General features: G+C 45.7%; 5 protein-coding genes and 1 long non-coding RNA gene across 14 annotated transcripts in view; 3 read left to right on the forward strand and 3 right to left on the reverse strand.

Annotated features, from left to right (window-relative positions):
- Positions 1 to 431: 431 nt before the first annotated feature.
- Positions 432 to 4,851, forward strand: LOC105855634 (spermatogenesis-associated protein 31D3-like). Its single transcript, XM_012736695.3, has 4 exons — positions 432 to 2,809; positions 3,330 to 3,375; positions 3,958 to 4,021; positions 4,296 to 4,851. Exons 1-4 carry the CDS (start codon positions 2,567 to 2,569, stop codon positions 4,633 to 4,635), a joined length of 693 nt encoding a protein of 230 aa, XP_012592149.2. The 5' UTR covers positions 432 to 2,566; the 3' UTR covers positions 4,636 to 4,851.
- A 10,295-nt stretch (positions 4,852 to 15,146) lies between these two features.
- LOC105855637 (fructose-1,6-bisphosphatase 1-like) lies at positions 15,147 to 32,986 on the forward strand. 2 transcript variants are annotated; one of them, XM_076008532.1, is made up of 6 exons: positions 15,150 to 15,296; positions 17,729 to 17,821; positions 22,950 to 23,090; positions 24,549 to 24,686; positions 25,936 to 26,055; positions 32,543 to 32,986. In XM_076008532.1, the coding sequence occupies exons 1-6, from the start codon at positions 15,210 to 15,212 to the stop codon at positions 32,732 to 32,734; spliced, it is 771 nt and encodes a 256-aa protein (XP_075864647.1). In that variant the 5' UTR covers positions 15,150 to 15,209; the 3' UTR covers positions 32,735 to 32,986. The 2 variants fall into 2 exon arrangements, with proteins under 2 accessions (XP_075864648.1, XP_075864647.1); XM_076008533.1 differs by lacking the exon at positions 25,936 to 26,055 and having other exon boundaries at positions 15,147 to 15,296.
- Positions 21,896 to 24,208, reverse strand: LOC142874263 (uncharacterized). The gene is made up of 3 exons (XR_012922068.1): positions 24,051 to 24,208; positions 22,864 to 22,892; positions 21,896 to 21,980 (listed from the first exon to the last, which is right to left on the reverse strand). It is a non-coding gene; the product is annotated as an uncharacterized LOC142874263 (long non-coding RNA).
- A 5,429-nt stretch (positions 32,987 to 38,415) lies between the features above and the next one.
- On the forward strand, positions 38,416 to 64,220 carry LOC105855618 (fructose-1,6-bisphosphatase isozyme 2). Of its 3 annotated transcripts, XM_076008535.1 has the most exons (8): positions 40,276 to 40,586; positions 42,105 to 42,301; positions 42,522 to 42,684; positions 44,917 to 45,009; positions 55,490 to 55,630; positions 59,677 to 59,814; positions 61,967 to 62,086; positions 63,544 to 64,220. In XM_076008535.1, the coding sequence occupies exons 2-8, from the start codon at positions 42,237 to 42,239 to the stop codon at positions 63,733 to 63,735; spliced, it is 912 nt and encodes a 303-aa protein (XP_075864650.1). In that variant the 5' UTR covers positions 40,276 to 40,586; positions 42,105 to 42,236; the 3' UTR covers positions 63,736 to 64,220. The 3 variants fall into 3 exon arrangements, with proteins under 3 accessions (XP_075864649.1, XP_075864650.1, XP_075864651.1); XM_076008534.1 differs by lacking the exons at positions 40,276 to 40,586; positions 42,105 to 42,301 and adding an exon at positions 38,416 to 38,619; XM_076008536.1 differs by lacking the exon at positions 42,105 to 42,301 and having other exon boundaries at positions 40,277 to 40,586.
- Positions 64,221 to 92,781: 28,561 nt separating this feature from the next.
- CTSV (cathepsin V) overlaps positions 92,782 to 141,994 on the reverse strand; it is a 551,781-nt gene continuing 502,568 nt past the window's right edge. Inside the window, exons 1-8 of one of the 6 annotated variants that reach the window (XM_012736700.3) lie at positions 97,947 to 98,066; positions 96,857 to 96,995; positions 96,433 to 96,555; positions 96,186 to 96,332; positions 95,774 to 95,998; positions 95,158 to 95,320; positions 93,684 to 93,801; positions 92,782 to 93,171 (exon numbers count right to left, since the gene is read on the reverse strand). In XM_012736700.3, the coding sequence (XP_012592154.3) occupies positions 93,072 to 93,171; positions 93,684 to 93,801; positions 95,158 to 95,320; positions 95,774 to 95,998; positions 96,186 to 96,332; positions 96,433 to 96,555; positions 96,857 to 96,982 (1,002 nt within the window). In that variant the 5' untranslated portion in view covers positions 96,983 to 96,995; positions 97,947 to 98,066 and the 3' untranslated portion in view covers positions 92,782 to 93,071. Of the gene's footprint in view, positions 93,172 to 93,683; positions 93,802 to 95,157; positions 95,321 to 95,773; positions 95,999 to 96,185; positions 96,333 to 96,432; positions 96,556 to 96,856; positions 96,998 to 97,109; positions 97,871 to 97,946; positions 98,067 to 98,092; positions 98,164 to 141,994 lie in introns of those variants that run through there. The other 5 variants (XM_076008548.1, XM_076008553.1, XM_076008552.1 and 2 more) reach the window with 5 other exon arrangements.
- LOC105855617 (death-associated protein kinase 1-like) lies at positions 118,633 to 139,928 on the reverse strand. The gene is given in 7 exon segments (XM_076008418.1): positions 118,633 to 120,088; positions 122,781 to 122,969; positions 130,576 to 130,696; positions 132,023 to 132,161; positions 133,254 to 133,451; positions 139,157 to 139,437; positions 139,918 to 139,928. Coding segments are annotated over 7 exon segments (2,172 nt in total). The 3' UTR covers positions 118,633 to 118,855.

Here is a 141,994-nt window from a genome sequence, read left to right on the forward strand (position 1 = left end):
GGCCCAGGGCTCAACTCCACAGCTGCCTAAGGAATTTGCTGTCAGGGCTCAGAGACTGTAGCTGGGCTTTGGGTGGCAACGTGAGGGTGAGGTTAGACTTTGCCATTGCAACCAAAGTCACATGCTGATGAGAGGCTAAAGGTCCCAATCCTCCGCATCTTCCAGACGTGGGCCCAGGAAAGGGACAGGCTTGTCTGCCCCAGCTGTATGCCCTGGCCAGAGAGAGTGGACCAGAGGGCGCCCCTGAAAGGTGGTTTTAAGTAGCAGTTAGCCCCCTTCCACCTCCACTGGGCAGAAAGGAATCCAGGAAACGCCCCAGGTCAGAGCTGCTAATGTCTTCCAGGAACCATTTGGCCAATTCTTGATCAGAAAGCAGTGAAGACTTGTGTGGGCATGGGGTGGGGGTGGGTGGGTGAAAAGGTCCTCAGGGTTCCTGGGTTATCCCTGGCACCATCACTCTCAGGTGCTAGGGCTAGGTGAAGGTGCCTGGGCTGTGCCTCCAGCCCTTGGAATCCCTTTAGGGTGCAGGGAAGGGGCTGAAGTGAGCTGTGGGTGGATGATACCACCTTTCCTACCGAAATCACAGAATGTCACTGTTAGGTCCAGAGAAGAGAGGGAGACACATAAGGCCCTATGTGTAGCAAAATGCTATTTATTTGGAGCATCTGGGTGCAGATGGGTGGAGGCCGCAGAAAGTGTCCACCAAGAGGGAGGGGAGAGCCTTGGGTTTTATAGACCGTTTTCCCAGGGCGAGTGAGCAACTGGGCCAGAGCAGCCACTGTAATAAATTATTTTTCAAACAACCAATTTCTGGGATCTCTATATGAGTCTCATCCTGCCAGTGACAACTAAAAAAGCATTCAAGATGGTTTGGTTCAACCACACTCTTTGGGGCTGGAAACAAAGACATTAAAAGATTTAGATGTAATCTCATAGTTGAATTATTAACAGTTCAGACTAAGTGTCAGGACATCTGACCATAACTGAGAGCCCTTTATACTGCTCTAAGTATTCATATTATACTGTGTTGTGTATGTGTGTGCACATGTGTGAATGCGTGTGTCATGAGTGTACATGTGTATACGTGTGTATTGCATGTGCATGCATGTACAGAAGTGTATGGGCACATGTGTGTGCCATGTGCACAGCTGTGTAACTGAGTTGATGTGTATATGTGCAATAGCTATGTGTGTGCACATGTATATGTCTGTATTGTGCATGTGTGTGTGCATATGTGTATGTGTGTGTATGTATGTGCATATATGTGTGGTATGGTGGAGATGTGGTAAGCAAGTCTCTGGACATAATAAGGGCTTGTTTTTCTGGCAGAGAACCGTGATTCTCGCTGACTCAGCTGTGAGTGTCCATTTCCCACAGTCGACATGACTAAACAGAGCTTCAGGAGGACTTCCTTCCGCCCTGCCCCTCCCCCTCGTGCCACCACTGGTTTCTGAGGCCCCAGCCCCAGCGTCAGCCCCACAGAGTCCTGCAGAGCTGTCAGGTTGTGTCACAGCCAACCTGGATGACAATGGCTCTGTCTTCCAAGAAGGGAAGGCCAGTCATTTGAGAGTGTGGCCAGGGCTGCTTCCTCCAAGTCACGGGATTCTCTGACCCGAATTCACATGGAAGGAGAAAGCAGACACTGACGACTGAGGGTCCAGCCCCTGCCCCGGAGCTGGGAGTCCGCAGCCGCTGCCCTCCCCCACCTGCCCTCCACGGCCACTGGCAGTGCCCTTGGCTTTCAGGCAATTTGAGGCAATGGAAGTTTTACTCCCTTTGGCTGCTTTATCAAGACATTTTAACATAGCTGAAGTCATAGAAGGGTTCAGTTTTTACTCTTGGATTAATTTGTCAGAGGGTGTGTGTGTGTGTGTGTACACGCAGCATGCCCCAAAAGTCTTTGTACAGTTTAAGCCTCACAAATTTCAGAAAATAAAGGCCATAAATTTACTCCATAGATCACTTGAAGTTTTAATTATATACATTTATTTTATTACTTCTTATAGTTTTGTGCATGTTGAATAGTGAATTATCGATTTTAATTATTGGAGTCAGCCCCTCTGATTGGAAACAGTAAAGGCTGACTAAAACAAAAAATTTGCTATTCAACATTCATAAAACTAAGTATAAAAGAACTTTAGCTTTTACATCTGGGTTAGTGTAAGACAAAACATTCTGTAGATAACATGGATTTGAGCATATGTGTGATCCTTAGAGTATTAAAAAAATGTTTGGGTACAAATATAAATTCTAGAGAGTATTTCAGACTTTGTGTGTCCAAGTGACGGGTCTGAACAGCAAGAGAGGACTCAGGTAATATCTCGATGGTGGATGAAACCAACAGAAAATTTCACTGGGGCACATGTATGATCTGAAGAAAGGGTGGAGTTGGAAAACAGGATGGCAGGGGAGGGCAGAGGGACCCAGAGGACCCAGGAGGGGCAGCAGGATCTGCTGGGCTGGTGGGGGGAGGGGCTGTGCCATATCCTCCTCCTCTTGTCCCCTCCCCACCCTCAGAAGCCCTCTGTGACTGCCCGTGCTCTGTGATGCAGGCCTGGGACCGCATATGTGGCAGCCCGGCACCCTCAGCTCTCAGTTGCTGCAGCAGCCCTGCTCTTCAGCCATGGAGAACATTCTGTATTTACTGAACAGCGACACGGACCTATGGCAGAGCTTACGCTCGGCTGCTTTGAATTTAGACCCCCAGTTCACTTTTCTCAGTGGTTTGGGGCTACTATTCCTCTACCTAACGTACCTGGTGGTAGACTCCTTTTTATCAACCACCTGGGACATTCATGACAACCCAGAGGTAAGGAACACCCAGGAGAGATTCTTTGTTGTGGGTTCCCATCCCTAGTCCCGCATTGCTAAAGGAGTTTGGTCGCCTTACGGACTGATAGGACGTCACTCTTCTAGGGGCAGAGGTCAGGCAGGGCCAGGGGTTCAGGAGGACCAAGGTTTCCACCTGAGGCTCACAGGCTACCTGTCTGGGTGTGGTGGAGGGTTCCAGGACAAAACCCCAGCACAGTGACTTTGTGGTCCTGGGTTGGCGTCTTTAGAGCGTGTGGGTTCTCTGAAGGAGAACAGCTCTCCTGACACGTGAGCTGGAGTCACAGTCCCTTGTCACATGTCACTCGACCATGCCTCCCTTCGTGTTGGGCTGATCAGGAGAGCAATGCCGAGAGCCTCTGAGCTCTGTCCCCAGGATACAGGGTCCCGCGAGGGCAGGTGTGACCGTCGTTGTGGGCGGACAGTGGGTGGCTGGGCTCCCTGGAGAAGAGGAGGAGAGAAGCCAGTCCCAGCCTCTCACTCTTTCCCTTTGTTCTCAGCCTCGGGACAGAGGGGAGATAAAAAGGCAAGGCGGGATGCGGAGAGGTAAGGTTCCCGTCTGCCCTGAGCTCTCAGGCGGGCTTTCCTGCTCCTTCTGTGATGTCCAGGCCCCTGGTCCCTGAGGGCGCCAGTTGCTGGACAGTCTCTCTGGGACAGCAGAGCCCTCAGAGTAGGCTCACGGGAGGCGGCGTGGCCCGGGACACTTCTCAGGTGCCTGCTCTGCCCTGGGTGGCACGAAGGAGGGACGGAGCTGGGGACGGTGCTGCCACAGGTGGCCGTGGAGGTGTGGAGGAGGGACTGCCGGGGTGGAGTCGGAACTCCTGTCTCCTGGCCGGGTGTGGCACTTTCACTTCCTGGGCGCAGCTTCCTCTCTGAGGCGACCACTGAGGTCTGTGCTTCGCGTGGTGGTTTTGAGCATCGTGTGGGATAGCGTGTGCGACAGTGCTTTGTGAATGAGGCCACATGCACACGTGAGCCTTGTTAATATTCCTGTTGGCCGTGTGACCTTGTCTGCTGACTTTCGGGCTACCAGAGTTTGCTATCCCAAGGGTCTGCCATAAAGGGACTCCTGTACGGTCCTTATGCGTCTGCCTTCCTCGCATGTCACCTCCTCTCCTGCTTTCCCAGGTAGGAGGAGAATTAGCCAGAGGGAAGCAGAGGAGGAAAGGAGGATGCTTACCATCCTCACCAGGTGACTAATCTTTCCCCTTCTAACCCGGTCCCTGTAGAAAGCATGTTCTAGGCGTCTCAGGGATTCAGTGTCCCCTGCCACAGTCATGGGAGGGGTGGCTGTGGGAATGGGCATGTGAACAAAGGCTGGGGCAGAGGCCGCAGAGTGTATTGTGAAGTCGTGGGTGGGGCAAGGTGAGGGGCAGCAGCTTCAGGTGGCCCCACCCCGGCTAGGCTAGCAGCCCCCTCTCCTTGTGCTGTCCTGGCTGCAGCTTTGTCCCTCCTGTCTTCTGCAGCTCCTTTGGTGAGGATGACGACATAATGAGTTTTCGTCGAGCTCTATGTCCGGACCCCTTCTGCGGCATGTGTATTAGGGCAACTAGTGACATCATGAACGTGCTGTTCCAGGGGACCCTGGAAGATCCTGCTCCATCCAGGTCACGTTCGGAGTCTGAAGTTTCCCCGACAGCATCGTCCTACAGTTTGTCCTCTAGCCCCTCGGCAAGCCCTCCCCGTCCGGGAGAACTGACACCTGCTTCTGTGCTCGAGCCTTCTCCACCTGCCGCCTCCATTCTCTTACCTGCCCTGGTGACCCCCTTACCTGCGTCCCTTTCTCCCACCCTCACCACTGGGTGACTCTGCCCCAGAGCCTCACCAGTCCCCACCCCAGCGCTTGCCTTTCCCTCTGCCACCACCTCAGAGCCCCCCGGGACCCCTCCAACTCCACGACTCCCTTCTGTGAACTGCTACAAAGAGCCCTGGCAGTCTCCTTCGAGCCAGTTGCTCTCACTGGGCAGAAGCTGTGTGTGTCCATGGCTTCCTGATTCAGTAAATTGTTAAGTATCCTTTGCTTAGTTTGGCCTCCACTGTTGAAATCAAAGAGTTTTGTCAACATCTCCTCTTTGGGCCTCAGTTTTTCCTGGAGAATCACAATGTTCCACATGTATCACGGAATGAAATTTTGACTGAGAATCTGCTATTTTTATAGAATCGATAATCTCTTAGAACTTCATTTCAAATATACTTTATGTATTCATGACATAAAGGAATTCTTATCTCTATGAAAACACTTCATGAATAAATGCCCATGCTTATCCCCCTGAGTTTACAATCTATCTGCCTATCTAATGATATTTTTTGGTGTGGAAATTGAGAGTAATGGGGAAAGTGTAAAGTCAGAAAGATTCTGGAAATAGGGACACTTCCTAATATTCTTTGCTGAGCAAAGGAAATAACTAATAAAAGTTTGATGTTCTAGGTGCATAGGGTTGAGATTGGGAGCAAAATCTTTTGGATTAGAATTATATGATATATAAATTCCTATATAGAACAATTAGTCCTATTTACAAATCAATGAATAGAATTTGCTCAAATATAGATTATATACATATCTATACACACACACACACTTTTTAATGATTGAATTTGTTCTATTAAAGAGAATGCTTATTTTAGAAAAGGAGAAAATAAAAATTCATTAAGATTATTTAGCACCTATTATATATGAGTCATGCTCAAAATATAGCAGTGAACAAGACAGATGTATTTTTTTCCTCTCATGGAGATTAAATCTCAGTGGTGTAAAAAGAAAACAAAAGTAGCCATAGTCCAACCTCTCTGAAAGAATGTGGTCAATATTTCAGTCCATTTCCTTCCAGCATATGTTGGAGTGTGATGTGTGCATATGTAACACAGTTGGAATCATCCTCTGCCTGCAGTTTTGAATTCTCATTATTTCCTTTAGCTTTTTATGTTGAGTCTAACTGTAAGCCATTTAACATTCCTCAAAACATTATTTTTAATGGCCATTAATAATAAGTCACATTTATTAACTTTAAAATTTTTTTCATTACAACCCTATGAGGAGTAGTTTTGTCCATAAATATTTGTCTAGATCTTGACTATTTAATTAAGATACAGTCTTAGAAATGAAATGAATAGTTTAAGACAGGAACATATGAGTCTTCGAAATAAATATCAAAATTTTTTTCGAGAAAGAGTGTATTAGCTTCCTGCCAAAGATGGGTTAGAAAATCCTTATCTCATTTCACCTTTGCAATCATTAAGTATTTTTTTATTTCAGCATATTATGGGGGTACAAATGTTAAGGTTGCATGTGTTGCCTTCCCGCCCTTTCTCTCTCCTCCGATGTCAGAGCTTCAAGCGTGTCCATCCCCCAGACAGTGCGCATTGCACTCATTATGTATGTATATGCCCATCCCCTCCTCCCCCCTCCCATCTGCCTGATGCCCCATAAATGTTATTCCTATATGTCCACTTAGGTGTTGATCAGTTAATACCAATTTGCTGGTGAGTACATGTGGTGCTTATTTTTCCATTCTTGGGATACTTCACTTAGTAGAATGGGTCCCAGCTCTATCCAGTAAAATACAAGAGGTCCTAGATCACCGTTGTTTCTTATAGCTGAATAGTACTCCATGGTATACATATACCACATTTTATTAATCCACTCATGTATTGATGGGCACTTGGGTTGTTTCTACACCTTTGCAATTGTGAATTGTGTTGCTACAAACATTTGAGTGCAGGTGTCTTTTTTTGTAGAATGTCTTTTGTTCTTTTGGGTAGATGCCCAGTAATGGGATTGCTAGATCGAATGGTGGATCTACTTATATCACTTTAAGGTATCTCCATATTGCTTTCTACAGAGGTTGAACTAGTTTGCAGTCCCACCATCAATGTAGGAGTGTTCCTATCTCTCTGCATCCAAGCCAACATTTATTGTTTTGGGACTTTTTTATAAGGGCCATTCTCACTGGAGATAAGCGATATTTCATTGTGGTTTTGATTAGCATTTCCCTGGTGATTAGAGCTATTAAGCATTTTTTCCTATGTTTCTTGGCCATTATTCTTTCTTCTTTTGGAATGTTTCTGTTCATGTCCTTTGCCCACTTTTTGATAGAGTTGTTTGATTTTTCCGTGCTGATTTTCCTGAGTTCTAAATAGATTCTAGTTATCAGCCCTTTATCGAATGTGTAGCTTGCGAAAATTTTCTCCCGTTCTGTAGGTTGTCTGTTTGCTCTTGTAACAGTTTCTTTGGCTGTGCAAAAGCTTTTGAATTTGATCAGGTCCCATTTGTTTATTTTTTTGATGCTGTGATTGCCTTTGGGGTCTTCTTCATATATTCTTTGCCTAGGCCAATGTCTAGAAGAGTATTTCCAATGTTTTCCTCTAGAATTCTAATAGTTTCACACCTTAGGTTTAAGTCTGTTACCCAGCGTGAGTCGATTTTTGTGAGAGGTGAAAGGTGTGGATCCTGTTTCAGTCTTCTACATGTGGCTATCCAGTTTTCCCAGCACCATTTATTGAATAAGGATTCTTTTCCCCAGTGTATGTTTTTGTCTGCTTTGTCGAAGATTAGTTGGCTATATGACGATGGTTTTATATCTGGGTTCTCTGTTCTGTTCCACTGGTCAATGTCCCTGTTCTTGTGCGGTCCCAAGCTGTTTTAATTAATTTAGCCTTATAGTATAGTTTGAAGTCTGATAAATTGATACCTCCCATTTTGTTTTTATTGCCTAGTGTTGCTTTTGCTACACAGGATCATCTGTGGTTCCATACAAAGGGTAAAATTGTTTTTTCTATATCTGTGAAAAATAATGATGGTATTTTAATAGGGATTGCATTGACTCTGTAGATCACTTTGGGTAGTATAGACATTTTAACAATGTTGGTTCTGCTGACCCACAAACATAGTATGGTCTTCTACCTGTTTACATCCTCTGATATTTCCTTCCTCTGCAATCATTAAGTATTGATGCATATTTCTTGCTATCGTTGTTTCATACTTCTGTTTTTTCAAAGGATGCCATTCTGTGGTACATCTTGTAATCGGTTATTTCAGATATATAGGAAATCAGTGGACATTTTCTGTGCAGTGCCCATTCTGCAGCAGTGGTCTTGGTTTTGGAGCAACAAACTCACAAAACACAATAGGCTTCACCCAACTGCAAGTTAATTTAGCATTAGGAATAGATATATAAGGAAAAAAAACAACAACAAAAATTCACAATGCTCAGTTGAATAAGTTAAGAAAAAACAAAAACAAAAAAAGGAATAGATACAGTTGGAGAATAAAATCAGGCATAACAGCATAGAATAGGTTTTTGTGACTTTCAGGCACGGATGTGAATTTCCCAGTTACTTCCCACTGTGAGTATGCATGGTTGCGGGGGTGAAGCTGGGTGGATAGACCATCTCAATGTGGGGAATCCGTCAGCTCCGGGGGCTCTTCAAGTTTTACGTAGCTTCTCAAGTAGCCTCTTGTGGGATACAGAGAAGCTCCTCTTCTCCAGTGCAGCTGCATCTTATCACTATAGATTTCTCATTTCTTGATAAATGAGTTAAATAATTTCAATGATCAGGTACAAGTTCTTGGTCTACTACAAAGCTTTGGCTTGAAATTCTTATCTACCATGGAACCATTGTATATATACTCCTAACAATGCTTTGAGTTAGCTGTGGGCATCGGTGAAGCTAGAGGAAAGAAATCAGCTATTAACCCTTTCCTTTAGTCCTGTATCTAAAATTTTTATTAGGAATTCTTTGGAATTCTAAGACTTTATTATCTTGTGTATGTGTTTGTGTGTGTGTTGTAGGTAAATGGTTATGTCATATACTAATTATGAAGGAGGTTGTATATGTTAAGACTGTAGTCTTTGGAACCAGTTTGCCTAGGTGCAAACCCCAACTTCTCCCCTTATATAAGTTACCTGAATTTTCCCTGCCTTACCTGTAAATGAAAATAATAATAGCATGTACATCATTAGGACTAAATTAATTGATTCATGTAAGGCAATTAATTCCTGGCACCTAATAATGGTACTAAATAGTATTTTATATTCTTGCTACATCAAACTATGTTACAAATTTTGTCTCGACTCTCAAAAATAGTTTAGAAGACTCCAAAGGAAGAGGGAAGTCAACTATATTTACCAATATTTTGTTTAGTATATTTTTCTTTCTTCCGAATATGCCATGATTCCTACTTTTATCACTTGATATCTGTTTAGAGGACCTTCTTTAGCCATTTTTTTTAAAGGATAGATCTGCTGGCAGCAAGCTGTCTTAGTTTTCCTTCATCTGAGAATGTATTGATTTTCCTTTCATTCTTGAAAGATATTTTCACTGAAGATGAGATTCTGGTTTCAGAACTTTTATTTCAATATTTGCATCATGTTGTGCCACTCCTGTGTGGTCTCCATGGTTTCTGATGAGGAATCAACTGCCTTTGAATTGTTTTTCCTCTAAAGGAGTGACCTGTTTGGCACCAGGGACCGGTTACATGGAAGACACTTTTTCCATGGAGCAGGGTGGGGGGCAGTGGTTTGGGGATGAATTAAGTGCATTATATTTATTGTGCACTTTATTTGTATTACTATTACGTTTTTATATATAATGAAATAATTATACAACTCACCAAAATGCAGACTCTGATGCTGCCACTGATCTGAGAGGAGGTGGTGCTTGGGTGGGATGCAAGCGATGGGGAATGGCTGTAAATACAGATGAGGCTTCACTTGCTAACCTGTTACCTCCTGCTGGGTGGCCCAGCTCCTAGGTGGCCCGGTTCCTAATGTGCCATGGACCTGTACCAGTCTGTAGCCTGGGGGTTGGGGACCACAGCTCTTAAGGTAAGGTGTCATTTCTTTAGTTGCTTTGAATATTTTTTTCTTTGTCTTTAGCTTTGAGAAGTTTGACTGTAATTTGTCTTGATGTGGATTTCTTTTGATTTGCCCTGTTTGGATTTCACTCACCCTGTTGATTTTGTAAATTTGTCTTTTACCAAATTTGGGACTTTTTAGCTAACGTTTCCCCAAGTATTTTTTAAGCTTAATCATCATCCTCCTGTCCTCTGGGATTTTTATCACAGAAATGTTAAATCTGGTTTTATAGTCCCACAAATCCCCAAAGCTCTGTTTCATTTTTTTAAAAATCTATTTTCTCTGTTCTTTCAATTAGGTAATTTCTACTGTGCTATTTTCAAGTTAACTGACTCTTTCCTCTGTCACCTACATTCTAATGTTGAACCCATACATTGAGCTTTTCATTTTGGTTATTGTAGTTTTCAGTTCTAATAGTTCTACTTCTTTTTTTATATCTTCTATACCTTTGTTGAGATTTCTGTTTCTTTGCTGAGACTCATTTTTTTAAAAAACTTGCTTCAAGTTCATTTGTAATTACTTGTTGAAGCATTTTTATTTTGGCTTTTTCAAATTTTTGTCAAATAATCCTAACCTTTCTGTCATCTCCTTGTTGACATATATTGGGTATTTTTTAATTTTCATTTAATTTGACTTCTTTCTGTTTCTTGGCATGTTGTTTGGCTGCAGTAAAGCTGTTGCTGTCTAAAAGTTTTCTGTCTCACAAGGTGACTTTTTCCTGGTCCTTTAGCTAGGGAGAGTAGATTTTGTTGAGACTTCTTCTCCTTCTCTTTCTTCTTCTTCTCCCTGCATTCTTTTGCATTTCTTGGTTTTCAGATTTTCATCTCCAAATTTGGGATATATGAGGCAGTAGGAAAACCAAGGGAACTCACCACCACCACATCTTTCTTTGGGTTCTGAGATGTCTAGTTAGTCTGCCTTCTTTTCTCCATCTTTCTGAGTCCTCTTGTTTTTGTTTAATATAAAAAAAGACCAGCGTTTTTTTAGTTGCACTTAGAGGGAAGAATAGGGAAAAGTACAGTATATTCCCAGAAGTGAAGCCCACTGGCTCTACTGTGATAATTTTTTTATACCTTCTTGGAAGCTAATAGCTAACTTTGACCTAGTATTTGACAACATGGTATATGTGAAGATGGTCCCTTTTATTGTCTACTTAGGAGCTGATTGAGCCCATTCCTAGTTGAAAGGTAGGTAGACATGCTTAGTTCCCAGCATAAATTCTAGTGTCTATGTCTGTATCCTGCAACTCCCCTCCTTCTCCTAGTAGGCATTTGCAAAGTTGGTTCTTTTGGCTAAACTATGACAGTGTCACTTCTTAGCCCCAAGTCTGAATCTTTGGCAATCTGAGTTGATGGGGGTATATATTAGTCTCCTGAAACAAACTTTTAAAAGGCTCTTTTAGGCTCTTCTTCCTATCATATAAAATTATGGATCATTTCACCTAGGATGTAACATATGACTCCTAATCCTCTTATGTTCTTAGTCTCCTTTGTCCTCTTATTTTTGGGGAATTGTGGGATATAAAAAGATGTTGGGAAGTCAGAGGAGGAGGGGTATTAATTATTCCACTCACTTGAGGAATAACTTATTTTTTTCTGATTGGATATAAGCATACTTCTCCAAACCACACTTGACCTTAGCCAAAGGCCAAGAAGCAGTGTTTCTCCAAGCTGAAGGGACAGAGAGTGGGTGAGAAAGACAATGCTTCCACCTTCAGTGAGCCCATTCTCATCTTCACAGTGCTACATGGTTCAGCCCATTTCAGCACCACTGGTTTAATACTTCAAGGAAATTCCTTCCAGACTTAGACAATAGTTAGGCAGTTTTTAGCATTGCTGTTTTTAACCTCTTTTTCTGGGTTCTTAATGGCATTTTAGGAGAAGGGAGCAACAGCCACCCAGATGCCACTTAAAACTAGAATCTCCCATAAGCTAAGCTAGTCTTCAGGAAAATTTAAAAGAAAGTCTAATTGGAAGCAAGTTCTTAAAAATTGAATATAACAAATAAATTGCTAAAATAATTTTTCATGTAAAAATCAATGACATACAAAAATAATTTTCTTGTTTGAGTTTTTAAACTTTTTAAAATCTGTGAATCAAGCTCCTCCTTGGTGTTTGAATAGGTTGAATAGGTGCCGTCTGCCGAGCTGTAACTGAGCCAGTTCTTGCATTTGGGCCTAAATTTAATACTTAATTTTGGTAGATGAATAATGTCTATCTTTCTAAGCAATGTACCATTTGTAGATTTTTAATACTTTCTTAAGACTTATATTTACTTATTAGTAGTAACTTACATAGATGGAGTTCATGAAAATACAGATGCCCCTTAACGTACAACGAGGTTATGTCCCATCAATAAACCCATTTTAAATCAATTTATCATGGTTTGTTTTAACATTTTTTGGCTTTACAATAGCATGCAGTAGAAACTGTACTCCAAGTACCCATGTGACTATTTTGTTTTATACTTCCAGTATAATAATCAATAAATTACATGAGATAGTCAACACTTTATTATACAATACGCTTTGTGTTAGATGCTTTTGCCCAACTATAGGATAATGTAAGTATTCTGAGCATGTTTGAGCTAGGCTAGGCTAAGCAATGGTGTTTGGGAAGTTAGTTGTATGAAATGCATTTTCAACTTATGATGGGTTTATTGAGGTGTAACCCCATTTTAAGTTGAGAAGCATCTGTACTTATTCATGTATAACCTACCTTAGAGGTATCAGTTAGCTATTGCCAGTTTTTTTTTTTTTTTTTTTTTTTTTTTAATTTGTAAGCTTAGAACAGTAGCAAGAAGTTTAGAACAGCTTAATTGCTGACTTGGACAAGGCACAGCAAGGCTCTCTCATGTGTCTACGGTCAGCTGTGAGTTGGCTGGGTGACTTTGCTGATCTGGGCTATAAGCTCATTTGTCTGGAGCTCATTTTTCTTCCCTCCTTTGCTGTTTCCACACGCAAGCTCAGGCTATGAGAACCTGCCTCTTCCCTGGTACTAACAAACTAGGCAGGATTTTGGACAAGACATTTGGATTCTGGGAATTCTACAATTACTGACTTGCACATGGCTTAAAAATAAAGCAAAAACTCCAGGCTCCCTGCTCCTTCTGTCCCCTAGAACTCCTGCCAGGGGGACTGGGAAGTCACCAAGAGAGCCCTGCCTGGAAGTCACATGGAGAGTCTTACCTCCCCCTGCCTCTGCAGTTTGGAGAACCTTCAGGGGGCTCGAATGGAGTCTCCTCCTCTATAGAATGAGGGTGGAGCCAGCTGATGTTTCTTTCCCTTTAGGACTTTTTAGTTACAGAACCATAACGTCCCTGGCGGAGCTCATGGCTCAGGCTCATTCCGACTCTGGCTTCCTGACTTGCTGCGTCTCTCAACTGATTCATTTAACCCGTGAGTTTGGGGACAAATATTGGCTCTTTGTGTGTTGGGAAAATATGATTGAGGAATTAATGAAATGTGGCTCATAAGATCATTATGTTATTGTATAACCCTATATTGCTGTATTAAAGACAGAAATAGGAGTTTGTAGGGTTTTGCCCTGAAGGAATGTGTGGACTCAACGGTTTACTTATTACAGGCTGCTATCATGGGAGAGCTCTCAAATCTCCGATGGGGATGTTTTCCAGGAAGGCTTCCTGGTATCTCAAAATCTGTGAGCTTCCCTGTGTCTCGAAAGACAAGACAAGGCAAATATTGCCCACAGGATGGGAGCCGGAGACAATGAGTGCACTTTGCCCAGAGATGCGCCCCAATGGTTATAAACGACCTGTTTCATAGAGATGGGCTTCCTGCTCTCTCTTGTCTGTCTACCTTTAAGTCCATTGTAACTAATCAAAGAAATATTGAGTCACTATACCTCTTTTGTTTTACCTTTGTTAATTGACAACTACTTCTTAAAACTTAGAAGTTGGCCCTTGAAAGACTTTGTACCTGTTTGTTCACCTAGATAGATTAGAAGCCCCCTGAGAGGACTTTTGACCCTAACCCACTACCTGCATCCCCTAGCAACTGCATTCCCTGATATGCAAATATGTTACCCTGACAACGGATAATTGATGTCTGTGATTATAAAAACCTGTATGAATCTAACCATATTGCTGGCTTTGATGGAGATAGGCCAGTCCCCTAGGAACTTCCCACTGTGTTATATCTGATCTTTATATATATAAAACTATAGGCTGGGCGCGGTGGCTCACGCCTGTAATCCTAGCTCTCTGGGAGGCCAAGGCGGGCAGATCGTTTGAGTTCAGGAGTTTGAAACCAACCTGAGCAAGAGCGAGACCCTGTCTCTACTATAAATAGAAAGAAATTAATTGGCCAACTAATATATATAGAAAAAATTAGCCGGGCATGGTGGCGCATGCCTGTAGTCCCAGCTACTCGGGAGGCTGAGGCAGGAGGATCACTTGAGTCCAGGAGTTTGAGGTTGCTGTGAGCTAGGCTGATGCCACGGCACTCACTCTAGCCTGGGCAACAAAGTGAGACTCTGTCTCAAAAAAAAAAAAAAAAGAAAGAAAGAAACTATAAACTATAACTTAGTCTCTGTGTATTCTTTTATTTCTCTCTGTTTCCTATCAATTTCCTTATCCTCTGTGGCGACCCCTATCTTAGGGACTTGGCTCCGTGGGGAGAAGCAGCTGATCTCCTCACGGGCCTGCCTCAACTACTCTCCCCCACATTTATGGGCAAAAATAAAAACAACCCCAAACTTTTTTTACGTATAAAGCACCAATATATATACAGTGATGAACAGATACATACCTGTAGTATTAAAATTAAAATTCATGGGGGAGTACAGTTAGGAAAAAATGTTATAAAGGCTCTTTAGGGGGATCATAATGAAAAAAAGGTTGAGAAACACTGATGTGACACTAAGGTGTGCAGGGTGCCGTGAAAGGCCCTAGGCCAAAAGTCGGATGACAGTGTGTCCTCCTCTCTAGGAGCTATCAGGACGACCACCCTTCCTGTCTCCCAAACCAAGTGTCTTGTTTCCTTCCTTGTAAATCCCACTAGACACTCACCCCCAGTGGGTTATAGGTGCATCTGCACATTCCGGTGGTCATGGCTTATTTTTTTTTTTTTTTTTTTTTTTTTGAGACAGAGTCTCGCTTTGTTGCCTAGGCTAGAATGAGTGCCGTGGCATCAGCCTAGCTCACAGCAACCTCAAACTCCTGGGCTCAAGCAATCCTCCTGCCTCTGCCTCCTAAGTAGCTGGGACTAGAGGCATGTGCCACCATTCCCGGCTAATTTTTTCTATATATATTATTTGGCCAATTAATTTCTTTCTATTTATAGTAGAGACGGGGTCTCGATCTTGCTCAGGCTGGTTTCGAACTCCTGACCTCGAGCAATCCGCCCGCCTCGGCCTCCCAGAGAGCTAGGATTGCAGGCGTGAGCCACCGCGCCCGGCCTCATGGCTTATTTTTTGTGGCTTTTCTTCCCTCTACGGCATTGCTGGCTCCACCAACGTGACAGGTGATCATGTTTAGAAGCTGGATGTCCTCTCCAATGACCTGGTCATGAACATGTTAAAGTCGTCCTTCGCCACCTGTGTCCTTGTGTCGGAAGAAGATAAACATGCCGTAATAGTAGAACCCGAGAAAAGGGTGGGTCTGTACTTCCACTGCTGAGGGTTTTTCTTCCCAGCTTCATAAATGACCCCACTTGCTTGGCCAAGCTGGGTTTCTGGGAATCCCCCTGGATCCCTCCTGTCATCTTTTCACAGATTCTGCCTCACTCCCAAATCCCCCTCGCCACTGTGCACACGGCCACCAGAGCTCCTGCATTGCCATCTCTCCGCTGGACTCCCGCGACTCATCTCCATTTCTAACCTTTCATTGTCCTGTTCAAGGCCCCTCGGAGTCTGGCTTCTGTCGGCTACCTCTTTTGCTACATCTCTGTCCACCAGATGCCCAGTCCGTATGCCTGACCCTGCTGCCAACCACAGCTACTTCAAGTGTCCATCGCCAATTCTCCCATTGCAATCTCTTGGATCCCTGCTGGTTCGATGGCTTCTTGAGGGCAGAGAATGAGTTATTGTCTTCTCTGTCTCCCAGCATCTAGCACAATACCTGGCAGATGGTAGGGGTCAACAACAAATGATGGTAGAGAAAGATTGTTGAATGAAAGAATATATCCAGGTCAGGTGCGGTGGCTCACGCCTGTAATCCTAGCACTCTGGGAAGCTGAGGCAGGCAGATTGCTCAAGGTCAGGAGTTCGAAACCAGCCTGTGCAAGAGCAAGACCCCATCTCTACTAAAAATAGAAAGAAATTAATTGGACAACTAAAAATATATAGAAAAAATTAGCCAGGCATGGTGGCGCATGCCTGTAATTCCAGCTACTCGGGAGGTTGAGGCAGGAGGATCACTTGAGCCCAGGAGTTTGAGGTTGCTGTGAGCTAGGCTAATATCATGCACTCTAGCCGGAGCAACAGAGTGAGACTCTGTCTCGAAAGGAAGGAAGGAAGAAAGGAAGGAAGGAAGGAAGGAAGGAAGGAAGGAAGGGAAGGGAAGGGAAGGGAAGGGAAGGGAAGGGAAGGGAAGGGAAGGGAAGGGAAGGGAAGGGAAGGGAAGGGAAGGGAAGGGAAGGGAAGGGAAGGGAAGGGAAGGGAAGGGAAGGGAAGGGAAGGGAAGGGAAGGGAAGGGAAGGGAAGGGAAGGGAAGGGAAGGGAAGGGAAGGGAAGGGAAGGGAAGGGAAGGGAAGGGAAGGGAAGGGAAGGGAAGGAAATATCCAGTTTTATAAAACAATTGTACTTTTAAAAAAACCTTTGAGATTGTAAGTGCAGTTATCTGTGCTTGCTATCTTTTCCTGTTTCAGATGAACTGGGGACATGAAGGAGAAGAATTGGAAAAATTAATCATAAGGTAAACTAAAGAGGCTGCCGGTCTTGACCTTCTTAAGAGGACGGGAGCCACGGCTGATTAACTTGCTTTACGTCATTCCTAAAATAGTCCTACATACCAGATTCAAATTCACATATTTCTCTACCGGGCCTGTCAAGGTCGTTGGCAGTTTCAGGCATACGACTTGCGTTCGTTGTTCAGTAGTCTCTGTCAGGCACCCCAAACTTCCCTGACTACAGTATGCCTTCTGCTAGGCACGTTCACATTTTCCAGTTCATACTTCCTCCTGTATCAGTGAGGGCGATTTTTTGAGAGCAAGGGGCCAGGAAATCATCTTAATCTGGCGCAGAACATGTAAAAACCCCCTGTTAAAGCGGCTAATTTGGAGATGGAAAATTCCCAGTGGTGTGCTGGTGAACTGGGTCTCAAAACAAACCCACGGAAAATCTCCGACATGGTACTCACCACCGTCAGTGGCTCACACTCTGTGGCTGACTGTGAGCTGCCGGCCTGTCATGAGCAACAGCAGAGCTGGAAGAGGTGTGCACAGTTAGCTCCCGACAGCCAGCATGCCACCGAAACCCCGCTCAAACAGTGAGTTTTTGGTAGTCCCACTGCGACAGAGGGTGACTTCCTTTGAGAATTACACTAGGGATATTGTTGAAAACTCTGCACCCCAACCTCAGCTGACATCTATAAGACATACGTAAGAAATTTCCTGTAGATCTTAATTCTAGGAATGTCTTCACTGCACTTAAGGAATCATTATTATTTTTTCCTTATATAAAGGAAAATGAGTGACTGATCTTGTTTCTCCTCTTCCTTTGGATGCCAGGAAACTCAATCCAAAATTATAATTTGACTTATCAACAATGTAGGAAATTATGATTTATTTATCTATATTCCATCAGCTTTATCTATGTCTCCTGTTCTAAATGGTGTTTTCTCTGTTTAATGACCTTTTGGTATGTATATAAATATATATATTCATTCATTCTATATGCCACTTCATATCTTCCGTTACAGAGTATAAATAAACAAGACCCACATTTCTTGAACTTTCCTCTAGAGTCCCATTTTTACTTCCTTGGTGTATACTCTGTATCTTGTTACAATGTATACAAACTGCCCTTAGTGTGTACTCTCCATCTTGTCACAATACTTTAAAGTTGTATTTCTTTTTCTTTGTTCAGGGTAAATATGTGGTCTGTTTTGATCCCCTTGATGGATCTTCCAACATTGATTGCCTTGTGTCCATTGGAACCATTTTTGGCATCTACAAAAAGGTAAAATACGACATATCAAGCACCTGGTTTTAGATCAAAAGAAAAGTTAAAATTGAACATTCCGTCCTATGTCACTATGGTGGAACAGCCAGAATGTATATCATGAAACTCTGTGAAGCTTGAATGGATTTGTATCTCAAGTCCTGAGTTTTGAGTTTTTATTTTAATTTTATCTTTTTATGAGAGTCTGGGTATTGCTCTGTGGCCCAGGGTGCAGTGCAGTGGCACGACCTTAGCTCATATGACCTCGAGTTCCTGAGCTCAAAATACCCTCCTGCCTCATCCTTCCAAGTAGCTAGGACTACAGGTGTGCTATTTTTTAAATTTTTTGTAGAGACAGTGTCTTCCTTTGTTGCCCAGGCTGTTCTTGATCTCCTAACCTCAAGTGATCCTCTCGCTTCAGCCTCCCAAAGCCCTGGGTTTATAAGCACGAGCCACTGTGTCTGGCCTTCAAGTTCTGAGTTTTCAGCCTTAATTGCAGAATGAAGATCCATTAGGTCATTAAAAGAGAATATAATAGTAAATGTGGGTGGGAAGAGAAGGATATTTCACTTTTCAAGCTATGTCTTTCTTTTATGATGAAAAATTAGATTTTAAAAAAGGAGATAGTACAGGGTAGGTACAGTGATGACACTACATGACCTGAGAGTCGTGAGAGTGTGACAACTATAGAGATTATTTATGTCAATATTGTCCTTTAAATCCTCTGAATAAAGGATCTGCAAACTACTAACCCCAGGCCAAATCCAGCTTGTTGCCTAATTAGTATGGCCTGTGAGCAAAGAATAACAATTTTGCATTTTTAAATAGTTAAAAAAAAATCTAAATGATAACATTTAATATTCCATGAAACTTATATAAAATTTAATTTTCACTGTTCACAACTGAAGTTTTGGTCACATTTATTTGTTTACATATTGCCTTTAGTTGATTTTATGCTACATTGTCAAGGTTGAGTAGTTACTATGGAGACTGTATGACCCAAAAAACTTAAAATATTTACTATCTGTCCATTTGTAGAAAAAGTGTGCTGGGCCCTGCTCTGGCTCTGGTGCGGGCCGTGAACCCAGCCTCTGCCCTAGGCCTTCTAACTGCACGACCTGGGCTATCTCCAGAGCTTCTCTCTCCTTGTTTTCTTTAAGTGTGAGAGTGTGTCTGAGACAGACAGACAGACAAACAGACACAGAGCAGGCTCAATTACATAGACAGGTGAGAAACTGAATGAATATCTGTGGATGCATCATAAAACATTATAAGATCTAAAATATGTCCTCTTAGAGTCAGCTTCTATTTATTTTAGAAAGGAAGCTGTACAGAGTTGTGGCCGAGCCTCTTTCTTCATCTTAATAAATGAAGCACTTAGTTCCACTGAACTCTATTCTAGTTTACAAAGGCATTAACTTAAGAAGTGAAACCCAAATTTGCACTTGGTCTCTAAAAGTGACTTATGGTCTAGTATCGTGCATAATTGCCATTCAAACTTTCAAAAAGTAGAGCCACTGTGGCACAGTTGTCTTTGGTCACTGGAATGTACTTTGCTTTTGTCTTGGGTGAGAAGCAGATCCACCTCAAAATCAACGTGGGTCATAGAAGGTTCTAATTCTCATGCCAGAAAGACAGAGGCAGACCCAATAGTGCACCTATTTACTGAGTCATGCCAAGAAACATACCATTGCTCTTAAAGACAGGGAGGGAGATAATTTTTCTTGCAAAGTCTCAAATCTGTGGTAGAGCAAGAAAGGTTTGTAGCAAAATTCTTCCCTGTGGAGGAAGAGCTCTGCCTAATGCCTTAACCAAAATAAAGTAGCGCTGACGTTTGCCAATCGCATTCTCTACCTTAGCCCCCCCCTCAGAAAACTCCTTTAAGGAAAAAAGAAACAAACCCTAGAAAATTGAGAGACACTGGCTCTGAAAAACAAACAAACAAACAAACAAACAAGCAAAAAGCGGAGCTTGCAACAGCGTCTTGAATTGGGAACGCCAGACACGGTTGTCAGCAATTAGTCTCCACACCCTTCTCAATAAACCTGCAGTGACTCTCTTAAAATAGGGAAAGACACGATGAGTGTGACACAGCCCTCTAAGTCACTTCAGTTCTCACAAGTCTCATTGATTGTTTGAAGCCATTTGAGGGCGTATGGGGCATAAACTTCCACGTGCTGATGCTTCCAAGGAGACCTTTCCCGCCGTCTGCAGAGAAGGTTCTGAGCTGGAGTTGGGCTCCTGGTGCACGTGCTCCCTGGGATAGCGACTGTGACCGCAACAGTGATGGGGCCACGGCCACATGACGCCTGGAAACAGGCTTGAAAGGGACCTGGCAGGGCGTCCCCAGGGCCCACCCGGCTTCTGGCTGGAGACATCCAGGAGGGGCAGGTTCTCCTGAGATGCTGGGCAACCATCACGGTTTGTCCAAATAAGGAGTCAAAATCTGCTCATTATCGCTCATTTGGCCTTTAGAGCATCAGAAAATAAGATTCTTCTACATGTTCCGAAACAGCGTTCCTGGCCCCACCTTCCTTCTTTAAGGTAAATACATCTTTCATGGGAGGTGATTTTTAGACCTCTCCTAGCCTGGTCACCCTCTACGGGACATGCTCTAATTTCCAATGTCCTGTAAAGATATTCAGTTCCCACAACTAAAAACAGAGTTTCAAAGGAACGGTTTGGCTGCCTGTGTGAGGGAAGGCCATTGGTGGCAGGAGTGTCCCCGCACGGCCCCCATGCCTACTTTCTCTTCCAAGACCTCAAGTCTCCAAGAACCCACGGTGCCTTCCTGTGTTCCGCACAGGGCGGTGTGAAACAAAACAGAAACCTATAGCGGGTGGGACAGAGAGGTAAGGTCCAGAGACTTTCTAATTTTACCGAGTGCTTTATGCCATTGCTCCCATTGGGCATCTGCAAAAGAATGGAATTCGTTCCCCCAGAGGAAAGGCATCCTTGCTTAGGGTTTGGAGGAGGGAACTCGTGCATTAGAAGGGGGGGCCAGGCTAGAAAAGAATCCTCTAGGCTGGGCGTGGTGGCTCACGCCTGTAATCCTAGCACTCTGGGATGCCGAGGCGGGCAGATTGCTCAAGGTCAGGAGTTCGAAACCAGCCTGAGCAAGACCCCATCTCTACTAAAAAAAAAAAAAAAATAGAAAGAAATTAATTGACCAACTAAAAATATATATACAAAACAATTAGCTGGGCATGCCTGTAGTCCCAGCTACTTGGGAGGCTGAGGCAGTAGGATTGCTTGAGCCCAGGAGTTTGAGGTTGCTGTGAGCGAGGCTGACGCCACACCACTCACTCTAGCCTGGGCAACAAGTGAGACTCTGTCTCAAAAAAAAAAAAAAAGAATCCTCCAAATCAAGGACTCATTGGAATTATTTTCTCTTTCCCCTGAGTATGTGGGTTGTAGACAAGCGTTACTGCCTATTCCATGCAAGAAAGTGTGAGTGTAAGAGCATTTGGCTACGCATTTCAGGGAAAGGCTGTTTCCTTTTGCACCTTCTGCACAGGCAGGCACAGATGGCTGTGAGTCTCTGGGGGACTTTTCTTGGTGGAGAGCTGGTTATTTGGAGCCTGAGGTCTGGTGAGAGGACAGTTAGAGGCCCGAGTCCTCACACTGTATTCCTGGCTTCTAGGGAAGCTGGTGATCGCTAAAATGACACTCGGACAGGTGGTGCCTATTGACAAAGGCCATTTGTTTCCTTTTTTTTCAAGATTGTGCATTGGCAAAATTTGGGATTAGGGAAAACTCAAAACTTTGGTCCAGTGTATAGTTGCACTGCACTATCTGATGAATATGAACCAAACTGAATCCAATGACTGAACCCAACCCAACCAGGTAACCAGTCAACCTCCCAGATGAAAACCATGAAGAGAAGGGGTGAGGAGTGGGGAAGGAGAGAAGTGGGTTTTGTGATTTTTCTACTTGAGTAGCTCTTAACCTTTAGTGCAGGAGTCAGCAGCGGTGCATGGTGACGTAGTGAGTCTGGGCTGCAGCCCCAGAACATGCATTTCTGGTAAGTATCCCAGGTGACTCTAGTGCAGCCTGTGGCCACCCCTTTGAAAGTCACAGGAAGTAATTACCTGGAATATTTTTGCTGGCATGACTTGCTGCTCCGGCTTCATGATATGTGAATAGATGTCCCTGCTACTCGCGGCTGCTGGAGTCTCTGATGGGGAAGGAATAAGTGAAATCAGGGGAAATTGCCCATTTTCATTTTTGTTCAATTCAAGCAAGAGCATTCAAGCTGAAAGGTTGTTTGGGGCTGTTTTGGGAACCAAGGAGTCAATCAAGCATTAATAAAGGAGAGAGTTGTCGGTAAGAGATCATCGATTAGGAGCCATCTCCTGAAGGTGCTCCCTTCCCTGGGATTAGACAAACTGGATCACACAACCCGGGCGGATATGTTATTAATGGAAACCAAACCAAAACAAAACAGAACGATTAGCGTGTACGTCACATCCTAAGTATAAGTACTACTGTGTTAATTGTTGGTGTGTGTGCACGTGTGCATGTGGATTCGTACTGGTTTGTGATGTAAAATGTGTTTCTTATTATGGGTCATGGTCAAAAAATTGGAGGGCATCTGCCCTCCCCTGTAATGACTCTGGGGAGATGCTGTGAGTTGCTGTATTTCTGAGAATTTCCTTGCTGTGTGAGTGATTCCCACCACGCCGCTCAGCGGGGCTTGCGTTGCAATTGGCAAGAGCGCATGAAATTGATTTCCTCACCAGACTCTCTGCCCTGCAGCCCAGCGCTAATTTGTTTAAATAAAGATGCGGCCTGCAGGTGGAGGACAGTGATGCCCATAACAAGGTTAAACCGGTGGGAGCTGGCAAGAAGGCATGCTCCTTTTTGGAAGCGATAGTGCAGAGATGAGGGAATATCAAATTAGACAAATTGGAGGAGGACGCTGATTGGAAAGAAGGACCCAGATGCAGGACATCCGGGGTCTGGTGGGAAGGAAGGCTGCCGTGGTAATATAATCAGGATGTTGCCGCTGTGCGGAGGAAGGCCCCTCTGGAAGATGCCCTATTTCATTAGGAGCGTACCTTGATGACGCCTCCTGGCAATGGTTGAACTGGAGAAAAGAAGAACACAACAAAACAAAAATGTCTTGTTTTCTTTTTTGCTCTAGAAGTCAACTGATGAGCCTTCTGAGAAGGACGCTCTGCAGTCAGGCAGGAACCTGGTGGCGGCCGGCTATGCCCTCTATGGCAGTGCCACCATGCTGGTGCTTGCCATGGAGTGTGGGGTCAACTGCTTCATGCTGGACCCGGTGAGAGACCTCGCAGGGCGGGTGCTCGGCTGGTGGCCGTGGGTGACCGTGTTGTGCGTGTGGGGGTCGGGGCTGGCAGGGGCAGGTAGAGGTGGGAACTGATGCCCACGGAGGGACAGAGATGAGGGTGAGGGGCGGGGTGGGGAGGGGAGGTGGAGAGACGTTGCACACATCATGAGGAGGTTGCGGAGGTGAGAAGTGAGATCCGTCCAGAGCAGAAGAGGGAGTCTTTGCTCCAAGTCGAATTCCTCAGTGCAGCCATTACTCAGTGAGTGCAGGGCTGGCGATTCGTGTGAACCAGCGAGCGGGCTGGGCCGGGCGGGCTGGGGTGGTGCGGGTCGCTGGGTGAGCTGAGAGTGCAGCGGTTACTGTTGGGAAGAGGGGCCCAGCTTGCCAAGGTGTCCAGAGGTTCAGGAAACGCTGGATTTTAAAACATGCAGTGTTTCTAGATGTGTAAAACACTGTGTCAGCCGAGCAAACACGGTTAGGGCCAGATGGGGGCTGCAGACGGTCTGTTTGTCACCCACTCTATCCACCTCTGGCCTTTCCACCCGCCTCATTCACCACGAGGTTGTTTTCCTGAGGTGAAAAGGTGACAGGTGTCCCAGCTGAATCCCGAATGACATCATTTCCTCAAAAATGGCCCAAATGTATTTGGTGTTTACATGCACACAAACCTTCCGTCAACCCCTGCAGTCACGATAAGGCTTTGATGAACTAATGGAAGTAAAAATAAAGAAGAAAATGAAGGTAATTTCTTAGTCTACCTTGTTGAGAAAAGTCACCTTACAGACAAGAGCTCATGTGAAAAATGTTCATCAACAATTTTGTTTGGTGGATAATTTCTTCCACATAACCATTAATTTGTGTTATTTATGTATTCAGTTAGACGACAGTTTCAACAGAGCAGGTAAACTGAGGGAAGTCATCTCATTAAACACTGGGCACAACGAAACCCACCACTGAAACAGACTCCAAAGAATAATCTTCAACACGCTGGCACATTCTTTACGTGCGTGGTCCAGGTTCCCAAGGGGAAATGAATTGGATTTACAAATGTTGAAAGTTTGAGCCCCGTCCTCACGTGGCCCTAGCGAGGCCCCGTAGGCACAGGGCGGTCGCGGCTGGCGGCGAGAGCGGCACGCAGCGGACGCTCTGTGGGGCTGCGCTGGGCGCGTGTGCGCAGGCGCGTCAGCACGGCGACCTTTGTCCCACGCACTCTCCCAGAGCCGGCTTTCACCTCCTCCGGAGCGTGGGCGCTTAACAAATACACAAGGGACCGGTAACGGCACCAGTTAAAGTCCCCACACGCGGTGACTCCAGGGGAAATAGCGGCGGAACCGGAGCAAAGTTCCGTCCGAGCGCAGGACGCAGTTCGGGAATCGCTGATGGCTGCCGATTCGTGCCTCGCCAGGCATTTGCTCGTCGTCGCCTTACCTGCCCTCTGTGTCTCTCAAGGCCATCGGAGAGTTCATTCTGGTGGACAAGGATGTGAAGATCAAAAAGAAGGGCAACATCTACAGCCTTAACGAAGGCTACGCCAAGGACTTTGACCCCGCCATCGCTGAGTACGTCCAGAGGAAGAAGTTCCCCCCGGTGAGTGAGGGGCGGCCGGGCGGGGCGGTTCCAGGCACCGGCACCAGGGGCAGCTCTGGGGGAGGCGGGGTCCCCTGAGGGGAAGGGGACCCTGGGATGGAGGGGCCTGGACCTCGTGTGGGACTCTTGAGTTACGTGGAAATCCATTGACTGAAGATTCACCTTAGAGGTGAAAGAAAGCAGGGATGGAAGTGGGTTGGATTTTGATCTGCACTGAGCCCATGATTAAGTTCTCATGTAGGTTCTGGGCTCTGAAATTCTTGCCCTGAGGTGTCAAATCAGAGCGTGTATCTTGGCCATCGACACTTTCTCTTGGCAGAAGAAAATCAGGATGATAAAGTCAACCAGATGCATGAGTGCCTGGCAGTAAAACAGTTTCCCTCTGGGGGCCCTGGTCCCAGAAGGCACAAAAGGTGGTTCTGCCACCCAGGCCCCTGCCATGGGGTGTCTGTCCCTCCTGCCCTCCTGTCCAACATGGATTTATCAGTCGTCCCGGGAATGAGAGTGTCCACCTTGGTATCTCTCTAAGGAGGTTGCAATTTAGTGACTACGAAGAGAAGAAATGGCTGGTCGTAGAGGTGGCTGTATGTGGCAATATCTGACTTTGTCATACCTTTGCTTAAAAGCCACTGACACCTGTTTTCTGAGGATGAAGCTCAAATGTTGTTTGCATGACATTTGAGGTCCTCAGAGCTGGCCCCAGGCTCTCTCTCCAGCTTAATCCTCTCTCCTTTCACTTTCCGGAGAGTCTCCTCCCGCCCCAGCCCTGCACACACTCTCTCTAGTCCTACAGGCTCCTGGGACAGCGGCCCCGTCACGACAGCGCGTCCCTGTCCTCATTGCCTGTGCGTGTGCTGTGTCCTCGCCTGTAAAATAGACAGCCCCCCCTCCCCCCCCCCCCGCGCAGCTCCTTGGTGCGGCAGAAATCCTTCTCAACCCTTAAGGTGCTACCAAATGGCACAATCTTTGTGATGCTGCCCGAGCCCCATAGCCAGAACCAACCACAGCCTCCCTGGGGCTTCCTCAGGTGATTCGGCCCATTGTGAGATGCAGAAGAGGCTGTCTCCATCGTTCCATTTTCTTCTTCTTGGGAACAGGATTCTCACTCAACACACTTCTTAGCGCAGCCAAGCACATACCTGGAAGGTGCTCATTGAATGACTGTGGGATCAAACGCACACAGGACACAAAGGGAGCTCGCGTTCTTTATTTTCTGCAGCACTGACCAATGCTGGCCTTGACCTTGCAGGACAGCTCGGCCCCCTATGGCGCTCGGTACGTGGGCTCCATGGTGGCCGATGTGCACCGCACTCTGGTCTATGGCGGGATATTTCTGTACCCCGCTAACAAGAAGAGCCCCAAAGGAAAGGTAAGCACCTGTGTCGCGTCCGCCTCGCCAGCAAGGAAGACGTGGCAACCGGAGTTCTTCTGACAGTGCTTTAATGGGGTTCCCTTTAGACTTACATGATGCGGAAGACCCAGCCCGGCAGCGCGCAGGCTGCTATATACCCAAGAAGCACAACCCCTAAGCTGGGATAGGCCGCTCAGCTGTCGAGCCACCAAAACATTAGTCCATAGCAGGACCCTTCGTTTGCATGCTTGCGCCACAGGGCAACCGACAATTGCGCGTGCGCTGAACTTGTTTGCTGCTCTAGGCAAAGCCGGAAACAGGCGCCAACTTGTAATGGCGTTGACACCGCGCCCCACATCTCCCCTTGTTTTATTAATTTAATGAGAGCTGAGCAACCGTTCAGCACCGTCCTTCGACCGTGCGATCAAGGTTGCAGAGCCTCACTTTCACCAGCAACCACCTAACCTCGTGCAATGAGCACAACTCAGAGGTATGCAAAGGCTGGCTGTGGGATAGGAGACATGCCTTATTTGGTGCAATGGGAGAGACCCCTCAGAGTGCAAAGGCCATGTCTACTAAAATACCTGGGGGTAGGAGCGGGTGCAACCCAAAACTAGGCTAACCTTTTAGCATGGTCAACCACACCTGTGCAGACTGTCTCAGTTCAAGCGCAGCAAATGTCTGTGCCAATACCACATGGTCCGTGGCTGCAAGACCGAAACAGAGTCATAGAGCTAGGAGCTTCAACAGGAACAGGAATGTATCTAGGCAAGCGGGTAACAATGGCAGAGGGGTGAGACATGGCATTCCAACACAATGTATAATTGCACGTATTAGAGGAACAGTTCACATGTGTACCAGAGGGTTTTTTCGTGGATACCACCCAGATAAACGGGGGCCAAACCCAGACAGGTATAGGGGCAAAGGTCTCGTTTCGCCCTCCCGCAATCACCCTCACAGAACCTTTAAAAGAGTCGCTAAGATTCCATGCGAAACTAGCATTCCTTGCCATACCCCCAGCCACCAATGGACAGGGGAGCCAAGTCTGTGCAGCTTCCGTTAACCCCACACAAAACACAAAGTCCCCTTCAAGGAGAAGGATCTATTTCCCTCCAGTTTACTACTCTGCGTGTCCAACGGCAGGTACGCAGTGCCCAGGGAAACATTAGTAGAAAAGAAGCGAGGGAAAATTGGTGAGTTATGTGTCGCAGGCATCGGCAGGGGAAGCACTGACAGGATCCCCCAGCGTGGCTCCGCTGCCATCCTCGCGATCATCCATGCTGTCGTCAGGAGGAGTAGCCAGCACGTCTTCATGCTGCTCCAAAGGCTGCTGCTCCAAAGGCTGCTGCACCGTTCTGGTCAGCCGCGTGGGCACCCAGATGGGATTGTCCTGGTCCTGTGGAAAAATACAAATAGCTCCCCTGGATCTCATTAACACTGGATCCGGGCCTTTCCATAGATTAGACAACACATCTTTCCACTTCACTAATTCTTTCTGTGGCGGAGCAGGCGTGACATGCCTGTCTGCTGCCGAACGTCCCTTGACATCTAAATTTAAAAAATTTAAAGTAAAGAGAGCAAAGGAGAGGCGTCCTTTGGGTGATAGCCCTAGCTGTAGGGCATCTCCCCCTTTTTGTTTTTGTAAGTACATTTTGAGCGTGCCGTGAGCACGTTCCACGATGCCTTGCGCTTGAGGGTTGTAGGGAAGACCGGTACGGTGCTCCACACCCAAGCGAGTGCAAAACTGCTGAAAAGATTTTGAGGTATAAGCCGGGCCATTATCTGTCTTAATAACCCGGGGCTTGCCCCAGGCTGCCCAAGCTTCTAGGCAGTGAATGATAACGTAACTTGCCTTTTCTCCAGCCAGAGGCGTGGCATGAAGGACGCCTGAGCACGTGGCAACAGACACGTGAACATACTGAAGCTTCCCAAAGGATGGGACATGAGTTACATCCATTTGCCACAGTTGTAGAGGACGCAAACCCCTAGGATTCACGCCCGCATGAACAACAGTGCGATAAGGAGCACAATTTGGACATTGCAGTACAATCTCACGAGCATCTGCACGCGTGATGTTGAACTTAAGTCGTAAGGTTTCAGCTGGCACATGATAAAGTTTATGAAAGTCTATGGCGGCGGCGTGGCCATCAGACACCCAGAGGGCACGAGTGGCGTGATCTGCCATAGCATTTCCCGCAGCCATAGGTCCAGGTAACAAGGAATGAGCTCTGATATGCTGAATGGAAAATGGGTTTTTCCTGTTTTGAATAGTATTCCTAATTTCTGTAAATACAGAAAAGACAGTACTCTTGGCAAGAATGTGAAAGGAGTTCTCTAACTGTTTAACTGCGTTGACCACATAAAAGGAGTCTGAGATGATGTTGATAGGTTCAGTGATGGTACTGAGAACCAGACCGACTACGGCACACTCTACTAGCTGAGGAGAAGAATAAACTGTTTTGTATACACCTTGTCCTGAATGACATAGCTCCCAATACCCGTCTTAGAGCCATCGGTATACACATCCAAGGCATCAACCAAAGGTTGCAGCGAAGTTACTCTTGGGAAAATAAGCTCGTTCCTCATTGCAAACTGCAACAAGGCATGTCTGGGATAATGGTTGTCAATGCTCCCTGGGAAGGTGCATCTCAATATGGCCCATGCATCAAGAGTGGCACATAAGGTGTTTACCTGATTGGCAGTATATGGACAAATCAGGCTATCAGGGTGACGCCCAAAATGGGACACAGCCAAACTAATACCCTTTAAAGCTATCTCAGCCACACAGGTAGGATAATGGCCAATCACCTTTCCTGGAGAGGCTTGAGGATGCACCCATAAAAGGGGGCCATCCTGCCAAAGCACTGCCGTAGGGAGCGTGGGAGTAGGGAGTACACAGAGGGAGAAAGGATCATGGTGTTGAATGCGCACTAGTTGCGCCTTTTGAGTGGCTTCTTCTACCTTATGAAGAGCCTTTAGGGCCTCAGGAGTCAAAGTTCTAGGAGACGTGATGTGTGAGTCTCCCTCTAGAATCTGAAATAATGGCTTCAGTTCTGCTGTGGTAAGACATAAAAAAGGTCGAAGCCAATTGATATCCCCTAGCAGTTTTTGAAAATCGTTTAAGGTCCTCAAAGCATCTCTTCGGATGGACAGTCTTTGAGGCACAATTTTGTCAGGGAGAATGCTACTACCAAGAAACGCGCCTACTTCTCCCTCTTGCACCTTTTCTGGAGCGACCAGCAAGCCTTTTCCTTTAAGTGAGCCTGAAGGGACGCATAAGCTTGGCGAAGTACGCCATCATCACAATGACACAAGAGAATATCATCCATATAGTGTATAATTCTTACCTTTGAAAACTTCTGCCTAACCGGCTGGATAGCTGAGGCCACATAAAGTTGGCACATAGTGGGACTGTTAGCCATGCCCTGAGGCAAAACCTGCCATTGATATCTTGCATCAGGCTGCTCATGGTTTATGGAAGGAAGCGTGAATGCAAATCTGCTTTTATCTTGTGGGTGCAGGGGAATAGAGAAAAAACAGTCCTTGATGTCCAAGATAATTAGACTCCAATGTTTAGGCAAAGCTGAGAGAAGGGGCAGTCCTCTTTGAACAGGCCCCATAAGCTGCATCTGGGCATTAATTGCTCTAAGGTCATGCAACAGTCTCCATTTACCAGACCTTTTCTTAATCACAAAAATAGGGGTATTCCAAGGAGAATGAGAGGGTTCAAGATGCCCAAGAGTAAGCTGCTCTTGCACTAGATTATGGGCCGCGAGTAACTTTTCAGAGGGTAAGGGCCACTGGGGCACCCACACTGGCTCCTCTGTATTCCAGGGTATGGGTAGAGGATCCCCAGCGGCGAGCGGCCCCTAAGAAAAACCCAGCCCTTCCCAAGGCGGGGCATGCGGAGGTGGGCGGTACCGCTCACAACCGACCGCTTCCTGAAAAACTGGTTCCTCTTTCTTTTCTAGTTCCTCATCTGACTCTGGGCTACTGTCGCAGTCTGACTCAGAGTCAGCAGTGTCAGATAAATGTAGATTGTCAAAATCTGGTAAGGGGTCACAATTAGGCAGATCGGGCTGCGCTTTCCCTCCCTGCATTTTCCTTTTTTGAGCTCTATATTCCTTTTTTCCACCTTTTACCGCGGTCCCTCCCCTACTGCTTCTCTCCGAACTTGCGTCTTGCAAATCATTTAATGCTCTTTGGCTAGCCGCTACGCGCGGGCCTGAACTCTCATCATGCAGACACTCCATAATTAGGTTGTGAACAAGGAGAGTGCCTGGCTTTAAAAGTCCTGCGCCACGAAGGTCTCGCCCTAACTTCTCCCAAGAGGGAATAGTCAAGGAACCCGAGTGGAGGAACCAAGGAGCTACACGGTCCACCTCCTTCAAAAATTTTATGAGGGTCCTTTCCTCACAGTGCACTCCTTGTGATGCTAAGAGGTTCTTAATAGGCCACAAAAAGCGCCGCAGCGGAATATTACCCATTTTTTGGAAGCAGGGGAGTTTTGGCCGTCCCACACGCCAGTTCTGAACTCACCTCTGTCGAGGTCGTCTCCGCTGGTGCTTCAAAGTTGTTTCGGTTCCCGGGTTTCGGCACCACTTGTCGCGCCCGCCTCGCCAGCAAGGAAGACGCGGCAACCGGAGTTCTTCTGACAGTGCTTTAATGGGGTTCCCTTTAGACTTACATGATGCGGAAGACCCAGCCCGGCAGCGGGCAGGCTGCTATATACCCCAGAAGCACAACCCCTAAGCTGGGATAGGCCGCTCAGCTGTCGAGCCACCAAAGCATTAGTCCATAGCAGGACCCTTCGTTTGCATGCTTGCGCCACAGGGCAACCGACAATTGCGCGTGCGCTGAACTTGTTTGCTGCTCTAGGCAAAGCCGGAAACAGGCGCCAACTTGTAATGGCGTTGACACCGCGCCCCACACACCTGCCCTGGGGGTGAGTGAGAAGCAGTAGATTGCATTTTCAGCGTGAGTGACTTGATTTAGGAAGAAAGAAAAGTTGTGGTCGCTGTTAAGCTCCTTAGTAAGATGCTAAGGATGTCTGTCGCATAGTCTTTTCTAGACTAAATGTTAAGCCAGGTGATACCAACTAAACACAGAAAGGGTCTCTCGAGAGTCCTTCCAATGCTGTGGGAAAAGAATTAATGGCCAGGAGGGGACTAAAAGCCCATAAAGCTTCCAGCGGGCTCGTGGTCTGGCTGGGGCAACATGAATTCCATTCATAAAGAGAAACGAAACCCCCAGGCTCATGTCCAAGGCAGCAGATCAAATATGTATTTCACAGGAGTTGTCTTTGGTTGCCTTCAAAAGGCTTAGAATAGAAATAGCCAATGAGCTGACACTTGCCACTTTGACAAGGATACCTTTTAGGGAAGGAAGGAATCTCTGGGAAAACCTAGAACTTTCAGGTGAGCTGTTAGCACTGACCCCACCGGCCCGTGCCCACGGGGCTCCCAGCAAGCCGCTGCGGGCTGGGCTTTCTCCCGGGGCTAAGGGCGCCCGCTGTCCTTCCCACAGGGTGGCAGTGCCTCCTCCTCGAGTATTGCGTCTGCTTCGTACTCCCCAGTGGACAGATTGCCTCTTTTTTTTGTTTTAAATGTGAGAGGAAAACAGGACCAGTAATACCCCTAAGATAGTTAGAAACCCATATATTTTGGTTATATTCAGATCTCTGCTGCATAGGCGTCTGGTCCACTGAAAACATTCGTATTTCCTTAACACACTGCTTCTGCCGCAGCCGTCTCCCACACCCCGGCCCAGGCGATTAGCCGGCGCTACAGCACTTTCCTCTAATGCCTCAAAAAATTGTTCCCGAACACAGTTATTGAGGCTCCTCCTTTTTTTTTCTAGTTTTTCAAATTTGGCCGTGACACCTACATGGAAAGAGAGCCAGGAAACACCTGCAGAAAGCTGTCACTCATAGGCAGACTGCATGAAAATGCACACGATAAAGAGTTAACATTCAAACGTAAATGCCAAGATGTATGACATACTAAATTCCAACCCTCAAGCCTTAGGAGAGCTGTAAAAGGAATGCGCACAGTCGCAAACAATATTACAGTGTTTGGAGAGCCAGTCTGCTCTCCAGATGTCTGCAGCCAGACACTGCCGTGGGTTTCCTAATGCTTCTAGAATAGGCAAAGCTCCATCCCAAACACACAGAGTCACTCATGAAGTCCAGTTTCCACGCTGTAAGGAGAAGAAATTCATCAGTTCTGCCAAAATGTCATTCCGTGCCGAACCCAGGTGGGCTGTCTCGCATTTGCATCAGATAATCCATTGCGGGCTCTGACTTGACGAATGGCTGAATGGAGCCTGATGGGTAACCGTCTTGTCTCAGATGCAACCCGGGCTGGGAGGGAACTTTTGCCACCCTGTAGTAGGAGAGAGAGTGACAGTTACTCCCAGGGGCTCTGCACTGCTTCGCTGTAGAACAATTGCCCTCTCTGTGTAACGCCATCTGGTGTGACGACCTGCTGTCGCTCTTGCCTTCCAGCTGAGACTCCTGTACGAGTGTAACCCCATGGCCTTCGTCATGGAGAAGGCTGGGGGATTGGCCACCACTGGCAAGGAGGCTGTGCTGGACATCGTTCCCACTGACATCCACCAGAGGGCGCCAGTCGTCCTGGGGTCTCCTGACGACGTGGGGGAGTTCCTGGAGATTTACAAGAAGCACTCTGCCAAGTGAGGGGCGGGCCTTGCCCACTCCAGCAGGATCGCCTTCCCTCTGGACCTCTTATCTCGCAGGGCGCTCCCTGCTCCGGCCGGGCATCCTGCGTTCCTAGACGTCAGAAATAAAAAGTGTGGCTACTTTCATCATCCAATGCCGTGTAGCGCCTGGTGCTACCTACGCAGTGTTGTCTCGATGCTGTCAGTGGTGGGCGAGATGTACTCTGAGTGGATGGAGGAGAAATAAAATATTTTTCCTTTTACAGAAAAAGGCCTTCATTGCTTTGTGCCAAACGATGATGATGGTGATAATGACAGCTAAGGTGTGGCCAGGTGTCGTGGCTCACACCTGTAATCCTAGCACTCTGGGAGGCTGAGGTGGGAGGATCACTTGAGGCCAGGAGTTTGAGGTTGCTGTGAGCCAGGCTGACGCCACGGCTCTCTCGCCCGGGCAACAGAGCAAGACTGTGTCTCAAAAACAACCCCCCCCCCGCCCGAGCTAACATATATAATATTAGGTGACTCATTTCATCTTCCCAACAACCGTATGGATTAGACACCATCAATGATCTATTTTGTAGATGGCGAAGTGGAGTAAGGACTGGGAGGTTCAGGACTGTGCTCAAGGTCTCCAGCCAATGGGCGGCAGAGCTGGGTATGAACCTGGGTGACGTGGCCACTGAAGTCTGAGCCAATGCATTGCTTCTGCTACGTGTGGTCCCACCCAGGCCTGGCTGTGCAGAGCTGACCTGCCCTCCCAGCAATGGGACAGCGAATAGCTCAGTGACGGCTCCTCGGCATGACTCGTGGCCTCCCGTACGTGGGTGTGACTGTCTGAGTCACAAATGAAGGTTCACACTGGCACCCACTGGTGGTTTTTCTATGCAAGCACAGCACTATGGTGAACTCACAAAGCCTAATAATTCTTAGGATCTAGTTACCATCAGGAAAAGGATTTATCATAAGAACAGGATTTAAGGAAATACAATTTGTTTCAAGCAAGTATGTTTCTCATGAAGCTCTGTCTATGAACACTTTCTCCCTCGGCTAACCCTGACCAGAGTCCAAGGTGATGGCAACTTTTATAACAAATGGGCCCTTTTTTTTTTTACCTCTCGATTTTAAAATGTATCTATCTGCTTATTTCCACTTGGCAACTGAAAACAGGTGTCTGTGTAAATCCTGCTTCTTCCTCTCCAAACACTCCCATTCATTCCATGTTTTTCCAACAGGAAGCAGTTTGACCTTGAGCATTGGATGCGCTTCTGTCCACGGACCAGGCCCAAAGCCAGTGTCTCCCGCCCTCCAGCTGTGGCAGTCTGTCAGGAAAGTCCCCTGACCCCAACGCACCTTTGGATTTTTAACCTGCTTGTAACTCAAGCCTTTGGGTCTGAAAGCACCGAGGGAGACACGGCTTTGGGTCTGGGAGCCTTTTCCCGTCACTGGGATCACTACAGAGAAACAATCCTGCCCACCCGGTGCCGTCAGGAAACCAGGCAAAATGACAGAAGACGCCTTTGCTCTGCGCTGTCTGTGTGCTCTGTGTGGTGTCTTTGGGTCCGTTGGGTCATTCGACACAGAGGTTTCAACTGACGCTTGTTTGCAACCTGCTGTGACGTGTGAGCCTTTCTCCTTCTCCGAGTGAGACACACACAGACCCACAGAACAGCGGCACGAACAGCGATCCTCCTCCGATGCTCCTTAGACCCTCAGCTGGACTTGACCTTGGGCTTCTTAGCTGCCTTCCTCGGACAGGTGAAGGTGAGGGGATGCATCCCCGAGTGTCTCATACAGACAGACAAGGCAGGAGCTCGGGCTCTACAGTGTCACACTGCTCCTAAGACGGAGACCTTTCCTGCCTCGGATCGAAACACTAAAGCTCCGTTCCCCTTGCAGAGGGGAGCAGCCTCCTCTACCCCAGCCGGTGCGTGGCTGCGGGGGTCTTGCGAGCCCCAGTGTCAGTGTGGGCGGGGTTTGTGAAGAGGCCCCACGCCGCCCCTCCCCACCCGCAGGTCTGCTGTTTGCTCTTAGAGGCTCCGCAGCCAAACCCCTCACCTTCCACGTTAAGAACACACCCGGCCTGAAAACCCAGTTCTAAGCACTCTGAAGCAAGTCCGCAGGGCAGTGTCTGCACAGCGTGCACTTGCTGCGAGGCCGCCTTTGCCAAAAGCTGGGAAAGCATCTCTGCGGTGTGAGTTGAAGCGCCTGTCAGCCTGGCTTTGCCACCATGGATAGGCTGGGCACAGCGTCTGCCCCCGGGCATGGGATGGAAGAGCCCCAGGACCAGGATGGAGGCAGAAGCTGCACTCAAGCACCACGGGGTCCAAAGTCCCCAGAGTGACTGTGTCCTGGTCCTCACCTTCGGAATTGGGAGTAATTTCAAGATGCCTGTAGTGGGTTGAATGGTGTCCCCTGAAAGGACATGTCCACATGCAAATCCCTGGGACCTGTGAATGTGACCTGATTTGGAAAAAGAGTCTTTGCAGTTGCAATTAGATTAAGGAGCATCATCCTAGAATACCTAGATTAGGGTGAGTCCTAAATCCAATGACATGTCCTCACATGTCACTCAGAGCAGAAGGGATATGAGGATGGAGGCAGAGATTGGAGCGATGTGGCCACAAGCCAAGGAAACCAGGGAGTTCACGTGGTGCTCTCCTCAAACAGGCGCTGGTACACAAGGCTGTTGGTCGAATTTGCAGGAATGAACTCGAGGTGGTCCCACCCTTCATTGCCACGCTGCTTCTGGTTTCCCTGGAGAACCGAGGTGCTGCCACTGTGGTACAGCGGGTGGGGGGGAGATGGCGCTGAGGGGAGGGTGGGCCCTTCCGCCCACTGGGAGCCTGGCAAGCTGTCAAGAGGGCAGCTGGCACCAGGTGCCTGGCGCTGGGGTCAGGGCAGCCTGAGGCCAGGTCCCGCCCTGCCACTGCACAGCTGTGCGCGTCTGGTGCAGACCAGGCGACGCTCACCCGCCGGTATCCCTCCCGGACCCACAGGAGACGACCTTTCCCAGCCTGGCGTGCATTCGGGTGGCGGCCGTGGGTTTGGGCCAGTGGGGAAGGGAGGGTGGAAATGGCATCTACAACTCCCAGGCTGACTCCACTGACAGTCCTGCGTCCTCTCTTCCCTCCACGCCAGCTCAGAGGCCGTGCATTTCAGCGACAGGGCCACGGTGTGGCCGGAGCCTGGAGCCTGAGCCACGCCCTCTTGACACCAGCTGGGACAGGAAGGAGAGACAGACCTCCCTGTATAAGCGACTGGGATTTCAGGCTTGTTTGTTACTGCAGCATGACCCAGGTGATGCTGACCAGGCTACACGGAGCTTGGCGACAGTCTTTTAAACCTCTCTGAGTCTCTCTTTCTTCATTTGTGAAATGTTATCATACTACCTGCTGTTGTAGTCGAGGCCGTGGTCACTGTAGGGCTAGAAACCCGCTCATCCTGGTAAATCTGAAAGGGAGTTTGTTGGAAAGCTTCAAGGGATCTCATGAAATCCAGGTCCCCTGTGAGCCCGGCCCAAGGACGCGTGTCGCTGGATACCGCAGCAGCATCCGGCTCATGGATGTCTCTGAGTCTGAGGCCCAGTGCCCAGGAGACGGAATGTGATTGGCTCCGCTTGTGCCAAGTGTCCATCCACGGTCAATCAGCTGCAGCCAGAGACCAGGGTCACATAGGACAAACTCGACCTTGAGGTTTTCTCTTACAGGCAGGGGGCGTTTGCTCTGAGAGGGGAATCGGGCTCAGCAGATGCCCGGGCGACGTCCGGCCTGCTATGAGCAGGAACGCCGAGGCTCCGAGAGAAAGCGTGTGCGCGGATTCCACGACAGGGCGGACGCAAAGCGTCTTAGCGGAGTTTTGCTAACAAGAATGGTCCCTCAGCTGGTGCCGTAGCGTCACATTCCAGATCCCGGTCTGGGGTGGAGGCCCTGCCCTGCATGCTGCTCTAAGACCCTGTAAGTCTTCACAGGGTCTACTCGTCCCTGTTGTTTAGACTCAGGCCCGTGGGGGTGCTGCTCCAAGCTGAGCACGGCTGTGAATAGCTTTGGGGTCATCAGTGTATCAGCAGTGCTGAAATAACCACAGGGCGGATGTTGCTCTCTTCCTCTGGGCTGTTGCCACAGCCACTTTGCAAGTCCCCACCCTGTTGTGTGCCTTGGAAGAACTTTGGCATTTGCTGAAAGGTCAGCAGCTGCGATTTTGGTTCATGCAGGTAACTTGAACTTCTAACATTTCCATGTAGCTGCAAAGGGATTTGGCAGCTGTGCGGTGGCAGAAGTAGGTGGCCTTCCTGTGGAGCCCTATATGGGGCAGAGCCAACTTCTATTAAATGGCACTGCCAGCTGATCCCCAAATCATCCTCCTGCTCTTTCCTGACACCCACAGAGTGCTCGGCCCCGATGCCTCTCCCGAGATCTGTGCCAAGACACCAGTTTGCTTGTGTCACTTCCAGTCCATTGTGCACAGATAGGCCTACAACACACAACCAAAACAACTTTGGGGGCCAGGCGCGGTGGCTCAGGCCTGTAATCCTAGCACTCTGGGAGGCCGAGGCGGGTGGATTGCTTGAGGTCAGGAGTTCAAATCCAGCATGAGCAAGAGCAAGACCCTGTCTCTATTATAAATAGAAAGAAATTAATTGGCCAACTAATATATATAGAAAAAATTAGCCGGGCATGGTGGCGCATGCCTGTAGTCCCAGCTACTCTGGAGGCTGAGGCAGCAGGATTGCTTGAGCCCAGGAGTCTGAGGTTGCTGTGAGCTAGGCTGACGCCACGGCATTCACTCTAGCCTGGGCAACAAAGGGAGACTGTCTCAAAAATAAAACACAACAACTTTGGGAATGGCCAATAAATACATGAAAAAGATGCTCAATATCACTAATCATTAAGGAAATGCAACTCTAAGGCTCAGTGAGATAACATTTATATCCATTAGGATGGCTATTATTAAAAATAAAGAAGTGACAAGGGTTGGTGACAATGTAGAGCCATTGGAACTCTTGTTCATTGCTGGTGGGAATGTTAAATCGTGCAGCCTCTGTGGAAATGGCATCACACCTCCTTAAGAAATTAAACATATAAAAGTGCACAGAGAAATTGGTAAAATTACACCAGTGATCATGCTATGCTAGGAATATAATAGTTGCCTTTTGCATTTCAATATCCACTGTGGATATCCACCTAGTAATACTTGCTCACTGGACATGAAACGCATCCTTTCCAGACTGGTTGGAAAGACCCCTGCCACAGCGGTCCCAGGATGGCCATTACTTGACTGTGTGACCTCTGCCCCAGATAGGATCCCAGCCAGTCTGCCAGCTGCAGCCACGGGACAGCCAGGTTCTGTGAAGAATCCTTCTGACCCTGGAATAAAAGGCTTTCATGGATCATATTTCATCGGCTGCATTTCTCACTCCCCACCTGTTCCTAAATGGCTGCCTGTCAGGTCTTGCGGGAGGGAGCTCCCTGGGACAGAGCAGGTCTGTGTTCCTGGCAGCCTGTCCTGTTTACAATCGCTGCGCTTCTCTGGCAGCCACTGGTCAGTGAGATCAGAGAGATTTCCCTGAGGGCTTGTCCAGTTCTTTCAGCCACGTGGGTTGGGCCCCTTTTCTTTTAGGGCCCTGGCACGGCCAGCGCAGTTTTCTTATCAGCTTCCACACTGCGGAGCCACAGCCCTTGGCGGTAAACAGGGATTTGTACGGAGAAAAGAAGGATTTGAAGCGATTCCAGCCACAATGACGGACAGAAGCCCCTTTGAAACAGACATGCTCACCCTGACCCGCTACGTTATGGAAAAGGGGCGTCAGGCCAAAGGGACCGGGGAGCTCACCCAGCTGCTGAACTCCATGCTGACGGCCATCAAAGCCATCTCCTCGGCCGTGCGCAAGGCCGGCCTGGCCCACCTGTGAGTCCGGGGGAGCGGGTGCGGGCAGGTGCACGGAGCACCCTTGGCTCAGGCGGGGCTGCAAAAACTGTAGGTGCTTGGGCAAGAAATGGGCTCCAACGATGATTGGCCTTATGTGCCCCAGAAGCAAGTTGCATTTTAAGTTTCTATCTTGTGCTTTGATGAAAGGGCCTTTGACTTGTTTCAGGAAAGGAACAGAATACTTCAAGGCACATATTGTAGTAATATATACGTGTAATTTTTCCAGTTACTATATTATAGCGATAACGAGTGCAGTGGCTCGTTGCATTAAAACACGTATTGGATTATCACGATTCGTATTTGCGTAGCGGGGTTCCCACCGTCACAGAGAAGCAGAGGGGAGATTTGAAACACCCTTTATGTCCTTGGCAGATGCGAGCGTTTTATTGCCATGGCCTCTGCAGTAGGTTGGGAGCTGGAAGTCATTCACGAAGCAGAACACTCTCCCGCCCCGGCCCACGGCCCTCACCACGGAGGGGAGTGTTTTGCGGCTGCCTGTAGAGTTTCTCTGTGACTTTCATCTTCGTCTCCGCTGGGCGTGCAGGGAGCCGGGAGGCGCTGGGCCCGGCAGGGGCGTGCACAGGGTTCCTCCACCCGGTTCTCTTGGGTGCTTTCTCCAGGCACAGAACGAGGTCAAGTTCATGCTACCGCCGCTGATGGTCACAGCCAAATACCCAGTTTCAGTCTGTGATAACTCGACACTATTTCTTTGGGCTTCCATTTTCCTTGTGATTCCAGCGGAGGTTGGAGTGGAAGGGACCCATATTTGGGGGGAAAGGGGGACCCAAAATGAAAAGTCAACAAAGTTTAATAATTTAAAACATTTATTCTGGACAATTTAGTGCTTTTAACACAGAACAGTGATAGCATCACATCACAAGGTGTGCTTATCAGACCCCCACAGGCTTCATGCGTATAAGGTGTGGTGACCCAGTCACGGGGCCAAGTTAGGGACGCATGACGCTCGGCTTTCTGTCCCGTGTGGGGACGCCGTGGCTGTGTCACTGCCGCACTTGGCAATGATGGCCACGCTCTGCACGTCAGGCTCCGCCCTGCCAGCCTCGTGTCCTGCCTGCTCCTGCGGGGCGATGGCCCTGCCGAGTGACATCCGAGAGACATTGGGCTCCCTGTGAATGGACGGCCCTGGGGTGCTCAGCACAGCCCCCTGCCGACCTCCGGGATGTCCCCCACACTGACCAGCTCCCCCTGCGTGGGGCTCTGGGGCAGGAGCTGCCGTGGCAGTTCCTCACTCACCTGCCACAAAACTCGGACTGTGTGGCAGTTGAGTGTCCAGACGGAGCGGCCCTGGGAAGTGGATAATCAAGGTGCTCGTCTACCTTGGCGTTTCGCACCGCGGATCACGGGCAGTGATTTAGTCTCCTGGGACTCCAGGGTCCCCCTTGTCAAATGGAGAGGATGCCAATGGCTTCCAACTCCCAGGGTTGTTGCAAGGCTGCCTGAGTCCCTGCGACGGCGACCACGCCAGCGCCCCCCTGTGGCAAACGCGGGGACTGCCGGTTACCGCCAGGGTTCCAGGCCAGGCCAGGAAATTTGCCGGCTGGCTGATGCCACCGACTGACCGCCAGGGGGCAGGCGTGGCCCGCGGACGCGGGGGAGGCGCCACTGTCTGGGCGGCTGAGGCTGGAGCCCCGCGTTCTGCTACTCACAGGCATGGGTCCCCTGCCCCCATGACTGACACCCAGAGTGGCAGCAGGGGAAGCCCGCCGGCTGGAAACTCTTTCTGCGAAGACGCTCAGATCATTTTAAAAGGACCCTGGAATTGCTTCCCGGGGAGCAAAGCGGGGGCCTGCGTCCCGGAGCAGCCAGGCTGCTGCTCAGACTGGGACAGTCACTGCTCCCCACTGTCCTGTGCAGGGGCCTCAAGCCCTCACTGCTTTGTTCCTCCCTGCGGGAGCCACTTCTCAGCGAGGCTGGATGAATGCAGGGTAACCTCAGGGAGGGTCTCCCTTCCCCCTCGCCTCGCTGTGGGGCAGGGAGTGGGGTGCCACCAGGAGCCTCTCCGTGGCCTCTTCATGGCCACACGGTGGGACCCGCCTTTCAGAGCCCTCAGCGAGCTTCAGCGCTGCGTAAAACGCTAAATGCCGCCGCCCCTTGGCCAGGGCACGCTTTACCCCCGCCCCAGCTTGGAGCTGTCGTGGGCAGTCCATGTCACCCCAGTGAGTTCTGTCCTGGGAGGAGGGGCTGCCGGCGCCCGAGGGAGGCTGCGGGGTGGGGCGGCGGTGGAGGAGAGTCTGAAGGACAGGGCGGCGTTTCTCAGCTCTGTCCCCGCAGGCCTCGGCCGGCTCCTCCCTGTCCAGCGGCGGCTGCCTCGGCCTCCCGAGTTGCACAGCAGCGCCGGGGCCCGGCCTTCGCTCTGTGCAGATGACCCCGCGTGGCCGCCGCTGTTTGCTTGCGTTTGTCTTGGGCCCGCAGGAAGGTCGCGAGGCCAGGCTGCGGCCAGCGCTGTTCTCAGCACAGCCGGCTCCTCACATCCCAGCAGTCAGACAGCACAAGCCGGGCGGGTGCGTGGGCGGCGGCTGTCATTCCGGAGGGGACAGGGCGGGAAATGAGTTCGCCCCAGCTTAGGGTGCATGGCAGTCCCGACCCTGGCTGCCTGTGACACCCACCCGAGCGTCCTTCAACAAACTAGGGGCATTAACGTAGGGGGAAGGGGATGACTTCTTGCCGCCCTCTCTCCCAATCCGGAGCACGCACACTGTCACCCGCTGCCCACCCGGGCTCCGTGGGAACAAGGGCAGGACGGTCCTGCCCGCAGCAGGCAGACGGTCCTGCAGGGAGGACGCACGTGAGGACAGGCGCCGCTGTGGAGGGATGGCAGGGAGTGCCCGCGTGGGCACGCGCAGGAGGACCAGGGCGGCTTCCTGGAGAGCAGAAGGCGGAAGGGGGAAAAGCCAACAGTGGGCAGAGGGCGCTGGGCTAAGGAGAAAATAAGTCACGACAGAGTTAGGGGTGCGGCTGCCACTTTAGACAGATGGCCAGGGAAGGCCTCCCTGAGACACAGTTTTGGAGTCCAGGCTTGAGTGGGGTGACAGCCACGTGGCCCCTGAAGGGAGAGTGTCCCTGGTGGGGCAGCAAGGCCAGCAGGTGGCTGTCATAGGCAGGTGTGTGCCTGGAGTTTTCGGAGGCTGAGGGTGGCCCAGTGGGCACGAGAGGGCCAGGAGGCCGTGCCACCACGGGACAGGGCTTCCAGGGTGGGGCCTGAGGCCCACGTGGGGACGGGGCATAGCCTCTGCGTGAGGGGAGGGCGCCTGTGTTGCAGGAGAGCCCCCGTCGCTCTGCTGAGAACATGCTGAGGGGCGAGGGTGGGACGGGAGACCCTGCCCACGCGTGCTCTGAAACCCGGAGCCTCTACAGAGCCGTCACGGAAGTTCCTCCTGCTGTGGCTTGGGGTGGTTTGGAGAAGCAAAGCAATAAGTCAAGTCGGCCCTCAAATTTCCTCTCAGTTCTAGGAAGGCCAGGCCACCACAGGGCGATTTGTACCTGACACCCGCAGGACGCTCTGCGGGGAGAACTGCAAAGACGTGAAATTCCAGTGCTGGAAGGCCGCGGTCCTTTGCTTTCGGGAGTCCTCGATTATGGTGACGCGTCTGACTGCAGGAGCTCCCACCTCCCCTCCCAGCGCATGGCGGGCTGCGCCTCAGTGAGATGGGTTCGGCTCCCCGCTGGGAGGCTGGGGGGCAGGACCACATTCCCCAGGTGCAGAGGAAGCGAGGCTGAGGCCGCCACTGGGACACAGTCAACTGCTTCTGCACCTGTAATGTGGAGACTCCAGTCAGGAAAGAAAGGGGGGAGGCAGGGCTGGTGTGTGGCACCAGCGGTTCTTTCCCTCAGTGACTTCGTCCAGCCTTTTGTCGTCGTAGGTACGGGATCGCAGGAAGCGTGAACGTGACAGGAGATGAAGTGAAGAAACTGGACGTGTTATCCAATGCCCTGGTGATCAACATGCTCCAGTCCTCCTACAGCACCTGCGTCCTGGTCTCAGAGGAGAATAAAGACGCCATTATCACAGCCAAGGACAGGCGGGTGCGTCCCGGGGCCGCAGTGCCCCTGACAAACAGCAGGTGGTGCTACTGAGCGGGGGAGAGCCTTGTCCTGCTTTCCTGTAGCTGCTTGGGATTTCCTCTGTATCCTGCATTTGTTTTGGGGAAACCAAGGGTTGCGCACTTCTTTGGTAGGAACTCTTATGGTTACTAGTTAAAGAACACTCCACAGTAGGGCAGTGGCTCATTCAAGACATAAGTCTGAGAGATTTGGGAGTGCCCAGAGGTGGGGGTGTCCACGGCTGTTCACTCAGTGCGCCAGTGACAGGTGCCCGCACCTTTGGGGCTGGAGCTCCTGGAACCCAGTGAAGAGTAGAGCTCCTGGGAAGAGCTGCACCAGACAGCCTCTTATTCTCCCTGCCTCTTCTCATCTCCGCCCCCACCCCACCCCCACGCCACACTTCCCCGAGGGGGTTCTGGGCTCAGCAGAGATTTCTTCCTGCCTGAGAAGCTGTCAGACTAATATGGGAAAGAAATCATAAAGATCCTGTGCTCTTGCCTTGATGCGATGGTGAGTCGGTTAGCGCAGGGCATGGCCGGGAGGGTCCATGTTCACTACGGGCTCGTGAACAGCCCTTCACGGAGAGTGTTTTGAGAAATATAACATAGCTGCTGGGCGTTGCCTTCTTCCATACACGGGGCACTGGGGACAGGGGCCCATTTCTTTGTGATTAGCTGGAAGGATGGAAAAGATAAGTACAGCCAAATTTATTAAGCCCCTACTGTATGCCAGGTAACATGCACTTTTACATTTGTCCCAAACAATTTAAGCTAAATTACAGCTCTTATTTTCAACTTTCCTTTTCACCTGGTATGACCCTCATTTCTGTCTCCAATCTAACCTGCACAGATCCTCATGCTAGTTCTTGAACACTCCACACCTGCTCATGTCTCTGCCAAAAATTCCCCTCCCTGGTTCTGTGTGTCTTCATTCCTCAGTTCCGGTCAGGCCCCTCATCAAGGGTTACCCCTCCCGCTCCCCAGCCCCTCGCCCTGCTTGGTTTTCCTTGGGTTACTTACCGTAAGCTGCTGCGTGTGGGGCTGCGCTCTGTCCCCACTGGGGTGTCAGTTCCATGGTTGTCCCCCTTGAAACCTGGGTACCTGGGACATTTTCCAGCATATGCTAAATGCTCAACAGACATCTGTTGAATGAATGCATGACTGAGTGTTTGGGCTATGTTGGATTATTTGTACAGAGGCTGGGGAATTTCTTAGTTTATAGATGGTCCCACTTTTTCCCCCTCCCTCTGGCTGAGCAAAAAAAGAAACAGAAATAAAGCTCAGACAAACCTACGCCGCTCCTCATTGGAAAGTCAGGGAAAACTAATTTGGGTGGAGGGAGAAAGGCCTCCCAGTTTACTTGATGTTTTGTTCCCAGTGTCCGATTAACCAGGCGACTGGTGCTGCCACTAGGGCTCTCGCAGGCCCTTGCCCACGGAGGCCTGTCTAACGTGTCTGGGGACTTCCTTCCATGGAACGATGGCTGGAGCTGCCTGTGACAGCAGAGTAGGGGGCTGCGGGGGACGTGGGTCTACTAATACCCCACCCACCCTGTCTTCTGGTCTTCACATTGCACAGGAGGGTTGGGTGCAGGAAAATCAGAGTCTTCTCATTCCCCTGATGCATTTGTGCACACCAGCTGTCTTAGTAGACAGACCCAGAGGCCCTGGGAATGTTGTTCTGAGATTTTCAGAAGTCTTTTGGCAAAAATGCTCCAAGATGAAAAAAGAAAACCTGTCTGGGGACTGGCCTGGACTGATCCCCAAGCCTATAGCTGACCTTACTGTGGACACGAGTGGAGCCGGCCCTGGGTGTCTCTGAGTGGCAGCCCAAGTTCATCTTCTGCTTCCGACCTCTTCCCTGCCAGGTGCCAACTCCGGACCTGGGCTCCCGCCACTCCCAGCAGCTCTGAGCCCTGGTGGGCCCAGGCGGGAGGGAGGGTGGGGCCAGAGCAGGCGAGGGAGGAGAGCCCCTGGGGGGTTCTCCAGCCCCCCGTGCAGCGTGAGCTGACCTGTGTAGGGCGGGGCGGCCCTGCTTGCGGGAGTCCTGTGTGCGGGCGCTGCCCTCCACACGCAGTGGCGCTTTCTGATAAGGATCCGCCATGGCTTAAATCTCTCCCTGGTGCGGCGTTGTCTGCCACGCACGGCCCTGACACAAAGCAGTGGTGCTGAGGGTAAGGCGTTCTGACCAGGTGCCTCTTCCCTCTGTGGTTTAGGGGAAATACGTGGTCTGCTTCGACCCACTGGACGGATCTTCCAACATTGACTGCCTGGCCTCCATCGGAACCATATTCGCCATCTACAGAAAGGTGAGTAGACAGGCTGGCATTCACGCCTCCTTCCTGTGGCGGTTTCTGGAAGGTTCCTGTGCCGAGAGCCTTGAGTTTGGAGTTCTAACCTCTCTGCTCCCACTAACTAGAAACACCACCGTAGGCAAACCATGAACTTCCCTCTGTCTCTCCTCCTTAGTGGAAGAACTGAATTGGGAATTCTCTCTTTTCCACTTCCCAGCATCCCTGGGAGGGTGAAGTGGAGGGATTGGCAGGACCTTGCTTTGAAAGCCTGGATGCCACGCAAACGTCGGACATGGTGTTAGGTTCCAGGTGGCAAGTGGAGACTCTGTTTCTTCTTTGCACATCTCAGCTCCTACTGTACGAGTTTTCTGTTGCTGCTGTAACAACCTTCCAATGTTTGGAGGCTTAAAACAACGCTCCTGTTGACTGTCTCCCACTTCTGTGGCCAGAGGTTGAGCAGGCTTGGCTGGTTCTCTGCTTAGGGTCTCATAGGGTGAAAATCAAGGTGACAGTCATGCCACCTCTTGTCAAGAGGCTCCAGGGGAATCTGCTTCCCGGCTCCTTTAGGTGGTTGGCAGAATCCAGTTGCAATCTGGGGTAGGATCAAGGTCCTCATTCATTTGCTGGCTGTTGGCTGAGGTCCTTCTTAGCCTCTAGGGGCTGCCTGTATTCTATGGTTTGTGAGCCTTCATTTTCAAAGCCAGAAAAGTCTGGTAAATGGTTCAAATCACTCTGACACTCCCACCCGCAACTCTTACCTTTTGTCTCATGTTCCCTGCCTCCAGCCACAGAAAGTTCTCTGCTTTTAAAGGCTCACTTGATTAGACTGGGACCAATCCAATCTGGATAATCCAGGATAACCTCCCTATTTTAAACCCATGACCCTGATTGTTGAATCTGCAAAGTCCTTTGTGCTGTGGAATGCTCCAAACGCACAGATTCTGGGGATTAGGGAATCTTTGGGCCATTTTGTCTACCCTAAAAGCCTAACAGGAGAGAAGATCTTATGGTCTGGTTTGTGACCATCCAGTGTGACTAGACACTTCATGACAGACCACACAGTCCAGATGACATGGCTTGGCTGCGCCTGGGTTTGGGGATCAGACCTTGATCCTATCAGGATAGGCCTTTGCCCTTGGGTCTTTCAGGCAGAAGGAGACGAGGGGTGCTTGGGGGTCTCTTGGGATGTTCCTCGGTAACCTGCCCTCAGGTAAGTGCTGGGCTGGCTCTAGACACTCAGGTCTCTGGCCCCAAAGCACGTGCTTTCCCCACTCAGCTACTTAGGATAACAGGAGCGAGGCCGCGCTCATTTTCTATACTACTGATTTGCACTGGTGACGTCATGTTGTGTAATTAACTTTCCAGGCGTGTCTTTCTTCGTGCTCCTTCTACATTATAAACTCAGTGGAGGGCTGGGCCTGCCCCGTATCACCTGGTTAACGTGTTGTCCGCAGGCATCCATAGTGCCGCGCATGTGTGCCGGCCCGATGGCTGTCCCAAAAGGGGGTGCGATAGAACGTGAATTTTAGGGGCATCCCATCAAAAACTTAACAGAAAACAACCTCAGAAGAACATGTGAGTCAGCGTAAACTCTCTGAGAAGGAACCCAAGGAAGCCGGGAGTGTTATTCATGCCTCTCTTGGAGGCAGAAATGGAAGCCAAGCCAGCCTCGGCTAGAGGAAACCTCGGGACGTTTTGCTTTCCCTGTTGGTGTCTCTTCTTTTGCGGGTGAAGAGAGAAAAGGAGACTCTGGCTGAGGGAGAAGAGAATGACAGGAGACGCTTTCTCTGGTATCTGACAAGTTGAAGGCTAAGATGTCTCAAGTTAAGCAGAAATGAGCGAGGTGAGGGAGGGAGCTTTGCTTCGCCTTTTGAGGTTCAGTTTAGAGGTAAAGGAAAGGAATAGTGTAGCATTTATGCAAATCTGCAAAAAGACACCCAGCTGTATCTTTGAAGTAGCTTTATTTATTTTGTAAATTTTTTCTTTTTAATTATTATGGGTACATCATAGTTGTATATCTTCATAGGGTATGTGTGGTGTTTTGATACAAGCATACAATGAGAATTAATCAAATCAGGGTAATTGGGGTATCCATCACCTAAGGCATTTATCACTTCTTTGTGTTAGAAACAGGGCAATTCCACCCTTTGAGTTATTTTAAATTATACCCTAACCCATTGTTGATCATAGTCATTTTGTTGTGATATCCAACATTGTTCATTCTAACTACATTTTTGCACCCACTAACCATCCTCAATTTATCCCCCTCCAACCTTCCCAGCCTCTCGTATCTGTCATTGTACTTGATCTCCATGACATGAATTATTTTTAATATTTAGCTCCCACATATGAATGAGAACATGTGAGGTTTGTGTTTCCGTGCTTGGCTTATTTCACTTAACATAAGGTTCTACGGTTCCATCCTTATTGTTTCAAATGGCAGGATTTCATTCTTTTTGTGGAATATGATATTCCATTGTGTATATGTACCACCATTTCTTTATCCGTTCATCTGTTGATGAACACTTAGGATGATTCCATACCTTGGCTATTGTGAATTGTGCTGCAATGAACATGGGAGTGCAGATATTTTTCCATATACTGAACTCCCCTTCTTTGGATATGTACCCAGCAGTGGGATTGCTGGGGCATATGCTACTTCTATTTTTAGTTTTTTGAGGAATCTCCATAATGTTCTCCACAGTCATTGCACTAATTTGCATTCCCACTAACAGTGTACAGGGGTTCCCCTTTCTCCACATCTTCACAAGCATTAATTATTGCCCGTCTTTTTGATAAAAGCTATTTTAACTGGGGTGAGATGATATCTCATTGTGGTTTTCATTTGCATTTCTCAGATGAATGATTTTGAGTATTTTTTCATATACCTGTTGGCCATTTATATGTCTTCTTTCGAGAAATGTCTATTCAGATCCTTTGCCCGTTTTTTAGTCAGATAATTTGATTTTTTTCCTCTTGAGTTGTTGGAGCTCCTTTATATATTCCAGTTATTAATCCCTTGTCAGACAGGTAGTTTGAAAATATCTTCTGCCATTCTGTGGGTTGTCTCTTTGCTTTGTTGATTGTTCTCTTTGCTGTGCAGAAGCTTTGTAGCTTGATGTGATCCCGTTTGTCCAATTTTGCTTTGGTTGCTTGTGCTTTATGGGGTATAACTCAAGAAGTCCTTGCCCAGACGAATGTTCTGAAGCACTTCCCCAACATTTTCTTTTAGTGGTTTCATAGTTTCAGGTCTTAGATTTAAGTTTTTAACGCATTTTGATTTGATTTTTGTATATGATGAGAAATAGGGGTCTAGTTTCATTCTTCTGCATGTGGATATCCAGTTTTCCCAGCACCATTAATTGAATAGACTGCCCTTTCCCCACTGAATGTTCTTGGTAACTTTGTTGAAGATAAGATCCCTATAGTGTGTGCATTTATTTCTGGGTTCTATATTCTGTTCCGTTGGTCTATGTGTCCATTTTTATGCTAGTACCAGGCTATTTTGGTTGCGACAGCTCTGTAGTATAATTTGAAGTCAGGTAATATGATTCCTCCAGTTTTTTTCTTTTTCCTCAGGATGGCATTGAGTATTCTGAGTCCTTTGAAGTTCCATATAAATTTTAGAATTATATTTTCTATTTCTTTGAGGAATGTCATGCGTATTTTTTTTATCTCAGCATATTACAGGGGTACAAATGTTTAGGTTACATATATAGCCTTTGCCCCACCCAAGTTAGGGCTTTAAGTGTGTCCATCCCCCAGACTGTGTGCACCACATCCATTAGGTGTGAATATACCCATCCCCTCCTCCCCATTCTCATCTGCCTGACACCTGATGAATGTTATTACTATCTGTGCACATAAGTGTTGATCAGTTAATACCAATTTGATGGTAAGTACATTGTGGTGCTTGTTTTTCCATTTTGGGGATACTTTACTTAGTAGAATGGGCTCCAGCTCTATCCAGGATAGTACAAGAGGTGCTATATCACCGTTGTTTTTTATGGTTGAGTGGAACTCCATGGTATACATATACCACATTTTATTAATCCACTCATGAATTGACGTGCACTTGGGTTGTTTCCACATCTTTGCAATTGTGAATTGTGTTGCTATAACCATTCTAGTGCATGTATCTTTTTTATAGAATGTCTTTTTCTCCTTTGGGTAGATGCCCAGTAAAGGGATTGCTGGATCAAATGGTAGATCCACTTGTATCTCTGTGAGGTGTCTCCATATTGCTTCCCACAGAGGTCGTACTAGTTTGCAGTCCCAGCAGCAGTGTTCTTACCTCTCTGCATCCACACCAACATTTTTCTGTTTCGAGACTTTTTGATAAATGACATTCTCACTGGAGGTAAGTGATATCTCATTGCAGTTTTGATTTGTATTTTCCTGATGATTAGAGATGTTGAGCATTTTTTCATATGTTTCTTGGCCATTAGCCTATTTTCTTTTGAAAAGTTTCTGTTCATGTCCTTTGCCCACTTTTTGATAGGGTTGTTTGATTTTTTCCTTGCTGATTTTCCAAGTTCTGTATAGATTCTACTTATTAGCCCTTTATCTGATGTGTAGCAGGTGAATATTTCTCCCATTCTGTAGGTTGTCTGTTTGCTGTAGTGATAGTTTCTTTGACTGTGCAGAAGGTTTTTAATTTGATGAGGTCCCTTTTATTTATTTTTATTGTTTCTGTGATTGCCTTTGGGGTCTTCTTCATAAATTACTTGGCTAGGCCAATGTCTATAAGAGTTTTTCCAACATTTTCTTCTGGAATTCTTATAGTTTCATACCTTAGGCTTAAGTCTGTTATCAACTGTGAGTTGATTTTGTGAGAGGTGAAAAGTGAGGATCCTGTTTCAAACTTTTACATGTGACTATCCAATTTTCTTAGCACCATTTGTTGAATAAGGATTCTTTTCCCCAGTGTATGTTTTTGCCTGCTTTGTCAAAGACCAGATGGCTATATGAGAATGGTTTTATATCTGGGTTCTCAGTTCTATTCTATTGGTCTATGTCTCTGTTCTTGTGCCAATAATATGCTGTTTTGGTTACTATAGCCTTGTAATATAGCTTGAAGTCTGGCCAATTGATGCCTCATAATTTATTCTTTTTGCTTAAGATTGATTTTGCTCTACGGGTCCTTCTCTAGTTTCATATGAAGCATAGAATTATTTTTTCTAGATCTGCCAAAATGATGCTGATATTTTAATAGGGATGGCATTGAATCTGTAGATCACTTTGGGTAGTATAGACATTTTAACAATGTTGATTCTGCCAAGCCATGTCATTGGTATTTTCATAGGGACTGAATTGCATCTGTAGATTGCTTTGGGTGGTATGGAAATTTAAACAATATTGATTCTTTCTGTACAACAGCATGAAGTATCTTTCCATGTTTTTATGTCCTCTTCAACTTGTTTGGTCAATGTTTTATAGTTTTCATTATAGAGTTCTTACTTCTTTGGTTAAGTTTAGGTATTTATTTTAATCTTCACAGTCTGGGCTTGTTTGGACCTGTCCTTCTTGAGAAGGCTTTCTGGGTATTCAAATGGGATTGAGTATTGTGATCTAAGTCTCTGGTCACTGCAGCTATATTAGAGCAGGGGTGCCCCAAGCTCAGTAATGCTGTGCCTCTTGGAAACTTCTGATGGTACAGCCTTGGTCAGCTTGAGTTAAATACAAGAGAACTCCCTGGATTACCAGGCAAAGTTACTCACTCTCTTCCCTCACTCTCTGTGGTGGGCTGCTGATGTTGGGGGAGGAGTGATATGGACACTGCCTTGTGGCCACCAGCACCAGGTCACACCTGTGAAGCCAGCCCAATCTCACCCAAAGCCATGGGGACTGTTGCCTCCCTCTGATGTCCACTCTTAGCCCATGGCTCTTTAGTGAGCAGGTGGTGGATCCTGCCAGGACTGGGTCCTTCCCTTCAAGGCAGCATGTTGCCTTCTGGGCCAGGTGGGTCCAAAAAGCTGTCTAGGAACTAACGCCTGGACTCAGGGACTTCAGGACTCTGCTTGGTAATTTATTTTACCATGGCTGAGTTCATGCACAAGTTGCAAAACAAAGTTTTCTGAGTGCTTCCCTTTCCTCTTTTTGCTTAGGTGGAAGGAGACTCTCCCTGAGCCGCACTACCGGGAATTGGGGGAGGGGCGACACAGCACTGGCTTGGCCACAGCTGCTGGTGTCTCACTGGGTCATGTGCATCCCAAGTCCACTGGCTGTGAGCCGGCACAGCTGCAGGAATTGCCCAAGGACTACAGTCCTTTTGGCCCAACCGGCTTAGGAATCTAGTCCAGGCTCTTTGGCAGCAAGTGGTGGGGCTAGCTGGAACTCAGGTTTGGGGCAGAGAATTTCCCTCTGTGGGCACCAGCAGAATTCTGCCCTGTGCTGCGTACCCTGTGCCAGGGTGGCCCTGAGTTTCAAGGCCCCACAATGACTTCACGCTCCCTCTCCCGGGCTCATGGACTCTCTCCACTGGGTGAGCTGGCGCAGCCCTGCCGGGGCTTGGGGAGAGGTCGCACAGGAAAAGGAAACCTGTCTTTTCTGCCCACTTCAGTGCTTCTCTTCTTGACATAATGTTCAAACAAGATCCTGTGATTGCTCACCTGATTTTTAGTTTTCCTGAACATACTTGCTTGCATGGACAGTTGTGATTTAGGGGTCCGTGTGGAGGGAGGATCCCTGGTGGTTTCTACTCAGCCGTCCTGCTCCGCCCCCTGAGGTGGCTTTAAATGCTGGCTTTATCGCCAGGGCTAGTCCCCCTGACAGCTGATGGCGAGTCAGGCAGGGCTGTCCTTGCCTCCACGCAGTGTCCCTGAGCTAGTCCTCAGCTCAGCCCAGGAGGCATGTGCAGGTGTGGCTGTCCCTTTTCACTGACACACGATGAAAGCACAGAGAGGGTAAGCCATTTGGCTGAAACCGCCCAGGGAGTAACGGCAGGACAGGGACCCGATGGTGTGCTGCCCACTCCATCCTCACAGCTCTTCAGAACTTTTGAAGACCAACTGGCTTAAAAACAAAGAGGAATATTATTAATACTCTGCATAGTGTAGGGCAGGCATCCTCAAACTATGGTCTATGGGCCACATGCGGGTGTTTTTTTAACTACAAAACAAAATATGTGCAGTGTGCATAGGAATTTGTCCATAGTTTCTTTTTTAACTATACCCCGGCTCTCCAATGGTCTGAGGGACAGTGTACTGGCCCCCTGTTTAAAAAGTTTGAGGACCCCTGGTGTAGGGCATTCACACTTGAATTTACAAGAGCTGGGACATAGAGATTTCGGTCTTAAATTTTAAAGCAAACACATGCTTAATTCAAACAACCGTGGATTACCTCTGATCATATTTCTAAAGAAAAGGGGCAAATTTGAGAGACTAGTGAAGCACTTTCAGGATGGGTATCATGGAAACAAGACATGAAGGGGCAGCTCTGCGATGCTCAGGCGACGTCTACTGGAGAGCAGCTCGCTTCCGAGACCTCGTGTGGCCGTCACAGCATCTCAGGGCGCGTCAGAACCAGGGAGGACGCCCGTCTCCACCCAGGACTTCCGAGGATCGCTGATAAATCTCAAGAGAAATATTTCAGGACAATCAGAGATCTACAAAAGCTATCTTCTCCCCTTTTATCCAAGGAGCAATGCTGAACACCATATAGGATGTCCCATGATGTTTTCAGCCCTCTGTTAGTAAGGTTCCACTTTTTCTTATAGTTGACATTTTTTATTTCCAATAAAGTCACAGACTAGACAAAGTAAAAACTCCCCTACTTCAAAACATCCAGATGTGCTAGATAAAATACATCATCCATTCCTTGAAATGCATAGCTGAGCTCACTGAAATGAATAAGTAAGAAACACCCACAAGGTGTGGAGCAGGGGCCAGAGTCACAGAAAACTGAAAATCAGAGTATTCAGGAGAAGGACGGATGCTGGGGTTGTTCTGATGAGAGGAAGTGTCTTGTTATCTGAATAATCTCAGTTGCAGATTTTGACACCTCCATGGGGTCAGGAGACCCCCTCCCCCATTATTATTGTTAAATAAACCTCTGCAAAAGCCTAATCTTTTATTGACATAAGGATGGGCAGATAGACCAATGGAACACAAGGAGAGTCTAGAAATAAGCCCACACCTGTGGCCACCTGACCTGTGACAAAGGCAGCTAATGGCAACGGTGGGATGCTGAGCTGAGGCTCAGAAGACAGGAGCATCTCCCAGTTCCGGAGGAATTGGCAGAACAGGACTCTGGTTTCCTACAGAAAATGTGACCTCTTAATGTCTGAACGAAGATGATTCAGAAGCTTCATGGGGAAGACTAAGGATTTCATTTAAAAACCTAACACTGCCTTTGCCTTCCACTGTTCTGAGGCTTCCTAAGAGATCACACTTAGGGCAATTCCCAAACTTTAGCACATCGGAACCCCCTGGAGGGCGTGTGGGGAGACAGACTGCTGTAGCCTGGGGAGGGCCAGGAACCTGCACTGCAAGGAAGAGCTCGGGTGATGCTGACACTGCTGGTCCACTTTGGGAATCACGACTGCAGGGCCGGGTGCTCAGAGCCAGGACGTGCCTGGAAATCTGGAAGCAAAGCCGATTATTCAACCTGTGCTCAAATGGAAAATGTTCTCAGTTGCAAAAACAAAAAAGAAACTACTATAAAGAACACAGAATGCATGTGTGTGAAAGTGAGAGAAAATGTTAAATGGAACATGCATTTTTAAAGAAGGGTGAGATTTGCTCTTCAACTAAAGCTCTCAGAATGTCGCCAGCAGAGGGCCGACCGCCCGTGGGCACTGAGGTAGAGCTGGGAGACCGGCCTGGCCTGCAGGGACACAGGTCCCGTCCCTCTCTGGACCTCCCGCCTTGTCCTTCAGGTGAGGGTTATACAGCCTCTCAGGGGCCCGCAAAACATAAGGTGAAAGTGCTTCCAAAGATACAGAGTCCCGTATAGATTCAAATTACCACCTTACTCTTTAGAAGTCACTCTTCTTGAAAGCTGATTAGCATGATTGTCCTACTCTCCGTGTGTGTATAATATGTGGGCTCCTGTTATATTGTTCTATTTCTTATGAACATAATTACTTCTTATCTTCATATGAAATAATTTTAAAAGTGTGTCTTCCACCTCCATTGCTTTCCCAGTCTCTCTGGAGTTTTCTTCTCAGCAGGGAAGTTCTGGGTGGTATTTCTGGGCCTGTCCTTTAGCCACAGCGTCACCGGGGTGTGGAGAGAAGGGAGCGTCCAGTTGCAGAGCCGAGGCCTCGGTGCTGGGAACACAGTAGAGAGAACTGAGTGACCCAGAAGCAGCGGCACCAGCAAGTCCCAACCCCAGCCGCCAAGTTCCACCATCTCTGGGGGCCGTGGGAAGTGAGTTTGCAGCCTCACCGTGTCACCTACATCGGACTCATTCGCCCGCGTCCGTGAGGCTGAGCCTACCTGGTCTTTCGATCTGGAGCTGGGCGACGGTGTGCCCACTCACCTTTGCCTCAAAGTCCCCTCGCGGCCGTCCCTGCGGTGCTGAGCAGGGGAAGCAGAGCCTGTGTCGCCCAGAGTCGCCCTCCCCGCAGGGCTCCAGGCAGCTGAACCCAGCGAGGGTCAGAGAAGAACCGCGGAGCCAGCGGGGACCCGGCTCTGGCTCCCCGGCCAGCTCAGCTCCTCTGTGGGAGGCTGGACGTTTGCTGTCCACGTCCCCAAACTCATGAGGGTTTGTTCCCTTGCCTTCTAGAGTGCTAGGAGGTGGGGGAGGGAAGGAAGCGGCCAGAGACATCAGGAAAAACGGGCTAGGGACCCGAGCGTCCCCGCCTGGGGAAGGTGCCCTGTCCCCTCCTCGGCGTCCCGCCGTGTCTCGCTGGCTTCCACTCGCGCCAGCACTGCTGGTGCTGCCGTGGCCAAGGCAGAGTCTCCTCGGGAAAGTGCTCTGAGCCGTAGGCAGGGTCCCCGGGAGGGCTGGGCAGGGACAAGCCTTCAAGGGCAGCTCGTGGGACAGGAGCGGCTCTGGGCCACGCTGCCCGGGTGAGACCAGCTCTAAGGCTTTGTGACGTGGCCAAGCTGTCAGCCCTCAGGCTCGCGTTCCCCGTCTGGGCCGTGGAGGCGACAGTGCTGTCCTCCCCAGACGGCTGTGGAGTGCGTGGAGTGAGCCAGGGCACCACGTCGGACGGGTGGTCCGAGCCGTCTGCGCGCGGTGTCGGAGCGCGGCTGGTGAGGATGAGGAAGGGCTGTGGTTTGAGCGACCGGGAGCGCTGTTCCCGGTGGGCTGCAGACAAATATGTTGCAAACAGGAAGGGAGACGTCCACGAGTGGCCTTTGCAAGGGCTCGGCGGGACCTGTTTGTTCAGAGGGCGCCTTGTTTCCTCCGACGAGTTCACTGCCACTGGAAGTCCTGAGAGCGGCACTTCCCTCGGTGGGGCCCGGAGACCCGAGGCTCGGCCTCTGGCAAAGGCTCTCTCCAGAGACAGCAATACCGCAGCGCCTTTCCCTCCTCTCTCCCGCAGGCCACAGAGGATGAGCCTTCTGAAAAGGACGCCCTGCAGCCTGGCCGCAGCATCGTGGCCGCGGGCTATGCGCTGTATGGCAGTGCCACCCTGGTGGCTCTTTCCACGGGGCAGGGAGTGGACCTCTTCATGCTTGACCCGGTAGGTACACAATACGGTGGCATCTGTGCTTGGGGACTCCACGGTCCTGTGTTTCAATTCTAGTCTCCTGGGATAATTTCCTGGTCATTCCTAATACTTATTTTGGGGTCCAGAGAGCCTGGTTTGGGGAGCCAACACCATCATCAGAAAACAGGAAGGGCCTCTGTCCACGTGAGGGCACTTTTGGGAGAGGGGACTTACGAGTCTGTTGCATCGACTCAGGCCCTGTCCTTAAGGAGTTTATTTTCCAAAAATGAATTCAACCTCTTTGGTTTATGGGAACACCATAATTTAAGAATGGCAAGGCTGCCAATTTCCAGACAGAAGCATGGATTCTTTTTATTTTTTTATTTTTTTTGAGACAGAGTCTCACTGTGCTGCCCAGGCTAGAGTGCCGTGGCATCAGCTTAGCTCACAGCAACCTCAAACTCCTGGGCTCAAGTGATCCTCCTGCCTCAGCCTCCTGAGTAGCTGGGATTACAGGCACATGCCACAATACCCAGATAATTTTTTTCTATTTTTAGTTGTTTGGCTAATTTGTTTCTATTTATAGTAGAGATGGGGTCTTGCTGTTGCTCAGGCTGGTCTCAAACTCCAGAGCTCAAGCAATCCTCCCGCCTCGGCCTCCCACAGTGCTAGGATCACAGGCATGAGCCACCGCAGCCAGCCAGAAGCAGGATTCTTTAGAGCACCACCATCCTATGGACTGCTCTGTGAATTTTACTTTTAAATGGTAGATACTTTGCTTATCACTTGTGAAATGCTTTGCCAAGCATAGTCGGGTCTTGTGCAAACTCAAATAATGTTGACCAAGAAACATTTCAAAGCCTCCTGCGGTTACCCAGATGAAAGGTCAGTACTTCAATTTAATTCAGATTTACAAATGTTTATTGAGCATCTACTATGTGCTAAAGCACCATTGTAGGCAGTGGAGACATAGCACTGTTCAAACAATCATTTCAGCCCTGTGGAACATACCTGTTAGTGCATTTGTGTGCAGGGAGGAGGGTCACAAGATTTCAAAAGAGAACAGTTCACTGACAGAACACATTTTGCAGTGTGGACACCCAGGAACATTTTAAAATACAATAATTTTACATAGAAACCCCATTAGACCTATTGCTGCCTCAGTTTTCTCATACCCCAATGTCCCCTTAATTTTGAAGAAATTCTATGGTTTAGAAATATTACTCTCAGGCAATAAAGTGCCCTTTCTAAAGTTGTTCTAGAACAATAGCTAACAGTTACATAGGTTTTAGTAAGTGGTAGGAATGTAGGTACCTGTTCTAAGCAATTGATATCTATAGGTGCATTTAAATATCACAGCAGCCCTGCGAGGCAGGCCCCACTATTATTCCTATTTTCAGATGAGAGAAGTGAGGCCCAAGGTCCAGCTAGTGACTTGGGTGTGAGGAGTCACCATCAGGGTCTTTGTGCTTAACCAGACTAAAGGTTGAATACATTGCTCTGAAGTGCAAGCAAAATATCTCCAAGAACCTTCTGAGCAGTTCTAAAGACAGTGGAGAGGTGCCTCGAGTCAGGGACCCAATGCCGGGAGTCACAAGCACCCAGCCTCTTCTTCCTGCCTTCAGTCATGAGGGAGAGCCCAGTCTGGACATAGATGGGCACCAGAGCTTGTCTGCGTGACAGGAAAAAGATATTAACCAAAGCATAACAGTGTCTGATCTCTGTGTATTAGCCGGAAAACCCTGTAGGTCACATCCCCTACTGAGAAGGACACTGGAGCAAAGACTCAGTGTATGATGCTTAGGGCCTGTTTGGATGCTGAGGTCAAGCTGAGGCAGCTCATGGCAGTTGTCACAGATAGAAATGCGATGGAGGGTGGCCAGCAGCTTCCTGAGCCAGGTCTCCCAGGGCACAGTTCACTGGGGAGGGGGGCAGCAGAGCCTGTCTGACCTGTGGGTTTGCAGAGCTGGCCGTTTGATGTTGTCAGAACACACAAGTTATTCAGGCACAGAAGGACCACCCCCTGTTAGCCACACTCCCCACTGTGGGAAACTCCGTGCCCAGGCATTCCTTACAAATGGGAGATGTTGTTTCCAAGTGACAAGGCTCTGGTGCCTCTTATCAAAGTGTGTGGGGCCATGTTCATAATCAGTGGTTGTTGGTGGTCACACAGCCGGGACACAGGAACATATTTTCCACACTGCAGTTAGGCGTCACTACCGTCTCCACCCACAGTAGGAAATGGTGTTCCAGGAGCCTGAGGGTGCCCACAGTGGGCCCGGGGGTGGATTAACCAGGCCTTTGTATCATGCACTGATGCAGAAGGGGCTCCTCCGTTCACAGGGCTGGTGACCACCACTGTTTAGGTGACAGTTGTGTATCTGCCATGCTCTAGGCTGACAAGTAAGAAAGAAAATGACTCTGGCTCAGCTGAGTACTAGGAGTTACTGCACTGATGGAAAGCTGAGGGCCCAGGCTGGACACAGGCAGGTCTGGAGGGCCATAAAGCAGGGAGCACAGGAGTGGCCTCACAGCACGGCCAGTCTGGTCTGGGCACCACCACAATTCTGTGTGCCTCTCGCAGGTTTCCAACTCCAAGGAGGAGCATCTTATGTTCAAGCTAAATCCTATGCCTGATCTTAGCCTAGAAGAGGCCCACGCATGAGTCTTCCTAGACTGGCATCTGATGGAAAGAGCATATTCTTCAAAGGATGTTAGGGTGCTTTTGAGAAGTATAACTCAATGCTGGACTGCTCCAAAGCAACAAATGTCCATATAGAGTCAATAAAGCCCATGGATCATAAAGAGCAAACCTATAATAAAAGGAAGCTGGGTTTACTGGGCAAGCGATGCCCCCAGGCGAACCACGTGGCGCTGTGCGTGGGTGTGGGCCTATTGTAGCACCTGAGTGTCGGCTTCATGGTTCCAAGGAGGATTAGAAGAACACAGGATCTGTTCTAGATTGGATGTTGCCTGGAAGTGGGTGCCGTTAATGATTAAATATATAAATAATTTTTACCTAGGAGGCAGGAAGATTACAGGGAGGGTAGAGACTCGTTGGTGGAGAAGCAGCCATCAGTGATGTGAGGCAGAAGAGAGGGATGGTTAGTAATTTTTGTAGTTGTTGAGTATCCTTGTCACTGTCTTATTTCGTGCATGGTCAGCGTGGCCTTGCCTCTTTATATTCTTGGAGTATCTTTAATGTTCATCGAGAACTTTCTGGTCTAGTTAGCAGCTGTGAGCTTTCATCTGGGGAGTTTTTCGTTTTCTCAAAATCTTTGACATTCATCAAAACGGAGCTGGGTTCCCAGCCCTGACTTTCCTCCTAGTGACTTAGAGAAACACCTTAAGGTGACATCTGCACCTTGCCAGTCACATCCTTAGGGACTGTTACCACCAGAACTAGATAAAGGGTGTCTGAGGCATGCCCTACAGGTGCTGACCACAGTAGCCATAAGGGGACTGCAGGGGACTGGGCACAATTTTATTAATGTCTAAAGATTTTACCAACCTTTTCCTTATGCCCAGTGAACCCAGGTTATAACTGAAGGAATTTTTCCCCCCAGGTAGGAGTGGTTGGGATGCCAGGGACTTTTAATGGTTTCCAAGATTGAATCACTAAACAGAATAGCTGGCCCACAAGTTAATGGTCAAAATGCCCCCTTCATACATCCACGTGCCTTCTTCCTCTCATTGTTGATGGCTCGAATGTTCCTGGAAACATAAGGTGGGGATGAGAACCTGGGAGATAATACAGTCAGGCTGGTTGTAGGTGAGGGGCCTCGCTGACAGGGGAAGGCACAGAGGCAAAGAACAAAGACCGCGGGCCTCCTTCGCTGTGAGTTACTTCTCCTCTCGTTGCGTCGCTGCGTGAGCGTCCCGCGCGGGCGCCATGGCAGCGCTGTCCTGTCTGCCGTCGCGGAAACGCCCCTGGGCAGGCCCCAGCACGGCCACGGCCAGCCCGGCTCCTGCCCGCAGGTCCCGTCTTCTCAGGCCCTGACTGCTGTGCAGCAGCGTGCTGTGGGTCCTCTTTCCTGTTTGGCTTCTCGGCTTCCTGGCGTCTCTCTTCGTCTTTCCAGGCTCTTGGTGAATTTGTCCTGGTGGAAAAAGATGTCAAGATTAAGAAGAAAGGGAAGATTTACAGCCTCAATGAGGGCTATGCCAAGTATTTTGATGCTGCCACCGCTGAATATGTGCAGAAAAAGAAATTCCCTGAGGTGAGTGAAGAAAGTCCAGGCCACTAGCAGGGAGAATGTCACATCTGTGGGGTCCTGTTTGGGCGGTGGCTTCAAGGGCATTGCCAAAAAGCGGTCATTACCAATACTTATGGCTCTGGTCAGCATGAGCATGGTGGACTCTGTCTTTCTTCACAAGCGATCAATGTCTTTTATAGCTAAAGTGTAGCTCAAATAAAACTTTGAGTTTTTCCAGGAGAAATTGTTTATAGAGAAGGCAGGGACCTCATTTCCAAAATTCAGGTGTTCAGGCCAGAAACTCTCATGTCATAATGTTTGCTAAGCTCCAACCTATGGAGTCACTCACTCACTGTACTTGCTTTTACAAGGAATCATTATTCAAGATGACTTATGTTTATGGAAAAATGGAATTAAGTGATCATAAAAAATATAAACTTTATTTTTCAACATAAGCTCCATCAAGTACAAGTCACTTTTGTAAGCAGTTTAGTGCATCTTTATTGAACTAAAGGTCCTGGGACTCTAACCATGTTGGTGTAGTCTTTTTACGTTTATGTTATTAACTGAAGAAAAAATGGGTGCCCTTTAAAGATTTTGTTAAGATTAGGAAACAAAAGAAGTCAGAAGGAACCAAATCAGGACTGTATGGTGCATGCTTAGTGATTTCCCATGAAACTCTTGCAGAATTGTCCTTGTTTGATGGCAGGAATGAGCAGGAATTGCGGTGGTGGGAGAGGAGAGGTGGGGATGGTGATGTCCCTGGCTCTGTGAGAGGCTGGAGGGGACAGAACCAGTAGACAAGAGGGTAGGCTGTAGACAGGAGGAGGACACCACCTCCATTATGACAGGAGGAGAGGCGGGACATTACCCAACCCTTGTGGTGGGCACGCAGCACGGGACGTGGCCCCATCTCCAGGAAGCTGCAGTCTGGTTAGAGTGGCGGGACATGGCAGCAGAAAGAATAATAACTGCGTGTGTGAAAAGCCTGCAGGCAAAGACTGCTGGAGTACTGTGCAGGCATTTACAAGAAACAACTCAAGTTCTATTTTGCTATGTTTGCAAATCAAGCAAGGTTGAGGTCGCTTATGCAACCTAACTGGCTTTGTTGGCTCAGGGATTCTTCAGGCCTGGTCTCCATTTTAATTTACTTTAACAAAATGTTAGTAATGTTACACACACACACACAGAGGTTTCTAACTAAAACCCCTTGAGAGGACTCCAGTTACAACATTTGATCTTATTGGTGTTCACTCAACTCTTGATCCATGAGTCACTCTAGCTTGTGTTCAAGTCTTTAAAATCTGGACAGTTAATTTTGCCAAAAAAAGTACTAATTTTGAAGCTTGACTTAGCTTATCATTACTCATTATTTGTATGATGCCAAGTTAATCCCAAACATTTTTGGAATACAAAACCCTGGATGGCTGCCCTGAGGACTTTGCTATTTGCCTTTGCACTGTCAGAGAATCACTAGATTAAACAAAGAAATCATAGATCGGTCATGAATGGGGGAAAACAAACCTGCCTCTGGGAGTAATTTTATCATGTCATCATGCCTTGCCTGCTACGTCCACTTTAAAGAAGATCATGACTTTTGAATTATTTCTCTCTGAACCAACATTCTTTTCATTACATGTGTGACTAATGAAACCAAAGTTTACAAATAAATTGCTTTATGTCTTTAAGTGATTGCTAAAGTAGTTTAAAATTTGGCCAATGGATAAACACTGCTTGTAGTAAGTGCAAAGTTGTCATTGTTCAAGGAGGTCTGGTTCTCCAAAAGCTAAAAGTACTGTGAACTGTAGTAAGCCAAGCAGGAGCTTCAAGGAGCTGCTGAACAACTGTTGTTCATGTAGACATTTTTTTCTCCCCTCCCCTCCTCTTCTCTCCCCTCCCCTTCCCTTCCTTTTCGTTAGCTGCTCTTGTAAGATTGCTACAAGATATTGTCTCACTTTAAGTAGGCCTACATTTAATGAATTCAATCACTGGTTGAAGTTTGAGGGATTCATAATGAATGAAATGCACAATTAAATAATGCTTTCAATTCCTAAGTTGGTGGAGAATAGAGGGTCAGGGACGCAGAGGCCACACCAGCTGGACTTGTGACCCCAGCGCCGGTGCTGGCTAGTTGCCGAATCCACTGGATCTAGGCCCTTCCCTTTCTGCCTTCCAGGACGGCAGTGCGCCCTATGGGGCCAGGTACGTGGGCTCCATGGTGGCCGACGTGCACCGCACCCTGGTCTATGGAGGGATCTTCTTGTACCCAGCCAACCAGAAGAGCCCTAAGGGCAAGGTAATTCTCCCCTGGCCACCGGCCGGCTGCTGGTCAGTGAGCCGTTGGAGTCCCCTCCCCTCACGCCTGCTGCTGGGCTCCTGTGCGCAGCCTGGCACGTGTGTGCATGTGTGCATGTGCGTATATGTGTGTGTGCGTGTGTGTATATGTGTGTGTGTGCGTGGGTGTATATGTGTGTGTGGGTGCGTGTGTATATGTGTGTGTGCGTGGGTGTATATGTGTGTGTGTGCGTGTGTATGTGTGTGTGTACATGTGTGTGTATGTATGTGTGTGTGCGTGTGTGCATATGTGTGTGTGCGTGTGTGTATGTATGTGTGTGTGCGGGTGTGTGTGTGTGTGGGTGTATATGTGTGTGTGTATATGTGTGTGTGTGGGTGTATATGTGTGTGTGCGTGTGTGCGTATATGTGTGTGCGTGTGCGTATGTGTGTGCGTGTGCGTGTGTGTGTGTGCGTGTGTGTATGTGTGTGTGCGTGTGTATGTGTGTGTGTGTGCGGGTGCGAGTGGGCAGAGGAAGGGAAACGAGCTCTACTTCCTGCGAGAGGGTTTCTCTGCTGTGGTAGGAGATGTGGAGGAGGAAGGCCGACGCTACGGGCGCTGGCGGTTCTCACTGGCCCTCCCTCCTCTGGCGTCACACCCATCCTTCGTTCACTGGGAGCCAGCCGTGTTTGCCTCTCACTTTCCTCAGGATGTATCTGACTTTTAGGTTCAGCACCAAGTGATTTGGGAGCATGGACCCCTTAGAGAAACTAATGAAAACTATCAGCCACTTCCCAGAAAAAAATGCATGCAAACTTAACATCGCACACACTTTCAGAGGGCTCACAGATGCCCTGAAGTCCACATAAGAATCCCCTGAGAGCGCCCAAACTCAGGAATGAGAGCTTCTCCTCAGAACTCATCCAATAATTCTGGAAAAGTAGCTCCTAGAAGATCTAAATGCAACTTTATGACACAAAGTTGAAAATACTTGTGTTATCAAGTGGGAATCTTACGATCGGTCTACTTGGTTACAGTCTGGGTTTATTGCCTGACACCCCAAACCTCGCCTGTCCTCCATCCCCCTGACCCAGGCTTGACTGCTTACCGGCCTTAAGTCTCACAAAGTAAGGCGTCTAACCAGGCCTGCGCGTCAGTTTGCCTCACTGTTGAGCCAGGAAGAAATGGGTACCTAGATCTCCTATCTCCAAGACAAGAGGCAGGTCTCCCATAAGCACAAAGGTCACAAGACAGGTAGTGCCCCACCTGGCTGGAGAGGCCCCCAAAGGCTTCTGGGACGAGTCCCAGCTGATGCATCCAGCCTTCTGTAGGGTCTAGAGCTCGAGCGGCCCACTCTGTGAGGTGCACTCGCTCTAAGGGGACAGAAGCTCAGCAGTTGAAACTCCTGGAGCTTTAGGGCCTTGCTCGGGATGTTTGGCCACTTGCGGAGTTTATCCTCCTGCCTCTGTTCCTCCACAGCTCCGGCTCCTATACGAATGCAATCCTGTCGCCTACATCATTGAGCAGGCGGGGGGCCTGGCGACCACAGGCACCCAGCCCGTACTGGACGTGAAGCCGGAGGCTATTCACCAACGAGTCCCCCTCATTCTGGGGTCCCCAGACGATGTGCAGGAATATCTCGCTTGTGTGCAGAACCAGGCAGGAAGGTAGTGAGTCTGACCCCATGGGCCTGCTTCTCCCTGCCTTGTACTTGTCCTGAGGGCCCGGAATGAACGATAAACAGAGCCGGTGGTGATGAGAATGCAAAGGCGAGCCCACCCGATCCCATGCAGAAGAGCAACCACAAACTGCTAGGGACAGGCTCACAAGCCACAGGCGATTCTGTGGTCAACATAAAGGGCTAAAAATAAAACCCACATGTGAAAAGAACAACTTTGATTTGTCTTCTGTCATGAACAGCAGCAGAAGGCGTTGTCATTCCAAGTCCGTCAACCCAAGTAATCAGCAACTAACTATACGCTTGGGGGCAGAAAGTGCATAGATCAGTTAAGGATTTGTCCTGGTTGGCTTAAAGTTTAACCCAATGTCATGTCCTATAGTGATTAATTTTCTCCCTCAAAAATATATATGTATAAATGGCTGAATTTTTAAATTTGTTTTTAAATATATATACAATTTATTTGGTACAAGTGCAATTCGTTACATGCCTAGATTGTGTAGTGGTGAAGTCACGCCGTTTAGGGTATCCATCACCGGAATAACATATGTTGTACTCATTAAATAATTTCTCCTCATATACCCCCTTCCCACCTCCCCACCCTTCAAGTCCCATCGTCTATCATTCCATACTCTACATCTATGTGGGCACATTATTTAGGTCTCACTTATAAGTGGGAACATGCAGTATTTGTCTTTCTGCGTCTGACTTGTTTCACTTAAGATAATGGCCTCCAGTTCCACCAGTGTTGCTGAAACAGGTGCGATTTCATTATTTTCTATGGCTGAATTCTATTACCTTGTGTATATATGCCATGTTTCCTTTATCCAATCCTCCTCTGAGGGACACTTTGCTATTGTGAGTAGTGCTGCAATAAACATTCGAGTGTAGGTATCTTTTTGATACATTGATTTCTTTTTCTTTGGGTAGAGTGAATTAATTTCTTAGAAGAGTTTTTGTCTCTTGTTTTGAATAAGTTTCAAGTTAGAAATCTCACAGCTATTAAATTCTGAAATTTCTGATGGACCCTTTTTTTAGGAATCTGTAACTTGGATGACCAGTCACTGTTTGAATGGAAAACATGTGGTCACCTGTTGACAGAGCCTGATACTAAATGGAGTTAATATTTAAAAATGAATTATCTACTTTTCTCAACCCCTTAACCTTGCATTTTCAGTTTTGGGGGAAATGTTTAAACTATCCCAGTGCCTAACCAGAGTTTACTGGTTAAATGACTCTTTAGGTGTCCAACCTATGTCAAGATTAGGGAGGGGATGGCTTATGCATCCAAAATCTCAACTTGGTTTAACAAGAATTGCTCTGAATGTCTAACGACCTGAAGACCAAAACGTTCTTAACGAAATATTAACAAATCAAATCCCAAAGCATTTAAAACAAAGATCCATCAGGATAAAGTCTGACTTAATCCAGAAATTCAAGAATAATTCAACATGAGAAACTCTATTACAGTAATGACTTAGATAAAGGGAAAAAGGGGTGTTGTGGGGAGGGGGGAAGGGCTCAGAGCAGCCGTGGGCGGAAGCAAGGCCCGCCTTTCCCGTGTTAGCCGTGGGCAGGGCGGTTTGCACAGCCTGCAGGCATGCTTCGGCTTATGTATAATTCTATACTCAACATTGTTCCTCAGTGCACCATGGCTTGGCAGCTGTAGCAGATGCAGCAAAATGTTAATACATAATCAAAACTTTTTCATCTTCCCAGAAACGAACAAAGATTTTTCTTTTTGTAGGAAAAATTGTGATTCTAAACAATGAGCCCTTAATACTTTCTTGGGCACTTTATCTAAGATTTATATCCCAAAGTCTTGAGCTGAAATTTTCACTTCAAAATATCTTATGAATACCTTGGCTCCGTGAGTTTGCAGCGTGTAGTGTCAAGAGTACCCACCAGGAGGAGCAGGTCTTGTTGGAAGCCAAGCCGATCAGCAGCACCTTCAGTCATGGCCTACATTCCTTTGGTGGACGTGGTAGATCTCAGGGAAGATGCATTGGCCGTTCATATACTTTCTTCTTAAAGCTGAGACTCTGGGTCCCCGCAGGTCAAATGCAAGGACAGGGTACTAAGCAAGAGGTTGGGACTCTCATTCCATTCTCAGAGGCTACCCATCATATCAAACATTCGAGGGCATCAGTGCAACAATGCCTTGGTTACCAGACATTTTACAGGCAGAGTCCAGAAAGATCATTGGTTGGGCTCTCTGCCTAAGTGATCTGAGACCCTCTTCCCTCCCCATTGCCTTTCCAATTTAAATGATTGTGTCTGCCCCAGGAGAAATCTAATTGTTCTTTCCATTCTCAAGGATTCCCAAAGAGTACAGGGTACAGGTCTGGCCCCACTTGGGGAACGTGGGACCATCCATGGAAGAAGGGGTCTCAAGTTGGACTTTGGGCAGATGGGCGTCAGCAACTGGAATGCAGAGCCATTAACACATCGAAAGGATAAAAGCCATTGGACCATGTTAATAGGTACTTTTTTAAAAAGAAGAAGAAAACAAGCTGTTTCAAATTGGTGGGAAAGCATGACTAGTGTTAGGATAATTAGCTAGTCATTTAGGAAAATAAATAAAGCTAGATCCCAAAATATATCCCAGGTGAATTACAGAATTAAACATAAAAAATCCTATAAACCTATTATAGAAATATCAAGGAGAGTATATTTATGACCTTAAATGGGACCAAAAGATATAAAGCAACAGATATAAAGGAAAGACAAATGTGACAACATCAAAATAACATGCCACAAAGTTAAAAGACAATTGACAGCCAAGGGGAAAATATTTGTAACATATGACAAAAAGTGAAACAGCAAGAATTGCACATGTTAAGAGGAAAAAGATAAACTATCCATAGAGAAACTAAAGATATGAAACTGCAATTTGCAGAAGAGAAAGCACAAATCAATAAACACATGAGAAGATGGTTAGCCTCACTGATGATCAGGAAAATGAAAATAAAACAACTTACCACTTTTCACTTACCAGATTGACAAAAACAAAAAAGGATCCAGCAATCCCATTACTGGGCACGTACTCAAAACAAAAAGACATTCTATAAAAAAGACATCTGCACTAGAATGTTTACAGCAGCACAATTCACAATTGCAAAGATGTGGAAACAACACAAATGCCCATCAATACATGAGTGGACTAATAAAATGTGGTATATGCATACCATAGTGTTCTGCTCAGCCACAAAAAGCAATGGTGATATAGCACCTCTTTTGTTATCCTGGATAGAACCGGAGCCCATTCTACTAAGTGAAGTCTCAAAGAATGGAAAAACAAGCACCACAATGTACTCACCATCAAATTGGTATTAACTGATCAACACTTAAGTGCACATACAGTAATAACATTCATTGGGTGTTGGGCAGGTTGGAGGGGGAGGAGGGGCTGGGTATAGACATACCTCGTGGGTGTGGTGTGCACCTTCTGGGGATGGACTCTTTTGAAGCTCCGGTGGGACAAAGGCAATATGTGTAATCTAAACATTTGTGCCCCCATAATATGCTGGAAAAAAAACAAAACAAAGACTGATATTTCAAATGAGCCCAAGGTGTTGGGAGATGCCCCCCCAGGAGAGGACTCTGGGCACAGTCTTCTGGGAGGGCAATTTGGTCAGGTCTGTTAACATTGGCAAGTTTAAATGTGCAGTTCCCTCTGACCCAGGAGGCTGAGATCGTGGTATCTGCATAAAACCCTATAGTACCTTTTAAAAATCACATATTGTTTATAACAGTAAAAAGACGAGAACAATTTCAATATCCATCAGTAGGGTGGGAATTGATAGGTGGAAAACTAGGCAGCAGTTTGAATAAGTTGGGACTTACAAGCCCACTCCAGTCTCTCATGATTAAGGAAATAAATACCTTCCATATTTTTATGCAAAGACATTCTTAACATCAAAATAGACAAACGCAGAAAGAAATATATATATTGGCTGGAACCCTAAAGACCTTTTACTTCCTTCCAACCTGATGATAATTTTTGACATGTTCTTTACTCTCTGGCTTCACTTTCATCTAATGACATCCAACCAACTCCTTTTTTTTCTGCGAGGAAGAGAAAAAGCATGAGAAAGATATGAAGGCAAAGTAGGAGATAGTGGGGGGGTTTATAAGGAGAAGGTGGGTCTGTACATCAGTCAGGTTCTCCAGTAGGAGGCATGCATGCGCCGCACACACTCAGAGTTTCTTTAAGGAACTGGTACACGTGGTTGCAGGGGCCGGCAAGCCTGTGGGGCAGGTGGGTGTGCTGGAAACTCAGGCCGGGTTTCTATGTTACATGCTCCAGGCAGGATTCCTTCTTTTCCAGGAAAACTCAGTATTCCACTGACCGGATGAGGCCTACTCACATTATCAAGAGCAACCTCCTTTACTTAAAGTCAACTAATTGTAAATGGTGATCTCATCCTCACAGTAACTCCACAGCAACCTCTAGACTAGTATTTGGCCAAATAGCCTAGTCAAGTTGACACATAAAATTAACGGTCACAGTGTCTGAGTAAAACAGGAAAGATGGCCAAGCTGTAATGGTAGGTGAGAAAGGCATTTTGCAAATGGATGTGACATGATACCACTTTGTAAAATTAAAAAAAAAAAATTTTTTTTAAAGAAGAAGAACACAACATCCCCCAAACTTAAAAAATGTACGTAGCTGAGAAACAGCAGTAAGGGGCCTCCAAGGGTCGCCAGTCTGAGCTGTACTCCTTTGGTACCTGGGGCACTAATTGCCGCCAGAAACAGCGGACGAGCCTTCTCTGGCCAGGCCATCTGGCCTGGTGGTCTGGGCGTCCGGAGCCCGAGTGCTCGTTACGTGCTGCAGACATTGTCTTCTCTGTGGACCGGGCCTCCACCAGCTGCAGGGCCCCGAGGAGAGGCTGCTCACAGCCAGCCCAGGAGAAACCAGAAGCTGTGAGCAGGAAGCAAACTCTTCAGGGATTCTAGGGCACATGGACACAGGCGCACATGGGCACTGCCGCGGGCATCGCCTGTGCTCAGAACCTAACCATCTGAGGCCAGGAGCAGCATTACCACCAAAGGGCCATCGCCCCAGGGTGGGGCCCACTTCCCTTGCCGTCATCCTGGAATCCTGTGCTCACAGTGCCGGTCACTGACCAGGGATAAATGGGGCGTCTAGTGATAGCAGCTCTTTCTTTCTCTTTACACACTGTGCCAAGAGATGGACGGTTTCCCTTTTGCTTTTAGATTATGCTATCAGTCAAAAGGGAAATGAGTTTAGAAAACACAACCAGCTTCAAAATCTTTATGCAGAACACATTAATGTGGCCTAGCTACCATCACAGAACACTGGCACACGCAAGCAGGGCTGTCATTGCTTAAGCTTGCAAAAACACTTTGGTGACAGTGATTGGAAACATGTGCTGCCATGAGTGGAGGTTTCCTAAGGACTCTGAGTCCTTTCCCTCTTTTCTCCCCCTTCCCTTCAGCCCCTGACAACCACTACTCTGCCTTCTGTCTCTATGAGTTTGCCTTTTCTACGTATCCAATGTAAATGGATTCATACACTATGCGACGTTTTGCGTCTGGCTTCTTTCACTTAGTGTAATGATATCTTTTGTCTTTGTTTTTCACTGAGGAAGTGTTACATTTTATCTACATGTTGTTTAAAAATCACAAAAAAAATATGATTTATATTGTGTTTCCATCCAAAATATTTAAAATTAAGTTATATACATACAAATATACACACAAAAATATATCTGGAGATTTTTTATTAAAAGAAAATAATTCTATCCAGAAAATGTTACAGTCTGGAAGCATTTACTTTTCTAAGAGTTCCAGGTAGTAAAGATTTTAGTCTACTTAGTGAAATAAGTCCTTTGTTCCTCCAACTAAAGTCTCATGCTATTTGATAAGCATTCCCACATGTAAAGTACAGCAAAACAGGAAATGTGTCACAGAATAAAACTTGTAAATGATATACTGCCTTTATAGCATGACTAATCTTAAGATAAAGAAACTTTTAGATTCATAGTAATCAACTGTTTCCATTAAACAATTTTCCATGAAGTTTATTCAAATGGTACCATATTTAAATACTTCATTTCTTTTGATAACTAAGTAACATGTCATGTATGGATATACTACACTTTATTTGCTCATTCATCAACATTTTTGGTTGCTTCCGCCTTTTAACTATTGTGAACAGTGGTGCTATGAATGGTTGTATAACAAGGTTTTGTTTCAATACCTGTCTTCAGTTATTTGGTGTATATGGGAATGGAATTGCTGGGCCATGTGGGAATACTGTGTTTAACTTTTTGAGATATAATACTTTTTAAATATTGTAACAATAATAGAAAAAAATTTCAATCAAGTAGAAACAGTATGGACTATTTTTCCCCTTGGGTCTTTCCATATATAAAGGTAATAATTGAAAGTACTTAATAAAAGAAAACAACAGCTTCCTGCCAAATCCCATTATTCCAGCCTCTCTTTCACCTCTGCTCTCTTACTCTTTACAGAGAGGAGGATCTCTTTACAGTATAAAGCAAAATAAAACAAGAAAAACAATATCTTCCAGAATCATAGCATAGTTTGAAGTCAGCAAAAACATGGGAGCAAGGAATTCCAGATTCTGCCCCTCCATAAAAACAGTGAAAAAATAAACTAAAACTGTAAGAATCAGCTTTTTCAGTGTTCTAGAAATTAGGCAAAGGCTTGCAGCAACCTAGAGAATACCTATTCATGAAAAAGCTCATTTTCAATAATGACAGTGAACTTCATAGTGTTTTATCTTACCCCAGTTCTGTCCCCACTCCCTTATTCAGTAGGAGCTCTGAGGTAGCTATAACAATGACAGTCCAATTTCCTGGCAGATAACTTACAAGGAATTAATCTGTCTGGTGGTTCCCAAAAAGACCAGCTCAAAAGGCTTGTCTTTAGTTAGCCTAGTATGAAAATGAGCTAGTATTGAATTTGCTTCACTAAGAGGATTTCCCTAGTTCTAATATTGTTTTCCCCAGAAAATATTTACAAGTTAATGCCTTAAGTTGCAGCTGCCTGTGGTGATAGATAACAATTGGGCCAACAATAGACTAAGCAAAAGCGGGGGAGGACAGGCTGGAGAATGAGATGTCTGTATGGGCTTTGAAAAGCTTGGATATGTTCCTTGGAATCTAGAAGACCACATGCATGTTCAAGGCAGTTGACATGCTCAGGAAAAAACTGAGAAGAACCTATGCTCTCACCTCCTGCTACCTTGAGGCTCTATGGAAGCAGGAAGCAAAGGCTAAGGCAGAGTTCTAAAATGCTTATCTGAGTTTTGGAGTTGTGTGCGCACACACACAGCCCACCTCAGCAAAGATTGGAAGATTTCTTTGTGCCAAGAGTTTGAGAAAAGTTCTGTCCAACTATTAGCTGACCACTAAGTTAATAGAAAGTAGACTTCAGGGGCTGCATATGACAAAGAATATAGACATTACAAAATTTGAACAAAAGTTCAGAAAAGCCACTAATAATAATTTTTTAAAAAACTACTACAATAACCAGCAACATCAACAAAGTCTGGGAAGGTGGGAAAATCTAATCTCCAGAGTAACCACATTATAATATTCAAATTGTCAAAAAAAGGTCTGAGGCATGCAAAAATATAAGAAAGTATGGTCCATACATAGGAATCAATAGAAACCTTGCCTGGGGAAACTGAGGTATTGGATTTTTAGACAAAGATTTAAAATGAGGTATTCCAATTATGTTGTGAGATGAGGAAATTATGGCTAGAGAATGAAAGGAAAGTATGAGAACAACACTTCACTAAATTGAGAATACCAATAAAGAGAGAAATTTTTAAAAAGAATTATACGTAAATTTTGAAGTTACAAAATACAATAACAGAAATTTAAAAGTCCCTGGGAGATTTGAGTAGGCAGAAGAAAGAACTAGCTAACCTGTGGATAAGTTAATTTACTATTAGCCAGTTTGGAGAATGGAAAGAGAAGAGACTGGAGAAATGGGCAGAGTCCCAGAGACCTGTAGAATACATCAAGCATATCAATATATGCAAACTCAGAGCTCCAGAAGGAGAGAAAAGAGAGAAAAGAGCAGAAAGAATATTTGGAGAAATTGTAGCCCCACCCCAAACTTCCTAAATCTGGGAAAAAATATTAATCTACATATCCAGTAAGCTGGACCACTCTAAGTAGGAGTAGCTCAAAGAGATACACATTAGACAAATCAAAATCAAACTGTCAAAATCTAAAGATAAAGAGATAACTTTAGAGAATCAAGAGAAAAGTGACTCACTAGGTACAAGGCATTCTCAATAAGATCAAGAACTGATTTCTCATCAGGAACCATGGAGGCCAGAAGGCAGTGGGATGACATATTCAAAGTTATGAAAGAAAAAAACCCAATCAACCAATAATTCTATATTCAATAAAACTACTCCTCAAAAATGAAGGAGAAATTCATACATTCCCCAGATAAACAAAAACTGAGAGTTTGTTGCTAAAAGACCTACCCTACATCAAATGCTAGGGGGAGTCCTTCAGACTGAAATGGAAGGCATTGGACAATAATTCAACTGCACATGAAGAACTACAGAACAAAGGGAAGGGCAGGTAAATATTTACATAGGTAAATATAAAAGGCAGTATAAATGTATTTTTTGTTTGCAGCTTTTCTACCTGAATTAAAAGATAACTGTATAAAGCATTAATTTTATTCTAGGTTGGTGGTCACATAGTTTATAAAAATGTAATCTGTGACAATAACAGCATAAAAGAAGAGGCGTGTTGGAAATATACATTAAATAGTAACAAAGTTTTTGTATAATAGTGAAATAAAGTTGGCATTAACTCAACATAGATTGTTTTAAAATAAGATGTTATTTGTAATTGTTGGAGCAGCCAAAAACATAACAAAAAATATGGTAAAAGAAGTAAAAATGGAATTAAAATGATATACTAGAAAATATCTATTTAACACAAATAAAGGCAAAATGGAAGATTTTAAGAACAAAAGAGGTATAAGACATATAGAAAACAAATAGCAAAATTGCAGAAGCCCTTCTTTATCAGTAATTACATTAACTGTAAGTGGTTAAAGCTTTCAATTAAAAAGCAGAAATTGGCAGAATGGATAAAATAATACATGATATAACTATGTGCTATATAAAAGAGACTCATTTTAGATTCAAATACACAAATACATTGAAATAAAACAAAAAACAGAAAAAGATATTCTATGCAAACAGTACTCAAGAGAGAGCTGGACTGGCTATACTAATAGACAAAATTGACTTTAAGAAAATAATTGTTGGGGATGGTCACACTTGAAACTCTGACTCGAGGAGGGAGGGGAAGCATGGGCAATATACGTAACCTTAACATTTGTACCCCCATAATATGCTGAAATAAAAAGAAAAAAGAAAATAATTGTTGGCCAGATGCAGTGGCTCACACCCATAATCCTAGCACTCTGGGAGGCCAAGGCAAGAGGATTGCTCAAGGTCAGGAGTTCAAAACCAGCCTGAGCAAGCGCAATACTCCATCTCTACTAAAAATAGAAGGAAATTAATTGGCCGATTAAAAATATATAGAAAAAATTAGCCGGGCATGGTGGCACATGCCTGTAGTCCTAGCTACTCGGGAGGCTGAGGCAGAAGGATTGCTTAAGCACACGAATTAGAGGTTGCTGTGAGCTAGGCTGATGCCACAGCACTCTACCCGGGCAACAGAGTGAGATTCTGTCTCAAAAAAAAGAAAGAAAGAAAATAATTGTTATTATACTAGCGACAAGGAAGGCCCTTATTTAATGATAAAAGAGAAAACCCATCAAGAACAATTCCAATTACAAAAACGTATACACCAAACAACAGAGCCCCAAAATACATAAATCAAAAACTCACGGAATTGAAGGGGGAAACAAAAAATTCCATTATAATAGTTGAGGACTTCATAACCCCTCTTTCCATAATGGATAGAACAACTGGATAGAAAATTAGAAAGTAAATGGAAGACTTGAATAAACACTATGTATCAACTAGACCTAGCAAACACCTACAGAACGCTCCACTCAACACCACCAAAATACATATTTCAAGTACATTATGTGTACTTTTCAAGTACACATAAACATTCTCCCAGGATGTATCATATATTAGGCCATAAGACAAGCCTCAATACATTAAAAAGGATTGAAATCATACAAAGTCACTTCTCTGACCATAATGGAATGAAATTAGCAATTAATAATAGAAGAAACTATTTGAAAAATTCACACATATGTAGACATTAAACAACACACACCTAAATAGCCAATGGATCTAAAAATGAATCATAAGAGAAATTAGAAAATAATACTTTGGGGAGAATGACAATGATAACACAACCTACCAAAACTTATGGGATACAATAAAAGCAGTGCTCAGAGAGAAACGTGCAGCTATAAATGCCTACATTTAAAAAAAAACCCTCAAATCAATAACTTCACCTTAAAAAACTAGAAAGAGTGAAATAAACCTAAAGGAAGCAGAAGGAAGGAAATAATAAAGATTAGAGCACACATAAATTAGAAACTAGAAAAACAATAAAGAAGAACAAGGAAACCAAAAGTTGGTTTTTTGAAAATATACACAAAATTGGCATACTTTTAGATTGACTAACCAGGGCAAAAAAAAAGAGGGAAGTCTCAAAATACTAACCAGGAATGCAACAGGGACATTACTGCCAACCTTACAGAAATAAACAGGACAAGGTAATGCTATTAACGATTGTGTCTGGCTGGGCGTGGTGGCTCACACCTGTAATCTTAGCACTCTGGGAGGGTGGGGTGGGAGCATCACTTGAGCCCTGGGAGCACAATAACTACCAGAACTAACTCAAGAGAAATAGGAAATCTTAATAGACAAGTAAAGAGATTCAATTCATAATCAAAAAACTTCCAACAAAGAAAAGTCCACGACCAGATGGCTTCCCTGGTGAATTCTACTAAACATTTAGAGAAAAATTAACCCAAATCCTTCTCAAACTGCTCCTAAAAAATAGAAGAGGAGGAAACACTTCCTAACTCATTTTGGGAGGCCAGTGTTCTCCTGATTCCAAGGCCAAAAAAATATATCACAAAAAAAGAGAACTACAGATTTGTATTCCTTAGATGCAAAAGTCTTCAACAACTTACTGGCAAATTGAATTCAGCCACATATAAAAAGGAGTGTACAACATAACCTAGTGGGATTTATCCCAGGAATGTAAGATCAGTTTAATACACATACATCAATCAATGTAGTGCACTATATAATAGGAGGAAAAAATCTGACATAATTATCTTACAGATATAAAAAAATTACAACACACTTTCAGAATAAAAACACCCAACAACTTAGAAAGAGAAGGTAACTCTCTCATCTGTTAAAGGGCATCCATGAGAAACTCACAGCTAACATCATACTTAGTAGTGAAAGACTGAAAGCTTTGTCTCTACAAATGGAAATAAAACAAGGATGTCCACTCCCACCACTTCTATTCAACATTGTACTGGAAATTCTAAGTGGGGTAGTTAAGCAAGAAAAATAAATATAAAGTGTCCATATTGGATGAAAGAAGTAAAACTATCAATATTTGCACATCACATGATCTTATGTACATAGAAAATTCTTTTAAAAATCTTTTTAAAAAAACTATTATAATTAATCAATGAGTTCAGCAAAGTTGCAGTATACAAGATCAATATACAAAAGTCAGTTGCATTTCTATACACCAGTAATGAACAATCTGAAAGTAAAATAAAGAAAAAAAGTATATTTATAATAGCACCAAAATGATTAAAATACTTAGTAATAAATTTAACCAAAGAAATGAAAGACTTGTACAATGGAAGCCACATAATATTGCTGAAACTAAGGATCTAGATAAATGGAAAGACATGCCATATTACAGATTGGAAGATTTGATATTGTTAAGATGGAAATACTCCCCAAATTGATCTGCAGATTCAATGCAATCTCTAGGAAAATCTCAACTACTTTTTTACCCCCCAAAATGTACATGCTGATCATATTATTCATACATAATTACAAGGGACACAGAATAGCCAAAATAATCTTGAAAAAAAAAAAACCACAAAGTTAGGGAACTCATACTTCTGATTTCAAAACTTGTGACAAGGTTACTATAATCCAGACAGGGTGATACTGGCATAGGAATAGGCATATAAACCAATGGAGTATAACTGAGAGTGTGGAAATAAACTCATATATTCACGGTCAATTGATTTCTGACAAGGGTGCCAAGACAATTTGATGGCAGATAAATAGTTGCTTCAACAAATATTGAAGCAGATGTTTGGTATGTAAAAGAAAAAAAAAATAAAAAAAAAAAATAATGCTGGGACAACTAGATATTGACTTAGAAAAGACTAAATTTAGACTCCTACCACATACCATATACAAAAATTAACACAAAACAGATCGCATCAAAGACCAAAACATAAGAGCTAAAACTACAAAATTCCTAGAAGGAAACAAGTATGTAAATCTTTGTGACTTTCTTCAAGAAGATATAGAATTGGTCAAAAGGCACATAAAAATGTGCCTAACCTCATCAGCCATTAGGGAAATGCAAATCAAAAGCACAATGAAATACTACTTCATAACCACTAGCATGGCTATGATTTTTAAAAATGAACAACAACAAGTGTTACATAAGTACTGAGAAATTGAAACCCACACACATTGCGGTGTGGAAAGCGAAATGGTGCGGCAACTGTGGAAGACAGTCCGGTAGATTCTCAAACAGTTAAACATGCATTTACCATACGACCCAACAATTTTTGCTCCTGCGTATCCAATATAAATGAAAACATATGGAGATGAAAAATTTGTAACAGATATTCCTAACAGCATTATTTGTAATAGCCAAAAAAGTGGAAGCAACCCAAATGTCCAGCAGTTGGTTAATGGAAAAACAAAATGTGCCATATCCATACAATGGGGTATTATCCAGCAACAAAAAGGAATGAAGTATCGATACACACGACTACATGGATAAGCCTTGGCAACATTATACCAAGTGAAAAAAGCCAGGCACGAAAGATCATGTGTCCTGTGATCCACTCCTATGGAATGTCCGGAATAGACAAATCCATAGAGACAGAAGGAAGTTTATGGGAGTGACAGGAGAGGGAATTGGGACTAGCTGTGACTAATAGATATGATGTTTCTTTTTGAGCTAATGGGAGTGTTCTGCAATTGTTCTTGAAATGTTCTAAAATTTAATAGCAGTAATGGTTGCATAACACAGTAAATATACTAAAACCCCTGAAATATTCACTTTAAGATGGTGAATTCTGTGTTATGCGAAGTATATCTCAATAAAAATAATTATGTATATCCTATATATTATATATGTATAATGTGTAGACATGATGCAAGTAAAAATCCATTTTTGTGTCATTATGGTAAGTGGGATAAGACAGAGAAGCCCCTCGTGCTGTTGTGAGACCCAGTTGCGTATGTACCTGGCGTGGGGGCTGCTGCAGAGCCAGGGCATCTCCATCCATGCGTGCCTGGTGCTCCTGGAGAGTAAAGCACTGTGAGACAAGGTCCTGGCCACCATGATGATGGTGATGATGATATAAAGAGCTAATGACACTTAGGTGTCTGAGCACTGTTTGAGCATTCTACACATGCTCCTCATGCAATCTTCGCTACAACTCTAGGACAGATGTTCTCAAACTTCAGCCTGCAGCAGAATCACCCAGAGGGCTCCTGAAAACTCCAGGTTCCTAAGCCCCATCCCCCAAGTTTCTGATTCACTAGATCTGGGACGGGGTTCCAGAATTTGCATCTTGAATAAGTTCCCAAGGCGCGCAGATGCCACTGGCTGGAGCCCCCGCTCTGAGAACCACTGTCCTGGGAGATGGCGCTTTCATATGCCGCATGGTACAGCTGAGGGTGGTCGCGGCAGTGGGGGACACAGAAACCAGGGTGCTAAGTGTCAGGTTCCCTTCTAAAGTGAAGAAATAAATGAAGTGCACATCAGGACAGCAGGGCTTAGGAAAACATGCTGGGCTTTGGGGCCTTCGCCTCGTCCCTTCTCCCTTCTCCCACCACTTGCTTGGCAAACTCAGCTCTGGGAGCCAGAGGGCACCGGGAGAAGTGGACCATGAGCACCGAGGCCTTCGAGGTAGAGCCCTGAGGCTCCTAGGCCAGTCTGTCCACTTCCATGTGGACGCAGCTAAGCAGGAGTCACGCTGAAAGCAGGAAAAGACCGCTGAGTCACGCAGAGGCTATGCCGCGGGACCAGACAGGCCCCTGCGTCTTCCTACCTCACTGGCTTCCAGGAGGGCGTTCTGCCTCCGGGGCGTGTCCTTGCTTGATCATTTCCAGGAGACAAAAGCCCTGCACCTTACCGGGGCTAATTAAGTGTCAGATTTTTAAAACCTAGATTCAAGTGCAATACTTCAATGACTCATGGTTTTGAGAAGCTCAGGTATTAAAAAGGTAAGGTGTATTCATTTCCTAATTCTAAAAACAAACACATAAAATATTCTTTAAAATATTTGAGAGCACAGAAAAGGAAATAGAACTGTATAATCAAGTATCTCCCATTCCCTATATGATCCTTTCAAACACCGAAATGGGAAATCTTCTCAGTATAAGCTTTGGATGTTTCATTGAGTTGCTAACCCCACACTGGTGACTTATGTTTGTTTTTTCTTTTGTCCTGTTCCCTCTCCCCAACTTCTCCACCCCAGACTGCCTCCCTGTCTTGGTTCTTTTATCCTCAAGTCAGACCTGCAGCTATGGTCCAAAGCGCAGCCAAACCTTATCCTCAAATTCAGAGGATCCACTGAGGAATAATGCAGCTTCCACTTTGGGGAACTAACCCACCCTCTGAATAAGGAATCTGATCATTCTTTGTGATCATTACTAAGATAGAAAAAGGAAATCATATGTAAAAGTTGTGTGCAGAATATACAATTCTGATCTGGAGGTGACCATGTAACTGTGGGACCAGCCCATACTGGGCATACTCTGTTAATAAAATGTCAAGTTACCTTGTAGGTATAACAGAGCCAAAAACTGCAAGTCATGGAGCCCAGGCATGTGCAATAAAAAAAGCTTCGACCTGTAACACCACTGGGAACCGATGATTCCTTCCTTTGCAACCTGAATGCCAGGATTCCTTCAGGAGCCAGAGGTCTGCAGTCACCCTCATCGCACCTTTCTGTAAATGGTCACGTTTAAAGCCCTCCAATCAGACTCTGCCAAGCCAACATTCCTAATCCTTTTCCTTGTCCTCTGAGCCCATAAATTTGCCCCAGTCCCAAATCGGGGAGACAGATTTAGGCTTGCCTCTGTCTTGTTGCTGAGGGTTTTGCAACAAAGCCTTTCTTCTCTCAAAAGCTGGTGCTGCATAGAATCGGCTTCTGTGCACACGGGCAGCAAGCCCATTTGCTTGACAACAGCAACAATTCCTTCTTTTAAATGCACCTGATACTCCACTCCGTATGCTCTGCCCAGATGCTGATCTCTCACTCTAGGAGGAGGAGGAGGTGATGGCAGAAGGCACAGGTCTCCCAGTTTCGTGGCTCCACCGTGCAATGAATGAGCGAGGCTTTGAGTCGGGTTGTGCTGCCCGAGTGTTTTCCTTGGCTCGCACCCCAGTTTTGCTGTGCAGGGAGCAAGGACCATGCGGCGTGGCCATCCAGGGCTAACTAGCATCTACACTGGGGATGCAGCCCGTGTGTCCTCTACACCCACCCACACGTGTGCACAGCACCCTGCACCTCACGCACACTTCCCAGCTTCTAAATTTCCATGTGCTCCGTGTAGAAAGCTGCTGACGTGCAATGCTCAGGGTGGCGTCCCGTGATAGTCGCATGGCTCCGTGGAAAGTAAGTGGAATTTGACGAAGAAAATTTGGGAATGTTAGGTTTGTCCCAGGTGGCAACTCGAAAAGTACGTATGGGACAGAATGTGGTTAATGGAAAACCGAGGTTTCTGAGTCAATAGCCGCAAGAGTCTAGAGAGTCCCCGGAGGTTGTAAATCTAACAGACAGCTGCAGCCGGCATTCCTATCCCCCTGATAAGGACAGAACTACCCCTCCCTTATCTCTACAGGATGAGATCGACCCAGGGGTCCCAGAAATTGGTTGTTTAAAAATAAAAAAGTTTTATTGCAGCGGCTGTTCTGGCCCAGGTACTCACGGTCCCTGAGAAACCCTCTATAAAACCCAACGCTTTCCCCTCCCTCAGTGTGGGTGCTTTTGGCCTCCAACCATCTGCACCCAGATGCCCAGAATAAACAGCATTTTGCTACACATGAGGCTTCATGTCTCTGTCTCTCTCTCTCTCTCTCCACTCCGGACCTAACAAGGAGGTGATAAAGAAGATAGTTTTTCTCCAAGTTCACCATGCCTGGCTACTTGGAGTCTTACTATGTTGTCCAAGCTTTTCTTGAACTCCTGGCCTCAAGTGATCCTCCTGTCTTGGCCTCCCACCCAGAGTGCTGGGATTACAAACATGAGCCACCGTGCCTGGACCAGGTTATTTTTATAGCTTTATTGCTGTAAGATTTTGTCCAAAAAGTTCCAAGACAACTTTATGGGGATTTATTCCTAGGTGATTTATTAAAACCTAACTTTTCTAAGTGGTAAATGGGACCTTGAATTCTCATCATCAAATCATCATGGTAGAATTACACTACAGATTACAATGACCGCAAGAACACTACTTTCCCGCCTAACAAGCCATCGTTAGGGGCTTGTAGTAGGGAAACTGACTTTCTTCATAAGTATTCTAGAACTTAAAAATTTGAGGATAGTCTTTCACATGTTGTCCAAAACATTTGGGATAAACTTAATATATAATAACAAGTAGCATGTTATATAAAATGATATGTAGTTTTATAGTCATAGGCTCCTATGTGCAAAAATATTCTTTCCTTATTTCTCTAGACCAGAAACTCATCCAGCTGAGGCCCGTGTCCTCTGATGGCTGACGATCAGTGTTGCCAGTTCTAGGACCTTCAGTCACTTCCCGTTTGGAGCTCAGTGCTGTTAAGGAGTGACTTGGTTCAGGATTCCTCTCTCCTCCTCCTGCCCTTTTCCTTTGGATGATCCCCGTTGGCCTGTGCGGGTTCCACAGAGATCCTGCCTCAGAGAGGAGGACTTGGGAAGAGGCCTCTGGCCTTCATCCGGGCTTAGGTGTGCTGAGATGGTAGCATCCTCATGAACCTAGGCTCATTGACACCTTTCCTTCTGTCTCTGCTCTGAAATCTGGTGTCCTTTTCTGCCATCTGGGCACCCTGCCACATAGGTCATCTGGGCCCCAGCCACCAAGCCCCGGGCCACCCTCTGGCCCACTCTGCCTTGTCAGGCGCCCATCTGCCTGGGGCTCAGCTACTGCCCTGCAACTGTCCACGAGCCTCAGGCCTCTTCGAGTGGCTTCTAATGCCAGAGACCCCTAGAGAAGTGGGCACAGCTCTGTGCTTTCTCGTCCAACCGCCACATAGGGGGTCCTACACCTCCCTTGCATCCCTCCCCACCCTGGCGTCTCAGGCACCACACCCAAGTGTGACTTCCCCGCTTCACCTTCCAAATCCCTCTCACGCTCTGACCTTTCTCTAGTCTTGGGCAAATACTGCTCTCTTTTACTCATGGAATAAGCTTCTTTAAGCTTTTGACTCTTTCTTACTTAAACCCAAGCTTTCAGAATTAAAAAACAAGCAAACAGGCCGGGCGCGGTGGCTCACGCCTGTAATCCTAGCTCTTGGGAGGCCGAGGCGGGCGGATTGCTCAAGGTCAGGAGTTCAAAACCAGCCTGAGCGAGACCCCGTCTCTACTATAAAAATAGAAAGAAATTAATTGGCCAACTGATATATATATAAAAAATTAGCCGGGCATGGTGGCGCATGCCTGTAGTCCCAGCTACTCGGGAGGCTGAGGCAGAAGGATCACTCGAGCCCAGGAGTTTGAGGTTGCTGTGAGCTAGTCTGACGCCACGGCACTCACTCTAGCCTGGGCAACAAAGCGAGACTCTGTCTCAAAAAAAAAAAAAAAAAAAAAAAAAAAACAAGCAAACAACGAAACAAAAATAATTTTATCTCTTAATAAACTGGACTTCCAAAAGTCAAAGTTTCTTTGGCTATTTGGAATATCATCTCTACTATGATTTTTCCCAACATTGTATTTAATACTATATAAATTTTCAAACATACAACAAAGTTGAAAAAAAATTTTATAATGAATATCCAGATATGTACCTCCAAGATTCTGCCATTAAAATTTTAATATTTATTTTAATTTCTATTTATTCATCTATCCTTGCCTATGTCTGCCTATTTATCGTCTTATTTTTAATGCATTTCAAAGTAATTTGTAGGCATCAGTACTTCCTCCTAAATACTTTAGCATGCATATCAAAACCAATGTTTAATATTTGTTTAAAAACTTTAGTTTTACTATAAAATTTACATAGAATGAAATGCACAAATCTGAAATGCATATTGTTTGAGTTTTGACAATTGCACCGACAAATTGCACCCCAAAATAAGTGACTGAGGCAAAGGTCTCAATCAATTGAGGTTTATTAAGCCAAAGTTTGATTATATAGCTGCCAGGAAAAGCACAAATTGCAGAAAAATCTGTGACTGTTTTTCAAATGGTGATTTGGCAAATTCAGTATTTAAAGGGGACAAGGCATAAGTAGGGTGGGGCAGGGAGGCAAAATGTTTACTTTCTTGTGAGGCCCAGAAAATCTACATTTTACATAAGATGAGCTGAGTGTTTAAAGGGAAAAACGGAGGGAAGGAAGAATCATTTATGTAGATGTCCCTGAGTAGGTGGAAGAATAATTGATCTTGTCTCTGTTCTACACTTGGAAAGATAAACATTATTAGTATGGAATCCAACACTGTAGTTTCAGGAGCTGGATTTAGCTTACAAACCCAAAGTTACGATGTGCATGCTCTTGCTTAAGGAAGGCCAGCAGGGAATTTCCTTATGAATGATCAACGGGGGCAGTCCTTGTAGATGTCTGAGGCCTTTTACCTTTCTGTGGGATTCTGGCTGATGCATACGGATAGTAACAGCTATTCTTTTGAAAGGGCTGTGGCACGACTCAGCCTCCAGGTTTGACACTCCTTTTTACATAAGGAGTTGGGGGTGGTCCTGAGATTTTTATTTTCCTTTACAGCACATACCTATAAACTCAAATCCCTATCAAGATGTACAACATTAGTGGCTCATGCCTGTAATCCTAGCACTCTGGGAGGCCGAGGAGGGTGGATCCTTTGAGCTCAGGAGTTTGAGACCAGCCTGAGCAAGAGGAAGACCTCGTCTCTACTAAAAAATAGAAAAAATTAGCTGGGCACAGTGGTGCATCCCAGGAGTTTGAGGTTGCTGTGAGCTAGGCTGACGCCATGGCACTCTAACCTGGGCAACAGAGTGAGACTGTCTCAAAATAATAAATAAATAAAAGTTATACAACATTACTATTATTCTAGGAAGTTCTCTGATGCCTCTTTCCTATCCAATGCACTGCTATGATTGTTTTTTGGTTTTTTTTGGTAGTGTCTAGTAGTTTTAATTTGCAATTCTCTAATAAGATTAGAGAAATTTGTAAAAAATTAGTTATTCTTTCTATCTTCTTAAAACTATTTCGAGCTGTGTTAGGTTCACAGCAAAATTAAGTCGAGAGTACAGACAGTCTTTGTGTATCCTCCGTCTCCACACCCCTGCAACCTCCCTGCTGTCAACATCTTCACCAGAGTGTCAGGTTTTGGTGTGAAAATGTCGGTTCTTGACACGCTCATGGCCAAAGAATGACCAGATGCACTAAAGTAAGGCAAGCGCGAAAATGACTTTATTGATGAGAGAAAGATAGGATTATAGGGCAAGAGCAAGGTATAGGTTAACAGAGCATGGTACATACTCCATGGATGACTATGTCATCCCACTGTCACAGCAAAAGGAAGGGTGCAAAAGAAAGGTTGGCTATGGTCTGGGTCTTGTTCTATGGTGTCCGGATAGGGACCTCCCTAGTGGCTCAGACATCACCATGGGACCACTGTGATTCTACACATGCAGGATATTCTAGGTCAATTTCTGGATTCTATGGCACCTGTGCTGCTTGGCCCGTGGGCTAGAGAGTCCTCTGCATTCTCTTGCAGCTGGCACGCCAAGTTCTGATTGGAAGATTCTTTTGTCCTTTTTTTATTTTTGAGACAGAGTCTTGCTCTGTCACCCAGGCTAGAGTGCCCTGGTGTCAGCCTAGCTCACAGCAACCTTAAACTCCTGGGCTCAAGGGATCCTTCTGCCTCAGCCTCCTAATTTTTTCTATTTTTAGTAGAGATAGGTCTCGCTCTTGCTCAAGCTGGTTTGAACTCCTGACCTCAAGGGATCCTCCTGTCTCAGCCTCCCAGAGTGCTAGTATTATAGGTGTGAGCCACCACACCCAGCACTGATTGGCAGATTTATAGGGTGTTCCTTCCTACCCTAGGTATGGCAGTAGCTCAAGACAGGATTAGAGTGGGGCAGGACTAGCAGAGGCCTGGGGCCCACCCCTGTCCTTCTTCCCAGGTGGGGCAATTGCCCCAAGGCAACAGCACCAACTGCCATCCCTAGGAGACCAGAATACTTTGTTCTCTACCTAACAAGGGTAGTCCATTTATGACAGCCCGTGAACCTACATTGGCACATCATTATTACCTAAAGTCCATAGTTTACAATGGGGTTCATTCTTGGTGTGGTATATTCTATGGGTTTTTACAATTGTATGAGGATGTGTATTCACCATTGTAGTATCATGCAGAATAGTTTCACTGCCCTAAAATTCCTCTGCACTCTGCCTCTTTACCCCTAGCTACCTCCTGATCTCTGGCAACCACCGATCATTTTACTGTTTCCATAGTTTTGCCTTTTCAGAAAGTTATATCATTGGTATCATACACTGTGTAGCCTTTTCAGTTTTCTTTCAGCCTTTTCTTCTCACCCTTTCTCAGATTCTTTCAGTATTAATACACAGCTAAGCTTCTTCATGTCGATTTATGACTTAAGAGCTCATTTCTTTTCAGTGCTGAATAATATTCTGTTGTCTGGATGCATTGCATTTATTTATTCATTCACCTACTGAAGGATTTCTTAATTGCTTCCAAATTCACCTACTGAAGGATTTCTTAATTGCTTCTAAGGTTTTTGTGTAGACACAATTTTCAGTTCATTTGACTAAATACTAAGGATTGGGATGGCTGGATTCTATGATGAGAGTATGTTAAGTTTTGTAAGAAACTGCCAAACTGTCTTCCAAAGTGACTGCACCATCTGCATTCCCACCAGGGATGAGTGAGAGCCCCTGTTCCTCCACGTCCTCGCCAGTATTTGGTGTGGTCAGTGTTTTGGACTTTGGTCATTATGGTAGGTGTGTAGTGGTAGCTTGTTGTTTTCATGGGCATTTCCCTAATGACATATGATGTGGGTGTCTTTTCATGTGCTTATTTGCCACCTGTACATTTTGGTAAGGTTGTCTATTGACTATTTTTTTTTTCTTGAGGCAGAGTCTCACTCTGTTGCCCTGGCTAGAATGCTGTGGCATCAGCCTAGCTCACAGCAACTTCAAACTCCTGGGCTCAAGCGATCCCCCGGCTTCAGCCTCTTGAGTAGCTGGGACTACAGGTTTGTGCCACCATGCCTGGCTAATTTTTTCTATTTTTAGTTGTTTGGCAGAGACGGGGTCTCGCTCTTGCTCAGGCTGGTCTCGAACTCCTGAGCTCAAGCAATCCTCCTGCCTCGGCCTTCCAGAGTGCTAGGATTATAGACGCAAGCCACCCCGGCCTCTATTGGCTATTTTTAAATTGATGTTTATGTTTTCTAATTGTTGAATTGTTTTTTGTTTTTGTTTTTGAGATAGAGTCTCACTCTGATACCTGGGCTAGAGTGCCGTGGTATTTCCCTAATGATTAGTGATATCGAACATCTTTTTCATGTATTTATTGGCCATTCTCAAAGTTTTCTTTTCTTTTCTTTTTTTTTTTTTTTTTTTGAGGCAGGGTCTCATGGCTAGAGTGCCGTGGTGTCAGCCTAGCTCACAGCAACCTCAAACTCCTGGGCTCAAGTGATACTCCTGCTTCAGCCTCCTAAGTAGCTGGGACTACAGGCACGTGCCACCATGCCTGGCTAATTCATATATATATATTTATTTATTTATTTATTTTTTTTTTAATTGTGCAGCTAATTTCTTTGTATTTTTTTTAGTAGAAACGGAGTCTCACTCTTGCTCAGGCTGGTCTCGAACTCCTGAGCTCAAACAATCTGCCCGCCTGGGCCTCCCAGAGTGCTAGAATGGTTGAGTTTTGAGAGTTCTTTTTATATTTTAGATAAGAATACTTTATCAGATGTTTCTTCTGCAAATATTTTCTGAAAGTCTGTAGCTTGTCTTCTCATGTTCTTGACAGTGTCTTTCATAGAGCAGTTTTTAATTTCATTGAAGTCCAGTTTATCAATTATTTCCTTCATGGATTGTATCTTTGGTATTGTATCTTAAAAGTCATCACCACACTAAGGTCATCTAGGTGTCCGCCTATGTTATCTTCTAGGCCTTTTATAGTTTGACGTTTTACATTTGGGTGCATGATCCATTTTGAGTTAATTTTTGTGAAGGGCATAAGCTCTGTGTATGGATTCATTCTTTTGCCGGTGGATGGCCAGTTGTTTCAGCACCATCTGTTGAAATGCCGATCTCTTCTCCGTTGTATTGCCTTTGCTAGTCAAAGGTCAGTTCTCTACATTTATGTGGGTCTATTTTTGAGCTCTCTTTTGTTGCATTGATGATTTATCTATTCATTCACCAAAATCACTCTTTCTTGATGACTGTCGCTTTATAGTAAGCCTGGAAGTTATGTAGTATTATGTCCTCTGACTTTGTTCTCCTTCAGTATTGTGTCGGCTATTCTATGTTCTTACCTCTTCATAACAAACTTAGAATCAGTTTGTTGATATTCACAAAACTAATTTCAAAGATTTTGATCGGGACTGTATTGAGTCTATAGATGAAGTGGGAAGAATTACTAATATTAAGCAATATTGTCTTGCTAATATTAAGTCTCTTTATCCATTAACATGAAATATCTCTCCACTTAGCTCTTTATTTCATCAGCGTTTTATAGTTTTTCTCATATATATCCTCTACAGTTTTTGTTAGATTGATTCCTAAGTATTTCATTTTTATGGTGCTGATGTAAATGATATGTTTTAATTTAAAATTCCATTTGTTCATTACTGACATATAGAAAAGCAATTGACTTTTGGATATTAACCTCGTATATTGCAACCTTGTTATACTTGCTTAACTATTTAGGTTGTTGCAAAAGTAATTACAGTTTTAGCACTATTGAAATTTGCCTCTGATATTGGAATACATTCTGAAATAAATGTGGTTATGTTATACATAATTTTAATGCTCATTTCTCACTTGATGTTTTTTTGCTAATGACTTATTACTTGCTGTTTATTTTATATTTATTTTAGACTACAGAAATGATGTTAGACAAAAGGCAAATTCAAGTGATTTTCTTATTCAAAAATAACTCGTAAAGGGGTCGTAAAGCTGTGCGGACAACTCATGACATCAACAACACACTTGGCCCGGGAACTGCTAAGGAATGTACAGTGCAGTGGTGGTTCAAGAAGTTTTGCAAAGGAGAGGAGAGCCTTGAAGGTGAGGAGTGCAGTGGTCAGCCATTGGAAATTGACAATGACCAACTGAGAGCAATCCTCGAAGCTGATCCTCTTATAACTACATGAGAAGTTGCGAAAGATCTCAACATCAACCATTCTCCCATCCTTCGGCATTTGAAGCAAATTGGAAAGGTGAAAAAACTGGACAAGTGGGTGCCTCATGAGCTGACTGAAAAATCGAAAATGTGATCGTTTTGAAGTGTCTTCTCTTATTGTACACAACAACATCGAACCATTTCTCATGGATTATGACGTGAGGAAAAGTTGATTTTATATGGACAACCAGTGACAAACAGCTCAATGATTGTTGGACTAAGAAGCTCCAAAGCACTTCCCAAAGCCAAACTTGCACCAAAAAAAGGTCATGGTCGCTGTTTGGTGGTCTGCTGCTGGTCTGATCCACTACAGCTTTCTGAATCCCGGGGAAGCCATTCCATCTGAGAAGTATGCTCAGCAAATCGATGAGATGCACTGAAAACTGCAACGCCTGCAGCCAGCATTGGTCAACAGAAAGGGCCCAATTCTTCACGACAAAGGCCGGCCGCATGTCACACACCAATGCTTCAAAGGTTGAGTGATTGGGCTACAAAGTTTTGCCTCATCTGCCACATTCACCTGACCTCTTTCCAACCGACTACCACTTCTTCAAGCATCTCGGCAACTTTTTGCAAGGAAAGTGCTTCCGCAAGCAGCAGGATGCAGAAAATGCTTTCCAAGACTTTGAGCGCTCGCTCTTTCTCTCTCTCTCAGGAAAAAAGAAAAAAAAGAAAAAGAAATGAGTTCGTCGAATCCCGAAGCAAGGATTTTTACACTACAGGAAAAAACAAACTTATTTCTCGTTGGAAAATGTGTTGATTGTAATGGTTCCTATTTTGATTAATAAGATGTGTTTGAGCTTAGTTATAATAATTTAAAATTCACAGTTTGAAATTGCAATGACTTTTGCACCAATCTAATAGTTTGAGCAGGTTTCGGTTGTTTTGGATTCTCTACATAGACAACTATGTTATCTGTGAACAAAGACAGTTTTATTTCTTCTTTCCCAATCTCTATGTATCTATTTCTTTTTCAAGTCTTATTGTATTAGCTAGGACTTCTAGTACCATGCTGAAAAGGAGTTGTGGAAGCTGACCTCCTCGCCTTGCAACTGACCTCAGTGAGAAAGTTACTAGTTTCTCATTATTAAGTATGGTGTTACCCGTCAGCCTGTTACAGAGGTTCTTTACCTAGTCGAGGAAGTTCTCCTCCATTGTTAGTTTGCTGAGAATTAGTATTGCTTTTTGAGTCTTAGAATTTTCAACTCTCTTTTTACATTCTCCATCTGCTGTTACACATTGTCATATTTTCCATTAGTCCTTAGCATAGTAATCACAGTTATTTTAAATTCCTAGTCTGACACTGCTGACAGTCGTGACATATCTGAATTTGGATGTGATGTCCCTTCTAGTCATCCCTTTTTTGCCTTTTAGTATGCCCTCTCATTCTCTGTTGAAAGAGGAACACGACATCCTGGGTACAAAGAACTCTGGTAAATAAGCCTTTAGGGATGTGGTAAGGTTTAGGGGGAGGAAAACTGTTCTGTGGTCCTGTGGGTTGCAGTCTTTTGATGAGCCTGTGTCCTGGGCTGTGAAATTTACAAGTGCTTCTCAGTTTTTCTCAGTTTTTCCCTCCTCAGGCGGGACAGGAGGGTTAGAGTGGTCTGGAGTCAGGTATTTCTTCTCCATGTGGAAGGCTAATGCAGGCTGGAGTTGGATATTTCCCTTTCCTCAGGTCAGTTAGGTTTTGATGAAAGCCCAGTAAGTTAGCTTTGGTAAAAACGGTTTCTCCTGGGTACAAGCTTTGTTAAGAAGAACAGAATGCTCTGGCATATTTTATATACCTGAATCGTGACAAAATTCATCTCAGATTTTCACTTTGAGACTCTGGGAGAGCTATTGGAGCTCAACAAATTGTGCCCCACCCCCAGGCCCCATGAATGGGACCCCGTGGAGTTCTAACTCTCAGACTCGTCCACCCCAAGCCTCCAGCAATTTGTCATTTACAGTTGGTTTTCCCACGCGGGTACTTGTTCCTGCTGAGGTTTCTGCCCATGGGTTTCTGCTACTGTGAGCTGCAAGTCTTGGCATTCATCTGTCTAATTATTGAGGCAAGATGCTTCCTGACTTTACTCGTCTGACAGATCTAAGACGACTTGTTGATTATGCAACTTTTACACCTTTTTACTTGTTAGTAGATGATTAATAACTTCAAAACTCCTTCTGTATTGTAATGGAAACTGGAAGTCTCTGCTACTATTTTTCAGAATTAAGGAGCCCAAACCAAAGATTTGCTCTTTGCTCCTAACTATAATGGACTTTCCCTGAATGTTGTGTGATTAGCAATCTGTTGCTGTTCCTGACTGTGGGGCGAGAGGAAAGGGTTGAGAAAGCCGGGGAAAGGACACCTCCGTCTGTCAATAGTTCAATATACTGTGCCACGGCTGGGGTGTGGGGCATGTGCGCGGTAGAGGAGAGCTACAGGCACAAACATGGAATTCTGATCCGAGCCATCATGCATTCTCACTAAAGCCATGTCATTAGAACATCGTCCCTTGGTATATATCCTTGTGCACCTCTCCTCTAGTCCTCAGCAAAGCTCACTCCCTATTTTCTTGCCTGGGAACCATAAGCTGGAGCCAACAGCCCACCATCCTCAGAGACGTTCTGTGTGGCTGAGACTTGTGTGGACTGTGCTGGAAGCCAGCTGGCCAGTGGCACGTCCTCGTGTCTGTGTCGCGTGGTTGGACAGGCTGGGCGGTGGCAGTGCAAGTCTCAGGGACATAAATCCCCTAGATGAGAGACTTGCCCTTATCAGGTTCCCTGAGAACCCTCCATTTCTCCCCCGCTGTTCCTTCTTCTTTACCAATTCTTTGTTTTTTTCTTGAACTACATCTTTCTGAATCTGTATCTCAAGATAATGATAGTTCATTATAAAAAAAAAAAACCTGAAATACAGCACAAAGAGAAACTGCCCTCTCATATCCTGTCCAAGATATGACACCTATGAACTCTTGAAATTGGGATCAGATGGCCCTTGTTCAGGACCTGCCCTGACCCCTAGAGGGTGGCATGCCTCTGGTGGATGCCCTGCTTGTCCCCTGGACTCCCCTTCAGAGCCCTCACCAAGGCTACGCGTGCACTGGATTTGTGCCCTGCTTTGATTTGCTTGTGCTGTGTGGGTGTGAGCTCCACAGGGAGGGGCTGTGAGCGTTTCCTTCACTTTTGTGTCCCCAGGCCCAGCACAGCACCGTCTCACAGCAGTTGCACAGTGAACGTTTCTTGAAGGCATAAATATTAAAAACAGCAAAACTTTATATATGTGAATTATGATATTTTTTAAATGCAGTACTGGAGAAAAGGGAGCAAATCTTCTAGTAATATTTTTCCTTATTATTTGCAAATAGAGATGAACATTTGTGAAGTTCAATGTTGAAAGTTTATCCGGCCGGGCGCGGTGGCTCACGCCTGTAATCCTAGCACTTTGGGAGGCCGAGGCGGGCGGATTGCTCAAGGTCAGGAGTTCGAAACCAGCCTGAGCGAGACCCCGTCTCTACCAAAAATAGAAATAAATTAATTGACCAACTAAAACTATATATACAAAAAAAAAAAAAAAAAATTAGCCGGGCATGGTGGCGCATGCCTGTAGTCCCAAAAAAAAAAAAAAAAAAAGAAAGTTTATCAACTCAGAACATAGACATACATATATTTCCCCCAGTGTTGATGCTGTGGGAAGCCCAAGCCATGGAGAGGCCCTGTGCAGGTTCTCGGGTCAATAGCCCTGAGCCCACCAGCCACCAGCATCTGTGGCCAGCCATGTGTGTGAGCCCTTGCGAATGTCCAGTCCAATCCACAGCTGTCTCCAGCACAGACAGAGACCTCCAGTGGAAGCCGTATAGCTGAGTACAGTCAGGAAATGTGAAAGATGTTTTCAGGACACTAGAGGTGGTTTGTTTTACAGTAATAGAGAACCAGTCTTTTCACTGCACTCTCCAGTGGTTCCTCTGTCCTAAAAATCCTCTTCTTGAACAGATTTATCTCCCAACACCTGGACCCCATCACTTCCACAGGGTCCCTAGCCACAGAGTCTTGTCTCAGGGGCATTGACACCCTAGTCTCTGCTAAGATACTCACCTCTTCACCTCCTCTATTGATGGCTGCTCTCCCTTCCTCCTGGAAGCCCTCCCTGACAACCTCACTCTCCCTAACAGCACCAGTTCCCAGAAGTCAGGGTCTGTCTCTTCCTCCGTGGTGATGCTTGGCACGTAGCTGGTGCTGCATACATTCTAGCTGTAGCAAATCTAAGTCCCAATTCACAGAAGGAATTTAGCTTGGGAATCTCCCAAACCTTCAGGCCACCACACTGGCTACTTTTATTATAAAATCCGAATTAATTTCACTTCAGATGCCACATTTGTCATTTTAGGTCAAAAAGCTTGAAATTTTAGCTACTAGGGAAGGCTCCTACAGGAAAGTACAGCATGACAAGTGGTCCAAACTTAGAGACTGTGGGAGGTTCTGCGGGCTGAGACCCCATTGCCCACCTCATTTCCCTCCAGGACTACAGAGTCGATTCACTGAACACTTTCACCTATTCTTTATATGTTCTTCAGTGGGAACGTGAGATTTTAAAGACACAGGTGATGGAACTCTGTGCTCTTTTAGCCAGTACAATGTGGGAAGTTTTTCCTATCTTTTTTTTTAAATAATTCAAGGATTAGGTAGCTTGGTGTAAATGCAACCACAGACTCTCATATCCGATCCTCTCACTTATCTCCCACCTGCCGAGGCCAGCACACCATCTGTAATGCCCAGCCTCAAACCGTGGACTCAAACCTTGGGAATTCCCCAGTACCTATTCTGCCTCAACTGCAAAGTGGCCACAGGGTTTCGCCAGCACTTGGGAAAGATGCCCCAAGACTTCTGTCCCATAATTTGACTGGGTTGCAACCATCTTGGGTGAAATGCACATGAGCTCTAAAGCCATTGTCTAGTATCAAAATCACACATGTCTGTTCACTTTTCTAAAAGGCGAACTTTTTCCTTATTAAAACAACTTTCCTTTGTCCTTATGTTTGACAAATTTGCTCGAATCAAGGATTGGGTCAGACACAGCTACTGGACAGCTGACATAAGATCTGCGGATCTATGACTGGAAGAGCTGGAGACTACACACTCTTCCTCCCAGAGAACCACTAGCATGGCAGTTATGTCTTTAGAGCCCCATAACGTGTGACTACACACAAAGTCAGTGCTTTAAAAACAGAAAGAAGTCCCACCACTACATCTGAAATTAAGTTGTATTTAAACAGGTAAAAATTTATACATCCTCTTAAAAACAAAAATCCAAAGTCAGTAAGTGAATTAATAATATTAATACAAACATAATGATAGCAGTAATTAAAATAGAGGTAACATTTTACCAGTGTTCAAATGTCACGGAATTCAAGTCACACTTGGATCTTTAATGATTCAAGTGTGCATCCCACATGGTAGGGGCTGGTCAGTTTTAAGATAAAATTCCTCCTCTGGACATGCTGTCCCCAGTCGAGTGCGCCTCACCACTGCCTGCCGGCTTACACGGTGGGATAGCTGGCTGCTGTGGCGATTCCACAGTGGTTTTTCTGGTCTTTGGCCATCTTTACGTAACCATCCATGCCCCATTCTTCACCCCAGCTGAAAGGAGAGCAGGATTTCCATTTCATAGAGAGAACAAAGCACGTTGGTTCATTAACAGAGCATCTAACTTAAAACAGTGTGCCAATGGCCACAGACTTAACAGAGAGAATCAGGGGAGGCACATGTTCTTGTTTATCCTTTATAAACTGCTAAGTCTAAATCCGTACACAACTCCTATCCCAGACCCAAAACTAGGACATTTCACAAACTGCAAAATCAGACAGAAAAAGGCTAGGATGTCTTTCCAGCCGGGTTATGTTTCAGAAATAAGAATATCTTCAGAATTTAGAAATACAATGGTACAAATACCACATTAATGCTCCTAAGATGTCTGGGACAGTATCTTAATGTTATAATCAAATATTAATATTCTGTGTTCAACCTAAGTGGGATACAGACTTTTGGGATTTCAGAAGTATGCTTAAAAACTTTGTGGAACTGCATCCAAATACTGACTGCAAACCAGACTTCCCTTTTTAATTTCAAATAACCATTTTGGCAATTTATACCTGTTCTTCACCAGCCAATATTTATTGCTACCCGATTCTGCTCTTTCAAATCCGTAGCCAACCACCAGAACACCATGATCCACGTCTTCACTGCTGCAATTTGGCTCAAAATAAATGCCTGGGAGAGGAGAATGACTGTTGGGGTGAGAAGCTCTGGGGGACACCTGCCAATACCCCCCATTACCACAGTAAGGGAGGCAGCCAATTCAGTGAGGGGACATACATTCCAGAGAGGACACAACAATAAGACCTGTAATTATCAAGGCTAAGAATGTAGGCCCTTATCTAAAACCCACAGAAATACAAATTAGCATAAATCCTTTCATTAAAAAACTTGCCTACTTCTGCTACAGGCTTACTGCTCAAAAAAAAAAAAAAAAAAAAACTTGCCTACTTTAGGTCCCTACTTTAAAGCAGGGATAGTTAATGGGTACAAAAATATAGTCAGATAGCTAGATAGAATGAGCAGTATTTGACAGCAAAACAAAGTGACTATAATCAACAAGTTAGGTATACTTTAAAATAGCTAAGAGTGGAATTCGAATGTTCTTAACACAAAGAAATGATAAATGCCTGAGGTAATGAATACCCCAATTACCCTGATTTGATTAATATACATTGTAATGCCTGTATCAAAACATCCCATGTACCCTATGAAGATATACAACCATTATGTACCCATAATAATTAAAAATTATAAAATATTTTTTAAAAAAGCTTGCCTAGAGGCATAAAAGACCACTCTTTGTAAGCCTGCAATTCCACTCTCAGATACCAGTTTAAAAAACAGCATAAGGTTCAGCACAGCGGCTCATGCCTATAATCCTAGCACTTTGGGAGGCTGAGGTGGAAGGACTGCCAAAGAGTTCCAGACCACCCTGAGTAGCATAACAAGACCCCTGTCTCTACAAAAAAACAGAAAAAATAGCCAGGCATGGTGGTGCATACCTGTAGACCCAACTACTCAGGAAGCTGAGGCAGGAGGATCATCTGAGCCCAGGAGATCGAGGGTGCAGTGACCTATGATGATGCCACTGCACTGTAGGCTGAGTGACAAAGCAAGACCCTGTCTGCCCCTGCCACCTCCCCAAAAGAAAACCCTGCACAGAACCCTAAAATCCTTGATCAAGAGGTTCTTTTCATATTTAATTATAGAAGTAAAAAATCTTTGGAAAAATTATAAAGACCCAACAATTAGAGAATATTTAAGAAAATTAAACTATACGATAAACTATGTAGCTATTTTTAAAAATTATGAAGTACTTATTAAATTCATGGAGATATGCTCAACATAATGTCAGATGGAAACATCAGGTACAAATATTGCACACAAAGAATGAACAACTATGTTAAATCCATGCACCCAAATATCTACATTCAATTTTAAACACCAAAGATTCCATCATACTGGTATGTCATGGTGGTTTTATATTATACTTTTTCTGCTTCAATCCCCACAAAGAATAATGCTCACCTTCTTTATAGAACTGGAAGGACTCATGGCCTGCATCGATGGCAACAGAGATAGGCCCCACAGTTGCTACTGCCTTCATCAGGGCCTTCTCCTGTCTAGGGATGTCCACGAAGCCAGTGTCATTAGCAACAGAATACTCAGGCCTGTACTTACAAGATTCATCCTTTTAAAGATAAAGGGAAAACAGACTTCATTACTGCCATCCACTTCCTGGGGAATACAACATGAGTTAGCAGTTTGCAGCTTAGCAAGACTGTTATGAATCACCCAGGAGGTAAATTGTCATTAGCTGATTTGAAATGGAAAATTAGCTTAAGTTTCTTCAATGAGGTTTCCTAGGTCTACTTGTTCACAAGAAATTTTTTACAATGGAGAAATCTGTATTATATGTAGAATGGTTTGTATATTCTGCATGTTACATAGAAGAATAGCAATATGCTAATCATCAAGTCAGAGAACTATGCAAAGGCTAATAATTTATAATAACAATACTGATAGTTTGCAGATATAGATTCTACCATACAAAATGTGAATTCTGAAAAAGGTATCTTATCCCTGGAAGTGTTCCTCTTTCCAATAGCACAGCAGGAATGAAAAGATAAGATGCTCCATTTACCACTGCCTCATATGGATAGGAGTCCTCAGAGTCCAGGCCTCCGTTCTCCTTAACATACTGGAAGGCATAGTCCATCAGGCCACCATTGCAGCCATCGTTGCCTTGAGGCCGAGAGCAGTCCACCAGGTTCTGCTCACTCAGTGAGACAAGTTTGCCAGTTTTCTGGAACATCTGTCCTTCAAGGGCACCAGTTGCACTAAAAGCCCAACAAGAACCACACTGACCCTAAAAAGGAAATTAATGAGCTGTCACACACAAAACAAATAACAAAACTTTGACAACAGCTCATATCGCAAATACTCTTTAAAAAACAGTGAACTACACATCGATCCACAGTCTACCAAAGCACAGATGTCAACTGCCTCTTGACTTTCCTGTAGAGATAAGAGGACTGCATCTGACAGCATCTCACCTGATTCTTCACAGAAGTCACATAGCCTTTCTCTCTCCAGTCCACAGATTTGGGGACCTGATGAAACAGAGGCTCTCGGAACACTTTTCCCTTCTTGTGCTTCTGGTTTCGAAAGCCATTCATCACCTGCCTGAATTCTTCATTAGTCTTCAAGGAAAAGTAAATAAAACGTTGCAAAGCAAGCGATTATTTTGGTAAAGAACTGAGGAGAGGAAGCCTAGAGTTCAGCAATCCACACCGCACTCACCATGTCACCAAAGGAGTTCATTGCCATGGTGAAGCCGTGTTTCCCTTGGCTGTATTCCTGATTGTGCAGTTCGATCATTTTCTTATTCTTCTTCCACACTGCTCTCCTCCATCCTTCTTCATTCTAGAGGCAAACATATAACTGATGGTCTTTATTTCTACCTAAACCCCAGCTCATGCTCACCAACTGGATTTGCAGACAGAGATGGACAAAAACCATGGCCAGGGATGAGTGGTTCTTCTGGGAGCTGTTCTCCAAGCTGAGACACAACAGGGACATATGTTCACAGTTGCTTATAACAGGTGCTGTTAGGTTACTGTGTTGTTAAGAACTAGCCTCTAGAAGCTACTCTCTGGCTATAAACTTCCCATAGGAAGGACCATTCTCTCCCGGGTCTCTCTGAATAGTTTCAGATGTTACCAACCATGTGGTATTGTTTTCTGTGCTTTGCCTTCCACTGACACCACTGTGCATCTATACTGCAATCAAGTGTTGGAGCAGCTGAGGTTATTCCCACGCAAAAGGCAGCCAGGATGAGTAAAAGATTCATGTTTCAAAAAAACCTACAAAAGGAAAAGAATTGAGTATCGTATTAGACCAATCCTTCTAAAAATCTATTTTATGCCAATTAAGGCCACCATGGTAGAATAAAAATATTTATTTTCCCAAGCATTTACCCAAGAACTGTAGAAGAGGCTAGGATGTGGTTGAAGAAAAACAGGCCCCTGGAGGTATTAGATGGAGTCAACACAATGAAAACCCACATGTCCAGAGCTCTAGGAATGGAAACAGGGTATGTATGGGATTTTAATTTAGGGTATGAGAAGGGTCTGACGGTACCTTATGGCTCAGAAGCTGAAGGCAACAGCTAGCCCAGGTTTTGTACCAATGGTACTGAGGTCTCTCAGGCAAAACCTCATTAATAAGAATGTGGGATCCCAAGTAGGATCAAAAAGATCTCCAAGATTTAGGAGGCCACCTCACACCTCTGTGCTAACGTACAATACAGCAGATGAGATATTTCTTCCAATCTCCCCTTCCTGAATGAAATCGTTACAGAATGCCTTCCCTGGAGAAACTGGGAAGGAGAACACCCACGGCTCCTGCAGACGCACAGTTGGGCCTGCGCCGCCAACAGCCAGCCCCACTCGCTCCCCCAAACCGGAGCCAGGGTCACGCAGCCTCGCCGCTGGAAGCCAGAGCCCCTCGGGTCAGTGCCTCAAAGGGGCAGTCCGCTCGGGGGCTGCTGCCCGGCTGGACCGGGTCGCGCCGCCCGCGGCTCCCCACTCAGGCTGGCTGCGGCCAGGTGACGTCGCGGTGGCCCCAGCAGGAGCACAGCATTCCGGCGTGCCGGGGGCGAGGTGTCCCTTCCGGCCTGGACAGGCCTGGAGTCGGCGCGGCCCGCTTAGTGGCCCGGCTGAGGTACACGCAGGCTGGCTGCCCGCTCAGCCGGGCCCCCGAGTGGCCTCGGCGCCTCCCTGGGGTCCCCAAACCGCCCTTCCCCGCTTTCCCACCTCCAGGCTGGCAGAGCTCAGGGCAGACGCCCGCGCTCCCGGGAGTCACTCCCACTGCGTGACTGTGTCCCTGCAGGGGGTCCCGGCCTCCAGTCCCTGTCGCTGTCCCCGTCCCGCCATGACTGGGCCTGGTCTGGGCCGCTCACCCGCTCCCGGCCGCGCAGGCGCACTCCGCAGACGCAGCTGCCGGGCTCCCGAGGTCCGCGGTTCTGGCCCAGCTGCGCTGGACTCGGGCTTTAAGGCCCCAGGCGGCCGGCCCCGCCCCCTTAGCCCTCCTGCGCTTCCATTGGCTGACCCGGCCGCTGGGCGGGGCCCCACGGCCTTCTGACCCAGAATGTGACTCAGCCGAGTCCCTACCTGTGCCAGGGCGGGGCGTGTCTGCCTCAGTGGGCCCGGGGGGAGGGGCGGCGCAGGGGAGGGGCGCGAGAACTGAGTGTTCGGCTTAACGAGCTGGGCGCGCGGTTCGAGTGAAGAAGTTTGCAGCGAGCGCGGTGTGCGTTCTCAGCCTGGCCCTAGAGTTCTTGGTTAAAATGTCCCGCAGGGCCGCGAGCGCGTAGACGCGAGTCTAGCGAGTCCTGTTTGCTGCGCAGCAAGGGTGGAGCCGCGCGGGGGAATGCAGAGCCCGCGGGCAGGAGCATTATCTCCCTGTTTCGAGGTGGCGTGCGGTTGGCTTCTGGAAGAATCTGATAGGGAAAGGCACCCTAGCAGTGGTCAAGACCAAACCCCAGGAGGGAAGGGGGCTTAGACTGTCCAGAGCCCACGTGGGGTTTTGTAATGCAGACTTTCCAGTGTCCTCCGTTCAGGGATTCTTCCCCCACCTCCTTCGCAAAAGAGGGAATGAGGTGTTTACGGAGATGCTCCGTTGATAAAAAGGAAAAAAGCGGTTGAGAATATTGGCAACTGCTATTATTCCCCCACTCTCTGGGTTGTGGATTATGATACCTTCTTTGATAACAAAAATGCTTCTCTTGAGATTTAAAAAATATAATGATACTTAATGTCGGGATTAAAGTACAAAATGTATGGGGAACGTTTTAGATAGAGGAAAAAGGATATATCTTTATGTAAGGTAGATATTAATTTATGTAATTAAGGATTTAAGGAACACAACCCAGAAACATTCTAAAGCTTTGTCATTTTTTATTACATAAAAAAAATTCATTTTAAAAAAATAACTTTTAGGGGAAAAATTCATTACCTCATGCTCTTTCCCCCATAACCTTTTTCTACACACATTTTGATCACTTTGTTAAAAATGAAGTCATACCATTTGTTTGTAAACTTATTTCTACTTAAGATTAAATTGATAGCCCTTCTAGAAGTACAATCACACTTATAATTTTTTAATTGGGATAAAATATACACATCATAACATTTTAGCCATTTGAGGTGAATAGTTCAGTGGCATTAGGTACATTCACATCGTTGTGCAACCATCACCACCATTTATCCTGAACTTTTTTGTTTTCCTAAACTGAAACTCTGTGCTCATTAAACAATAACTCTCCATTCTTCAATCCCCAAGTGCAGTATCCACCATTCTTTTTTTTTTTTTTTTTTTTTGAGAATGTTTATAGCAGCTTTATTCATAGTAGCCTGAATGAACCCAAATGTCATCACTAGGTAAACAGGTGAACCACTTCTGGTGTATCCATGTAATGGAATACTATCCAACAACGAAAAGGAACAAAATACATCAAACTACATGCAACAACATAAATGAATCAAAAACATTATGCTGAACAAAATAAGCCAGGTACTAAGGTGTACAGACTATATGATTCCATTGTTATGAAATTCTTTTTAACAATCTCATTTATCTTGAAGAAGGCAAGTAGTGGTTACCTAAGGTTTGGAATCCAGGAGTAGAAGGACAGATTGGGAAGTGGCATAAGAAACTTTAAAAAATCTATTCACTTACTGATGAACATTTGGGGTCTAGTTTGAGGCTACTATGAAAAAACCTTTATAAATATTTTTGTACAACTCTTGTAGTTACTGAAATGCTCTAAGTTTTGATTGTTGTATTAATTATATGAGTATAGACATTTGTCAATATGCATCAAACTGTACACTTAAAATGGAAGTATCTTGTTTTATGTAAAGTATATGTCAAAAAAATCAGTATCATCCATTCTATTTCCTGTCTATATGAATTTGACTATCGTATTAGGTGATTATTCCTTTTTAAAAAAATCCATATCTTCATCATTATGTTACATGTGTGGATGTATTTATTTAGAGAGGAAACATTTTTCTGTGTATTAAAATATGTCCACATTTGTGCGTGTGTATATATTTCTAGGTGTACATGTAGTTATCCCCTCCATGTGTGAAAAATCCAGACTTTGCTACATGTTTTGGGAGGGCAACAAAGGCAACCCACTGAAATGCCCCGTAGTGGTCTCACTCTTGTGTCCAGGCAACAGGCATTAGGCTTGGGGTGTCAGAACCATGTATTTCCTCAATGTTAAGAATATAAGTTTTTGTTCTAGGGGAAAGCAGTGATAGTTGAATGGCCCTTTGAGGGCTCATGGGGTCCCTGTTCCTCTTCTTTATGCCTTACTTCCCTGGAAAACCAGTCAGAACATATAGAATACATTTTAACTATGATATTTGTCTTAGTTTCTTTTCTGTTACTTACAATAGCATACCTGAAACTGTGTAATTTATAACAAACAAAATTCATTCCTTATATTTTAAGAAGCTGGGAAGTCCAAGGTCCAGGGGGTATTTCTGGTGAAGGCCTTTTTTCTGGTGGGGACTCTGCAAGGTCCCGAGGTGGCTAGGGGAATCACGTGGGGAGGGGGCTGCCCTCTTCCTCTTCTTGTAAAGCAAACAGCCCCACTCCCAAGATAATGTATCAATCCATTAATCCATGAATGGATCAATCCATTCATGGGGACAGAGCCCACATGATCTAATCACCTCTTTTTTTTTTGAGACAGAGTCTCACTTTGTTGCCCAGGCTAGAGTGAGTGCCATGGCATCAGCCTAATACTCCTGGGCTCAAGCAATCCTTCTGCCTCAGCCTCCCAAGTACCTGGGACTACAGACATGAGCCACCATGCCTGGGTTATTTTTTCTATATATATTAGTTGGCCAATTAATTTCTTTGTATTTATAGTACAGACGGGGTCTCGCTCTTGCTGAGGCTGGTTTCGAGCTTCTGACCTTGAGCAATCCCCCTGCCTTGGCCTCCCAGAGTGCTAGGATTACAGGCGTGAGCCACTGCGCCCGGCCTAATCACCTCTTAAAAGGCCCCATCTTTCAATACTACCACATTGAAGGTAAGTTTCAACATGAGTTTTTGGGGACACAAACATTGAAACCGTAGCAATATTTCAGTTTATGCTCTTAGGAAATAAAAGCAGTATCTTTATAGCATTATGTACCTGGAGTAACCACATTTGTCTTGGTTCTAGCTTTGCAGACTGTAGGGTCCCGGATGTTCACAGAAACAGCTCCAAGTTTCCACTGAAAGCTTAGACCTCACCTAGTCCTTGAGGATTTCCCTAACAGGGGGTGTGAGAGAAACTACTGAGATTACTGAGAGAGAGAGAGAGTTGTTGGCTTTGCTCTATAGCGTCTGCTTAGCTGAAGAGCCTTAGAAGCTGGATTCTGGCCTCCGGGCTCTCAGGAACACCATTCCTCACCAGCAGGGGTGACATGTCGACCCTATTATTTGTGGAGGAATTAGAAACCAACCTTGCAGCTTTGTCAGGCAGACAGCTTATGAAGCCAAAGCCTCTGGCACCTGATCCAGGGAAGATGTTACGAGCACCTGCAGGATGAACACATGTTCTGCCACCTGCTAAACAAGCCCTGGGGTGCTTGCCAGCTTCTGGGTTGCCCAGATCACTTTTTTGCCTGAGCATAAGAGTAGACCAGAAGAGCTTGTTGATTCCATGAGATTATGACAACTGGGCTGTACCTGGAGGCAGGAATCCAGGCTATTATCCACAACTGCAGCCTGAAGAAATGGGCCCCAAACCGATCTTCCCAGTGAGTGTTGGGGCTGTAGCCCATGGGTGGTCCCTCTTGCCATTTCCAGCTTCCTCCACCAGAGAGACTGGCATTGGGGATCTTTATTTCTCATAGCCTCTTCGAGGGCACAGGCTTTGGTTTTGGCCCTCTCTGGGTAAGGTCTCCCACATTGGAGTTGCTGTAATGAAAACTATTAGCAACAACACGGCAGCATAGAAGCAAGTCCTCTGCTAACAGTAATTGCTGATGATGCTGTCTTCTGGAGAACCACCCTAGTGACTGGACATCTGCCTCGGTGCAATGCTGATGATAAAAACCCACCCCTGCTTTTGTCAGTCATCAGGAGGGTTTCCTTGTCTGGATGGAGGAACTGAAACCCACAGGCCAGCCCAAGTTTGCCCAAAGCAGTCACTGGGACACAGTAGTCCCTCGTGTGGGGAGCAGGACTAATGCCCTTGAGTTGCTTGTAGGTGACTCCTTATTGGTCGGGGAATGTACTAGTATTTTCAGCAAATCTTGAATCTGATGAAACATGTGACTGAAGTGGCCCCCAGGTTCAGAACAAACTAACACCACCATGACCTGTGTTTATGGCAATCAGGTGGAGTCAGGAGAGGGAATGCATGTTGTACTCCTATCTTGATTAACAATAACTCCGACCTGTGGGAGGATGGTCACATCCCGTCTCTTGTACCATGGGGCTGTGACGAGTCAGGCCCCAGTGCTCGTGCATTCGGGTGGGGCCTCCTCGCCACAATGAGACAAGCACGCACAGGGGGGCTGCAGGCCCTCCCCACTTCCATCAGCATCCTCCAGCCTTCCCCGTGACTACTCTCATTTGTACTCCCGAGTGATTCAGAGATCTGGTCCCAACTGGCTAAAAGAAAGGTTCATAAGTCTTTCTAGAAACTCATCAATAAATAATCCACGGATTACATTGAATATATCCCCACTAAAAACATCCCTGGAAATTCAGACATTGTAACTCTCTTCCTGAATGTCTTTCCAAGGTCCCAAGTGACCAGATGGTCCGTAGACAACACCTTCCACAGCAAAGTGGGAAGGGACAGGTGAGAGCCAGCTGACCTTTCCTGGGATCCAGACTGTAGGGACTGTTTAGAACACAGGTCCACTTTAGAGAAGCTGCTTAGTGTTTAGCACTCACAAGAATGTCACAGGTTCAAGAAAATTCAGGAAAGCATTCAGAGGAGAGAGAAGGAGCAGAGATGGAGACACCTGGTTAGCGTGGCCAGAGTCGGGGTGGGGGTGTGCGCTCCACGGCTAGGGGGAGCAAATGCAAGCTGTGGAGGAAGGGAAGCAGCAATGCAAACAGAAAGGACACTGTCCTGATAACTTCCTGACTCAAGAGAAAGGGCTGACTGCAAGAGGAGAAAAGAAGAGAGAGGACTGTATGCTGAGCTGTCAGCAACATTTGAAGTCAATGAAAATCAGACATCTATAGACACATGACTTTGGTTTCCTGTTAGGAGAAACAATGCCAGTCATTATTTTTAAAGACTTTAATATTTTGGGAAGGAGGTTTCCCATTTGAGGTTAGATTTAGTTTTTTTTTTCTCTTCTGAAACACATTTTGTTCATGATTTCTACTTAATTCAGAATTTCTGCCTGTGTAACAACTTAAGCTGGTTGACCTAGAATGCAGAATACATGAAAGAAAGAAAAGGAAGGAAGGAAGGAAAGAGAGAGAGAGAGAGAGGGAGAGAGAAAGGAAGGGAGAGAGAGAAAGAAGAAAAGAGAAGAAAAGGAAAGAGAAAAAAATCCTATAAAACTCTCAACACAAAGTGTTTCTGCAAGTAAGCAAGGAATTCTCACTCCTGTACCAGGGAGCTACACAGTGGCTGGACCCCTTAGAGGCCACAAGGCCACTGGCCATGACATTTCAATGAACTATGAAACAAAACAGAGACCTGCCATTCCACCGTTATGCCTCTAGTCCTTAGGTCTGGATGGTAGATAGTATTCACTCATTCTACAAATATTTATTTAGGGTTTTAATTGTTTGTAAGTTGAATGGTGAGCACAGTGGTCGACAGGCACACACAGACAATAATCAAGCAGAGTAATTAAGAATGCTGATTTTGGAATTAAATACTTCTGGGTTGAAATCATTGTTCTGCTTCTTCAGTCATGTGACCTTGAGCAAGGCACTTAAATCTGTAGATGTGCTCACCTGGGACAGGGGAATTAAAAATGCCCTCTCCGTGGGTATTGTGAGGATTAAGGGGGATAAGTTAAGCAGTGTGTAGTGTACATTCCCCAGCACAGACTGCTATTATTCTCCTTAAAGATGTTTTGGAACGTTAGAGTGCCCCTGGATCACGGAGACACCCTTGCTGGGGTAATATCATAAGATATGTCACTGAAGATTTTAGATAGAACTATCAGACAACTCAGAAAAGTAATAGGGCATGTGACAAGCCCTTGAGAGCTAGGGAGACTCGGGCACCTGAGGCCTTAGGACAAAGCAGAGATGGACAGATTAGGGACACGAGGCCATGTGGCCTCGACACACTGCCTCTGGTGAGCTCTGCTCTACGATTTGATGTAAGGTAAGGAACTCCTGTGCCCTGGGGGTTTCTCGACCAGACCAGCTCGCTTTCTCCCCAGTTTTTCATTGGTTGTGTCATGCGCTGAAATTGGTCACCTGTGGACATGATCTCCAGCCGATAGCCAGTCTTTCCAGCCACTGATCCGTCTGGAAAGCTTGCGTTCTTCCCCTTCTCCTCTTGCATTCTCAGAAACACAATAAGCACATCAAAAATGACTTTCTTGTCTTCTAGCAAGAAAAATAAAGACTGTCTTGACTTCTAGTGGACCGCCCACCACCATGTCTGTCCCGGCAAACAGGTCTTGCAGCCGACGTGTGAACGTTTGCCTTCAGACTCCAGTCTCTGGGTCCTGGCCTCTTCATAACTTAATGAAAAATGTATTGATTTGTTGTAAGAACATAGACTACGTGAATGTTTAATTACCAGATAGAGAAATTAACCAACCAGCTCCCGGGCTCGTGAGCAATAATGTCCCACATTCCCTTGACATGTTCCCAGACAACAAGCCCTGCATGGAGCTGGCTCCATTCCCTCCCCTTGGCACTTCCAAGGAGTACCTTGTTGGTGGCTGTTTTCAAGGATTCTCTTAGGGACTTTGGTCATTGTCCTTCTAGTAGTTTCATTCACTGCTTCTCAAGAATGTTTTAGGTAAAAAAACAAATAAAACATGTAATCATTATGACAAACATAGAAAATACAAATAAGCAAAACAAGAACAAAAACCCACAAACTTACCAAAAATATCACTGTACTTTTTCTCTTTTTCATTTGTAACTCACATCATTTTATTTAGTTCTGCAACAGTCTTGTGAGGTCTTAATCCCATTTCACAAACAAACATGTTCAGAGAGATTGTGACAAGATTCAAGTTATTAAGTCATCTCTGCCACCATCCTATTTGGGTGGATATCTCTTTATGAGAGAGGAGTTGAAGAACAGGAAAACATTAAGTATATAATGGCAGATGTGTGTAAACTGAATGCTGGGCCGTGGCTTTTCAGTGCAGGCAAGAGGCCATTGTAATTTGCGAAACAAGGACACCTATGCCCTAATTTCTAGAAAAGACATATGAGGTTCTGTGAATTTAATATGTGTCAAAATACATTGAATTCTCGATGAAAAGGTAGCAGATAAACCTAAGACATTATTATAGATGGTAGTTGTAGTACTAACAGATTAATATCTTACTTTCATATAGTTCTTACGTGAAATGAGATTGCTCAGAATACTTGATAAACATTATCTAATTAACACAGCACTCTGTGAGAGTAAAGATATCAAAGATTATTTAGCTCTTAAATTCATCATTTTCCTCCCTTTTTTATTTCAAAATATTACGAGGGTACTAATGATTTTGGTTACATGTGTCGATTTTGTTATGCTTGAGTCAGGGTTATCAGTGTGCCCCTCACCCAGATAGTGGTCACTGTACCTGTTAGGTAGGTTTTCTCCCATCCCCTCTGTCCCCCTTCCCTCCTGCTGGATTTCCAAGGAGTTTTACTTCCCTCTGTGTATATGTGTCTTCATTGGTTAGTTCCAGTTGAATAGTGAGTACATGTGGTATTTGCTTTTCCATTCTTTAGATACTTCACTTAGGATAATGGTCTCCAGTCCCATCCAAATTGTGGCATAAGGCCTTAATTCATCCTTCCTCATGGCTGAGTAGTTATTCCATAGTATACATATACCACATTTTGTTAATCCACTCATGAATTGATGGGCACTTGGGTTGATTCCACATCTTTGCAATTGTGAATTGTGCTGCAACAAACATTTGAGTGCAGGTGTGTTTTTGATAAAATGACTTCTTTTCCTTTGAGTAAATACTCAGTAGTGGGATTGCTGGGTAGAATGGTGGGTTTACTTTTATTTCTTTGAGGAATCTTCATAGTGTTTATTTTTATTTTTTTATTTTATTATCTTTATTTTATTTTATTTTCATTTCTGATTAACTGAAGAAGTGTCATACTGTTTTCCATAGAGGTTGTAATAATTTGCAGTCCCACCAACAGTGGGACTATGTATAAGTGCTCCTTTCTCTCTGAATCCACACCAGCATCTATTGTTTTTGGACTTTTTAATAAAAGCCATTCCAACTTGGGTAAAGCGATATCTTATTGTGGTTTTAATTTGCATTTCCCTGATAATTAGTGATGTTGAGCATTTTTTCATATGTTTATTGCCATTTTTCTATCTTATTTTGAAAAACTTCTGTTTATATCTTTTGCCCGCTTTTTAATGGGGTTGTTTGTTTTTTCCTTGCTGATTTGCTTGAGTTCTGTGTAGATTCTTGTTACTATCCCTTTATTGTATGTTTAGCTTGCAAATATTTTCTCACATTCTGTAGGTTGTCTGTTTGCTCTGTTGATTGTTTCCTTAGCTGTGCAGAAGCCTTTTAATTTAATCAAGTCCCGTTTTTATTTGTTTGTTTGTTGTTGTTGTTTAGTTTTGTTTTGTTTCTAATTTTTGGTGTTGCTGTGATTGCCATTGGGGTCTTCTTCATAAGTTCTCTGCTTAAATTCATCTTTAAATTGGTGAACAATTTTTCCCCACAGTTGCTGTAACATTCAGTTTGGACAGCCTTTGCTCAGCTCATCTGTTTGCTCACCAGTGTCCTCCCTCTTGTTTTCTGCCTGATATCTGCCCTCAAAGTTCAGTCCAAATCCTTTCTCCTCTACAAGTTACTCCAATGCATCCCTCTCTGCACTCACTTTGTACTTAAAGTTAATATTACACAGTTCAAAATTGAACTGCCTTCTAATTAATTGAAATATGGCACCTTGATCTCCTTGATTGGACTGAGGAGATTGGATTCACAACATTGCTAGTTCTGAATTCTGAACACTTCTTCAATGTGGAGGAATAAGAATAAGGAACACAGGAGGCCTAAGCCAGGCTGATGAGGCAAGAGTAAGAACACAGAGAGGGCCCTGGAGGACCTGCGTGGCTCAGCACTCAGCATTTAGCTCAGAGTCACAGTGGGCTTGGATGGTCCAAGGCACAGAAGTCCTTCATTGTTGCCAATCACTGAGCTAGCGCTTCCCCAAGCACTGTAGTCGGAGACAGTGGGCGGAACTCCACCCCGGACCCTGCCGTGTTCCAGATGGGAGGCTGGCCATGGCTGTGCTCCTTCTGGGGCAGCCCCTTCTGGGGAAGTGAGGGCCTAAGGACAGGAAGGGTGATGCAGTCCTGTTCTGCGTATGGCTGCAGGAACCAATGTGACACAACTGTACTTCTTTTTGGTCTCGTGGGGCCAGTAGTCAACTGGGAAATATTGCTCAATTACGTGCCAAGCACTGCGTTCACTCTGCTGTGCACTGTGGTATTTGATCATCCTATTTCACAGCCAAGTAAACTGAAGCTTAGGGAGGTTATGGAACTTGCCCAAGGGCACAGGGCTAGTAAGTGAGGAGGCCAGGATTTTATCTCAGAAGGAGAAACTCCAGACAAACTGCTGGGCTGTACCAGACCCTAGCACTGAGGGTGACCAGTCTTTAAGAGAATTGCAGGAGGATGCCAGTGAAGGGTTTATGCTAAACTACCAAGAGACCACGCCCTTCCTGATGCCCCAGGCCAGAGGTCATTTCCCAGCACACAGTCCCTGCCCCCATCTACTGCTTCCATTCGAACCTTCTCCAAAGCACTTTCTTGTTTTCTGTGACACTCCATTAAGTTTCAGGGGAAATCTTACCTTCTCTCTTCAGGAACCACCCCCACCTGCTTTCCTAGCAAAATATCCCCCCACATAGGAGTTACTTTGTTAAAAGTGGCTCCTGTAGCAGGTGTGGGGCGGTAGAGAAGGGAGACTACTCAGATTCTGACCCTCCCCAACCTGTGGACCTGTGGAATGTGTAATGCAAGGGGAGCGATACTTTTTCTGTGAAAATATGAATGTTCTTTTCCTTTCTGTGTTCTGTTCACTGGGACATCTCCCCTCTACAGCCAGGGGTATTGTTGTCTCACAGATGACCAGAATTTTACAACAGGAGACAAACAGAAAAAAGAATCAATGTTCAGCATCAGACTTCCCAGATAGAATTTCTCAGTCCACAATGGTCCTGAAAGCCAAGATTGAAGAAAGAGGAAAAGGTTTTCTAAATTGCAGAAGCCAATCTGACAACCTTTCGTATGAACCGAGAGGTCAATGTTAACAAAGAATTAAATGTCCATGACCTGGTGGAGTTAAAGGAACAGGAGAGAAGGATCCCCAGGACTGGGACAGGGGCAGGGTTTCTGTGAGGGGCTGAGAGCCATAGTCTGCTTGCGCTCATGCCTCGGCTGGACTTACAAGGCTTGCGCTCTGGAAGATTCCCACATGCAGGCTTGGCACAAGGGTGGAGAGGCAGGTCAGATATCTCTGGGTGTTGAAAGGCAGCAAACAGAGTTCTCAGAAAGCCCCAGGACCCTTTGCACAACCATGGGGAGGCAGACTGGTTTCCTCAAGAATGAGAGAGACTAGATTTTTCATGGGGTCCAAGGCAGATTTACTTTAAGAAGATGTCAACCGGAAAAAAGCCAAAGTCTGCAAAATAATTTTAAAGAGATTTATTCTGAGCCAAATTTGAGGACCATGACCCGGAGCCACTCTCAAGAAGCCTTGAGCAAGTGGGCTCGCTGTGGCTGGGTTACAGTTTAGTTTTATACATTTTCAGAGAGACAAGGGTTACAGGCAAAGTCACAAATTAATACATGAGAGGCATACATTGGTTTGGCCCAAAAAGGTGGGACATCTTGAAGCGGGGGCTTACAGGTTATAGGTGGGTTTAAAGATTCTTTGGCTGGCAATTGGCTGAGAGAGTCAGACTTCATTTAGAAGACCAGAAAGGATATGCTTACTTTAAGATAAGGGTATGAGCACTCTGGAAGGTCTAGACAGGAGGACATTTTAAATTTACAATAGGCGCCTGCTAGGATGCTTTAAGATGCTTTAAATTTAAGAATAGGCATCTGCTAGGATGCTTGAGTTAAGATATTTTAAATTTATGATAGGCATCTGCTAGGATGCTTGAGTTAAGATATTTTAAATTTATGATAGGCATCTGCTAGGATGCTTGAGTTAAGACAGGGCTTCTTATCTTTTAGGTGATGTTATTGCCATACCAGAATTGAGTTGGGAAGTAAGCCACCACTTCATTTGGTTAACAAAAATCGCTTAGTGGGAATTTACCATTTGTCAGCCTGACCCAGCTGGCCTCCTTAGGAAAGAGTTTTTAGCAAAAGAAAAAGATCAGAGTTCAGTCCTCAAAGAATACAAGAATATGATAGCTCTGTAAAGTGTGATAGAGTAATTAAGTCACAGGGCAGGGTTACATCATGGGTGCAACAGAAAGGGGCTCATTAATTTCCAGAAAGTGAAAGGAAATGGTAGACTATTGATGAAACCTGGAGAATTCAAGTTCACAATTGCTTTTAGACCTGTCCTATGCCTCCGGTGGCCACAACTTAACATCCAGTTCTACTTAGGCACTAGCAGGGATAAAGACTGACAGACAGAAAAGAGAACGTTTTCACTCCTCCGCCTTGTGCACTCAGCCTTGGGGGCTTGCTCCTGCCTGGTGAACTCTTCCCCTCTCTGCACATCGGTACCCCACAGCTTCTCTGCATTGCTGTCGCATAGGGGAACTATTTTTGGCTGATGACCCACAACTTGCATAGGGGAATGTTCAGTGAAATCTGAGGGATCTACCCAGTCTGGGTACAAGTCCCATCCAGTCTGTGTCCAGGAGTATTTTTAGAATGGTCAGGGCTTAGAGCCAGGGGCCGCCTACACAGAGGCTTTGTGCAGGGTGGACAGACACAGCCCCGAGGGCACACGGCAGGATGAGTTGAATGCAGGCTGGAATCTGGGCCCCATGGGCCCTCCACCCAGGCAGGCCCTTCTGTGCAGTCTGCGAAGTTTGCAGGGCTGGGCAGACAGTGTGCTCGCAAGGCACAGAGGCTCGCTGCTGCTGCTCAGCGCTCAGCTTCTGGCATGCTCTGGGCAGGCAGCAGGCAAGGCCGGCTCGCCACACTCTCTCTCCAGGACCAGGCGCCTGGTCGTGCCCTGGCTCCGCTCACCAGTCTCCCAGGCTGTCCCCACTGCCTCGGAAGAGTTCCCACTGCTAGCGTGCCCAACCTTTTCTCCTGCTCTTGCCAAGAGGTGGCAAGAGAGCTTGCCTTACCCACCTGCCCACTGGGAACCAAACTTCATTTTTTTTTTTATTGTAGCAAAGGAGATATAACCATTCAGTGGCATTAAGTTCATTCTCTGTCATGCCACTGTCACCACCATCTGTCTCCAGAACTTATTCATAGTCCCAAACTGAAACTCTGAACCCATTAAACACTAACTTCCTATTCCCCTCTCCCAGCTCCTTAATTTTAAATGGAATGAAAATCATATTCTTGAAATAATAATGTCAATTTCATGTTGACTTTCTTCTTGGCAAACTTCCCTTGATCCAGGCAGAGGTAGCCATTGTCTTTCTAACTATCAGGATTATGAAAGATTAAATGGAAAGAAAAAGAGCCCAATGTTTAACTTCCAAAACCAAATTTTTGAGCTCCTGGATTTCAACAAAAAGCCAGGCTTTATAAAGGAAGGCAAAATATCCTTCCAAATTCCAATAGGCTCCTGCAAAGCTGGTTGGCCACCTAGGATGGCCTGATTCCAGATCGCCTTGTCTTGCGCCACAGCTGCCTTTAGGGGATACAAACAACCAGCGAGCAGCATAACAGCGGCTTTAACAGACAAGCAGCTACCTTGGACGAGGCGTCGAGACTTGTATATAACCTAGAAGACAGCAGGGAATGAGCGGCACAGGAGGCAAGTATTAGCTCTCTTTGGAATTATGAACAAAACTGCTTTTCCAATGGGTCCCTGTTCAAGAAGAGACCTACTGGACCCCTGTATTGCGTGGCAGGTGATGCTCTGGCTCAACTGTGAGACTTCCATGTTTCTTCCTGTGCCCTTATTTTAAGAGCAGCCGGAAATACTGCACTTCCTAAAGTGTAGCCCTTCCTGGAGAAGAGCAGATGAGCTTTATAATATTCAGGGGACAGAATAAACATGGCCATATTTCATGGCCTGAAAGGGGCCTGAAATCTTTCCCTGCACTTCTGTTCAGAGTGAAGAACAAAGGCTTCTGAGCAAACAAAACACGACAATAAACCTTCGAAGCCATGCAGCCCATGATGAACTTGTCACTAGTCCAGTGAAATGAAGAAAAATAAGGACCACAGAGTGTATTCTTCCCTAACATTACATTACTCCATTAAAGGAAATGTCCATTTTTCTAAGACTATAATCTTCCTACTTTCCTTTCTTTCTTTCCTTTTCTGTCTTTCTTTCTCCTTCCTTCCTTCCTTAAATTCTTTCTTTCCTAGTTTATTTAATCTGCTTCTTTCTTTTGGGGGGTTATGATCGGTGACATCATTTGATAGTTCTTTTTGTTTCTTTTGTTTTTTCAGCATATTATGGGGGTACAAATGTTAAAGTTATGTATATTACCCATGCCCCCCTCCCCCCTTTAGTCAGAGCTTCAAGCGTGACCATCCCCCAAACATTGCACATCTCACTCATTGTGTTTGTATATACCCATCCCCTCCTCCCCCCTCCTACCTGCCTAACACCCAATAAATGTTTTTCCTATATGTCCACTTGGGTGTTGATCCATTAATACCAATTTGCCGGTGAGTACATGTGGTAGTTCTTTTTGTTTCTAAGTGTTCTTTGCAAAAAAAGTTTCAGTTCCCTGTATTCTTTATAAAATTTTACTATTTCATGAAATTTCCAAAGTGTGGGAACCACTCATGCACAGCAGGGCTTCTCAGAGTTAAAGAATCATTAAAAAAAAAAAGCTACTCTTTATTGGAAATGGCTGCAAGGGGCAGAAAAAAGTAAAATTCATTTTTATTTCTTATTTTCAAATGAAAAATGAACATGATAATACCAAAATGATGAATGAGAATCTAATCAAGGCTTTAGTCTACCTTTGTCCAGTTTATGGAGGCATAAGTTAAAATGTCACAGGGGGAAAAAATCAGATAAACCTACAAGATAACTGGTTTTGCATTTTTGCCCTGTGGCTGGGTGTTCTCTACATGGACGGCCTGTAGTGGGGTCTTTGCTATTTATGGCTTATTTTGATTCAAGGTCCTCCAATAGCACATGTCCGGCTACCAAGGTGAGCAGCAAAGTTTGGAGGCTGAACCCTCGGTACCTGGGCTGGATGGCAGGAGAACCATGCAAAGAGAATGGGCCAGGGCACAGGTTAAACTGCCTTCCCAGTGAATGGAGCCTGCGCAGAAATTCAGGTCATAAAGCCAGACAGAGAATGGCATCAATGACAAATTGAATAATGAGTGTTAGCATCAAGGAGCATTTGAAATTAGTCACTAAACAATTAAAACTGAAATGCCATAGCTTTTCCTATAAAACTGAAATCCTATAGCTTATACAAGGTCTTTCCTGGAAGTATCCAACCATTGTTAATATAACGAGAACATAGTATATGGCTGGATACTTTCTGGACAGACATGGCATATAGATTATATATACATATATATATATATATATATAAACTTTATAGAAGTACCCAGATTTGGTGACAGTCCTAAACATTAATATGATATTACTAATTATGGGTTTGGAAGTTGAAAGGTTTCTTAAATTGCTGATAACTATAATTACTGAGTTAATTATTTTAGTCTTTCATAGTAGTGGAATGAATTTTCTTTTCATTCTTGCTAAAAGAGTAATATAATAAAATCTGTTATATGTGGCAAAAAGTGTAGTGAAATTGATCATAAAGTATGTTAGCAGTTAATAAAACAATATTTTCTGGGAAAACAAAGAAAAGCAACAATGCAAATTCAATTTTTTTTGCTCAGCAAGAGATGCTTTCACTCCTTGGATTTGAATTGTTGTGTACCAAAAATCAAAAAACATGTAGTTCATGTCCAGGTGAAAATACAGAAAAAAAGCACATAAAGATGTTTATCCAAGCTTTATTAATAACAGGGAATAATGCCTGAGTGTTTCACAGTGGGGGTTGGGACATAACAACATTATTGTAGCATTATGCAGCCATTAAAGCTAATGCTTCTGAAAAGCTTCTAATAACATTGAAAAATATCTATGTCATAATCTCAGGGGAAAAAACACAGAATATAAAACTGAACCCTTCTATGACTTCAGCTACATTAAAATGTCTCGATAAAGCAGCCAAAGGGAGTAAAACTTCCATTGCCTCAAATTGCCTGATAAGCCAAGGGCACTGCCCGTGGCCGTGGAGGGCGGGTGGGGGAGGGCAGCGGCTGCGGACTCCCAGCTCCGGGGCAGGGTCTGGACCCTCAGTCGTCAGTGTCTGCTTTCTCCTTCCGTGTGAATTCGGGTCAGAGAATCCCGTGACTTGGAGGAAGCAGCCCTGGCCTCACTCTCAAATGACTGGCCTTCCCTTCTTGGAAGACAGAGCCATTGTCATCCAGGCTGGCTGTGACACAACCTGACAGCTCTGCAGGACTCTGTGGGGCTGACGCTGGGGCTGGGGCCTCAGAAACCAGTGGTGGCACAAGGGGGAGGGGCAGAGCGGAAGGAAGTCCTCAAGATGTTCTCCTTACTCATGTTCATTGCGGGAAACGGACACTCACAGCTGAGTCAGCGAGAATCAAGGCTCATGGCCAGAAAAACAAGCCCTTATTTACAGAGAATTGCTTACCACGTACCCTCCTCAACACACATATATGTGCACACACACACATACACACACATGCACACACATACATATACACATGCGCTTACATGCAGTGCCAAGGACAGCCCAGGATCCCTGAGGACGTCTCCCCCACCAACCCCACACTCACACAAGTCTTCACTGCTTTCTGATCAAGAATTGGCCAAATGGTTCCTGGAAGACATTAGCAGCTCTGACCTGGGGCGTTTCCCGGGTTCCTTTCTGCCCAGCGGAGGTGGAAGGGGGCTAACTGCTACTTAAAACCACCTTTCAGGGGTGCCCTCTGGTTCACTCTCTCTGGCCAGGGCATACAGCTGGGGCAGACAAGCCTGTCCCTTTCCTGGGCCCATGTCTGGAAGCTGCGGAGGATTGGGACCTTTAGCCTCTCATCAGCATGTGACTTTGGTTGCAATGGCAAAGTCTAACCTCACCCTCACGTTGCCACCCACAGCCCAGCTACAGTCTCTGAGCCCTGACAGCAAATTCCTTAGGCAGCTGTGGAGTTGAGCCCTGGGCCTGGTCGCTGAGCCAGGGCACAGCCTGCACTCGGCTCTGTGTCCCTGTTGCCAACATAGGACTGGCACCATCGTGGGTGCTCAGCGACCCTCGGGAGAATGATGAATTGGAGCTCGCTACTCCTCCTAAAAAGCGTGGCCTGATTCAGTCCTAAAGAATCCAAAGTCCTGCAAAGACTATGGCGCCATCCCATGCATGGATTCACATTGGGGAAAATAATTAACTGCAAACAAAACTCTCACTTCTTCCCCTGTAGGATGACCTCTTTAAAGGTTTTTTGTTTGCTTGGAAATAACAAATCCCAAATTCTTTCAAAAAGCAATCTTTCACTTTTTTCATGTCCCCTTTTTGGGGGTCTCTGCTTTGCTGGGCTGCTCTCCATACAGTGGGTGGTCTTGACATTACTCTGCCAACTTTTTGTTACCAGACTTTCTTAGGTTCCAGTGTGATCTTTTTAACTTCTATTCAAAAAATTGTAAAAGATACATAAAACTTACCACTTTGACCATCTTGACCTGCACAGATCGGTGGCACTAAATACACTCACATTGCCGGGCAACCATGACTAATTCACCTCCAGAACCCTTTTATCTTGCAAAACTGAAACCATCTTTTAACCCTTAATGAAAGCCTCCCACGTCTGAGCTCAGGCGTCCTGACTGCCCTCTGGGTTTCACGGCCTGGCTGGCATCAGCAGCTGCTTATGCAGGAACAGCCAGGCGGCCCTGTACTTGGCAGTGGCTTTTGTGGGATCAGCCCAGCCGGGGTCAGTAAGACTGGTATGGACTCTGGACGTCGAAGGCCAGATGTAGTCTCATGATTTCTGTGCATCCTGTAGTTGTCATTGTGACTCCCTTTATACAAAACAGACTGCCAGAATCTGCCCAGAGTTCTGATCCTTTTCAGAAGGTGTGTGAATCCAGATTTGGGGACTCACTGGAACTCCCACAAGGGCCCTCAAGCCTACACCCTAGAGGTATGAGTCCTTGGGATGCTTTTGTCCATACTGGAGACCTCAGGCACCCCAGGGTGACCCAAGATTGGACTTGGTGCTGAGGAACACCCATGACACAGCCCGGGGGGATGAGGAACATGTTGCCCGAGTGCATTTCACAGCAATTGGTAGAGAAAAGGTCCGAGATTGGCTTTTCCTTCTGGCTCCCAATACCTTACATCTTCTGATGCTCACAATGGCCCCAGGAGGTGAGCTTGGTCTGGTTTCCTCCCTCCTGCAGGGGGTAGAGCCGCCTTTGCCAGACAGTTTCAGCCTGACCAGAGTTTCTGGTACAGAAGATCCCAAACGTCCCCCTGGAATGTCTCCCACGGCATTTTGCATGATGGAGCAGTGAGCTCAGTGATCCTCAAGCTCTTGACCTATGGATTGTAAAGATTCCTGAGTATGCTGCAAAATGTCAGGCGTTCAGGGGCCCCATAACCATATGAACAGGTGCATTAGGGCCCTTGCAACACTTGGCATTTGTCTGCCAGCATCCTACCTGCCCACTCCTTATTCTGCTAACAGAATCTCCTTCTTGGGGAGAACTCTTCCTCCTCCAACATCCACACAGGGTCACAGAGGCCAGGCCACTGCTAGGAACTGTATATCCCCCCGCCATTGAGATTTACAGGGATAGCTAGGTGACCCAAGCCGATCCAGTCAGAGTTCTCCTCTGGGATTTTACATGCAGATACCACAAGAGGCAAACGCCTTGCCTCTGGTTTTCGGCTCCCCTCTGCTATATCCCTGCACTATGAAGCACTCTTTTCAAGTAGGAGAGAAAGAGGCCAACGCTTAGAGGAAGGACTTAAGACAAGAAAAGGAGGTTCCACTCCTTAAGGCAACCACACTCTTACTCGTGGGGGGAGGGGGACAATATAAGTAATCTTAACACTTGTACCCCCATAATACGCTAAAATATAAAAAAGGCAACCACAAATTCCATTTCAGTGTCATCCTTTCTGGGTGTTGCTATATGTACTTGTTAATTTTATTCGTTAGCATTTCTTTTCTCATTATAAAAGTGAATCACATTTATTGTGGACAGTTTGGGTGCAAAATGAACTGCAAATGTAGTTTGAATTTAAAGAAGGGCAGAAAGGTATGCATCTTCTGCTATAGGTTTCCCCTTGCTCATGGCACCATCCTTGTCACTTTTGCATAGAAACAGAAGAGCTTCTTCTGCTCCCCATTGCCAAGACAAAAAGATTCAATCTGTTTTTTTTTTTTTTTGTTCACCCAAAGAAAATGAAAGGGGTCCCTTTTCTTTAAAATAAGAAGAAATGTGAAATTCATCTGAGCTCTTTTAACTTTACCATGCCATTCCTAGTTTTGGTAATAATTAAGCACCTAAAAAATGGGTTGTTTTTCAACCCTGAAGGCTTAGGCTTAATGACTTTCTGGATTTCAGATGGGTTTATCCTATGACATGTGGGATGATGGCAGTGATAACACAACAAAGAAAGAGAAATCCTTTTGAATTAAAGTCTAACAAAAGTAATGCGACGAGCAACAGTTTATTTATTTAAAAAAAGAAAAAGAATAAACTTAATTTTTTTATAACATCTTATAGATTAAGTAAAAATACTGGTATTAATATATATGTATATACATAGTGCATATATATATGTATATATATATACATACATATGATATAACATTAACATTACATGCTTCTCAGGACAGAAGAATTAGGACATGTTCCCTCATCAGTTTAATACTCTATTACAATTTAAAATCACTGAAGAAAACTTGCCTCCTTTATTTTCTGGTTTTAGACTTCAAGTTATAGGAAGTTATCAAAGCAAGATCTAAATGTGGAAACCATCTGCTATGCACCAATGACAACGGACTGCCACAAATGATGAGTCAGGGCTCTTCTGAATTCTTACACAGGTCTCCGCACCCTACAACCGTGTCAACCTTCTACCTGAGATGAGCGGGAATGATGAAGCCTGACAGCTTGTAGGTTTCGTGTGGACATTCACATTGACGTTCCAACAAAAGCAAAATGAACATGTCTTCGTATAGCAACAACACTGCCAATGAAATCACCCTGGAGGAAGACTCATGTCTCTCCTTTCCTTGCCAAACAAAACACAGACATTGCTGGAAAGAAAAAACAACAAAATTCAGGGTGAAGCACCTCTGGCGGTGATCAGCATACAGCAAGGGACAGAGAGGTAGCATTTCCTTGGTGACAGCTCCTGGCTGACTCTGATGGTTTCAAACACACCCTCTTCTGCAAAAGGCACTCACATATTGTCTGTTTATAAATTATACAGTGGGATTCCATACATGGGAGTCTCTCCTATAAATATAAAAGAGATAAGCTGAGGAGATGGTATAACAAAGGAAAGGGTATAAGAAATATACACTTTGGATAAATATGAGCTTTTCTGTTTTTAAAGGATAATCAATACGGTAGTTAAAAAAATTTCAGGCCGGGCGCTGTGGCTCACGCCTGTAATCCTAGCTCTTGGGAGGCCGAGGCGGGCGGATTGCTCAAGGTCAGGAGTTCAAAACCAGCCTGAGCAAGAGCGAGACCCTGTCTCTACTATAAATAGAAAGAAATTAATTGGCCAACTGATATATATATAAAAAATTAGCTGGGCATGGTGGCGCATGCCTGTAGTCCCAGCTACTTGGGAGGCTGAGGCAGAAGGATCACTCAAGCCCAGGAGTTTGAGGTTGCTGTGAGCTAGGCTGACGCCATGGCACTCACTCTAGCCTGGGCAACAAAGCGAGACTCTGTCTCCAAAAAAAAAAAAAAAAAAAAAAAAAAAAAAAAAAAAAAAAAATTTCATCAAAAATTAGGAATTCCAGTAAAAGCAAGGTATTGGAGGACAAGAAATGGAGTCCAAAACACTGAGAGGAGCTCCCCTAGCTTTTCGAATGGCCAAAGTAAAGGAGCTGTTCTGCTCTGAACCTGGGAAGACCATCCGCAGACAAGGGAATGTGGAGAGGCAGGGCGGTAGCAGGGGCAGAGGAACAGGTGGAGTTGGGGGCGGGGGTCCCTGGGGATGTGGGTAGGAAGGAATGCCCTTGGCATCTCCAACGGGAAGGATGGGTCACACCCCCTCGCTCTGCAGTCCAAAGAGACCCTGCCCAAGCCAGAAGCTGCCCTCACCGGGACACGACTGAGCTAATGGAATTATAGGAGGTGCTACTATTGCAGCTTGACGCATAAGCCTCCTGGCCATTGCCATCGAGGTTGATTTTGAACACGGAGGATGCCTTCAGCAGGAAGTCTGCTGCATCCCGGCGACCCAGCTCCCTCAGTTTGGACATGAGGATGCCCACCGTGCTCTCGGGGTAGGAGGTCCATTCCCGCAGCAGGGCGTGGACCGGGCTGGGGAGGAAGTCCTTGGGGGCCCCGTTGTTGGTGTTGTACTTTGCCACCAGGTCGGGGAGGCCCAAGTTCATGGCGAGAAGGCACCAGTCCTTCCCCATGGGGTCGGGCGGGTCCAGCAGGCGGCTGAGCTTCCTCCGCGTGAGGAGGTTCAGGTCTGACGCGTGGATGTCCATGCCGAGGCTGGCCTGCTGGTAGACGTCGTGACAGCCGAAGCACATGATGCTGCTGAAGCTCTCCTTGTAGCCGCCCATGGTGTTCGTCAGGGAGGTCTCCTTCAGCGCCTGCGCCCGGAAGAAGTCCCGCGGCTGGTAGATCATGACGGGCTCGTGGTGCTCCCGCAGCTGCTGGGGGCTCAGGTAGTGCTTGACGGTCAGGAGCCCGGGCAGCGTGCTGGCCATGACGTTCTCGATGGTGCTGCACACCGAGTCCAGCAGGAGGCAGCACTTGACCTTGTCCGTCTCCAGACCGCGCACCTGCACCTCCACGCCCTGGCCGTGGTTCACCAGCAGCACCAGCAGCTCGGCGCCGCGGTGGGCAATCTTGCAGCCGTTCACCCACAGGCGGATGTCCGCGTCGCCCTCCGTGCCCTGCTGGTGCACCCAGCGGCACAGGTTCACCTGCACCTTGTGAAAGATGCCGCACGGGAAGGGCGTGAGGTGCTCCACCGGGACCACGCGCACGCCGCCGTACACCATCGCCTCGTCCTCCTCGTCCGCCCAGGAGCGGTGCAGGTTGTCCGTCTTGATCAGGGCGGGCACGTCCACCATGGTCCCGCTGCTCAGGTCGCGGGCGCAGATGTCCATGGCGTCGAGGATCTGCAGCAGCTCCTCCACGTCGCTGTCGGGCACCAGGCGCTGGATGTCCTCCACGGTGTAGCGGCCCCGGTAGTGGTGCAGGGCCCGCGGCGTCTCCACGGACAGCAGCTTCCCCAGGACGCAGGTGCACAGCCAGCGGGGGTCCAGGAGCAGCACGTCCTGCACCGTTTCGCTCTGCATGATGTTGATCTGCCAGAGGGGACAGCAGAAGGTCACTTAGGGAAAGAGCCCTGGCCGGGTGCACCAGCCAGAGTAGGAAAGGGCCTGGTCCCAGTGACAGTGCCTGAGCAGATGTTCCAAGGAATGACCCAGGGTCATTGACACGGATGCATCTCGAAGGCCAAACGCTGAGGGGAAAAACATCCTGACAACGTCAGAAGAGAAATGGCAACCAAAGGCAATGAGTGATTTTAGACTGGATTCTGGATCCCAAAATAAATACACACAGAAATAAACATAGTCATGAATGAAATTTTTGTGACAAATGGCAAACTCTTCCATGAGAACTATATATTCATTTTTTCAAATATTTTGCTCAAAGTCACCTTCAAAGGACTATATATTAGCATGGTACTATATCAATGTTATTTTGATCAATTATATTGAGTTATATGGGAAAATATTCTCTTTAGGAGATGCTGGCTAAATTATTTAGGAGAGAAATGCTATGATGTCTATAAAATAAATAAGCACACAAACAGAAGACAGAGGAATCAAGCAAATAGAGCAAAATATAAACAGTTGGTCAATTTAAGTGTAGAGCAGAGGAAAGTTCACGGTACTACTCTTGCAACTTTACTAAAGGCTTGACATTCTTCAAAATATTTTTCAAAAAAGATTCAGAACATTTTATAACATTATGTAAATTTTATTTTAAAAAATTTTTAAATTTAATTTTAGATAAAAGATGTAGTCTCGCTTTTGTTCAGCCTGGTCTTGAATTCCTGACCTCAAGCAATCCTCCTGCCTAGGCGCCCCAGAGTGCTAGGATTACAGGCATAAGTCACCGTGTCTGGCTGAAACATTATGTAAATTTTAAACACTCATCATTAAAAAGGTCTGGAAAGATATGCTGCCATGGTAACTATTGGCCCAAGAGATGGGGATAAGAACGAGATGGGGGATGGTGACCAGAGGGATTTCAGGGTCATGGTTGTTTATTTCTTTAAAAAAAATCAAATGTCACAAAGAAAAAATGTGACAAAAAACAGAAGTAACTTTCCCTTTATGGAACAGTTCCCCTTCCTATCTCCCCTCCTGCCGTGAGCCGGGGCTGTGAACAGTGGCCACCCAAGGTGCCTCCTTCCTCACATGGGGGCTCAGACTCTGCCTGTCGCCCACAGGACTTTGCCACCCACAGTCGGGCCTAAGCCTTCAAGGCGCCCTCTGTCCATGATTCTGTTTAAACCTGAGTCTCGGCTGAAAACTCCTGAAGGGCGGAGCCAGTATCTATTAAGTTCTGAATATGGCATTTGGTGGAACACCATTTGCAATTGCGTCCTAAACACTGCCATCTCCTCAGGGTCACGAAAGACAGAGACTGACAATCTGGCCCCTAGAGGAGCAGAGTAAGCAGGCGACACAGCTCACAGTAAATGCTGTGCCCTGGACCAGAAAGGGCACACCAGAAGGGCTGCTGGGGAAATGGAGTGAGACCTGCAGAGCAGGTACCAGAAGGCAGGGCTGGAGGAGGGCTGAGGCCGGCTAGGGCGGGGACCCCGTGGGGTAGGTTCCCTTTATGGTCTTCCTTCTGTAAGTCTTCCTTGATTTACTCAAGTCTCAAGGGCACGCAGGAATGATGTCAAATAAGTGGATTATATGCTATGATCTAGAAAGGTGCTGGTCAAAAACAAGAAGGCAAGGCAATGCTGTGCCAAAGGAGTTTATTATTATACTCATACCATTCTTAATCTCCGCCAGTATCTTATAATCTAAGCTTTGGCCCTTTGCTTGTCTTCTTCCTTGGGCACATCCCTTTCCAGGATTCCTGAGCAGTCAGACCAGCTGGCTGTCTAACTGGGAGTTTAAAGGTTGACAAAGTCACCGCCTGAGCCTCTAGTTTTCAGGGTCACTGGCTTGTGGATTCAAGTTTAATTTTAAGAATACGTGGCTCATAGAGTCAGACCTGGCACCCGAGACTGGAGAGGCAAGCTCTGGCTGCTAATTATCTCAGAGCTGCTTCTAGTGGTAATATTCAGATCAGTCTTCTTGGCCCAGAGTAGCTCACGCTGTCTCCGGATTTCCCCTCTTGCAGGAACTCAAAGGCTGCGCCCCATTCTGGGCACCGGCGTACGATGCCGTCAGAACAGGTTTCCAACCGCACCCCAGAGCCGAACGTAACAGAGCCAGAGCGAAGACTCCCATTTTCGGGTAATTTCTGGCAGCCATAGCTTGCTGGTTTTTTTTTTTAGATGTGTACCGTGAATTATGATTAGTCTGTGTGTCTGTGCACTGTCTCTCTGTCTCCGTGTCCACAGACACTGTCTCTATGAGAGACTGCCTTTTTCGATGGTGAACCGGGTGTGGAGCTGATCAGTCCACACTCTGGGAAGCAGCCGTTGTGAAGGCTGCCAGGAATGGCAGGAAGTTCCAGAAGCCCAGGGGGTGTGGGGAGGTACCCAGTCACCCAGGGCAGCAGGCGCTGCGCTCCCTAACTGAGAGAATCTGGAGATCAAGAAACATGACAAGACAAAATGACAGCCCCTAGAGTGAGGTAGCAAAGCAGAGAACTGCAGTTCAGAGCGTCACTTGAGGCTGGATGTAACAGTCGCGCGTCTGGAAATACTGTGGGTAGCTGGGTCATTTCCCTCTGCCTCCCCCAGGCTCATGCCACCTCCAGGAGCTGGGATCCGGGACGGACGTGGGTCTGCGGGGCGCTCACCTCGCCTGTGCTGTGCAGCTGCTGAGCCACGCGCCTGAGGTCCTCCTCGCTGGCCAGGGGGTTCAGCTGGTCCTGCACGTCATACACGAACTGCTGCAGCGACATCAGCTGGTTGGGCCCATTGAGCTTCCTCCAGGAAGGCAGCGTGGAGATGATTCTCTCACACAGCTGAGTCATGGGAGGGCAGACCTAGAACAGGGGCAGGACAGGTGCCCAGCTGTGGGTGTGGCTGCTGAGGAGGGGGACCCAGCTCAGAGGACGCCTTTCATTCACATGACTGACTGGATGAGTGAGTCAGTGCTTTTATGGTTGAGTACTGGGGCAGTTATTTTTCATAGAGTTGTTTTGAATGGAATCTGTTTATCGAACCTCAAGCTTCATGGAGGCTTTTCAGTTCTACTGGTCATGTCACATAGATGGAGAGTCTTCCGAGGGTGCTTTTGCAACTGCGGCCTCCATCACTCCATCAACTAACATTCACCACCTCCTAATGCGCCGCTCACTTCCTCCTCCCTCCTTTCCTCGCTCGCTGCGTCTCCCTCGCTCCCTCACTTGCAAAGCAGTGGTCATGCCACAGCCCAGTTCAAAAATGGTCACGCACTGCCTCCTGCCTCCAGACCCCGTGGGGACGTGCTGGGGCCTCCACGGACGCAGGTCCTGTCCGTGAGTTCTGTGACCAGAGTCCTCCCAGGCCTCCCAGACCACCCCCATCTGACTCTGCCATCGTGGGTCTCAACAGGGAAGCAAGGGCATCTGGTGTGCTCAGGGGACAGGTTTTCCTGAGAGAGGAGTTTCCTGAGAATCCCTAAAGCACGCAGGGAAACAGAGCCTGGTGTTGGCAGGAGTGTTCTGGAAGGGGGTGTGTGACAGGAGAGGCAGATGCACACCTGGCCAGAGTTTCCACCCAGGCTTCAGTGGTAGGAACATTCCCGAGTGCAGGTGAGCAGTTTTACATTTTAGCATTTTTTCTATTTATCCTATTTGCCCTTTTCTACCAATTTTTGTGAGCTTTTCAAATATTATAGATAGTAACGCTTTATCTGTCAAATACATTGAAGAATGTTTTTACCGAATCTATTTCACCCTTCAACTTTGTTTATCAAATTTATTTGCCAGATAAAATTAAGGAAAACATTATGTTTCCAAATAGATATATTTGAAGAATTATTGGCAAATTTTTTTGAAAACTTCTGAGGCTTTTTATCTTAGTTTAAAAGGTTTCTCCTTGGAGATTAAATTGCAAAAGACAGCGGGCGGAGCAAGATGGTAGAGACAAACACCGCCAGACAGAATATCTCTGAAGCAAAGACAAATTCTAGCAGAAATTAGAAGAGAGAAGCAAGAAGACGAGCATACATCAGACGAGGGTCAGAAGGAGGGGTACCTGAGACCACGGGAGAAGCCATGGGAGGAGGTTGCGGAGGAGAACTGGAAGCAGAGACCTCCTGAGTAGCGTGGAGACCAGCGGCAAGGGTAGGAGGGGAGGTTAACTTTCCCCTCCCTTGCATCTCGGACTGCTGGTGGGCTCCACTGTGGGGGCGCCTCGATGGCGCCTCGGCGGCGTCTCAGTGGCACAAGAAAGGAATTTTCCCCCCCTTTGTGTGAAGTAGGGTGAGGCAATTAGCGAACAGCACACATCTGTTTATACTCATACCTCCGGTTATCTCTTGGGTTGTGAAGAAAGGCAAAAGGGAGGTGGGATGCGCAGGGATCGCGCAGGATACAAAGGAAATTAATCACTTCAAAGGTCAGCTCATGACCAGCGCGTAATTAGTTTGTGCACTGCTAGGGCCCTTTGGGGGGTGGATAAAAGGCACCCCGCAATTCAGGTCGGGGTCCTTGCCTAAGGAGAGCAACCACTGCGTTGGGGCTCGAGGGCTCGGACCCTGGCTAGCCAGACAATAAAACTCCTCTTGTGATTTTACATCCTCAGTGTCTCTTTCCTTCTGTTCGGCGGGGTTGAGTGAGGCCGTTCCCTAACACCACAGCAGTTGGAGAGACCTGCGGACACCAGCCCAGAGACGGCCACCGCCAGTGAGTGGTAAGCCTGTAGCGGACATGTTCAGAGCACCAGGCTCTGAATTCCCTTGGGGCACCTCCATGTGCACAGACCCAAGCCTCGAGGCAGGCGCCATATTGCCTCATTCTCCCCTCCCCCGTCCCTATCCATGGCTGCCAAGAGAGACAATATAGCCACCAGCCAGAGGCACCTCCAGGAAACGGGACCTTCCCTTTTAGAGCCCTACAGCTGACTGAGGGGAACTCAGACGGTGAACTCCTTATCCACCTGCCCTCCCAGCTACTGCTTCCCTGGTGATCCCAGGAGAACGGGCAGACAATGAGGCTGAGAAACATCAACCCAGCTTGGGCTCCACGTGGGTGAATTAGGACTGGCACTCCTCTCCCTGGTGGCATCAGGGATTGAACTCCAGGGCCCAGAGGTCAGACCTGCAGACCAGATCCCATGCACCCAGGTCTCACATTGCCCGGGGCACAGAAGGGATATACATAAACAGCCTACTGAGGTGTGTGTGCCTTCAGGGCCAGATCAGCATCCTTGAGGGCAACCCTCCTCCCACAGGGGGGCTGTGTACCCAGCCCAGGCGGCTTTCCCACGCAGGGAACCTCCGGCCGGCATCATAGCCAGGGGAGGCCTGGTGGCATGAGGTCTGGCCTGCTGGCAGAGGCTCAGGAATAGCCGTGGAGTTGGGGAGGGTGGAAAGGAGCAAGGCCACTCCAGACTGTGGGTCTCAGACGGCCCCACCCCTACACACAGACTTTCTGACTGAGCGGGGCCATTCCAGCCCCTTCCTGACAGCTTTTCCTGGAAGCAGAGAACAGAACTTTGACCTATGCTAACAGCATTGGTGGTGCCTAAGGGCAGGCTTACACAGCAAAGCTCCATCTAGACTCACTCCCAGACCAACCCTCACTGAGGGGGAGAAAAGGACACACTGGAAGTCCCAGGGCCCCACCAACCACCTAAGGCACTAGAGTACCTCTCCAGAGGAAGAAGAATTGGATACAAGACCCAAAAGCAACACTATAGCCTGTTCCTCTGAGCAAGCGCCACTTACTGACAGGGAGGACATTCTGCACATCCTTTTCATGGCACCTACTGACTCATCATACAGGGTGCGGTTGAATCTCACCCACAAATACCACCTACTGGCTAAGAGACTAAACGGGGCGTGTCAATACCTAAACCAAACCCTAAAGGCAAGAAGCAACAACTGATCCAGATAGGAAGAAATCAGCAAAGGAACTCCATATGAAGAACCAAAAGGAAACCACACCCCAAAGAGGAGCACAAGCCCCTTAGAAACAGACACCAACCAAAATCAGGCAACCAAAATGACAGAAGAGGAATTTTGAATGTGGATTGTAAGAAAATTCAACGACCTGCAAGAACAACTCGATAACCAACATAAAGAAAACACAAAAAGACTCCAGGACCTGGAACAAAAATTCACTAAAGAAATTGAAACAATGAAGAAAAATCAAACTGAACTCCTAGAAATGAGGAATCAATTCAGGGAACTACAAAATGCAGTGGAAAGCCTCAAGAACAGGGTAGATCAAACAGAAGAAAGAATCTCAGAGATTGAAGATAACACTTCCCAATTAAATAAATCAGTCACAGAGATAGAGCAGACAAATAAGAGAAAAGAGCAAAACCTATAAGAGATGTGGGATTATGTGAAGAAACCTAATGTGAGGGTCATAGGGTTACCAGAAGGGGAAGAAGAAAACACTCAAGATATAATAGAGGAAAATTTCCTAGGCCTTGCTCAAAATCTCGATATACAAGTTCAAGAAGCTCAGAGGACCCCTGGGAGATTTGATGCAAACAGAAAGACATCATGACATGCAGTCATCACACTGACGAAAATATCAACTAAAGAGGCCCTTCTAAGATCTGTAAGATGAAAGAAGCAAGTAACAAACAAGGGAAAGCCAATTCAAATAACACCAGACTTCTCTACTGAGACTTTACAAGCAAGGAGAGACTGGGGTCCCATTCTCACTCTTCTGAAACAGAACAATGCCCAGTCTAGAATCTTATTCCCTGAAAAACTAAGTTTTGTATATGAAGGAGAAATCAAGACATTCTCAGATAAGCAAAGACTTAGAGAATTCACCAAGACAAGATCAGCTCTTCAAGAAGCACTCAAAACAGTGTTACCCATGGATCAGCACAATAAACACTCACGAATGTAAATCTACTCAAAGCTAAAGATCAAAGCCCAGATACCACAATGGCTCAAGAGAGAAAACAAAGCAACAAAGTTCAACCCAACATAATGACCAGAAATCTGCCCCACCTATTAGTTATCTCAATAAATATGAATGGTTTGAACTCCACACTCAAGAGACATAGGCTGGCCGAATGGATAAAAAAACACAAGCCAAGTGTCTGCTGCCTTCAGGAAACACATCTAACCTGCAATGACGCAGTTAGACTAAAGGTAAAGGGGTAGAGAACAATATTTCAAGCAAACAGAAGCCAAAATAAAGCTGGCGTTGCAGTGCTGATTACAGATAACTTAGTTCTTAAATCAACAAAAGTAATAAAAGACAAAGAAGGTCACTATATAATGGTAAAGGGTACAGTTCAACAACAAGACATAACAATTCTAAATATATATGCACCCAACCTAGGTGTGCCCAGATTCATAAAGCAAACTCTACTTGATCTAAACAAATGGATAAACAACAACGCCATAATAGTCGGAGACTTTAACACCCCACTGACAGCACAGGACAGATCCTCCAAACAGAAAATCAACACAGAAATAATAGATTTAAACAGAACTCTGGAACAAATGGGCCTGACTGACACTTACAGGACATTCTACCCTAACACCACTGAATATACATTCTTCTCATCAGCTCATGGGTCATTCTCTGAGATTGACCATATCCTAGGACATAAATCACGTCTCAAACAACTTAAAAAAATAGAAATTATACCATGTATCTTTCCAAACCACAATGGAATAAATGTAGAAATCAATCCTAACAGAAGTTCTCACTTCTATACAAAGTCATGGAAGTAAATAACCTTCTGCTCAATGATCACTTCATAAATGAGGAAATAAAGATGGAAATCAAAAGATTCTTTGAACTAAATGACAAAGGTGACACAAGTTACCAAAACACAGCTAAAGCAGATCTGAGAGGAAAATTTATTTCCATAAATACCTATATATAAAAGTGAAAAAGATTACAAATAGACAACCTAATGAATCATCTCAAAGAGCTGGAAAAAGAAGAACAGACCAACCCCAAACCCAGCAGAAGAAGTGAAATCATTAAGATCAAATCAGAACTAAACAAAATTGACAACAGGGAAACTATACGGAAAATTAATAAAACAAAAAGTTGGTTCTTTGAAAAAATAAAATTGATACACCTTTGGCTAGACTAACAAAAAGCAGAAAAGAAAGATCTCTAATAAGCTCCATCAGAAACAATAAAGGAGAAATTACAACTGATGCCACAGAGATACAAGATATAATTTGTGAATGCTACAAAAACCTCTATGCACACAAACTGGAAAATGTGTAGGAAATGGACAGTTTCTTAGAAACACACAGCCTCCCAAGGCTCAACCAGGAAGAAATAGAATTCCTGAACATACCAATATCAAGCACTGAAATTGAAACAGCAATAAAAAACCTTCCTAAAAAGAAAAGTCCTGGACCCGATGGTTTCACAACCAAATTTTACCACACCTACAAGGAAGAACTGGTGCCTATCCTGCAGAAATTATTCTACAACATCGAGAAGGATGGAATTCTCCTCAACACATTTTATGAAGCTGACATAACCCTGATATGAAAACCAGGAAAGAATGCAACAAAAAAAGAAAATTATATACCAATATCCCTTAGGAATATAGATGCAAAAATTCTCAAGAAAATCCTAGCCAGCTGAATCCAGGTGCTTGTCAAGAAAATAATTCATCACAACCAATTGGGCTTCAGCCCAAGGATGCAGGGAGGTTCAACATACGCAAATCTATAAATGTAATTCACCATATAAACAGAAGCAAAAACAAAGACCATGTGATGCTCTCAATAGACGCAGAGAAAGCATTTGACACAATTCAACACCCTTTTATGATAAGAATGCTCAACAAAATAGGCATAGACGGGGCTTACCTAAAAATGATACAAGCCATATATGACAAACCCACAGCCAATATCATACTGAATGAGGAAAAATTGAAAGCATTCCCACTTAGAACTGGAACAAGACAAGGTTGCCCACTATCTCCACTTCTGTTCAACATAGTGCTGGAAGTCCTTGCTACAGCAATCAGACAAGAGAGCAGAATTAAGGGAGTCCAAATGGGAGCAGAAGAGATCAAACTCTCACTCTTTACTGATGACAAAGACCCCAAAGGCAATCACAGGATCAAAAAAATAAACAAATGGGACCTGATAAAATTAAAAAGCTTCTGCACACCCAAAGAAACTGTCAAGAGAGCAAACAGACAACCCACAGAATGGGAGAAAATTTTTGCAAGCTACACATCTGATAAAGGGCAGGAAAATCAGCAAGAAAAAATCAAACAACCCTATCAAAAAATCGGCAAAAGACATGAACAGAAACTTCTCAAAAGAAGACAGAATAATGGCCAACAAACTTATGAAAAAATGTTCAACATCTCTAATCATCAGGGAAATGCAAATCAAAACCACAATGAGATATCACTTAACTCCAGTGAGAATGGCCTTTATCAAAAAGTCCCCAAACAACAGATGCTGGCATGAATGCGGAGAGAGAGGAACACTCCTACATTGCTGGTGGGACTGCAAACTAGTTCAACCTATGTGGAAAGCAATGTGGAGATACCTCAAAGCAATAAAAGTAGGTCTACCATTTGATCCAGCAATTCCATACTGGGCATCTACCCAAAAGATCAAAATTCACTTTATGAAAAAGACACCTGCACTTGAATGTTTATAGCAACACAATTCACAATTGCAAAGCTGTGGAAACAACCGAAGTGCCCATCAATTCATGAGTAGGTTAATAAAATGTAGTATATGTATACCATGGAGTACTACTCAGCTTTAAGAAACAATGGTGATATAGCACCTCGCGTATATTCCTGGATACAGCTGGAACCCATTCTACTAAGTTAAGTATCTCAAGAATGGAAAAACAAGAACCACATGTACTAACCAGCAAATTGGTATTAATGGATCAACACCTAAGTGGACATATAGGAATAACATTGATTGGGTGTCAGGAGGGTGGGAGGGGGGAGGAAGGGATGGGTATATACAACCACAACGAGTAAGATGTGCAACGTTTAGGGGATGGACAGGCTTGAAGCTCTTACTTGAGGGGGGAGGGGGGCATGGGCAATATATGTAACCTTAACACTTGTACCCCCATAATACACTAAAAAAATCACAAGGAAGGCAAGACAAATCACAGAAAATGACAGACATTGGAGAAACTTGTATAAATTCAATCTGAATCTTTCAAAACAACAACAACAAAAACTGTATGGATTTCACACAATCTGAAGTGGTCTATCTGTGCCCATAACAACCCTTTATCTCCAGTCATATCTCCAGTCATCTCCTTGTTTCTCTACTTTTCCTTCCTTGACCAAGAGCAACAGGATAAAAACATGTCCCTGCAGCCACCCCGTGCTGGGTCCCACTGTGAAGCAGTCCCCCAAGCCCAAATCCAACCAAGAGGGCAGCACAAAGGCCCAGCTCCCTGGCTCACTGGGTGGTCTGGGGCCAGATGCCCTCCAGGGTCTACTCGCCGAAACAATCTGACTCCGTATTTCTTGCAGGTGACTTCAAAGTACCTTTATGTCCTTAGACCCAGAAGCCCCAGCATCCAGAACAAACAGCTCTTTGGAAATGTGAAGATCATTTCCAAACCTATGGGAACAGAAGGAGCTTCCTTAGCAGTGAATCGATCTCACCAGGTCTTTCCACGGAGAGGCCAGGCTCCTACTGGCCCGAGAGGTGGGTAGGAGGCAAGGAAAGTTCTGGTGACTTTGCAAAGGCCCCTCCTTCCCTGCTGTTTGAGGGACTCCGCCTTATCACACCACGGGAAGAGGCATGGGGACACTGGCGCACGCTCCGAGTCACCCACACAGGAGCTTCAGGTTTTAGCAAAGCTGCAGGAACAAGGCCTGGAGAGACGTCAGTTCCCCTGACACGGAAAGGCGGGCCTAGTGCGCTCACCTTACAAGTTGGGAGAAGAAACACTGTTGAAAGGGGAGGAACTAAGAGTAGAGGTATGGACGCAACAGTTGCACCACTGATCTACACGTGTTAATAGAAGCCTCACATTTTTCATATCTTCATGACAATAGATAAGTGTCTCAAGTTAATAATTAAATATCTAAGTTGTTAGCATATTATATAGAGCTACAGGTTCAAACTTTGATAGACTCAAAGTAAAAATATGTATTTTATATCATGACCCCATACACACCCATATTGATAAGTGAAAAAAGTTTTATAAATGAAATGAAATGTACTCTCATCTATCCTATTCTATTCCATTCCATCCCATCTCATTTAAAAAAAGATATCTGTAAATGAGGTCACATGGAAAAATAAATAAAAATAAAAAAGCGTTGGTCATTGTCCCCTAAATGGATCTCATGTCCCATTAGTGGATTATAACTTATATTTTGAGAAATACTGATTTGCATTATCGTCATAATCATGGACTGAAACCTAAAACAGCTAGAAGCTTTCTCTGGGCAGTGGTGCTGGGAGGGGAGGAAAAGGTAGAGGACTGCTGCTTTTCATCAAGTGTGTTTTGCTTGTATTTGTTATTATGTGGATTTACTGCTTTGATAACAAAAAATAGAGGTTGTGCATCTCTTTTTGGGAAATCTGAAATCTGTTATGTTGCAATATCTGAAAACTTTTTGAGCACCAACATGATGCTCAAAGGAAATGCACACTGGAGCATTTCAGATTTAGAATTTTCCTGTTGTGGACGTTCAACCATTATGTATATGCAACTATTCCTAAAAGCCAAAAAAATATGAAATCTAAAACACTTCTGGTCTCAATCATTTCGGATAACAGATACTCAACCCATACAACAAAAAAGTCAACCAAGGAAAAAGGTCTTTAATTCCTTTCTGTAGTTCATGTGAGTTCTGTTGTATTTTTCACACCCCTGATTCGGTTCCTTGGGTAGTAGGCTACCACCTGGGCTGGAGACCCAGCAGCCCCCCTCACCTGTTCCTGATCTCTTTCAGCAACGATGTATCTTTGTCATATCCAAACTCGCCTCCAGCTGGGCGAGGAACGTTCATGATGTCAGCATGGGTAGCCACCAGGACAACTCGGAGTGGGTTCTTCAGCTTCCCACCAAAGGCTGGGGGCAGAGGGAGCTGTGTTATGAAGCGGGTCCTCCTACCTGGCTGGCTCTCCTGCCCAGGGCAGGGGGCGTGCTGGCCTCATGCCCAGGCCATCTCTGCAGGTGGATGGGCAACCTGCCGCGGACATGAGGGCCCCATGCCCACCGTGCGGTGTGCCCTCTGGAAGTCCCTAGGCCCGGCCAACAGGAAGATGAGCCTATTTCCTGGGCCTCAAGGAAAATCGCTCAGAGTGGACCAGACCTGACCCCAGACTACAAAAGGCAGCTTCTCAGGCCTTCCTCCAAGTAGCCCCAATCTGGACACCAGGGACACTCTTTACAAGACCAAAGAAAGGCCCCTGAGTGCAGCAACACCACCGGGATGGCTCAGAGAGAAACGGTCCGCAAGTCACACAGACAGCCTCCACTTATGGGAGTGTTTAAAACAAAAAGCCATGAACAATAAAAGAGAAAGAAAGAGGTAAAAATGGCAGCATCTTGAGGGGTATTAAGCCCAATTTATTATTAAAGGATTTTCTGGAAAAAGAATTGACTGCATTTCACCAGGGAAGGCTGCTTCTCTTGTTGTATGTGAAGAACAAAAGAAGTTTATTCCATGTTGTCCTCTCCTCTAGGAACGAAGCTAAGATAACACATTCAGGCAACACCATCCTGTCTCATCAGTTCTTGACGGACCTGCAGGAGGAAGGAGAGCTCCTTCTGCTGATTAATTCTGTTCCCTTTAGGCAAAGGGGCAGCAGCCATCTGAGCAGGGATTCCATTCTGCACCCAACAAAATGACCACAGCTCGAAAGCGTAGAAAGGATCTGAGAAATGGCTCTAAATAACTGGCTCGGAATCGGGCCTTTGAGGCAGGAACACACAATCGTGATACAAAATCTTTCTACAGAACACTGGGAACGGCTGAGCCCCAGGAAGCTTTCCAGACTGGAAGTTTCCTAGCAGGAGGAGCCACAGCTGTGGGATCTGCACGCGGCCGGGGTGCAAGGCCTGCACCAGCGGCAGGAGCAGCGCAGGAGCCTGGAGGGAGGAGGCGATGCCCGCCGGCCGCAGGAAGGACACTCCCTCGCCCACGGGCACTTAGCTCACCTATGGGTTCTTCGACTGGGACGAGGGACTTCAGGAAACTGAGCCAGAAAATCACTTGGTTCAGCTGGATCTCATAGGGCTCTTCTAGACTAAAAACAATGACATGGATTGACGTGGGATCATTTGCAGCGAAATAGTCATAACAGCAGAAGTACACAGGATTTCCAGAGAACTCCCACACGCTGAAATCGCCAACTCCTGCAGAAAAAGAAAAGTGGAGATTCCCATCCTGAAACACCACCGCCGAATTTCAACTATAATTTTTCTTGGCAATCCAGGGGTTCCAAGGAGGGCTAGTGATGTCCATGGCATTCATCTGTCTATGTAACGAACATCTTGCCATGATTGTATACAGTTTGTCCCCACTAAAACTGATATTGAAATCTGACCCCCAGTGTGACAGTGTTGGAGGTGGCACCTAGCAGCAGGTGTTTAGGAGGGCGAGTCACTCATGAAAGGCTTGGTGCTGTTCTTGCGGAGGTAAGTGAGTTCTTGCTCTCATGAAACTGTGTTAGTTGTCACAGGAATGGATTCGTTCCCATGAGAGTGGGTTGTTATGAAGCTGGTTTCGATGGCACATCTCCTGAGTCCTAAGCAGCTATAGCATGGTGCCATTTCAGAGTCCAGCACCCACGGACTCCATCCTGCCATGGGCATAACAGCCCCTGCATCTCCGCAGCCCTAAGCCCCACTGGTATGCCCCACCTGCAGCCACCTCTTTGGCTGTTGCCATCAGGGCTGAAGTGGCAGTGACCCTACTGTACACTCGTTTTCATGCACCTTGAGTCAGAAACCCCTGCCTAAAGCCAGTGCAGCTGCAGCCACCCGGTCCAAATCGTACGTGATGCACACACTCCCCAGCTGGTTGCATACAGCTGCTGCCGCTGAAAGCAACCCCACTCTCCCAGCAGCAGCAGGGTGTAGAACAGCGCTGTCACCCCCACCCAAGCATTTTGCTGGGAGCCTGGGGATCGCCCTGCCCCTGCCTACCACAGCCAGCACCTGCACACACCATCAGGGGACCTGAGGACAGGTTTGCCTGGCCTGGCTCTATCTCTGCCTAGTACCCAAGAATGCTGTCCAGTAGCCTTGGATTGCCCAGCCAGTCCACAATCATTGACATCTGAGCACTCTTCCTGGAGTCCTGAGGTAAGGCCCACCCAACCTAGTGCTACCACCACAACTGGCACCCACCCATACATGCCACCTGTGGGCCTTGATACTGGCCTTCCCAGCCTATTGAAGCCACTGCATCACCACCTGGGAACCAGACAGTTATCCCACTACTGCTACTGTCATTGCCCATGCCATGCCCAAGGCCAGGGGTCCAAGAACCTGCCTACCTGCCTAGCTTCTGCTGCCACTACCAGCACCTGAGCAAGCCCCCTGGAAGTCCAAGAATTGGCCCACCTGGGCACACTAACACCAGTGCTAGCATACACTGCCTTGGGACCCAAGGACAGGTATGCTCAGCCCACCACTGTCACCACTGGGTTCTGAGGACTGGACCATCTGGCACCTCAGTCCCCAGTAAACCTTCACCACAGTTTCCACTAACAACCACACCCTAAGCCACTAAAGATATCACAGATACCACTGATGCTATTTATAGCCAAAGAAATCATATAAGGACTACACTACCTGCACACACCCAGAATCAAAGCCAAACTGCCTGCCCCAAAACACCATAGATACAACTTCATGGAAAGGTCCTCCCCTATGAAAACAAACTGAAAAAAGTTTTCTCCAAAGCACATTGTAGTCAAACTGTCAAAAGTCAAAGGCAGAATTTTGAAAATGGCAAAAGAGAAGTATCTGGTCACTTGTAAGCAAACCCCATCAGACTTACATCAGATTTCTTAACAAAGACCTTACAGGCCAGAAGAGAATGGAATGATATATTCAACATACTGAAAGAAAAAAACCTGCCAGCCACAGATACTATAGCAGAAAAGTAATCCTTCATAAATGAAGGAAAAATAAAGTCTTTCCCAGACAAGCAAAAGCTGAGGGAATTCATCATCACTAGACTGGCCCTGTAAAAAATGCTTAACAGATTGCTAAACCTGGAAGCAAAAGGATGATTCTTCAATCATGAAAACATGAAAGTATAAAACACACTGGTACAGCAAACATACAAATAAGGAAGAGTAAGAACTCAAATGTTACCGGTACAGAAAACCACCAAAGCACAATGATAAACAATGAGAGAGAAAGAACAAAGGATATGCAAAACAACCAGGAATCCATTAATTAAATGACAAGGATAAGCCCTCACATATTAACAACAACCTTTAATATAAAGGGGTTAAACTTTCCCTGTAAAAGATATAGACTGAATGGACTAAAAAAACATGACCCAATTATATGCTGCCCACAAGAAACTCATCTCATCTGTAAAGACACATATAGATTGAAAGTAAAGAGATGGAAAAAGATATTTCAATGAAACGAAAACTGAAAGTAAGTAAGAATAGTTATAGTTAGATAAAACAGACTTTAAGTCAAAAACAGTAGAAAGGACAAAGGTTAGTATATAATGATAAAGGGGTCAAATAAACCAGAGGATATAACAATTCTAAACATATATGTACCCAAAGGAGATAGACTAATGGCCAAAAACATATGAAAAAAATGCTCAATATCTCTAATCATCAGGGAAATATAAATCAAAACCACAACGAGATATCATTTATCTCCAGTGAGAATGGCCTTTATCAAAAAGTCCCAAAACAATAAATTTTGGTGTGGATGCGGAGAGACAGGAACACTTCTACACTGCTGGTGGGACTGCAAACTAGTACAACCTCTGTGGAAAGTAATATGGCGATACCTCACAGAGCTACAAGTATAACTACTATTTGATCCAGCAATCCCATTACTGGGCATCTACCCAAAACAACAAAAGACATTCTATAAAAAAAAATCTACACTCAAATGTGTATAGCAGCACAATTCACAATTGCAAAGATGTGGAAGTAACCCAAGTGCCCATCAATACATGAGTGGATTAATAAAATGTGGTATATTTATACCATGCAGTTCTCATCCACAAAAAACAATGGTGATCTAGCACCTCTTGTATTATCCCGGATAGAGCTGGAGCCCATTCTACTAAGTGAAGTATCACAAGAATGGAAAAACAAGCACCACATGTACTCACCATCAAATTGGTTTTAACTAATCAACACTTAAATGTACTATAGTAATAACATTCATTGGGTGTTGGGCAGATGGGAGGGGAAAGGAGGGAATGGATATGTATACACCTGGTGCACACCATCTGGGGGATGGACAAGCCTGAAGCTTTGAATATGGTGGGGCAAAGGAAATATACATAACCTAAACATTTGTAAATAAATAAATATATATGCACCCAACACTGGAGCACCAAGATACATAAAGCAAATATTATTAGACTTAAAGGGAGAGTTAGATTCCTATACAACAATAGCTGGGGACTTCAACACTCCACTCTCAGCATTGGACAGATCATCCAGACAGAAATTTCAAAGAAACATTGGATTTCAACTGCACATTAGATCAAACAGACCTAACAGACATTTACAGAACATCTTATCTAACAGCTACACAATACACTTTCTTCTCATCAGCACATGGAACATTCTCCAAGATAGACCACATGTTGTTTGTTTGTTTATTTATTTATTTATACTGGAAATACACTTATCTTCTAATGGATAGAGCATATATTAGGACACAAAATAAGTCTCAACAAATTTTAAAATATCAAAATCATATCAAGTATCTTCTCAGAGCACAGTGGGGAAAAAAACTAGAAATCAATAACAAGAGGAACTTTAGAAACTGTACAAATGCATAGAAATTAAATAACATGCTTCTGAATGACTGATGGGTCAAGGACAAATGAAAAACAAAGGACAACATATCAGGATCTATGGAATGTAATAAAAGCAGTGCTAAGAGGGAAGTTAATAGCAATAAATACCTACATCAAAAAATACAAAGATTTCAAATAAACAATCTAATGATGTTCTTCAAGGAACTAGAGAAAATCATAATCCAAACCCAAAAGTAGTAGAAGGAAAGAAATAATAAATATCAGAGCAGAAATAAATTACAGAGACTAAAAAATGTATATAAAATGAAATGAAAAGTTTGTTTTTTGAAAAGATAAATAAAATCTATAAACCATTTGCTAGACTAACCAAGAAAAAAGTAAAGAAGCTCCAAATGAACAAAATTGGAAATAAAAAGATAGACAGACACTACATCCTATACCACAGAAATACAAATGCTCATCAGAGACTTACAAACAATTATATACTACAAAGGTGAAAACCTAGAGGAAATGGATAAATTCTCAGACACATACAATTCACAAGCTTAAATCAGGAAGAAATAGAAATCATGAGGAGCCCAATAATGAATAATGAGATTGAATCAGTAATATAAAGGTTTTCAACAAAGTCAAGTCCAGAACTGGATGCCTTCACTGCTGAATTCTACCAAATTTTCAAAGAACTAATGCCAATTCTCCTTGTTCCTCAAAAAATAAAAAAGGAGGGAATTCTCTCTAATTCATTTTACAAGGCCAGCATTACCCTGATACCAAAACCAGATAAAGATGCAACAAAAAAAGAAAACTACAGGCCAATGTCTCTGATGAACAGAATCAAAAATTCTCAACAAAATACTAACAAACTGATTTCGGCAGCACCTCAAAAAAATCATACACCATGATCAAGTGGGATTTATCCCAGGGATTCAAGGCAGGATTATCCCAGGGATTGATCTGTGTATGTTGGTTCAATATACACAAATCAATAAATGTGATACATCAAATCAATAGAATGAAGGACAAAAACCATATGATCATCTCAATAGACAAAGAAAAAGCATTTGATAAAATTCAGTGCTGCTTCATGATAAAAAATCTCAACAAACTAGGCAAAGAAGGAACATACTTCACAACATAATAAACGTCATATATGACAAAACCACATCTAATATTGTACTAAATGGGGAAAAGCTGAAAGTCTTTCCTCTAAGAACTGGAGCAAGGCAAGGATGCCCTTTTTCACCACTGCTATTCCACATAGTTCCAGCTATTCAGGAGGCTGAGGCAGAAGGATTGCTTGAACCTAGGAGTTTGAGGTTGCCGTGAACTAGGCTGATGCCACAGCACTCTAGCCTGGACAACAGAGTGAGACTCTGTATCAAAAACAAACAAACAAAAAAACTGGGCAAACGACGTGAATACGTATTTCTGAAAAGAAGAAAGGCCAACAGATACATGACAAAATGCTTAACTTCAGTAATAATGCAAATTGAAACAACTATGAGATATCATCCTACTCCAGTTACAATGGCTACTATAAAAGACAAAAATTAACAGATGCTGGTGAGGATGCACAGAAAAGGGAACTCTGATGGGCTGGGGTTTTTTGTTTGTTTTTTGTTTTGAGACAGAGTCTCACTTTCTCGCCTGGGCTAGAGTACCATGGTGTCAGCCTAGCTCACAGCAACCTCAAACTCCTGGGCTCAAGCGATCCTTCTGCCTCAGCCTCCAAAGTAACTGGGACTACAAGCATGAGCCACCATGCTCGGCTAATTTTTCTATATATTTTTAGTTGGCCAATTAATTTCTTTCTACTTTTAGTAGAGACAAGGTCTCACTCTTGCTCAGGCTGGTTTCGAACTCCTGACCTTGGGCGATCCTCCCACCTCGGCTTCCCAGAGTGCTAGGATTACAGGCGTGAGCCACCTCGCCCGGCCATGATAGGCTGTTAGTGGGAGTGTAAATTAGTATAGCCACAGATGTGACACATGCTGCCTGGGACAAGCTCACTTTGGGGAATGACTCACAGCCCTGTCAAAGGGAAACCCGAGGTCCTTCCCTAGGGGCAGGCAGGGCGTACCGTTCAAATAGGCGTTCTGGATGTCGATGGCCTTGGTGGACTGGTCATCGGCCGAGCAGTGCGGGTGGTGGGACGGGGCCATGAACACCTCCAGCATCCCTTTGGTGAGGCCCGGCTCGAACATCATGCTGCGGCTCCTCACGCTCACGTTCTCGCAGCCCGGGTACAGGTTGTTGATGCTCACGGAGACTGCAGGCCAGAAAGGACGCAAGTGAGCCCTTGCCCAGAACAGCGAGTCCTGCTGTCCCTCCAGGCCCTGCCCTGTCCCCAACGCACTCTGGCTTCAGGCGGCAAGTGTGCTGGGCAGCAGCGATTCCCAGGGGGGCTGCCGGCCTCTTCTGTTCTCTCCACCTCCCCACAACTCTTTCCTGCCCTGCTCTGTGTCCTGAGAGGCTGGCCCTAGGGGCTGTGTCCCCAGGCTTGTTTGCCATTTGGTTTGTGGCTGGGGCCAGCCAAGGGGAGGCCCTGGAGAAGGGGGAGGAGAGGAAGGTCGGGAATTTCTTCCCTTCTTGCTTCCTGCTGCTTCTCTGATACTAGCTGTGTCTCTCGGTGGCTTTGGCTCCCACTGGGTGGCTTCTCTCTCTAATACATGAGATTATTTCACGTTGAATGCAAAACGACTTTGACAGTAGGAGGCTGTGGCATTAAGTATTGTTGAAACATGTGACCCCAAATTTTTCCTTTGTAAAGTTCCCGGAAGGCCTTTCAGATACTAGCAGCAAGTCTTCATTTGTGGCCTTGAGATTTTAGCATCTCCTCACTGCCTGCTCATCTTCCCTTTAATAATGAGGGAGTGGGCATCAGCATGTAGATAGGTTTTAATCACGTTGTTTGCTGCTCATTGCATTTATTTTTACTATGGCAGTGGTGCTGGGTTTCCATTTATGGTAAGGATGTTAACTGTTTCGTTTTCAAATCAATGTATTTTAGTAAGCAAAAGTGGGTCAGTTTAAAGGAAATACTATGTAATGATGGAGGAACGGGTGTGAGATGAGCTGAACAGCAAGGCCCGCGTCCCCTGCGTAGGAGGCAGAGCCCAGGCTTGCCCTGCACGGCGCCCAGGGCTTCCTCAGCATCGGCCTACAGCCTCATCTCTCTTCACCACCAGCCACCAGCGTGGGGCAGGCAGAAGCCGTCTGTCTGCCTCAGGGCCTGGCCTGAGGTGGGTGCTCAGCCTGTATTTGTGAGCAAATGCATCGGGAATAGGTTCAAGGTGCAGAATTGTACCATGAAGGCCCAATGGTTCACAATTAATTCCACAGACATTACAAGGCTCTGAGGAAGTGACCATTTCACCTGGGCGATCTGACCTTTAAAATCGGTGATCCACACACAGAGGTAAGGCTGGGGTGCAGTTAGGGGAGGAGGATGCGTCAGCAAGGTGGCGTGTCAGGGGTGGAGTTTCCTGAGCCCAGCAATGGTCACTTAAGCAAAAGAAAACAAATGACTCCATGGGATCAAACAATAAGAAAAGGAGTGATTCATCACAACAGTGGGAAGTTATGGTTAAGTGACTTTCTGCTGCACAGGCACACACACTAGTAAGAGAAGGGTGACCAAATATAACCTTATGACATGGCAGCACTATGGTCTCACTCCCTCACCCAGTGGGTTTTCAGAAAGGATTATGAAAAACTGTGACACAGGGAGCAGTCTCCACCCCAAAGCTACAACCCCCACATCCATAATAAAAAGAACAAGACTTGTATTCCACAGGGTCTTCTCCACTTGTGGGGATAGACCCGTCCCCTCCAAGACATTCTGTTTAACTTGCTGATGCCAGGTTGGCTTGCTCATTCATTCCGTCGACTCGGTACCAGTAATCATCCTTTGGTACTAGGATCCAAGAACCAGGGAAAACAAACTTGAACCTGACATTTGGTGCCGAAACCTGGGAACACCTGAAACATTTCATCAGCGCTAGGCAGGCTCCAGGTAAGGTAGGATGGCCACCGAGTCTGTATGCCTAGCTACCGCCACTCATAAGCATCAACTTGTCCTTTCCTTCTCTCTTGGGTATGGACCACAGACACATTGGAAGGCATCTGAATGTGGGGAAGACCTAGGGGTCTCTACCCCTTTTGTTTTACCAACTTCTCTCAGCAAGAAAGGGTCCTGGGAGCTGACTACTTGCTTGGCTCTCTACTTGCTTGGCTTCTGGCGCCCTCTTCTGTCTTCTGTTATTGCTACAGCTGAAGTCCTGTGGTTTTTGTCACTACCCATTCAATGGGAGCTAATAGAGCAGCTAGAAAACTCTTCTTTGATTTTATTGGTCACCTGAAAGAGGGGCCCCAACAACCCCTCAGGCTGAGCCTTGGGTAACTCTCTGTCACAGGTAAGCAAATTAACTTTAACACCAGAGCCACCAATTCAGAAAGAACTCTGCTCTTTCTGAATTTTCAGGACCTCTGTTTCCCTCTCCTATCTCCATTGTCTGAGCAGAAGGCTTGAAGTCCTAACTCTATGCTTTTAGGAAGAAAGCAAAAACAGGATAGAGAATAACCAATAAAATAAGAGAAACGGATGTGGAAAGATCTGCCTAGGTGGCCACACCTGCCCTATCCTAGTCCCTGAGGAGAGAAAGCTGGAACAACAATTAGATCCTTAGTTTCTCCAGCTGGTTAACCCTGTGGTATGGGGTGGGGAAGTCCCAGGACAAGCCATCAATCACTGTTAAGATTCAACTTATAGACCCTAAGAATACTCTTGTCTAATTCAAAAGTTCTTTCCAGGTTGATTAAAAATAGAGAATTTAGAAAGAAATCTTATATGTGATCAAGTTGGCTATAATTAAAAGAGAAATTTCTAGTTAAAACACCAAAGTTCTCTGGTCTCAGT

The sequence above is a fragment of the Microcebus murinus genome, chromosome 12 (genome assembly GCF_040939455.1).
Source record: "Microcebus murinus isolate Inina chromosome 12, M.murinus_Inina_mat1.0, whole genome shotgun sequence".
Lineage (NCBI taxonomy): Eukaryota > Metazoa > Chordata > Mammalia > Primates > Cheirogaleidae > Microcebus > Microcebus murinus.

What these genes read in the sequence shown, in the direction of transcription:
- LOC105855634 (XM_012736695.3), top strand. Translation starts at nt 2,567, where the DNA reads ATGTGGCAGCCCGGCACCCTCAGCTCTCAGTTGCTGCAGCAGCCCTGC. An exon ending in ACATTCATGACAACCCAGAG is followed by an intron (nt 2,810 to 3,329) that starts GTAAGGAACACC and finishes CTTTGTTCTCAG; the next exon opens with CCTCGGGACAGAGGGGAGAT. An exon ending in ATGCTTACCATCCTCACCAG is followed by an intron (nt 4,022 to 4,295) that starts GTGACTAATCTT and finishes TGTCTTCTGCAG; the next exon opens with CTCCTTTGGTGAGGATGACG.
- LOC105855637 (XM_076008532.1), top strand. Translation starts at nt 15,210, where the DNA reads ATGAACATGTTAAAGTCGTCCTTCGCCACCTGTGTCCTTGTGTCGGAA. An exon ending in ACTGCTTCATGCTGGACCCG is followed by an intron (nt 23,091 to 24,548) that starts GTGAGAGACCTC and finishes GTGTCTCTCAAG; the next exon opens with GCCATCGGAGAGTTCATTCT. An exon ending in AGAGGAAGAAGTTCCCCCCG is followed by an intron (nt 24,687 to 25,935) that starts GTGAGTGAGGGG and finishes TTGACCTTGCAG; the next exon opens with GACAGCTCGGCCCCCTATGG.
- LOC105855618 (XM_076008534.1), top strand. Translation starts at nt 38,450, where the DNA reads ATGACGGACAGAAGCCCCTTTGAAACAGACATGCTCACCCTGACCCGC. An exon ending in TCACAGCCAAGGACAGGCGG is followed by an intron (nt 42,685 to 44,916) that starts GTGCGTCCCGGG and finishes TCTGTGGTTTAG; the next exon opens with GGGAAATACGTGGTCTGCTT. An exon ending in AGAAGAGCCCTAAGGGCAAG is followed by an intron (nt 62,087 to 63,543) that starts GTAATTCTCCCC and finishes GTTCCTCCACAG; the next exon opens with CTCCGGCTCCTATACGAATG.